The sequence below is a fragment of the Protopterus annectens genome, chromosome 10.part0 (genome assembly GCF_019279795.1).
Source record: "Protopterus annectens isolate FY-2018-M chromosome 10.part0, PAN1.0, whole genome shotgun sequence".
NCBI classification, from domain to species: domain Eukaryota; kingdom Metazoa; phylum Chordata; order Ceratodontiformes; family Protopteridae; genus Protopterus; species Protopterus annectens.
The window spans coordinates 1,278,476,267-1,278,620,445 of NC_056744.1; positions in this window are offsets into that span (position 1 = coordinate 1,278,476,267).

Genomic DNA, 144,179 nt, shown 5'->3' on the forward strand with positions numbered 1-144,179 from the left:
AAAGTACAACTGGCTGCTATTTCCAAGTATCATGTTGGCTTGCATGACAATAACATCATGTCTCATAGGTTATGCAAGGCCTTTTTGAGAGGAGTTTTTCTCCTAAAACCGCCTGTGAAACATCCTCCTCCACAATGGGATCTAAACTTAATGTTGGCATCCCTAATTCTACCTCCTTTCGAACCGTCTGCTACATGTTCTTTGAAGTTATTGACGTGGAAAACTATATTTTTACTGGCTGTTACTTCTGCAAGAAGAGTTTCTGAGATTCAGGCCCTCTGTATTCGTTCACCTTATCTGGTTTTTCATAAGGATAGGGTTTCGTTAAGAACTAACCCTTCCTTTCTTCCCAAGGTTGTATCTCAAACCAATATTAACCAATCTATTGATCTTCCAGTTTTCTTTCCTAACTATTCTGACAGAGCTGAACAGAAGCTGCACTTTTTGGATGTCCATCGTCAGCTCAGGTACTACTTGCATAGGACTAAACAAATTAGAAAATCAGACCAATTGTTTGTCTCCTATGCAGAAAACAGGTTAGGTCTTCCAGTTTCTAAAGTGACCTTATCTAGGTGGTTGACTTCCACCATTTCCTATGTGTACTCTCTCAGGGGCAAACAACTATCTTCTAAGCCAAAAGCACATTCGACCAGGAGTCTATCCACTTCTGTAGCCTTTCAGGATAGACTTCCCATTGACACTATTTGTGCAGCAGCTACTTGGGCCACGCCTCATACCTTTGTGTCTCATTACAAGCTGGATTTGGCCTCCAGAGATAGGGCCAGTTTTGGTTCCACAGTTCTCAAGAGTCTGTTCCATTGAGCCACCCGGGATACAGGTGCTAGGGACGGTCCCATCCAGCAAGAATGAAGGCGAGATTGACAACTTAACATTTAGAAGTTATGTACCTACCATAACGTTCCATGTTAGTTGTCTTCTTGCCTTCTTTCTTGCGTCCCTCCCTCCTTCCCCCTGGCCTGGACAGATCTTGGAGAGTTCCTATTAGATTGCTTCCTCTGGAGCATTGTTATGAGGACTTCTTTTAGGAACCATGGTTCCTAATTATGTTAGGATAGTCTTTAGCAGGGTCAGTTAGCTGCCAAACAAGATCTGAGGTAGTTCCGCCTTGCATCATGGGATATAGGGTTGCCTCGAGCTGGTAAAAGGAGTTCTCGAGCTAAAGCAAGTGCCGAGTCAGAGCCGAGGATCGGCTCCAAACCCATCCAGCAAGAAAGAAGGCAAGAGAAGACAACTAACATGGAACGTTATGGTAGGTACATAACTTCTAATTTACTGAATTACTTAATTGTAAACTGCTTTTTCATACTGAGAGTTCTATTTTCTGTTTGTGAGTGCTCTCTCTGTGCTTTTCTGTGTATTTTTGATTTTTTGAGGTTTCTGTGTTCTAGTCTAGTCTGTTTGCAGCTAAAAGCATTCTCTAAAGTCTGCTTGCTCCTTGATCTGTTTAAAACTTTAATTTAGTGGCTACAGCTAGTAGCTGTAATAGTTTCACCCTCCCCCTCCCTATTGTTGTGGTGTTCTTATACTTGGTGGCTTTGCAGTTGCCCACCCATACTGTATATTCCATCTGTGACACTCCCATTCTAGTGTCATTAGTTCATTCAATCTAATAGAGAACATTTGTGAAGGCCAACCCACTCAGATTCTTAACCTCAAATTAACTTCTGTTCCAGCTTTCTCCATTTCCACTTTACTGAAAAACAAAATCTAAGCTTGTTTCTCCCCTTCCCTGTAACAAGTCTAGTCCAGATACAGATTTGCTGCATCCAGGACTGTTTGCAAGCTCCTGAGCCCCCCCCCCCACACCATAACTATGGTTAAACTATTCCTGGCACCATAAAGTCTGCTCTTCAAATTTTCCCTTACAATTAGCCAGCTTTTTAGTTTTAGCACTCAAATCTGTTTCTTTGAGCTCAGCACTTGTTCAGAACTCATTGTAAGCATTAAACAAGCTACAAATTACTACAGTACTCAACTTTCCTCACTTGTTTAGAGGAAAACAGTTTTAGTACTTAATAAATAAGCACCTATCCAGGCATGTCTAAAGGTCAGCTCCCGGTGTTTTCTCCTGTCTACCTGATGAATCTGGTCATCTTGGGGCAATGCAGCAATTGCCTCATGTACACAGACAACCCTCTCCTCCTACCACTCAACACTACAACCTGTGAGAGATGCACTTATATAGCCAAACTGAAAGCAAAGCTCTCTTCACCGAAGACTGGGACTAGACAGTCAAGGGGAGAAGGTAAACACTTGCACCACAGCACACTCATCACATAGTCCCTCAAAACCTACACCACCAAAACACACACATAAAAGCACAAAACACACCCCTACATTCATGGAGGCTCTCAATAAAAATCTGCCCAAACAACCGAGACCTCCAAAGCAGAAATGCAAGCAACCTCCACCCCCAAACACAACCCAAATGACACATAGCTCTCAAACTCTGTGTGCCACTCAACTACAGCCCATAAGGCATAACGTACCCAACACTCTAGTCATAGATGACTCTATAGTCAGGCACACTGATGTTCCACTCACCAGGCTAAACAAGGAGAAAGTTACTGTCAGCTGCCTGTCAGGTGCCAGGATCCGCCACATAACGCACGCACTCAGGTCACTCCACAAGTACAAATATGACTCTGTCATTGTCCATGTTGGTGTGAATGACCTGAGATGTACCTCCCTGGACTACATGAAAAGAGACATGGAGGAGCTCTCCGATCTTGTAGCCCAGGCAGGTATGACCCTAGCCCTGAGTAACATCCTGCCATCACCCAGAATGATACCACAGTACAAGGACAAAATAATTGACTTCAACAATTGGCTAAGCTAAGGGAATCCAGTATCTGTCTTCCTGGGATGACATAATCAACAGACCATGATGCTTTGCCACAGATGACCTGCACCTGTCACCCTTGGTATTCCGGAAACTGGCAAAGGCTCTTGCCACCCCTATAGTGCATTTTTTAGGCAAGGTTCAAATGACAAATTCACCACCATAACAGGTACAAGCAAGCGAAATCTGAGGGTAATGCTACTCAATGCTAGAAGTCTAAACCTCAAAATGCACTCGCTCAAGGCACTCTTTAAAATGGAGAACATCGACATCTGTGCAGTGACAGAGACCTGGTTCAAAGCTCCAGAGAGCACCCCTGCATTACCAGGCTATAATTCATACCACACCTTTCGGCCACCTAACCTGGACCGAAACACTAAAGGCGGAGGCATGTCCATATTCATTAAGGATATCCACACCTCCAAGATAGTTGCTCAGCATAATGTATCCAAGATTACCCAAGTTCAACTAACTTTGGGCAAGACTGCAATCCAGATTGTAGCTTGCTACAGACCACCCACCATGCCCCAGGATTCCCACTACTCTTTTCTTGATACACTGGAAAATATTAGGGTATAACCCAACACCCTAATAATGGGTGATTTCAACTATCCCACTATTAACTGGGAAAACTACTCATGTACCAACTCTTTTGCTCAACGTTTTCTGGAATTCATAAATTCCAATGCCTTGGATAATCTTATCCACACCCCCACCAGGGCCAGCAATATCCTAGACCTGGTCATCACCAACATGGGCGACTGGTGTTCCACACCAGAAGTCAATTCCTCGTTGGTCAGATCCGACCACAAGCCAATCACCTTAGACATCCACATCCCACCCCCACACCCCATTAGGGAAACAACTGTAAAATGTTTTTCCAAAGCCAAATTCACGCTTCTTAAGACAGAAATGGCAAACTTCATGACACCCATGCATATGGACAATAGAGGTACAACTGCTAAATCCTACACAAATGCACTTTATAAGCACTTACAAGAGTGCATGGATCGTGCTATCCCTAACAGAACCAATATGCTATCCTCCAAAAAAAGGAAGCCAATCTGGTGGTCTTCTGCCATAAACAAACTCTACAACAGAAGAATGAAACTGTTGCAAAAAAAAGTAAAATCCCATGATTGGAGGAACTCCCTGGTCAGCCTCAGTAAGAAGCTGAGATCCCTCATAAAATTCTCCAAAGCTAGTTATGAAAACAAAATCGCCACTGATTCTAAAGATAACCACAAAGCATTCTATAGCTATGTCAAGAATCTCAATGGCAACACTCAGATTTGCTCTGAGTTACAGCACAATGGCACTAAATATACAGAACCAACTGATATTGCCAACATCCTGGCAGATAGGTTCAGTGCTAACGTTACCCCCCTCTCACCCTCTAAAGGGCCCATCTCTATACCGGAAGAATGCAAAGTTCCTGTAATCACAAAACCTCACTCTTCAAAGCCAAGAACACAGCATCCATGGGACCTGACAACATCCCAGGCTGCCTTCTACATGAACTACAGAATGAACTGGCACCCCACCTAAGTACCATGTTCAGTCACGGTCTCACCTCAGGCTTTGTGCCCATTGAATGGCACACACGATGGTTATCCCACTCCACAAAGGAGAAGCCATGACAGACCCCAGGAACTACCGGCCCATTAGCCTGATGAGCCTGGTCTGCAAGGTCATGGAACGTATCACCATGGAACTCATAAACAAAGACATTGGAGATCTTCAAACTCTGGACCCCACACAGTTTGGGTTTGTAAAAGGCAGATCATGTCTCCTAAACCTGATAGACTTCTTTGAAGCAGTCAACAAAGCCATAGATGAGGGTAAGGTGGTTCAAACAGCCTATCTGGATCTCGCCAAGGCATTCAACACCATCCCCCACTCTGGAATTATAGATAAACTAACTAAACTAGATATAAATCCCTATGTCACAAGATGGGCTGCCAACTGGCTTACTGACAGAACCCACACTGTGAAAGTAGCAGACTCCAAATCAGACTTCAGACCAGTGACAAGTGGAGTACCACAGGGTTCAGTCCTGGGTCCTCTCCTGTTTGGTATCTACTTTTCTGAAGTACAGGCTAACGCAGAAGGTCTTTGACTAACTAAGTTCGCAAATGACTGCAAACTAGGAGCCATAATCAAAACTCCTAACAATGTGGACATCCTACAAAAGGGCCTCACTGAGACAGATGCCTGGTGTCAAAGCCATGGCCTCAAGCTCAATGCCAAAAAGTGCATTGTCATCCCCTTTAGTAAAAACTCTGTACCCATGAACTACTACATAGGTGGTAGTCTACTTAACACCAAAAGTGTGATAAGAGACCTTGGGACACAGGTAGACAGTAGTCTCTCCTTTGATAATCACATCACCACAGTGGTCAGGAAATCCTTCTACATGGCACACCTCACAACACAAAATGTTTCTCATTCAGAAAAAAAGAGGTCATTGTTCCCCTCTACTCATCACTCATTAGACCCATTATAGAGTACAATGCCTCTTTTGGTATGTACCTCACAAGACATCTACAACAACTGGAAGGGCTGCAGAAACACCTCGCAAAGAGGATTACTGGCCTCAAACAGATGCCCTATGCAGACCATCTCAAAAAACTCCAGCTTTACTCCTTTACATATCACCTACTCAGAGGCGGTCTCTGCCTAACATACAAAGCTATGTCAAACCCAGAGCTAATGGACATGCTCCACTTAAAGAAATCCCTCCGAGCTACACACTCTAGGTACCTAAACCTTGTCACCACAATAAACAGAACATGCTGGAGGGATAGATTCCTGTCCATTAGACTTCCTATACTCTGGAACAGACTACCTACCTATGTCAAACAGAGCTCCTCATTAGCACTCTTCAAGAAAAATCTTGATGATTGGATGGGAAATAGGAAATTCACTTCTGTGGCTCTGCTTGACAGGGACACAGGAAAATAATTTTCTTGGGTGGTGAAAGCCAGGGTACCTTTTTGGCTAGGCTTATATAGGCCCTAAGGACAATAGCCTAGTACCTACCTATGACTTATGAACCTAAGATTACACTCAGTTGCTTATCTGGAGCCAGAATCCACCAAGTTACACACATTCAGGTATTTACACTACAGATACCAGTATGAGTCTAATATACTCCATGCGGGGATAAATGACCTGAGACACATCTCTTTGGACTATATGAACATAGAAAAAGGACCTCTCTGAATATGTCTGACCAGTATGTGTCTTGCATTGAGATGCATTCTGCCTTCACCAAGGACAATGCCACAGTATGAACAAATAATGACTGTCTAAGTTTCTAATGTCATTCTAAGGGGATTCTACATCTATCAGCCTGGAAAGACATGGTCAACAGACCACATTGCTTTGCCAAACATGGCCTGTACCTGTACCCTCTGGGCTTCTGCATTTTCGCTAAGACTTTATCCACCCCTTACAGCCTTTTTTAGGCAATGCCAAACTGAAACACCTTACCAACATAGCAAATAAAGTTCAAAGGAACCTAAATGTGTTACTGTTCAATGGTAGGATCATAAGCAAGAAACTCTACACCCTACAAGCTCTCCTCAGTCTGGAGATTATAGACATCTGTGCTATTACTGAGACATGGCTTAAGGCCACAGAAAGTACTCTGGCTACAGTGTCTTCCACACATTTAGACAGTGACCAAAGGTGGAGGTGTCTCGATCTACATTAGCAACAAGTATACCCCAAGGTTGTTAATAAGGCTGATAGTCTGGAGTTAATCCATGTGTAAATCAGCCTAAATAAAGTCTCTTACTATATCATAGCAATCTGTGGGTCACCATCTACATCACAGGAATCCTACAACTCTTATCTAGTCCTACTGCAGGCACTCTCCAACCAACCAAAAAATATTCATGGGAGACTTTAATTACCCCTCTATAGACTGGGAAATATTCACTGCCTCCAACTTGCAGGCACAATGTTTTCTGGACTGCATTAACAAAAATGTCTTTGATCAGTTAGTGTGCACCGGTGGCTCAAACATACTGGACTTAGTCCTCAAAAATATGGGAGAGTGCTGCACCCCCTCCCTCAAGTTCACAACCTCACTGGTGAGAGCAGATCAGAAAGCTGTCTCTTTCAAAATAAAAATCATCTTGAAAAAAACAGCAAAATATGTTACAGTTAGGAACTATTCTAAAGCAAACTACATCCTATCAAGTGACTGTTTGTCAAAATTCAATGACCAGCCTAACCCCAAGATCACAACAGCCTGTGCAGAATTCTTCACAGAAATACTGTACAAACATGTAAATGACTGCATAGAGACTGCTGTACCTACCAGAAGTAAGCTCAAAACAATACACCATGATCGACTTCTAGTCTTTATGGGTATATATCAAAAGGAATAATGTCATATCCAAAATTACAAAGAAACTCTCATAATAACACGAGTTCACTAATTAAATTAAACAGGAAACTGATAGGATTAAATAAATTCAACAAGGTCAATTACAAGGTCAAGATAGCCTATTAAGACTAAAGACAACCACAAGACCTTCTGCAGCTATGTCTGAAACCTAAAAGGTAACATGTAACAGTGTGTAGAACTGGTAGTACATGTTACCACCTTCATTGAGCAGAGTGGCATTGTGAATCTGCTGGCCAAATATTCAGCTCACATTTCAGCTCCCACTCCCCTCCCATGAAATCCCTACCAGTATAATACCTCCAACTATCAGCAAGAAGCACGTTATAGCAGCACTCACTAAGGCCAAAAACACAGCCTCAATGGGGCCTAACAATATCCCAGGTTGCCTCCTAAGGAGCCAGAAATATGACCTATCAGGACCATTTGAGTTAATTTTCAACTACAGCCTCAAAACAGGCTATGCACCATGTGAATGGAGCATGACAATGATTATACCCCTACACAAGGGTGGACCACCAACCGACCCCAGAAACTGCAGGCCCATTAGTCTGACTAGTCTAATATGTAAAGCCATGCAATGAATTATTATGGAAATGATCAACAAAGACACTAGAAATCTACATATATTGGACTTATCCCAGTTTCTTTTGCCAAGAGAAGGTCATTTCTACTTACCTTGGTAGACTTCTTTGGAAAGGTAACCAAGGCAATGGATCAAGGGAAAATGATGCATGCTGCCTACTTAGATCTGCCCAAGGCATTTGATACAATACCCCCACTCATGTACTGGGGGCAAACTCACTGAACTAGGCATAAAGCCATATATATAACTCACTGGATTGCCAGCTGGCTCACAGCTTGGACCCAAGAAATCAGGATTAGTGAGACCACCTCCACCAAGAGGCAGGTCACCAGTGGACTACCGCAGGGCTCAGTTTGGCATCTCCTTCTCAGAGGTCACAAGTAATATCAAGGTCCTCTGGCTCACCAATTTTGCAGAAGACTGTAAATTGAGAACTTTTAAAAACTCCCCCAAAGACACTGACATCCTGCAAGAGGGTCTAATGCAGACAAATGACTGCAGCCAAAGCTATGGATTACAACACAATGCAAAGATATGCATTATAGTACCTTTTGGGAAAATGTCAACTCAGGCAAACTACTCCACTGATAAGACACCTCAAAGAGTTGACTCACTAGTTAGAGATCTGGGAACAAATGTAGATAGTAGTCTGGTCTTTGACTAACATGTAGCCAAGCCATCTGTGGCAAGATTCTATTCAAATGAGATGCATTAGGCATCTGTGGCAATATTAGGCATCTGTGGCAAGATTCTATTCAAATAAGATACATTAGGTATCTGTGGCAAAATTCTATTCAAATGAGATACATTAGGCATCTGTGGCAAGATTCTAGTCAAATGAGATACATTAGGCATCTGTGGCAAGACTGTATTCAAGTGAGATACATTAGGCATCTGTGGCAAGATTCTATTCACATGAGATACATTAGGCATCTGTGGCAAGATTCTATTCAAATGAAATACATTAGGCATCTATGGCAAGATTCTAGTCAAATGAGATACATTAGATATCTGTGGCAAGATTCTAGTCAAAGGAGATACATTAGTCATCTGTGGCAAGACTGCATTCATATGAGATACATTAGGTATCTGTGGCAAGATTATATTCAAAAGAGATACATTAGGCATCTGTGGCAGGATTGTATTCAAATGAGATACATTAGGCATCTGTGGCAAGATTATATTCAAATGAGATACATTAGGAATCTGTGGCAAGATTCTGTTCAAATAAGGTACATTAGGCATATGTGGCAAGATTCTATTCAAATGAGATACATTAGGCATCTGTGGCAGGATTCTATTCAAATTAGATACATTAGGTATCTGTGGCATGATTCTATTCAAATGAGATACATTAGGCATCTGTGGCAAGATTCTATTCAAATGAGATACATTAGGCATCTGTGGCAAGATTCTAGTCAAATGAGACACATTAGACATCTGTGGCAAGATTCTATTCAAATGAGATAGGCATCTGTGACAAGATTCTATTCAAATGAAATACATTAGGCATCTGTGGCAAGATTCTAGTCAAATGAGATACATTATGTATCTGTGGCAAGACTGTATTTAAATGAGATACATTAGGCATCTGTGGTAAGATTCTAGACAAATGAGATACATTAGGCATCTGTGGCAAGACTGCATTCAAATGAGATACATTAGGTATCTGTGGCAAGATTCTGTTCAAAAGAGATAGGCATCTGTGGCAAGATTCAATTCAAATGAAATACATTAGGCATCTGTGGCAAGATTCTAATCAAATGAGATGCATTCAGTATCTGTGGCAAGACTGTATTCAAATGAGATACAATAGGCATCTGTGGCAAGATTCAATTCAAATGAAATACATTAGGCATCTCTGGCAAGATTCTATTCAAATGAGATACATTAGGCATCTGTGGCAAGATTCTAGTCAAATGAGATACATTATGTATCTGTGGCAAGACTGTATTTAAATGAGATACATTAGGCATCAGTGGTAAGATTCTAGACAAATGAGATACATTAGGCATCTGTGGCAAGACTGCATTCAAATGAGATACATTAGGTATCTGTGGCAAGAGTCTGTTCAAAAGAGATACATTAGGCATCTGTGGCAAGATTATATTCAAATGAGATACATTAGGCATCTGTGGCAAGATTCTATTCAAATGAGATACATTAGGCACCTGTGGCAAGATTCTATTCAAATGAGATAGGCATCTGTGGCAAGATTCTATTCAAATGAAATACATTCGGCATCTGTGGCAAGATTCTAGTCAAATGAGATGCATTCAGTATCTGTGGCAAGACTGTATTCAAATGAGATACAATAGGCATCTGTGGCAAGATTCAATTCAAATGAAATACATTAGGCATCTCTGGCAAGATTCTAGTCAAATGAGATACATTAGGCATCTGTGGCAAGATTCTATTCAAATTAGATACATTAGGCATTTGTGGCAAGACTGTATTCAAATGAGATACCTTAGGTATCTGTGGCAAGATTCTAGTCAAATGAGATACATTAGGAATCTGTGGCATGATTCTATTCAAATGAGATACATTATTTATTTATTTATTTTACATTTGTTGACAGGGATAGTCCGACTGGATTCATGTCCATTTTCAGAGGAGGCTCGGGAAGAAAAGCTCCAAGATAAGCAGTTAAGTTTATAGATACAATATATATAGTGGTTACATACTTAACAAGTTATACAAATTCCAAGGTTAGAGATCATCACGGGTGTAAGGCCAGATTAAGTAACACAACTAAGCTAAGTTATAGTTATTAACTCATAGTTGAGGAGAGTTAGTCTGGTTTGATACATTGACATAGCCAGTTTAATCTCAAATATTGTTTGAGTCTTATCTTAAATTGACTCAGGGTGGTAAGTAAAGTAATATCAGCTGGGAGTGAATTCCAGGATCTACCTGCAGAGTTGGCAAAGAGCGAGTCACCGGCTGAGTTATTAGTTTTGATAGTCTGAACTATTTATTTATTTATTTATTTATTGACATTTGTTAACCGGGTTTGTCCAACTGGGCTTGTGGCCCATTTTCAGTGGAGACCCGAGGAGAAAAGCTCCAGTAATACATTTTAAAACAAGTACAGTTTTAAACAATATTGATATAATAGCAGTTATAGCAAAACAATTCACATATGTTGGGTTACATACATAAAGTTAAAGTTGCATTAAAAAGAAGCTAACAATTTTACATTGATATAGTTCAATAGGTCAACAGTAAACATTTTTTGTTTGTATAAAATTGTGCAAATGCATAGTAGACACATTGGAGAGAGAGGTGTAATGAGGTACTAAGTATGGTCCTTTTGAGGATACATAAAGGGAAGGAAGACTAGGAAGGGTCATGGCAAGGGCAGGTTCTGGAATTGAGAAAATAAGCTTTTAGTTCATTTTTAAAGTGTGAGGTATGGGAGATTGAACGTAAGTCAAGGGGAAGTTTGTTCCAAGCATGGGCAAGGGAGTGTTTGTAGAGTAGTTTGCCTACTGACCTTTTTGGGTGGCAGATATCAAGTAATTGTTGGTTAGAAGTAAGGAGGGTCCGGGATGGGGTGTAGATGGAGACTAAGGAAGATAGAGATGGACAGAAGGAGGGTTTATAAAGAATAGAGTGTAGCATATGAAATTGATAAGATAGCAGAAACTGGGGAAGTTCAAGCCATTGAAGAGAGTTTAAAGAAATGCAGTGGTGTGAGTTGTATGGAAAGTTACTAATGAATCTGGCTATTTTATGGTAAGTCTGTTGCAGTTTGTTTAGGGTGGAGGCCTGGATATTGGTAAGAACTGGGGCGGCGTATAAGAGGGAGGGGAGGAGGAGTGCCTGGCCCAGGGTAAGTCTAGATTCAGGGGTTAGGAATTTTTTGTTCCGATATAGCAGACCTAGTTTCTGGTTTGTTTTTTTTATACATTGGAGTATGTGTAGGTTGAACTTGAGTTTGTCATCGATAATGACCCCTATGAGTTTTGTGTGGGTGTCAGGTTGGATATTTGTATTGTTAGAAGATGTAATAATAAAGGAGGTTTGTGATGAGAAAGAGAATGGGGAAGGAAAAGTAGGAGTTTGGTCTTTTTGGGATTTAGGATCAATAGGTTGTGAGAGAGCCATTGTTCAGTGGATAGTAGGGCCTGTTGGGTCAGGGAGTGTAGTTCAGGAATGTTATTTGAGATGGATATAAGTGTGGAGTCGTCGGCATACTGAATAAGGGAGGATTCTTTGCATGAGGTGTAAAGATCATTGGTGAAGATGTTAAACAAAAGGGGTCCCAAGATGGAGCCTTGGGGAACACCAGTGGAGATGCGAAGGAAAGGTGAGGAGGATGAGAGCTATTTGAGGATAGGTGAAGATTTGCAAGTTTGGATAGTAGTAGAGGATGAGAGACAGTATCAAAGGCTTTGGAGAGATCTAGGAAGAGACAGGAAATGAGTTTGTTGTCATCTAGGGCTTCTGCAATGATATGAGTGAAGGAGAGGAGGGCAGTGGTGGTGCTGTGGTGAGGACAAAATCCATGTTGGGTAGGGGTAAGTAAGTGGTGTGTATGGAGGTGATTGAGAAGCTGTGAGAGAATACATTTTTCTAATATCTTGGAGAGGGGGGACAGAATGGCAATGGGTCAGTAGTTTGAGGGATCAGTGGAGTTTCCAACTTTATGAAGAGGGATAGTGAATAAAGATTTCCAAAGGGTGGGGACCGTTGATTCCAGAATAGATCGATTAATTAGTATAGATACAGGATAGACAATTGAGTCAGCAGCAAGTTTGAGGAATGTAGGAGATAGATTGTCAGTGGAAGGAGAGCAAGGTTTTAGCCTGAGTAGTAGAGATTCGATGTAAGTAATGGGAACTGGCTCAAAAGAAAACAAAGTTGTGTTAGTGGGACTTGGAGAGGTGGGTGTCAAAGTAGAGTTTGGCTTAGAGGTTACCAGATTTTGGATGGAAGAGATAAAGTGTTTATTCAGGAGGGTAGCTGTTTCCTGAGAGGAAGAGTTAGGATATGGGGCTTTCCAGGATAGAGGATGTTGTTGAGAGGTGACCAAAATTTTCGTGGATTGGATTTGTCATTAAGCTGAGCAGAGCTATAGTATAACTTTTTGTCATTAGTTGTATGTTTTTTTGCAAGGTTCCTCAATTGCCTGTATTTTTGAAGAAAAGGTGGTTGTTTAGTTTTAGTCCAGGTTTTCCAAGCATGATCTCTTTGTTTCATAAGGGACCTAGTCTCTTTGGAGAGCCAGGTAGCATGGTTTGATTGTACTCTGATCTTCCTAGAGGGAGCTAAGGAGTTTAGAGTATTCATGAAGATGCTATTGAAAGTGCTTACAGCATTGTTTAGGGGGAGGTGTTTTAGAATGGACCAATCTATGTTTTGGAGAATGTAGTTAAATTGGGATGAATTGAAAGTCAATAGTTTTCAACAATCTTTGATAAGGTGGGGTTTAGGAATATGGGAGTAGTGTCTTAAGATGGTGGTAGGGAGATGATCACTGAGGGAGTCAGGTAAGGTGGTGGGATTGTGGTATTGGTGGGGGTAATTGGTAAGGATCCAGTCTATGATGGAGCTGGAAGTGGAACTTTTATGGAAGGGAGCGGGAGATGTTATAAGTTGGTGGAAGCCGTGTAGGTGGATACTGAGTTGGGGGGAGTCAGTTGTGAGTTTGGACCAATCAATGTTGACATCACCAAGGATAAGTGTCTCATATGGCATGTTGTGGGAGAACCAGGATAGGATGTTTTCAAGAATGTGCATTTGTTAGCAAGTTTTTTTGTGGGTATTCAGATGGCAGTTAAGGATGATGATTTCAGCTGGGAGGAAGTCAGGAATTGGGGAAGGGTATGGTGAGAGGTTAAGAATGTTTGAGTAGAGGATGGCCATGCCACCACCTTTTTTTACAGGTCTAACAGATCGGAAGATATTATAACCTGGTGGGAGTATTTCACTATTTGAGATTTGTGGCTTGAGCCAGGTTTCAGATAGGGAGAGGATGTGAGGGGTATTGAGAGCTATCCATGAGTGCAGCTCAGTGACTTTATTTGCTAGACTCTGAATATTGAATGAGTAAATAGTTAAGTATTTGGATGGAGATGATTGTTGTGACTGAGGTTGGTGACTGTTAGAGGAGTAAGATGGGGGCAGTGTAGAGGTAGTTTTGGGGAGAGAAGAGGGGCCAGGGTTGGGATGGATATCTCCAGAACAAAGTAGGTTTTTAGTGAGGAGGGAGTGTGTAGTAGATGCTAGATGGTGTTTGTATAGTTTTGACTTAACTTTGTGGGAAGGTTTAAAAACCTGTATTATGGATAGTTTATATAGACTTGAGATAGATGTAGTAAAGAGATTAGGGGAGATAGTAAAAGATGAAGTAGTTGGATAAATGTTGTATGAGTGAAAAGTTGGTGAACATTGGAGTGGGTCAGAGAGATTGGAGTGGTAAGAGGTGGAGATAGAGAGAATAAGTAGTAGTGTAGAAGATATTAGAAAATAATACATGTTGGAATAAAATATGGTCAGATAGAGTAGGTAGAGAGCCAGTGGTATAGAGGAAGTGTTGTTGACAAGACTGACAGATTAGTAAGGTGGTTGTGACAATAGGCAGGAAGTGGAATTGTAGTGGCTAGTGGGACAGGAAGGGGAGGGATAGTTAGGTATAAAAGTAATTGTAATGGGGTGGGTGGGAATGGGGGTACGGTAGGGGAGCGAAGTGAGCCCGAAAGTGAGGGCAACGGAGGGCTAGCACCCTGGTCAAGATGAAGTCATAGAAACAATCAGAAAAGATAGTGAAAAACTAGCTTGAGAGACAAGGATATAAAGTTTCTAAATGTATAGTCACCAGAAATAAAATAAAAAGAAATAAAATATGAGCAGAAGTAAGCTTACAAAAGGACACTGGCCTCAAGCTACACAAGTAGATTTACTTGAAGCAAACCCAGTGCTGTATGGTTAAAATAAGCTACAATAGAGAGCGGCTTTGCAGGGGGAGAGAGAGGTATTACTAGCAGCTAAAAGCAGGGCAAAACATAAAAAAAATTAGTATGTAAGAGTCTGAAGACAGTAAAATGGGGCAGTTGCGCTAGGAAAGGCAATTATGAGTGAGGCTAGAAATGAATTCAGGGAAGGGTAAAGTACAGACTGTAACTAGCAGTCTGTTAGAAGATTGAAGAGGTCTGGGATTGTTATAGGGGGTGATAATGTTTTTTAGTGCAGGAGTATTGCCTGGATTGCAAAGGATTTTATATGCCATAATCAATTGGTTATACTGGATCAAGCTGGGCAGTTCTAGCCACCCAAGCTGGTTTAGATTGATACAGTGGTGTGTCCTATAAGGCAGACCAGTGGCAAATCTGGCAATGTGGTTGTAGCATATAGAGAGTTTGTTGAGGACAGATTTGTTTAAATTAGAGAGTAAAGGGGATGCGTACAGAAGAGTTGAAAGTAGGTGAGAGTGAGCTATGGCAATTCTAGCAGGTGGGATTAAGAAGGCTTTTATCCTGTAAAGTGACCCTAGTGACCCTAGTTTTTTATTGATGGTTTTGAAGGTTTGATTAACATGCAGGTCAAAGTTAAGATTGTTATCTATGATAACAACTAGTAGTTTTGTAGAGGCGTCTGGGGAGATTATAGTATCATTACTGGATTTTATGGTAAAGGTAAATGCAGTAGATCTATGAGTTGATCCTGGGTCTATAGCACATTTAGATAGCCCTTTGATCCCATTTTGCCTAGCCCATATATCCAATATTGCATAACCAACCCCTTAAACTAAATCTGTTTGGACAAACTAAAGTACTCTCCACTACCTGAAACTGGAAGGAAATAAGAACATATTCATTACATTCTAACAAAAATTGGAAGCTAAAAATATAAGTGTACTCCATACCCCTAAGTTGAATAGCCTCACCTGAAACTGTTTAATTTTACAAATAAAAAAGAAATAGTCTACCTCATATAAAAACCTTACATATAAATTTACGATCCAAGCATATAACTGCAGGTTCCAAGATCCTTGAGTCTGGTAAAGCCCTGCTCCACTTGCCCTCACTCCACTCGGGCTCGCTCCCCACTCCTCCAAGCCCCCAATACCCATCCACCCCTACTACTGCTAGCTTTATAGCTACAAAACCACACCCCTCCTATCTGACCCTATCAGGATCTCAGCCCTCTTTGGCATCCACCTCTTACAACCACCTTCACTGCCTATCAGTTCCTCCCCATTTCACATCAGTCCCAATTAGTACGCTACTGCTTATTCTAACCCGGCCCATCACCCCTCTCCCCAGCACTCTGTCCTAATCCATCCTTATAATTTTGAGGACACTATACTTAATATATTACCTAGTCACCAACTATGTCACCATACAAAACAATGTCTCCACTCTCTCTGTTACCCCTCATGTTAATTCCACACCTCCTCTCCATGTATGAAAATCAGCCTTACCTTGGTTTTCACTACCCAAATTGTCAAACTTCCCCAGTTATGCCAAATATGACAGCCCACCCAATAGAAACTCCCATACCCAACTCTATATCTATAATGATGCATCAACCTATCCAACCTAAATACATCAGCTCAAAGTCTAAACAGTACCAAAGACTTATATACAAATTCCTGAAGCTAATCATAAACCTACGCAATAACCTCACCATGGATGGAGATATTCACCCGAACCCTGGCCCTTCTACCTCAGATAGCATAACCTCTAACGAAAATAACCCTACCAAAAAAACATTCACAATAAGGTCCCCCAACTCCCTCCTGGTTTGCCATCTAAACATTAGGAGCTTAAATAATAAGGTACATAACCTACATCCCCTCTAACAGGCTCAATCCCCTGATATTATGTGCCTAACTGAAACCTGGCTAAAACCAGAAACCTCAGATAACAAAATCTTACCACCTGGGTACAATATACTTAGACATGACCGTATAAGTGGGAAGGGAGGGAGTGTAGCTGTACTATTCAAATCCACACTAAATGTTCCCTTAGACTCCATTCAACCACCCCCAGATCAATAAAGCTGAAATACTTTCCACCAAGTTCCAAATCAACAAAAACTAATGCATAAATATTGCATGTTTGTACATTCCCCCAGGGAATAATACTAACACACTAGAGGATACCCTCCACTGGTTATGTGGTAATTATCCACAGGAAACCATAGTACTCAGCGATGTTAATATTGACTGGAACACCTGCTCCTCACAATCTCCTAACACCCATGTAAACCTGTATGGGTTCACACAGGTCATATCCACCCCCACCAGATTAGGTAAACATAATCAAAAGTAAAGTATGCTTGACTGGATATTAGTCAACAGCCACCCCCAAATGTACACATTAGGAACAATCCCTGATAACCTCAGTGATCACTCTCACCTTTATCTGTAAACACAAATCCTATGACCCCCACCAGCCCACCTACAGAACCGTAAGAAATAACAGAAACTTTAACCTCAAAAAATTTCAGGATGAACTTAAATCATGCAACTGGTCTGTCCTAAAACAACTGCCATTAGACGAAGCGATTGCCTACTTTAACAATAAATTCCTCTCCATCCTTGATTCTTATGCACCTACTCACTCCATTAGGATTAACACTAAAGTTGCTCCATGGGTATCTAAAGAAACCAAATCAAAAATTATAATCAGGAATAAAGCATGGGCTACCTGGTGTGCCACTAAAATTCCTACAGATCAAATTAAATTTTGGCAATTAAGAAATGAGACTAAAATATCCATCTTACTGGACAAAAAAAAACTATTACTTTAATCTCCAGCAAGGCAATCAAAATACTCCTGGGCAGGCATAAACAGACTCTTACACCCTGGACAAACTACTACTCCACCTCCCTCAGCCTCTACTGATAGACTACCAGAGGATGTTGCAACACCTTTAATAGTTTCTTTTTGGAAACTATCCAAGCCCTAGTTAGCCAGCTACCCTTAAACTCCACTAATACTCAGGATACCAATCTCAGTACCCAGTCCTCCTTTTGCTTCCAACCTGTCTCCACATCTTTCATTTGTAATCTGATCAAAAAACTAAAACCTACCACCCTAGCCGCTGACCTTCTCCCCGCTGAATATTTACAAAAAGCAGCAAATTCTATAGCATTCCCCATTTTCATTCTAATTAATCGATCCATATCTGAAGCCAAAGTCCCCTCCATCTGGAAAATATCCCATGTCATACCTCTCCAAAAAGGTGGGAACTCTACCGAATTATCTATCTATAGACCCATAGCCATTTTGTCACCACTGGCAAACATCATGGAAAAGTGTATCCACAAATGTCTGTATTTTCTAACCCAGAACAATCTACTGGCTAAATCTCAGCATGGCTTTAGACCACATCACGGTACCACCACAGCCCTCCTATCTTTCACTAATGATATAAACCATAACAGAAACAATAACAAGCTATCCTCAGCCCTTTTTTGGATCTCTCTAAAGCTTTCAATATGGTTAACCTCCATCTACTATCCACACCCTGACAAAAATGTCTCTAGGTCATCACTCCATTCAGTGGTTCATAGGCCCATAGGTCGGCTCTAGGGCATATACAAGCCTGGCCATAACAATTCCCTGGCTATTTCTTCCCACACTATTTACTTCCCTTGACCCCTGTCTAGAAGGGCAACTGACGTGATCCCTGGGGTGAATTTCCTTTCTCCCATCCAATCATCAAGGTTCCTTTTGAAGAGGGCCAAAGAGGTGCTCTGCTTGACAAGTATGGGCAGTCTATTCCAGAGTCTGGGAAGTCTCTGGGTCAGGAACCTTTCCCTCCAGCAGGTTTTGTTTATTGTGATGCCAAGGTTTAGATCCCTGGAGCGTGTGGCTCTGAAGGATTGGGATTTCTTTAAGTGTAGCATGTCCAACAGCTCAGGGTTTCACATGTCCTTGTATGTTAAGCAGAGATTGCCTCTGAGTAGACAATATGCAACAGAGTATAGCTGGAGTTTTTTAAGGTGGTCAGCGTAGGGCATCTGCTTTAGGCCTGTGATTCTTTTAGTGAGGTATTTCTGCAGCTTTCCCAGTTGTTGCAGATGTCATGAGAGGTACATACCAAACGGGGCATTGTATTCTATAATGGGTCTAATGAGGGATGAGTACAGTGGGGACAATGACCTCCTTTTTTCTGGATAAAAAGCCCTTAGTGATGAGGTGTGCCACATAGAAGGATTTCCTGACTGTTGTGGCGATGTGGTTATTGAAGGTGAGACCACTGTCCACCTTTGTCCCCAAGTCTCTTATCACACTTTTGGTGTTTAGTGTACTGCCACCTATGTGGTAATTCATGGGTACATGTTTTTTCCCAAAGTGGATAACTATACATTTCTTGGCATTGAGCTTTAGCCCATGGCTCTGGCACCAAGCATCTGTTTCTGTAAGGCCCTTTTGTAGAGTATCCACATCATTTGGGTATTCAATAATGGCTCCCAGTTTGCAGTCATCTGTGAACTTTGTTAGCCAGAGTCCCTTAGTGTTGGCCTGTACTTCAGAGAAGTAGATGCCAAACAAGAGCGGTCCCAGGACTGAACTCTGAGGTACCCAATTGTCACTTGTCTGGAGCTGGATTTGAAGTCAGCTACTTTTACAGTGTGGGTTCTCTCAGTATGCCAGTTGGCAACCCATCGAGTGACATAGGGATTAATGCCCAGCTTAGTAAGTCTATCTATGATTCCAGAGTGGGGGATGGTGTCAAAGGCCTTGGCGAGGTCCAGATAGGCTGTGTGGACCGCCTTACCCTTGTCCACGGCTCTGGAAACTGATTCAAAGAAGTCAATCAGGTTCAGGAGACAAGATCGGCCCTTCACAAACAAAAACTGGGTGGGGTCCAGTGTTTGAAGGTTGCCAATGTCTTTGTTTATAAGTTCCTTGATAATGGTTCCAATCCTATCTCCACAAAAGACAACAAGCCATACTATGGCAGAATACTCTCTTACCCAACACCCTATACTCTCTTACCCAACACCCTAGGTGTCCCCCAGGGGTCTATTCTAGGAATACTAATGTTTTCCATATTTATTAATGATCTCCACGCTGTCATCCCAAATGCTAACTACATTCAGTATGCAGATGACTCCACGTTGATCTGCACTGGTACCACCCAGGCTGAGCTGCAGTTAAGTACTCAGTGTACCTTCAACCTAGTTGAAAATTGGCTTGCTGACAGATGTTTTATTCTACATCCCAATAAAACAAAGCTGCTACTTTTTTCTCCCACCCAAAAATCCCAGGTGATATCTTTCTCCATTAATTCTAACAATGGCACCACAATCTCCCCAGATGAGCACACAAAACTTCTTGGGGTAATAGTTGACAACAATCTCAAATTTGATGCTTACGTTAATAAAATGATAAAATCCATTATTAAAAAACTGGGCTCACTATATAGAATAAAACCATTCCTAACCCCACCTCCTAGGGCTGCCATTGCCCAGTCCCATTTGCTCTCCACTCTCTTCTATGCTTCCCCTATACTTGCCAACCTAAATAAAACTGAACTCTACAGACTATCTGCCTACTACAGTAGCATAGCTAGACTTGCCACTGGTCTACCAAACAGAACACATCACTGCATAAGCTTACAAATTCTAGATTGGCTAGAGCTAAGTAGGCAGATTCAGTATAACCAACTTACTGTGGCTCACAAAGTACTTAACCAACCTGAAAATACACCTGCTTTGAAGAACATCATCTGTCCCCACACCAACCTCAGACCACTTTGTTCATCCAATAGACTTGTAGTATAAACTACCAAATCCAGCAACTCTGCCGGGGATTCCATGTTTGCCAACTCTGTAGGCAAAACTTGGAACTCACTACCTGCTGACATTACAATATACACTACTCTGTCTCAATTCAAGAAAGCCCTCAAGCAGTACTTCAAGACTCAATGGCTATCCCCTTGCACTAAGCCTGACTAAATATTTGGTTACACTGGGGTACCAGTATTATATTGTTAATGTATATCTACTGAATTGTAATTCAGTTAACCAGATGAAATGCATGTTAGATTAAATAACCTATACTCTGAGTGGCTAATAGACTGTGTTTAAATTGCTTGTAATTGTTCTTTAGTGTGTACTATGTCAATTTTTGCCTGTATAACTTCCTTGGAGCTTTTCTCCCTGGGCCTCCACTGAAAACAGACATGTATCCAGTCAGACTATCCTGGTCAACAAATGTAAAATAAAATAAAAATAAAATAAAAAATAAAAGTAACAGTTTTGTTTTTTTAGGATTTAAGATCAGACAATGACCAGACAGCCAGTTTTCTATTATGTTGAAGGTGTTCTGGGTAGCTGACCATAGTTCTGTTTGAGATGTGGCCGAGCAGATCAGAGTGGAGTCGTCAGCATACTGGATACAGCTGACTTTTGGGATAACAGTATGAAGGTCATTGATGAAAATGGAGAACAGAAGTGGCCCTAGTATAGAACACTGGGGTACACCAAGGGAGTTGGGTAGGAGGTTAGATAGTTTGTTTTGCCAAAGGACAGCCTGCTGTCTGCCACTCAGATAAGATCGGAACCATTGAAGGGATTTAGTATCTAGACAGAATGTTTTCAGGGTGTGGATTAGAAGTTGGTGATCAACTATATCAAATGCCTTGGAGAGATCCAAGAAGAGGGCAGAGGATATGTTATTATCATTGCGATTATGCTTTATGATGTTGGAGAAGGCTAGGAGGGCTGGAGTAGTGCTGTGGTGAGGTTGGAAGCCATGCTGGGAGTCTGCCATACTGTTATTCTGAATTAGGTGGTGGAGCAGTTGTCTATGAATACATTTTTCCATAATCTTTGCAAGTGGATATAATATAGCTATTGGCCTATAATTAGATAGTTCAGTAGAGCTGCCTCCTTTGTGAAGTTGGATTACATAGGATATTTTCCAGATGGTGGGGATTTTGGCTTCTACTATGGTTCGATCAAGGTACAGATAAGTGAAGTGGCAACTGGTTGGAATCTGAATGAGAGTTGGTTACTAGGGGTGGTGTCCTCAGGGCCAGGGGAGCTTGGAGGTAGTTGGCTAGCTAGGGCTTGGATTGTCTCCGTAAAGAATCGGTTAAAACTGTCTGAGACTTCCTCAGGTGGTTTTTCAATGGTGGCTGTAGGGGTCGGGGTGGAGGTTTGTCCAGGATGTAACAGTTTATTTAAACCTGCCCAAAACTTCTGAGAGATGTTTTGATTTATTTGCTGTAGATTATAGTAGTAGTTTTATTGTCTTGTAAAATGGATTTTTTAGTCTCATTCCTTGATTGCCTATATTTAATGTGATCTTGGGGATCTTTTGTAGTACGCCATAATATCCATGTTTTGTTTCTAAGGGTGATTTTTAGTTTGGACTCTTTGGAAAGCCATGGAGCAGTTTTTGCCTTTATTCTTATTGAGCAAACAGGAGCATAAGAGTCAAGGATCTCAAGGAATTTGTTGCTGAAATATACAACTGCTTCCTCTAAGGGGAGGTGTTTTAGAACTGACCATTTACATAAGTTTAGTTCCTATTGGAAACTGGCAAGGTTAAAGTTCTTTTTGTTTCTTACCATTCTGAGTATGGGTTGGTGGGGATTGATGGCTTTATGCTTAATTATATAGGTAAGAAGGTGAACATTTAAGTCATCAGGGATGGTCCCAGAGGTGTACAGTTGGGGGTGACTATTATAAGTATCCAATTAAGTATGCTTTCATTATGGTTAGGTTTTCCTATCCTGGTAAGGGTGGTTATGATTTGTGTAAATGCATGCAGGTTAACATGGGTGGTTGGGGATTCTGAGGAACAGGTGTTCCAGTCTATTTTAAAATCTCCGAGTAGTAAGGTTTCTTGGGAGTAGTTACATGATAGCCAGTGAAGGGTATCTTTGAGTGTAGATATATTATTTCCTGGGGGAATGTACATACAGATGATATTAATACATTTATTTTTATTAAGTTGCAATTTGGTGGCAAGAATCTGTCTCTGAGTTATAAATTTGAGGTGGTTGTATAGCTTCAATGGTGATGTTTAACACAGATTTATAGAAGACAGCTACCCCACCCCCCCCTTCCTAGAAGCACGATCCAGCCTGAGTATGTTATACCTGGGTGGTAACACTTCATTATCTGTGGTGTTAGGTTTTAACCAAGTTTCGGATAAACAGAGTATCTTAGGGGAGTGGACAGCCAGGAGTGCATGTAGTTAATGTACCTTGTTGTTTATACTTCTAATGCTGAGGTGACAGGCAAGGAGAGAGTTAGGTGGCCTATTAATTGTAGGTTTATTACTTGGATTGCAAGTGTGAGGTTAGGTTTAAACCTAGTGATAGGCATCTGCTCAAGATTCTATTCAAATGAGATACATTAGGTATTTGTGGCAAGATTCTATTCAAATGAAATACATTAGGCATCTGTGGCAAGACTGTATTCAAATGAGATACATTAAGTATCTGTGGCAAGATTCTATTCAAATGAGATACATTAGGTATCTGTGGCATTATACTTCTGTTTGTGGGTGCAGCCCTTTTGGCAGCATCCATGTCTCCTGGTATGGGAAATCCAGAGTAGTGTCCCAAAATTATATCAGGACTTCAGCAGAACAATTTAATAGAATGACAACACCCATTTAAATGTTGCAACCAGCATATCATGTGATCAATCATTCACATGTTGATAAAAAACTAAAAAAAAAAAAAAAAAAAAAAATATATATATATATATATATATATATATATATATATATATATATATATATGAAAAAAAGAACAATTTCACCATAGCCCAACAGTTAAATACTCACTGGTTTCAACTGATTTTTCTACATGAAATACCATAGTAATAAATGAAAGCATATAAAAATATAAAAAAATAAATAAATGTGAACTAATATAGCAATTAAATGAAGAAATGGTTTGGCATGTGGCTTACAGTGTTTACAAAATCTCTGGTTACTAGTCAGTGAGTGGTTAAGATAGCTCTTTTAGCATTTATCAATGAGCTGGAGATATGTGTTTTATTGTTGCATAGACTCCATGGTCTCAATGCTACGAACTATCATTTTAGTTGCTAAGTGGGTAAACTGACTTAAAAGATATTTGCATATATTATCTTGGGCTGCAGAACTATTTAACTGATTTTTAGTTGAATGAGTAAATTGTCAAGTACAATTTTATACTTTATAGTTCTATGGTAGTGATGTGTGGGACAAAGGTCAATTAAACATAGATGCTGTGTTTAATGAATATACCATGTGGCCCACCAATTCATCTAACAAGTTTTTAAAATATGCTGATGAGTCATCTTGTCATATGCATAACGGTAGTTTATTCCGCAAGCATCCCATACAAACTGAGATGTACCCACAATTAAAGAGTTAAAAGAGGTAATCCAGAAAGCTTGAGTCAGGTCTGATATCCCACCTGTAACTCATTAGGTGGCAGGACTAAGAAGAAACAGAGTACAAAGGATTAGTCCAGATAAAATCACTTTACATAGCAGATCCAGGAGACTCCCTTTCTGACGCTGTCCCTGTTTCAAGTAGTTTATTCAGTTACATAGGTAGATGGAAGAGTGTTCTTGTTCTTGTTTTAATAAGTGCATTCTTGTTTCTTCCAATGGTACAGCAGTTAAAAATATGTCAAGTTTGTGTAGGTGTGTTGTGAGATATCCATTAAAGGCACAAGTGAGTGGTATTTCCATGATTATTCCTAGAATGCATCTTTCAAAGATGCTAGGCTGATTGGTTTATAATTATTTAGGTTAGGCTAATTGGTTTATAATTATTGAGCTTATTGACCCCCCTCCCCCCACACTAGCCAGCTTCAAGCTCTTAGGAACCATATGGATAATAGTAGTTGATTAAACAAAATGGCAAGTCTAATAGTCTTCATAAAATTAGGCCATACCAAGCTGGGACATTGTTTGGGCTAGAATTTATTTTTGCCAAGGAGTTTATTACCAGTTTGAATGACAGAACTGTGCTAGGAATATTATCACCTAGTCCAACTAAAGAAGTCATTTTTACAGCTTATATTATTATTAATAAGTCAAGAATGTTATTTATTGTTGGAAGGTTTTATTTATTTTATTTTATTTTACATTTGTTAACTGGAAAATTCCAACTGGACCAGGTCCATTTACAGGGGAGGCCCGAGGAGAAAAGCTCTGAAACATTGTTACAAAAACAAAAAAAACAAGAGAAGCAAATTTATACAATGTTATACAAAGGTCATTTAAATAATACAACATGGAGTTAGACATTTTGTCAAACATCACTGAAAATATATAAAATAAATTGGAAAAAGACATTTTCCAGGAGAAGCAGTCAGGAATTCCCTTTAATATGCAGGTGTGTAATGATTGTGACAAAAAGAGGAGCAATAGACTGCTATGAGAAGTAGCAACTAATAGCCTGAGTTATTGGCTGGGTTTAATACTGCAGAGGGTTAAAGTGACTAGTTTGGAAGTTGTTAAAAGAAGGTCGGAGATGGGAAAGTAAATGTTAAGTGATACAAAGACATAACCAGGTGTTTAGCAGATGTGATTTGAGGGAGTTTTTGAATTGTGGGGTGGTAGAGGCAGTGGTCAGAGAATTGGGGAGGGAATTCCAGTTTTTAGCAACAGTGTGAGAAGAGCGCTTTGCCTGCAGTATTGGTTGCCCTGGAGATGCAGAGGAGAGATTTGTCACTAGATCGGAGATGCTGATTTGCAGTGTAATGGGTAAGAAGATTAGATATAGATGGGTTTTTTTTCAGGGTACTTAAGGATGTTATATGCAGTAACTAGCTGGTAGTAGTTAAGTAGTTGTAGTAACTCTAGCCATTTTAGTTCTTTTAGTGCAACACAGTTATGTGTTCTGTAACTGGAGTTTGTAGCAAACTTGGCTATCTTATTGTAACAAGATTATAGCTTATTTAGGTAAGTTTTTCTAATATGGGTGAAAATAGGTGCTGCATACAGTAGTGTGGACAGAAAGTGACTCTGGGCAAGGGTGACTCTTGCTTGGTGTGAGAGAAAGGTTTTATAGCTATATAGTGCGCCCATTTTTTGTGACCAATTTGATGGTTTGTGAGATGTGGCTATCAAAGTGAAGATTGTTGTCAATTTCAATACCAAGAAGTTTGGTGTGGTCAGAAGGGAAGATGGTGCCATTTTTAGAGGTGATGGAAAAGGAGAGGAGAGCTTTTGATTTGTTTGGGGAAAATAGCAGTAGTTTTATCTTATTGGGGTTTAGGATTAGTTGGATACCTGAGATCCATTTTTCTACAGAGTTAAAGGTTTCCTGGGTAAGTTGCTGTAGAATAGTGGGAGATGAGGCAGTGTAGATCAGGGTTGAATCATCTGCATATTGAATAAGTGTGCCGTGCTGGGTAGAGCTATTCAGGCTGTTTGTGAAAATATAAAAGAGAAGTGGGCCCGGTATAGAGCCTTGTGGGACTCCTATGGTAGTTGGAAGTTGGGGGATAGTGCTCCTTGCCATTGGACAGATTGTTGCCTGTCAGATAGGTAGCTTCTGAACCAGGCTATGGTAGATGGGGTGAAAGATAGTGAGGCTAGAGAATCTAGCAGAATGGAGTGAGAAGACCGTGTCAAATGCCTTTGAGAGGTTCAAGAAAATGGCTGATGTATATTTGTTGTCGTTCCTGTGAAGGTTAACTAGATTAGTAAATGAAAGAAGAGCAGTAGTTATATTGTGATGTGGGTGGAAGCCATGTTGTGCGGTAGAGAGGAGCTGATGTGTGTTCAGGAATTTCATGACTTGCAGATGGATGCATTTCTCTAGTATTTTAGATAGGGGGCATATGATGGCAATGGGTCGGTAGATTGAGAAGTCATAGGAGTTACCCCCTTAATGAAGAGGAATAATATAAGAATGTATGGAATGGTTGATTAGGATGGAGATGGGGTAAGATAGAGAGTCAGAGGCCATTTTTATGAAGATAGCAGGTAAGTTATCAGCTGCAAGGGTAGTGGGTTTAAATTTTAGAAGGAGTTTCTTAATTGTAGAGGTGGGGACAGGTGATAGAGTAAAGGAGGGAGCCTTTTCTGGTTGATTGGTTTGGGTATGTGATGGACTATGATTGGTTAGCTGCTGGATAGGGCCAGGATGGATTTTGTGAAGTGGTGGTTAAATTGAGTGGGTATGTATAAATTACTATCTGTAGAGTTTGGAGCTGGAGTAGTGGTTTTGTCTGGTTTTAGTAAGGAGTTAATAGAATGCCAGAATTTTTGTGGATTTTTTGAGTATTTGTTTTGGGCACTGAGGAAGTAGTTTTTTATTTTGTTTAGTTTGGGCCTTGGCCTGATTTCTAAGCTGTTGGCAGTTTTGCTTGGAACTGGTGGTGTTTTCTCTTTTCCAGATTTTCCAGGCTGGCTTTTATTAGGGCTCCAGTGTCCCTACTTAGCCAAGGTGCATAGTTAGCTTTCACTCTAATTTTCCTACTGGGGGCGAGTTTGTTAAGAACATTAATAAAAGTAGTATTAAAGTAGTCAACTGCCTGATCTAATCCAAGGGTTTGTAGTGGTTCCCAGTTACAGTGGCTGAGAACAGTATTGAGATAATGTGGGGTAAGGTTGCGGTCATCCCGTATTAGTTTGTAAACAATGGGTTTAGGTAGGTTGGAGTGTTTGCATAGTAGGACTGTGGGGAGGTGGTCACTGAGACCATCTGGAAGGCAACCTACCTGGTAGTTGTGTTTGGGGTAGTTGAGTCCAATCAAGAATAGAATATATATTTTTTTGATTTTTTTATCTATTCTAGTGGGGTCTTCAATCAGTTGAGAGAACCCATATAGATTAATGTGGTTAGTGGGATTGTTGGAATCACAAGCTGTCCAGTCAGTATTTACGTCACCTAATAGGATAGTTTCTTGTGGTAGGTTATCTTTTGTCCATTGTAGGATTTCTTCTATAATGAGAGAGTTGTTACCTGGGGGTATATAGCAGCAAATAATATTGATTTTCTTAGTTTTAGTTATGGAAAGGACAGTAAACAGGGTTCCAGCATTTAGAAAAATGGGTGGTGTGGTCTGGATGAGTTGGAGGTTCAGTGTGTTCTTAAAGAGTATGGCTACCCCACCTCCTTTTCTGCTTACTCTATCCAATCTTAAGGTATTATAACCTGGGGGAGGAAGTCTTCCTTTGGGTTGCTAGGGTTTAGCCATGTTTCTGTGATTGTCAGTATGTCAGGAGTGTAGTGGGCTATAAATGCATGCAGTTCAGATATCTTGCTGGTGATACTTCTTATGTTGATATTAAGAATCAGCAGGTCAGATATCTGTTTGGTTTTGACAGGGCCTGGATTAGGGTGTATATCACCAGAGGTTAGTATTTTCTTTATGGATGATGTGTTTTATAATGTTTGTTATTTGTGAGTTGGATCTATGTGAGTTTTTTCTAGAGTTATATCTTGGTATTGTAATGTTGTGCGAGTAAGGTGTAGTATTAAGATTTAGAATTGTAGGGCTGATGAACTTGTGTGAGTTTGTGAGGGTGTGGAAATGTGTGTTATATGATATGTGTCATTGTATAGAGGTAAGTTTGTTTGTATGGATGTGATAAAAGCTAGTAATATGAGTGCTAATGATAGGGATGATAGTGCTGTTAGCATGATTGTATGGCAGAGATGTTATGGTGATGGTAGCTAGGTGACTGAGGTGAATGAGTTTATGTGGTTCTTTAGGAGGATGGGTAAAGTGTGGAGGTATGTCTATCAAATATGTGTTGCTTGGAAGTGGGAGTGGTGTATTAATTGAAGTTGATGTTGAGTGAGTGATTGGTGTAGGTGGAAGTCAGGTGGTATGGTCAGGTGATGAGGGCTAAGAATAAATGTAGGTATAGAGGAGGCGGGTGGGAAATGGGAGCAGGGTAGAGGAGCGGAGTGAACAGAGCGAAGTGAGGTGAACGGAGCGGGGCCTGACCAGATCGCGAGGTTGCAGAAATAATTAGGTTCCCCTTTTCTTTGAGGGAAAACAGTAAGTAATCTGTACAAATTATCTAAAAATAGCAGATTCAACTTACAGCTTAAAATGTAGATGGGAGAGGCCTACTGGGAACCGTCAGTGCTGCAGAAACCCTGAGCGCTTAAGTTCAACCGTAACACTTATTGTATTATGCAGAAGTCATTAAGGGAATTTATATATTATAATAACTTTGCAACTGTTGTTTCAGAAAGATTAAGCACTTACATCAAGGTATACTGAAGGCCAGAGGGGAACAGGCAGCTACTTTGGGAATCCAAGATGGCACCACAGGTTTAAATCACCTTTGCTGAGACCATATTGGAGGAGGAGGTGGGGGAGTTTACATCACCTTTGCTGAGACCATATTGGATGAGAGTGGGAGGGGGGGTTGTAAAGTGTAATGACTAATGAGAGCAGGGGCTGGCCTTGGGTAGGAGTGAGTCAGACAAAAAACAATCACTCAATCTACAGACTGGTTGAGGTATGTCTGTTTGGAGGAAAAGTACCTTGCCTGTTAGTTTTTGTTTTCTTTCGAATATATGCAGGACCTTACAGAACAAAAGCGATGTCCTTATTGCCTACAATGTGCTGTTTAGCCAATGCAGAAACCTTGTGCTGTGTATTTGTACTTATGGTATCCTATTTAAATCAGGGTTACAGATTACTGCCTCTGACTATAAACCATCTCAAGACTCTAATGCTGAAATCCGTATTTCCAAACTTCAACTCAACACTTTCAAATCCATTTATATCATCTGTATCTATCTACCTCCTGGTAATAACAGTGCCATCTTAGAAGATATCCTTTGCTGGCTATCTCAAAACTTCCCCAAGAAACCATAATCCTAGGTGATTTTAACATTTATTGGAAGTGCTGTAGCAGTAGCCACCCTACTACCCATATTAACCTATTTGGTTTTTCCCAAACCATCACCTCCCTTACCTGGATAAACAAGCCTAATAAGAAAGAAAGTACCTTAGATTGGATTCTCATAAATACTCATCCCCAGATATATGAACCTGGAACCCTCTCTGATGATGTAAGTGACCACTCACTTACCTACATCATCAGGCATAAGACCAGTCTACCCATCCCAACCACATTCAGGACAATTAGGACCAAGAAAAACCTTAACCCTGATCTCTTCCAAAGCAAACTTACAGCATGTGACTGGTCTCTCCCACTGGAGGAAGCTGTTAAATACTTTAATTCTAACTTCCTAGCCATACTAGACCACCATGCACCAACCCATTTTATCAGAATTCAAACTAAATCTGCCCCATGGCTTTCAAAAGAAACCAAGCAAAAAATCCATCTTAGAAATAAATACTGGACTAAATGGCGAATGACTAAAAACCCTGTAGACCAACAAAACTTCAGACAGCTGAGAAATGACACTAAAAAAGCTATACTGTCTGACAAAAGAAACTACTACCTACAATGCCAGCATACTCACCATAATAAACCACAAATATTCTGTGCAAGTATTAACCAAGTACTAAACCCAGGTCAATCCATTACACCAAACCCACAAGGCACAGACCAGGAGAATCCCAAGCATACTGCCAATTCCTTCAATACCTTTTTCACTGAGGCCATTTAAACACTTGCCAGTCAGCTATCACCTCATAGCTTAACTATACCTAACTCGAATGTAACCCCACCTCCTCCATTTCTCTTCCAACCAGTCCCAACAGCATATATTCTTACCCTTATCCAAAACGTGAAACCATCCTCTCATTCAGCAGACCAACTACCTGCTGAATATCTACAAAAAGCAGCCAAATCCATTGCCTATCCCATTTCCATTCTGATTAACAGAACCATCAGTAAAGGACACATCCCAAGCATCTGGAAAGTCTCCCATATTATCCCCCTTCATAAAGGTGGAAACTCTACCGAATTCTCCAACTACCGTCCCATAGCCCTACTTTCTCCTTTGGCAAAGATCATGGAAAAATGCATCCATATGCAATTGCTAGACCACCTAATCCAAAATAACTTACTTTCCAGCTGTCAACATGGATTCAGACCTTTCCACAGCACTACTACTGCCCTCCTTTCCTTTACTGACTGTATTAACAAAAAAACGTAACTATAATATGCTTTCCTCTGCACTGTTCATCGATCTGTCCAAGGCATTTGATATGGTAAATCACCAGATGCTCATAAATATCCTCAAAACCCTGTCAATAGATCCTACTTAAATAACAGACAACAGGCTGTGCTAGGGCATAATATTCTATCTACCCACCTGCCCATTAACCTTGTTGTCCCTCAAGGGTACATATTAGGACCCCTCCTTTTTTATATATTTATCTATGACCTTCACCTAGTAATCCCCCAAGCCACATGCATACAATACGCAGACAATTCTACACTTATATGCTCAGCCACATCTACTTCTGAACTTCACTCCCTTACCCAAAAGGTGTTTTATACAGTAGAACAATGGTTTACACAACACTGCCTCCTCTTGAACCCCCAAAAAAACAAAACTCCTCCTCTTTACTCCTACTCGTAAGTCCTCTCCAATAGATTTCACAGTAACATCCAATAATGGTACTTTCATATCTCCAGATCCAACTACCAAACTACTAGGTATCACCATAGACAACAACCTTAACTTCGACACCCATATCAATAATAAACTGTTAACAGAAAACTAGGTTCTCTCTACAGGATCAAACCCTTCCTTTCTCCAGCAGCTAGAATAATTATTGCTCATACTCATCTAATCTCTACACGTCTCTATGCCTCACCCATATATACTAATCTATCTAAGAATAACCTCAACAAAATGGAAAACTCCTACAATAACATTGCCAGATTTGCCACAGGCAACCCATTTAGAACCCACCATTGTTATAATCTAAAGCAGCTAGGATGGCTTGAACTACAGAATCAGCTTAAATTCCACCAACTGACCATTGCCCACAAGACCCTTTACCAACCTTCCAATACTCCAATACTATCTACCCTCATCATCCCCTATAATAATCTTAAGACCTTACGGTTATCACATAAACTTCTAGTAAATATTTGTAAATCCAACAACATGGCTGGTGACTCTCTGTTTTCCAATACTGTCGGAAAATTCTGGAACCTTCTTCCCAGTGAACTTGCATCACTGTCCTCTATGTCACTTTTCAAAAACAAACTGAAACTTTTCCTCAGAACACACTGGTTATGCCCTTGTTCTAAACCTGACTAATCAACTAGCTCTTCTAACTTGGTTCTGCCTTCCCTTTACTTCTCATTAACAAGTTATATTTTCCTTAATAACAACAAAACTTTTTCCTTCTAGATAATGTTACTTACATCTTCGGTGGATACGTATTATTCTGACAACTTTTTATTAATATAATTATATAATAAGCTGCCTTCTTTGTTATAATATGTATTGTACCTGCATTTTGCACTATGTTATGAATTCTGCCGTCTTTGTTAATTCTGTATTGTACCTGCAATGTGCATTGTATTATGAATTTTGTGTTCTCGGAGCTTATCTCCCCAGGCCTCTACTGAAAATGGACATATATCCAGTTAGACTAGCCAGGTCAACAAATGTGAAAGAAAATAAATAAAATAAAATGTTCACTTTAGTGTGCTTGGATTAGCTAGCTGGAAGTCAGGATAACTACTAAAAAGGGTATGTGACGGTATATTAAAGATGTTTGTAGTTAAAGCTTACAAGAAATGCAAGCTTGTGAATGGGGGTCGGGGGGCAGCTGCCGTCCCTGGCCTATAGATAAAGTACACTATGCACTTAATACAGGGATAAGCCCAAACTATTGTGGAATTCAGGTGCACCTACAATGCTTTTTTAGTCCGTTTTCTTTCAGGATGATTGTTTAATGGCCAGGGTTATGAGGTTGGTGGAGCAGGTAAAAACTGCTGTGGACCTACATATTTTACATGTATATGATATGTTTTATACATATATTTATTTTTTTACACTTTTACATATTTATTCAATATTTAACTTATTTAATATATATTTATATGCATTTATTTTTTACATATAAAAAAGAGTGCATGTTTGATATTGGTGTAGTGACCTAAGCAACACTTCTTTAATCAGACATGAAGTCGTTCAGAACTATGTATAGTTTGTTTTTATTGAGTATAGAACATATACTTTTTAGAAGTATGTTATTATATAAAAATGTTCTAGTAGTGGTCTTTTACTGTGTATATATATATATATATATATAAGAAGTTAAGAATTCTATTTACGGTTCACTATTAGCTTTTATAACAATAGAGTGGCAGGCAGGTGCTTTTAGAATAGGTTCATAGGTTCATAGGTTGGTACTGAGCTATCTGCCCGAAGGCATATATTAGCCCAGCCACGTTGTGCGGTATTCACCGCCCCTTTAGTAGTTCCCTAGACCCTTGTACTAGCAGCTAGTACTCTTGGCCCCTATCTAGTAGTGCTGTTGGTGTGTTTTATATTCATGAGATGAAGTATTTAAATGTTATTAATATTAATGAGTTGATTCATCAATCAATGTTACAGGAAGTCTATATAGGAAGTGATTTCAAAATTGCCAACTGTCTGATGAAGTTTAATATATGATTTAAACAAAAGCGCTAACCTGATTTTTTTATTTTCAGCAAATAAAGGATTTTATGTGACAATTCAACCTTCTAGTTTTGTTCCTTAACCTGGTTTGCTGCCAGTGGAGTCTGTGAACTACCGTTGTTTCAGTTCTGAGTTTACAGTGTGTTTTTTTGCATTTTTTGACTAATAGAAAATATGCAGGACACCCCAAGTGTATCATCACGGAGGAACTGCTGAGCTCTATAGAATAGAATAAATCTAGTGAAATGCTGCCATCTAGTGGCAGACAGGGGTAATAGAGAAATAAAGCTTAGCTGGGAAGCAGGAGGGGAAAATAACGTTTTCTGGGCAGACCGTGAGTGCACAAGCTGCTAAGGTAAAAAAACTGCAGGACAAAAACACAGGTAGTTAACACAGCAGGCATTCAAAAAATGAAAAAAGAGACTCTATGAAGAGAAAACAAGGCAGTTTAATATAATAAAGCTTGTAACAAAGGTATAGTTAAGCACGTTCACCTGGAACATCCCCAGGCTTCTTCAGAACACTTACAACATCACCAATCATCGTATAAATACCACAAACAATTAAAATCAACAGCCAATCATAACCAACAACCCCACCCTTTAAAATCATAAAAGTCAAATTTAAAATACAAGAATACAAAAAATACGTATACATATGGTATAATTCTAACCTTAAAATTTTAACATATCCTACATCAATACATAAATTTAAACATTGTAAAATGTGAGCACTTGACAAAACTCATAATATATCAATATCAGTAGTAAAATACGGACCTCAATGTTTAGCAGCCCTTAACTTCAAAACACTACTTATGCTAATGTGATCGTTCAACCCCGTGGTTTTCCTGCATCAAGTTTTATCTGCCAGAAAAGGTCTCGGTATTCTAATCTGGCTTCTCAAGGGCCACCCCTGGGGTCATGCAAAACCTGTTCGATCACAAAGAATTTAAATTTAGCATTGCCACAATTCCTAGAGGCATTCACCTGTAGTAATTGGCAGAAGGGTATTCTTCACATAGAGTTGTTTCCCAGGTATTCCAATGGGGAGCTGTCCACCAATGAAAATAAATCTTCCTTCTTGTGAAACTCAACCCACATCTTGATAAAATCAAGGTCCTTTGTGTTACAAAAACGTCCATGCTTCTTATTAAATAACAGTTCCTTGCAGAACAGATAATCTAATAAACAGAAGGTTTGAATAATCTCAGAAAAGCATATATTAATCTTATGCAATGCACACAGATTTTATATAGCCTAATTTTGGCGATACATATGATGTAAAGGCATATGTGACAAATTGTTGTCACCATCACAAATGTTGATGGATTCAAAAGATCTTTTGTATAGCACAATTCTTTGGAGTCTTAGTTATATTTAAAATTTGTAACCACTGGGACTATAAACTGTATCTTTTTTTCCTTTACCTGAAATTGGCCTAATCGATTTTCTCCACATAGAGTCTCCCAGCAGTAAAATAAATTTTTTTGTATAGGAGAACCAGCACCATTCTTGTTCACCAAATTTTATCTGAAATTTGAAAATTGCCACCCATGGCACATGTTTTAAGCTTTCTAGTTCTACGTATCTGAGCACAATCTTTTTCAGTACTCCTACTAGATATTTTTGATTTTTCCTTGTGGAGCAACTATTATCATTCTTACTGTGTGTCCCCTCATCAGTAAAAGAAATTTTGTCAAGGTCTAAATTTCCTCCTGCATGCCTGTATAAACGCCTCTCATTGTGACAATATTCTGTGCTATGATTATTTTCTAACTGACGGTATTCAGCTTGCATGCTTATTTCAAGTATAGTCAGTGTTTATGTCTTTTATTTATTTGACATTTTTTTACCAGGATAATTCATCTGAACATGGAGTCCATTTCAGCGGAGGCCCAAGGAGAAAAGCACCACATAAGAAATGATAGTAAACATTCATTGTAGTTTTAGACAGTAAATATGATAGTAACAATGTAACGTTAGTATGTCAGTGTAAATCTATAGTAGTTTCATACAGCTGTATGCAAAACAGTCCAAAACATATAAAACATATAAGATTGAGACACATATTTATGTACAGCAAGAGGTAATTGTACATAAATCTGCAGTACTGCTATCACTGATTTTTGACAGTTAATCAGGTGATAATAAGATTGTTAGTACTTGGTAGAGATGCAAGTGAAGCTGATAGAGTGTAAGGAGCTGTTGATGTTGGCCTAGTGTAAGGCAGGTGGAGATATTGTGTATTAGTGTCTGAATTAATAGGATGTAGGGAAGAGTGAGGTGTGTGTGAGCTGGGTGTAATCATCCAGTATTTATACAAGTACAATACTAAGTATTAGATAGGTGGGCTTTTAGGAGTTGTTTGAATTTGAGGGTGTTGTTAGTATTTATGATTTCTTGAGGGAATATTGTTCCACATCTTTGGTATGTAATTAGAGTAAAGTCAGTCCCCAGAGGTATTGTTTGATTGTGTAACTTTTGGTAGACATTTGTCGGCAGATTTCAAGTTTCTTTTATGGGTAAGGAGTTGTAGTATATGCTGGAGGGATGGACATTTGTCTGGTTGGTATATCATGGAATGGAGAGCTAGAAGTTGGGTGAAGATTAAGAGGGTGGGCAGCTTAAGCCAGTTTAGTTGTTGAAGAGCATTGTAGTGGTGGGTACGACATGGAGAGTTAGTTGCAAATTTAGCAAGTTGGTTGTAGCATGACACAAATTTGATTAAGTCTGTTTTTTTAGGTCAGTAAAGATGGGTGAGGTGTACAGGATGGTTGACAGTAGATGGGTCCTGGCAATTGATAGCCTAGTGGAGTTTGTGAGGTATGGCTTGACTCTCTATAAGAAGCATAGTTTGATGTTGTGTTTTTATTACTGCTGCTAGGTGTTCATCGAATTTTAAGCCTCTACAGATGGTTACCCTTAACAGTTTTGTGTGGGTAACTGGTTCTATTATGGTATTATTAGGAGAGAAGATGTGGAAGGAGGTTTGATGGTGATGGCATTTGTTGTTGGTGAAGATCATTGGTTTAGTTTTATTTGGATTAAAGATAAGTTGATATTTGGTGAGCTAGGTTTCCATAGCAGTGAATGAACTGTTGTGTTATTTCTTTAAGTAGTGGGAGGGAGAGTACAGTGAAGTCATCAGCATATTGGAAAACTGTGGCAGCGTGAGTGGCTCTGTTGAGATGGTTTGTAAAAATAGTGAAGAGGAGTGGGCAAAGGATTGATCCTTGTGGCATTTCAACTGAAACGGGTAGTAGAGAGGAGAGTTCAGATTGTCATTTGACAGCCTGTTGGCATTCGGATAGGTAATTTTGGAGCCATCTGAGTGTAGGTTGGTTAAGGTTTAGTAAAGAGAGTTCATATAAAAGTATTTGATGGGACACGGTGTTGAAGGCTTTGGACATATCTAGGAAAATGGAGGTTGTGATGAAAGGAGAAACTGCCAGCACAGCTAGCTGGAATTTTATAAATAATTCTATGCCATTGTTGAATATCAGAATGATTTATATAAGATGCTTTTGTTACAAATGTTATTAGAACTGTATGTCATGTGTATATCAAACTGCTTATACAGACGTGTGTGCTGAAAAGGTATTTGAAAAGTGCTGTTTGAAATATAACCACAGTGTGCCCTACTGGAAGAGAGCATAAATGTGCATGCACTATTGTAACTGTTTAAATGAAACTGGAATACAGGAGATTAATTTCAATTCACCAAACTTTAGAAAAATAACTGAAATTAAATTGCTTTATGGCTAGGCCATGAAACATGGTATCTTTCAGTTTTCAATGCAGCAAGAGACACAATGTCTGTACTGTGGAGCTTTCTGTATTGTCTTTAGGGTGAACAAATTACTAGTCTTGAAATGTGATGGAATGTAATTGTCTTTAAGGTGAACTACTTACTACTTTTGAAATGTGGAGGAATGTAATTGTTTTATGACTTCCAGCATCTGCCAAAGCTCTGAGCAGAATCCTTTTTTTGTATATTTTTGCAGGTAGATGCTAAATGCTGCCAATGTCTAGCAATGAGGAGGTTTTTGCCGGGAAACTAGAAGTCATTCTGCTAGCTATCCCAGCAGTAATATTTTAGATATTAATTTGATAAGTTTCTTAGTGAGACAGAGCATTCTGCATTATGTCTTTGACCTGACAACATCAAGATCCATTCACCACACATCTGCCTTGGTCTAATGAAGTAAGTTTTTAGGGAATAGTATAATTCTTTTCAATACATTCAGGAATATAGCAAAGTTTAGTTTACATGTTTTTCTTTATTTATTTGAGACTGTCCTGCAATGTTGTTTTAAATGTTTCCTATTGTTTTGAACTCTGATGTCACTGTGAATATATATTTAGTATTGTCTTGTTCTTTTATTATTTATTATTAAATATATTTAAACCTTCCATTGTGACTGATCTGTGTAGACATATTTAAGTTTTGAGAGTACTTGCATATTTATTTAGTCACACTGTATGGGCCACTCCTAATAGCCTTGCTCTTGGTCAGACTACCATTTGTATTAATATAAATATTACACAGTAAGATTGGACACCCTTTGTTAAGGGCCCTCAAGTAGTTGAAAAGGGGTTCTGGTGGCAATGGTAACTAACTTATAGTCTGGGTAAAGGGGACATAGCTAGTAAACCTGTGCCAGCCTTTCCCAGATGTGTGTGTGTGTGTGTGTGTGTGTGTGTGTGTGTGTGTGTGTGTGTGTGTGTGTGTGTGTGTGTGTATGTGTGTGTGTGTGTGTGTGTGTAAAACAAATCTCCAAGAGTGTGTGTGTCAGCTACTTGGGCAGGGACATGAAGCACTGGGTGGACAGAGAGATTGTTGGAGGAACTGGCTTGGAACACTGGCTAAGGACTCAACTCTATAGCTGTGTCAGTGGGGAGTCTTACTGGGGATCTGGAGAAAGGTTGAGAAATCAGCCCCAGATTGACTGTGGCCTCTATGTGCTCTTAAGGAAAATTGCACTTGATGTAGAAAGCTGCCTCTGGAAATACTGTGTGTGTACCTGTTATCCTCTCAGTGAACATCCCGCACTGTTACCAGTGGTTAGGATTGAGGCTCCTTGATTACTAGTTGGCAGTGGTGGGTCGTCATAGAGGCAACAAGTTGATTGTTATTTTTGAGATGGTTGACTGTGTTTGTGAAGCTTAGGAGGTCAGTAGTGGTACTATGTCTGGGGTGAAATCTGTGCTGGGTGTTGGAAAGAAGATTGTTGGACAGGAGATGATTCATGTGTTGAAGATGGATGCACTTCTCAAGTATTTTAGATAGAAGAGGCAATATTGCTATTGTGCTGTAGCTGGAAAGGTCTCTTAATGTTCCTCCTTTGTGGAAAGAAATAAAGTGGGATGTTTTCCAGAGCTTGGGGACATACTGTTCTGTGATGAAACAGTTGATTAAGATAGAGACTGGATAAGCAATGGCCTTGACTGCTAGTTTTAGATATTTGGTGGGTAGTTTGTCTGCTACAATGGTTGTGGTTTTAAGTTTTCAGAGCATTTTTTTATAGTGCTGGTTTGGACTGGTTTGAGAGTGAGAGAGGAGGTGGCATCTCTAAGATCTTTTGTTAAGGTTGATGGGGGATTATTATTATTATTGTTGTTGTTGGATAGAGAGTGTATGAAATTGATAAAATGAGTGTTAAATTTGGGTTGCCATATTGTCTGAGGAATCAGGAGTGTTGGGTGCACAAATGGATGATTGTCCGAGTTGCAGTACTTGTTTGATTGTGGCCCAGAATTTTTGAGGCTTACTTTGGTGTTTTTCTTGTAGGATAGTGTAGTACTGTTTTTTGGCAAGTTTGATATGCTTTTTTGCTCTACTCCTTAGTTGTCAATAGTGGTCTAGGGTGGTTTGGTTCTTATTGGAATGGTAGAGGATCAATGCTTTGTCCCTGTCTTTGAGCAGTTGTTTTGTGTCCTTTGTTAACCAGAGTATATAATTGGTTTTCATCCTAACAGTTCTAGGTGGGACAAGATTGTCTAGTATGCTTAGGAACATGTTGTTGAAGTATTGTACTGCAGTTTCTAACTGGAGGGATTTTAGTGGGGTCCAGCTGCAACGATGGAGAGTGGATATAAAGATGTGAGGAGCAGACTTTTTTTATTGCCAATTGGCTTATATATATATAGACCTGAACCAGAACTGTGAGACTGAAAAGAAAAACAATCTGTGGTCAAGTTAGAGCCAAAGCAGGTAAGTATTATCAGAGAGGTGCTTTCAGATTAATGGCACGGTAGAGCAGGATCAGCTATGAATTAAATTATTAGCAGGAGTTGCTAAAGGTAATTTAGTGGGCAGACAGAGCAGGGCTGCATTCTGGTGATGTGCAGGCAGCAGGAGTTATTAAATAGTTACTGCAATAGTTCTAAAAGTTAGTTCAAAACGTACAAGGTTTTGTAGTGGTAACTGATGGCAAAGGCTGTGGGCTAGCTGTAGGTGATCTTCAAGGTCGTTCCTGAAAAACAGAAAGACAATTACCTAAGGAAAAAGGTGATGAAATGGAAGACATTAGTGTAATTGAGTAGTGCCAGGCAAGAGAGAATGGTAGGAGAGTAATAGCAGATCATAGTGCAATATATAGCTGTGAATAGTTAGAAAAACATTTGTATCAAATTTTCAGATCTTGTTACAGAGCCTGTAACACAGTAACGTTATAATAAAATTAAACCTTACAATTAATACAATATTTCAGAGACTCTATCACAGTGAGATTACAAATAGAAATAATCTTTGAAATTAATGCAATATACCACTGGGGTTTCCAAGCTGTGTAATGGAACAAAATTCTGTAGTCGGTTATTGCTTTAGGCAGAACTTTTGGTACTTATATGGAGCCACAAGTTAACCAGATTTATCAGCTGAATGGCAATCTATCGCTGTTAAGCAGCCACCTAATGCCTGTGTTTACATTTGCTTGGAATACTATTACATTTAAGTATTCACTTAGTACTATAGTTTAAGGACTCAAGTGTATTGATATATCAAGTTCATATATGCATTCACTCTGTCTAACTACAGTAGCACTTTAATGACAATTAAATTATGAATACGGCTGCTTCTAAGCAGTCACAATGTACTGCAAACTTGCAATTCTCCATTCCTGTTTTATAGTTCTGTTTTTAGCTTTCCATCTATCTATTTCCTGCATCCATTTGCACTCTCTATATTCAGGTGTACTTTAGCAATTATCAGTGGTTTAGTATGTGATTCCAGTTATCTTAATTTGGGTTTTGCCAAAGTATGTATGATTAATCTTCAAGAAAATATCACTAAAACCTTATTACAAGACAATCAGTAGAAATCTTTGATCCATTTTGTAAAGGAAGATCAACGACAGCAGAGTCAAGTTCAGAAATATACCTTCAAATTACTGGGTTTACCACTGAAATGTCGCCGTGCAATTGCACGGCTATGAAGTATTCGAACAACAGATGTTCGAATACTTTATATGTGTGCAGGTTACATGAGCGAATGTCATTTTTGCGAATGGACTGTGCATTTGCAAATATAACGTTCGCTCATGTAAACGGATCGCGGTACAGTGTGGTTAGGGAAATACATCCCTTTCCTCACTGTACTGCGATCTCGGAGTTGGAATATTAAGTTAGGGGTGTGTGGGGGTGCAGGGGGGCTTGCCCCCTGCATAAACGGGACATTAGGTTAGCTAGTTAGGGAGTTACGGGAAGGGTTGGATTGCTGTTAAGTGCTGAAAATGTTGTGATCGACATTTTCGGCATTAACAGCTATTTTGCGACATTAGGGATGTTCAGTAATGTGTACTTTTGGCGAAACACTTCACTAATAAGTACACTTTTTTTTAAATTTCGAGATTATGATTGTAAACCAAAGCATTGTCTGTAGCATTCAATACATAGTGCGAACTTTAATTGACTAGGATTGCATGAGTAAAAAAAAAAAAAAACTGATGTACTTTTTGATTTAAAGCTTATTTATTATTGTTAGTCTCTAGGTTTGGCCACTCATCACCGGACTCTGTGAGAAGATAAGGGTAGCTATTAGTGGCAGGAGTGAGAAAAGATGGTGCTGAACACCAAACAATGGCTTTTCTATGACACAGGGGATATAGGAAGGTTGGAAGCGGGATAGGAGGAGTATGGGTTAAAGTGTGCAAAGATAACACAAGTTAGAGTGGGACTAAGTTTGAAAGAGGAGGGTTAGACCTAAACCAGAGCTGTGGGAGTGAAAAGAAAAACAATCTATGGTCCAGTTAGAGCAAGAGCAGGTAAGTATTATCAGAGAGGTGCTTTCAGATTAATGGCACGGTAGAGCAGGATCAGCTATGAATTAAATTATTAGTAGGATTTGCTAGAGGTAATCTAGTGGGCAGACAGAGCAGGGCTGCGTTCTGGTGATGTGCAGGCAGCAGAAGTTATTAAACACTATGTAATTCTGTTTCTACATATTTAATATGATGTACCTTCCTCTCATTAAATTTTTCACATCCAAAGTAAGTGGATCCCTGAACAGAGACTCCATTTAATAGTATCTGTCCTTCATATGGGAAAATGCAGTTGGCATAATGGTTAAGTTCTTTACCTCCCAAGCATGAGATACAAGGTTCATTCATTCCTGACTCTGCGCAATGACCACATGGAGTGTGCATGCTCTCCGTGTGTCTCTTTGGGATACCTCCCACATCCCAAAAACATGCTGAGTGTTTTCACCTTAAACTCACCCAAGATTGGAGTTGTGGGCAGCAGCACAGACTCTAGATGGTAATGGTGGGAGGGCTGTAGAAGTACCTATTAGTCTGTGTGTGCCCACCACAAAGTGGGCCAGTAAGCTACTGTCTGGCTGGCTGGTGTCCAGTTGCTTATTTTGGGTCACCTGGGATATTCTGTTGAGTGAAAACTGGACCAAAAACCAGTCAACCTGCCAAACATGAGCTAAGGAATGCTACACTCAATATAAGTTAAATGAAGTGGATGACATGATAGTAAGAAAAAGGCTGGACATCCTCTACTTCCTGGAGACAAGATGGAAGGGCAGTGGGATCTATATTACCATGTCAACAAGCTGTTCATCGAACACCCTTATGTCGACACATACACACCAGAATACCAATATCTCGAACGGTCACAAAAGTGATTTTTTGCCAAGGGAAAAAAAAATCACTGAGCCAACGATAAACAAAACACACCCCCTGATGTGGGGGCCTGTGCTCCCCACACCCCCCCTATTAAAATATACCAACTCCGAGATCACACTGCAGTGGAGGAAATGGCAAATATCTGACAACGGACAAGCGATTTTTTTCCCTAGGAAAAAAATTGCTTTTGTGGCCGTTCGATATTTTGGTATTCCAGTGTGTATGTGTCGATGAACAGCCCTGTTGACATGGTAATATAGACCCGGGCAATGCAGAAAAGTCATTTGGCTTACGATCTAGAGTCGACTACTCGGGAGGAGGACAGACTAGAAATGGTGTGAGAATTGTGGTGAGGGACTTCAAGAGACAGTGAAGCATGTCATCATAATTAGTGACAGACTCGTGGCAGTTAATTTCCAGGTTAAGTACAGGGCTGTATTCATAATCTCTGCCTATGCCTCCCAGCAAGGGTGTAATAGCACTGACAAGACTGCATTCAGGCAGCAGCAGAATCTAATACATAATGCAGGGACAACATGAATACTCATAGCAGTATGATAATGGGAGACCTAAATTCACTTACCGGCAAAAGTAGAAGAGAATATGATGACTGCGAGGGTCTGCATGGGTGGCTCAGCAGGAATTAAGAAGGAAAGGCCATTCTAGATTTCTGTCTTGAAAATGGCTTGATGGTGGCCAACACATGGTTTAGCAAGAGAGAGAGAGTCACAAGATCACATACAGGAGTGCCACCTCAAGTAGACTTCTTAGTAATAAAAGGGCACTGGGATAAAATCAGTGATTGCCATGTCATCTCCATGAAACAGTTAGCCCACAGCATAAACCAGTGGTTACCACAATCAGTTGCAAGCAGTGGTCAGAGAAGGATCTAAGTTCAACAGAAACTAGTAGAAAGACCTTTACGTTGACCAGAGAGAAACCACAAGAGCTCAATGAAATGTTTGGGGCTGTAGCCCCTCTGGAAGAAGAGGAAGGAGGTGGTGCTGAAAAAGAATGAGAAGAATGGTAGTGTGAGGACAATCCAACAGATATGTGGCCAAGCCACTTATGGAAATAAAGAAAGCAGACGTCACCATGAAAAGAAAGGAGTGCAGGAAAAAGTGGGACATAGAAACAAGGAGAATGGCTAAGAAGGAATACTGGCTGGCTAACAAAGAGACTAAGAGAGGAGTTGTAATAGCAAAGAGCAAGGCATCAGAGGCACAGTACCAGCTTCTGATAAGTGACTTGGGAGAGGGCACAAAGAAACTCTACGAAGTTGCAATGCAAAGACAGAGAGTTAAAGAAGAAGATAGTCATCAGACACCCATCATAAGGGATGTCAGTGACATCCTGGTCACCAGTCCACAGGATATCAAAAACAGATGGAAGGAGTACTTTCAGCAGCTTCTGAATGAAGAAAACCCCCCAGAAGATGTAATGACCTAGACTCAGTCTACAATGAATGAAAAATAGGAGCCCACCCTAGAATAAATAAGCACTAAGGAAAATGAAGTCAGGGAAAGCAGCTGGCTCAGATGAGGTCACAGCAGATATGATCAAGCTGTGGGGTGAGATAAGGGAGAAATGGCTACTCAAGGTACTCATAGCAGAATGGAGAGAAATACATATTCCAGATGAGTAGAGAATAAGCATACTAGAGAGTATACAAGAATAATGGGGACATTCACAGCTCCAGACAGTATAGCAGAATCACACTCCACACGAAACTTCTGGAGATGGTGACTGTTAAACAAATGCGCAGAGCAGTAGAATGTAAGATGGGAGATGAGCAGTTTGGATTCAGATTAAGATGCAGCACAACCAACCCCATGTTTGCAGTGTGACAAATAGTTGAAAAGAAGCTAGAGATGAGGAAAGAGTCTAACTTGGCTTTCTTAGACTTGGAGAATGCCTATGACAGGGTTCCAAGAAAGCTGATTTGAGCAGTCCTGTGATGGTTTGAAATCCCAGGCACATTAATAGAATTTGTGCAGGCTATGCACGGGGACCCAATGATACAAGTATGAGTGGTGCTTAGACTCACAGAGGTGCTCCCAGTGGGAGTGTGTTAATCAGGGTTAAACTGTGATCCCACTGCTGTTCATACTAGTGATTGACTACATTAGCAAACACATTGGAGAGAATAGAGCAATAAAGTTGCTGCATGCACACAATGTGGCATTATAGGAAGACTATTCAAGAACCCCAGCAAATGATGGGGGGATGGAATACAAACCTCATGGCACATGGGATAAAACTGAATACAAATAAGACAGTTGTATTGGCAACAGATGGGGAAATCAGAAGAAGTTGAGAACTGAGATTTTTAAACTTCCCTTGGCTGTAATAGGGCAGTACACACTTGGAGTTCCATCCTAGTGTGCTCACCAGTTCTCTTCTTGCTAAGAACCAGGGTATCCTCAAACTGAGCATATTGCCGGGAACTGGCCGCTATCAACACACAGTAACTGCACTCTTCATGCCTCAATCACATTACTGAATATAGTTTCTCTACTTGCAAGAACCAGGGTATCCCCACACCGAACATATCACCGGGAACTTGCCCCAATTAATACACAGCAACTGTGCTCTTCAAGCCTCAATCAAATAACTGCATACAGTTTCTCTTCTTGCTAAGAACCAGGGTATCCCCATACCGAACATATCACTGGGAACTTGCCCCTATCAACACACAGTAACTGCGCTCTTCAAGCCTCAATCAAATAACTGAACACAGTGAATGTTCTATTATCCATTTTCAGCTCTAGTAGTTAAAACTAACATAGGAGTGTGCACACTAGTTGAGCACCATAACTTCAGCCCCCCCCACCTTGTTCAGCTCTTGTAGCTCATTGCCCAAACCAGTTTCTCACACAAAATAATTTCAACATTTTTCATAGTAATCTTCCTAGTAGATATAAAGCCACAGCATTTCCATCTCCTTCTCTACACTGACCTGTGGCTGGGTTTGTAGGTGGCTGATTGTTTTTGTTGTTGTTGTGGGCTCCCCAGCCCCGTGGTTCTCCCACACTATATCTTTTAGCACGGATTGGTGGAAGCTAACCTCCTCCCTCACAACACCTGAACGGAGGTTTTAAAGTTCTGCTACCTTCAAGGTGCCATTTTTAAACTTCCCTCGACTCTAATAGGGCTGTACATACTTGGTGTTCTGTCCTAGTGTGGTCAGCAGGTAATCTGCCAAAATTTTATTGCTTAAAATCCTGCCAAAAATATACTTTTTTTTGAAAACTATTCTACCTTAGGGATAAGTGATTTATCTATTTTGTCTGGGACTAGCACAAGTTTGTTACATGTATGATTGGTTGAATGTAAACGTTGTTACCTACTCAGTTTGCCAGTTGCAAACTTCTTCTGTAATTACGTTATTTGCTGCTACTGGTCCTTTCTCATTGTTGGGAGTCGACCTGCTTTTCACTCAAAATATTAAGGTGTACAATTTGATGAAATGCTGGAAACTTGGGTCAGTGTAAATATGTGATCTAACTAACTTAGCTTAATATTGCTAGATACTCCATAATTATATGTACACTGAATCGGAGAAGCATTAAAGTATGCATGATTAATGTTACCGTTGTTTTCTGCTTCATGGCATTTGTTTCCCTATATCCCAATCCTCTAACTTGTGCAGTTATTTGAATATTTTTAGGATCTTACCGACCACTGAAGCATGGTCACTATTATTTGTAGTATCGTGGACCACCTGCTGTTACATTTACAGTCATTTATCAAATTGATACCTGATAATATTACTGCTGCTAGTAAGGTCATATATGTACTGACAGTATTTTAATCAATATAGTAGAACTCATTTGTTTTTGGTCTAAGTGTCTGCTGCAATCAAAGTCATCTATGTAGTTTTATTTGCTGCTATATGCTGATGGTTTTTATAAGAGTATTGTACAACTTCATGTATTTATATAAGGATTTATGTTACTTGCATTGCTAGGTGCCTCTTTAACCCACATCCTAATATACTCTCCTAAGCTACTTTTTTTTCTCATTTTTGCATTACAGTTCTCCACTTGAAAAGAACCATGATATCCCCACATCAAACATATCACTGGGAACCTGTCCCTATCAACACACTAACTGCGTACTTCAAGCCTCAATCAAATAACTGAATGCAGTGTATGTTCTATTATTCATTTTCAGTTTTAATAGTTAAAACTAACATAGAAGTGTGCACACTAGTTGGACGCTATAACCTCAGCCCCCCCCCCCATTCAACTCTTGTAGCTCATGGCCCAAACCAATTATTCACACAGAATAATTTCAACATTTTTCTAAGTAATCTGCCTAGTAGACATAAAGCCACAGCATTTCCATCTCCTTCTGTACATTGACCTGGGGGTGGGTTTGTAGGTGGCTGATTTTTTTGTTGTTGTTGCTCCTCAGCCTTGTGGTTTCTACCTGCTGCGGGATCACTCCACTCCCTTACCCTACCCCCATTCCCATTCACCCCCTCTTTCATTACCTTTATACTTCCTGTTACTCCACCCATTCTCATCCTTAACCAATAACACCACTCACATATTTAACAACCACAACTCCTCTCCCACGAAATTACCACTCATACACAAAAACATTTTCCATTGTCTCCTATACCAAAACAACCAAATCCAAACCTAAATTATATTATGAGTCACAAACTAAAACTCTTACTTTACCTTCTTGCCCTTACTGTTTTACTACTCTTATTATCAAAATTCACCACCCCCACACCCAATTAAATATAGCTCCACAAACATCCACTATACTCACTACACCTTTACAAACTAAACTATATAGCTACTGCAGTATCTCAGCATCCCTATTAGTAAGCAGCACCCTACATCTAAGCAAACCCCAACTTTCCCCAGTAATACCAAACTAAAAGTAACGCAACACTTTCAGCCAATACCTTTGATAGCAGCACTCCAACTACAAACAGTAATACATCATCTACTTGCTTTATCTTAGTGTGGAGATATCCATCCCAATCTGGGCCCAAAAATACTGCCAAATAACACTCAATCCTCTGAAAATCAAGATCTATTTCTCATAGCAATAATGCACAAGGCTTTTGTAACCAAATTACTGAATTCCAATCCTGGCTATATCACAATTCCCCGAACATAGTAGCAATAACAGAAACCTGGCCAAAAACACATATATCTGACACTGAAATCCTCCCTCCAGGATACAACATTCTTCGTAATGATAGACCCCACAAAATGGGTGGAGGTGTAGCCTTAATTTATTGAGACTCCTTAACAATAACAATCCATCCCAAACCCGTCCCTACTTTCAATAACCTTGAGATCCTAATTTCATCCCTTCAAATAAATCCCAAGAAACAATTCTGTATTGCTGTTATTTACATTCCCTCAGGTCAATACATCCCCCATTTGGAAGATTTACTATGCTGGATAAATGAAAATATATCTCAGGAAACTATTATTCTAGATGACACTAACATTAATTGGCAAAACTTAACCTCCAAAGCTTCCCCTACCAGCATTAACCTACATAGTTTCACAGAGCTTATCAGAAAGCCTACTTGTGCTTTAAATACCTGAGCAGAATCTACACTAGATTAGATTCTAGTATCTCACCCGCACTACTACTACAACACTGGCACCCTCCCTAACACCTTGAGTGACCACCTACCTGTCTTCACCCATAGAACTCTTATACAAATCCACAAACCTCACTCATACAGAACTTCCAGGAATCTTGCCATTTTGATCAAAACATATTTATTAATATCCTACATGCTCAAAACTGGACCCCAATAAAAAATGTTGCCCCGGAATGATGCTGTAGATTACTTCAATAAAGTCTTTCTAAGTAGATTAAATAGCTCAGCTCCATTTTGCACCAAAGGAAGAAAGCTTAACCATGCCGTCTGGCTAAAAAAACAAACTAAACAAATCTTTCTCTCCAGATACAGAGCCTGGAAAGAATGGCAAAAATGTAGAACTCAAGCAAATAAACAAAATTATAGACAACTCTGTAATATAGAAAATAAAAAAGGGCCAGAACTGATAAGAAAACCTATTTCTCCACACAGCTATCCACCCAAAAAAATAATCCAAAAAAATCTGGAAATCGATATCCTCCCTGCTTAATCCAGGAAACATTCAAAATCCATCACCCTCTCCCGATAAAGACCCTCACCAGAATGCTCAAATGTTTAACACCCACTTCATTGACACCATCCAAAAACTAGTCAAGGATTCATCCTCAAAAACTAACCCTAAGTTTCAAAATACAACACAAATAACTAACAATAATCCACCCAGTCCTCCTTTCTCATTACAGCCCTAATTCTTAAATTGCTAACCAAACTAAAGCCTTGCTCACTCTCTGCTGATAACTTACCACCTGAATACTTACACCTTGCTGCCAAAGCTATAGCTTACCCTGTAAATATTCTTATTGAACATTCAATCTCTGAATCTTATGTCCCCCAACTGTGGAAAAAGTCTATTATAACTCCTTTACACAAAGGTTGTAATACATACGATCACTCAAATTATCAACCATTTTCCATTCTCTCCCCACTATCAAAAATCTTAGAAAAGTGCATACAAACCCAACTACTAAATGACCTCACAAATAACAACTTCCTAGCTCCCAGACATAGCACAGCCATAGCTTTACTCTACTTCTCTGATACTGTGAATAAAGCTCTTAATGCTGGCCTATCAACCTCAGTGCTCCTATTAGACCTATCAAAGCTTTTGACACAGTATCACACCCTAAGTTATTACAACAATTACACAAACTAGGATGGTCCCTAAGCATGTTAACTTGGTTCTCCATCTACCTAAATAATAGACAGCAATCTGTTAAATGGCAAAACCAACAATCAGAGTATCTAGTCAATAATACAGGAGTCCCACAAGGATCCATTTTAGGACCCCTACTTTTCAATATATTCATTAATGATCTTAATAAAGCCTCCCAACAAAGCACACTCATCCAATATGCTGTTGATTCAGCTATCATCTCTTCTTCCAACAATTTCTCTAACCTCTAAAAGATCACACAATATGCATTCACATCCATAGAAATGTGGCCAATGACGCTCAATTACTGTTGAACCCCAAAAAACTAAATTGTTACCATTTTCATCAAACCCTCCAGCCACAGAATTCCTGATTTTTTCACATAACAATACAGACATTGAACAGATGAAAACTTCAAAGCTTCAAAGAATCACTATTGAAGACAAACTCTCTTTCGAACAACACATTCTCAATACAATAAAAAAAAAAACACTTCAAACTTGGCAAATTATAGCAGCATAAACTCTACTTAGATAAACAAACAAAAATAAGACTAGCAAGCATTCTACTTATCCCCTCCGTCTTCTACAGAAGTCCCATTTTTATAAACATCCATACATCCCTCAGTAATAAACTGCAATCCTGCTACTATAAGATAGCAATATTTGACTCCAGCATGCCCAAAGGCCCACACCACTGCAAAACTATTAAAAACTTGTCCTGGCTTGAATTTCACCACTATCACTATCTCTATTACACTCAATTAACTCTCACTCATCAGTTAATATTTAAACCTAACAACTGCCCTGCACTCCAATCTATCCTACACACATACAACCCAACTACAACTCTCCAGTCTACAAATAAGCAACTTTTTAATGTTACAAAACCCAACAAAAGAGCTGGACAGTCCCTATATTGCTATTACATTGCCAAACTATGGAATCCCCACCCTTCTTACATTACTCAACTAGCCTCCCCAAAAGCCTTTAAAGCTGAACTAAAAACCCAATGACAGTATTTCCATCTCCAGTACTTCAAAATTAAAACAGTTTGAAAGATAATAATTACAGTTTTTAAACTCATGTCTGTCAACAAGCATGAATGTTTTTATTTGTTTATATATTGGTAAGCATATAAATAGTTTTTCATAAATTTGTTCTATATGTTTAAAAAAAAATTACATGCTCAAAGACTTTGGTAAACAAGGTTATTTTTAGGGTTGCAGGTTGCAATTTTTATCATTGTTTTAGATTCATTGGCTGTTGGACCATGATGCATTTCAAATGTGGTATAAGTAGGACAGACAACTTTTTCTTAAGAAGTTTGGTTCTTCTACCTGATGAAAGCACATCTTCTTTCGGCTTTTCCTGGTTAGGGGTCGCCACAGTGGATCACCTGTCCACTCATAATTGGCAGTGGAGTTTTACAGTGTTGAGTTGCCAGCCCGGCACCCAACCTTTCACAGAAGGCACACACATGCACACACTCACACCTAGGGCCAATTTAGAGTGTCCATTCCACCTACAGCATGTCTTTTGGATGTAGGAGGAAACTGGAGCACCCAGAGGATACCCATGCGACCACAGGGAGGGCATGCAGACTCTGCACAGAAGGCACCCCAGCTGAGGATCAAACCGAGAACCTCTTGCTGTAAGGCAGCAATGCTAACCGCTGCACCACCACGGCCTCCCACCTGACGAAAGAGCTTATTTTCATTAAAGCTTGTGTCCTGGGATTCTACACACTGCTGTGCTGCCTTTTTTTGTTTTACTAGTTTTGGTTGCTGAGTTTTGTGGTTCCTGAACTAAAAACCCACTATCTAAATAATCCTGCATATGTGAAATACAGTGTAAGCCTCCTTAATCCTACACATCTACTACTCAGATTCTACTTTTTAAACCTCTGTACAATAACTTTTTCCTCTTATGTATTACTTAATCCTTAAAGTATTAGTTTAAGGATGTGCACACACAACAAAGTATTAGTTTAAGGGTGTGCATACTTATGCAACCAGCGTATTGTACGTTTTTTATTTTTTATATTTTTCCACCTGACAGACTTGTTTGTTTTTCAATTGAATTGTACAGGTTATAGGTCACATTAAAGGCGGGAAAAGCTTTGAAGTGATTTATCGTAGTCCCATTTTTTTATCACAAAAACCTGGCATTTTAAGACGGGTGTGTAAATTATTTCTATCCACTGTGTGTGTGTGTGTGTGTGTGTGTGTGTGTGTGTGTGTGTGTGTGTGTGTGTGTATGTGTGTGTTTGTTTTTGTGTTGAGAGGGTATGCACTAATCCTAATCTGTGTAGGTGGCCGCATTTGGGGATACGTATATGTATATGTATATGTATATGTATATATATATATATATATATATATATATATATATATATATATATATATATATATATATATATATATATATATATATATATATATATTTGTGTGTGTGTGTGTGTGTGTGTGTGCGCTTGTGCATGTGTGTGTGCATGTGCATATAATATGAATATATATGTACAGATATATGGTTGCATATGATCCCACGGCACATATTGAAAACAGTAAGGGTCCTTTATCTTATACTTATTTACACTATTTACATATTATGCACCTTAAGAAACAGACACAGACTGAAGTAATTTGAGGATCTGTTAAATTCACACCGATTAAATTCATCTATTATTTGTTATTTCCCCCATTCTTGTTGCCACAACCAAAGTTTTATCTTAGTAAGTATATCAGCCAAGCTATAAACTTCTTTTAAAGAAGATCTCCTTCAGCCTAGTATTTCAGATGTTATCCATTTTCTACTATATTAATCTTTTCCTGAACATAATAGCCATATATAACCATACTCATTTTGACATATATTTAAAAAAAAAAATATATATATATATATATATATATATAAATATATATATCTATATAGATCTAGGACATTTGCTCGAATGAGCAAATGTCCGAATCCATAATAAATGAACACACTTTAACGAAAGTGCTTTTATCAAAAAAGCGCTTTTCTTAAAGTGTGTTACAAAAAAAAAAAAAACACTGCATTAAAGTTTTAGCAGTGGAGCTTAGCCCCTCACACCACCCTACTTTAATATTCTCCCTCCGAGACTGCACTACAGTGAGGAAAAGGGAATTTTCCCTTATCCGCACCATAGTACGGCCACAGCAGCAGCCATACTTATGTGAATGTGTTTCTTTGGTGAAAAGCACTTTCATAGGTTCATAGGTTCATAGGTTCATACTAGGCTATCTGCCCGAGGGCATTCACAAGCCTAGCCCATAGTTTTGTGGCTTACACCACCCCTTTAGTATGGGGAACTATACCCATTATTTTGCTGTGCCTCTGTCGAGCAGTGACACTGAGGTAATCCCTGGGGTATATCTGCGATCTCCCATCCATTGGTCAAGATTTCTCTTGAACAAGGCCAGCGAGGTGCTCTGCCTCACATATACCGGGATTTTGTTCCACAGCATAGGGAGTCTTTGGGTGATGAATCTATCCCTCCAGCACGTCCTATTAATAGCCGTGTCGAGGTTTAAGTCTCCGCCCTTGTGGCTCTGACTGATCTAGATTTTTGAGGTGAAGCATATTCATCAAATCTGGGTTTGACATGGCCTTGTATGTCAGGCAAAGGTCACCTCTGAGCAAGCGGTGGCGACTGAATAGAGCTGGAGTTCTTTCAGTCGGGCAGCATAGGACAGATTTTTGAGACCCTTTATCCTTTTGGTGAGGAACTTTTGTGGCCTCTCCAGCTGCTGCAAGTGTCGGGTCAGATACATTCCAAATGGGGCATTGTACTCAATCATTGGTCTGATGAGTGATGAGTATAGGGAGTCTATGACCTCCCTTGATCTAGATGTGAATCCCTTCATGATAAGGTGGGCAATGTAGAAGGTCTTCCTAACTACTTTAGCTACATGGGTGTCGGATGATAGGCTACTGTCAACCTGGGTCCCCAGGTCCCTGATAACTTCTTCTGTGCTCAGTGGATTGCCACCTGTATGGTAGCTAGGGGTAACCTTGTTTTTCCCGAAGGGTATGACTATGCATTTTTTGGCATTTAACTTTAGGCCATGGCTCTGGCACCAGTTATCCGTTTCTGTGAGACCCTTCTGAAGGATATCTGTGTCAGATGTGTTTTCGACTATGGCGCCCAGTTTGCAGTCATCTGCAAACTTTGTCAGCCATAACACTCCTGTGTTTGCTTGTACTTCGGAAAAGTAGATGCCAAACAAGAGTGGGACCAGGACTGAGCCCTGTGGGACACCACTTGTGACAGGCATTGAGTCTGACATGGCGCCAGCAACTCTGACCCTGTGGGTTCTGTCACTCAGCCAGTTTGCAACCCATCTTGTGATGTATGGGTTAACATTTAAGCTGATGAGTTTTTCAATGATACCCGAGTGGGGTATTGTATCGAAGGCCTTCGCCAGATCGAGGTAGGCTGTATGAACTGCCTTTCCCTCGTCAATGGCTTTGGTGACTGTTTCGAAAAAGTCAATCAAGTTTAAAAGGCATGATCTGCCTTTGACAAAGCCAAACTGGGTTGGATCCAAAGTCTGCAAATTCCCTATGTCTTTATTTATGAAGTCCATTATGATCCTCTCCATGGCTTTGCAGATAAGGCTTGTCAAGCTAATGGGCCGGTAATTTCCAGGGTCGGTGGAGGCACCGCCTTTGTGAAGTGGGACCACAGTTGCAGTGCGCCACTCACTGGGTACGTATCCAGAGGTGAGACTATGATTGAACAGCTGTCCTAGCTGTGGGTTTAATTCCTCGTTGAGTTCATGGAGCACACAGCCGGGGACACCATCAGGTCCCATGGATGCTGTGTTTTTTGCTTTGGAGAGAGCAGTTCTCACTTGGGCGTTAGAGATGTTTGGGGGGCTGCAATCGTTTGGTATAGATATCTCTCCTTTTGGGGGGGAGAAGTTTGCACTGAACCTGTCAGCCAGTATGTTGGCAATGTCTGTAGGATCAGTAATCTTCACATCATTTTGAACTAGTTCTGAGCATATCTGGGTGTTTCCTCCCAGATTTCTAACATAGCTAAAGAAGGCCTTATGATTGTCTTTTGAGTCTTTAGCTATTTTTCTCTCAAAATTTGCTTTGGATGATTTTATGAGAGCTCTTAGTTTTTTACTTGTAGTGATCAAAGGTGTCTTACCTTTTAAGGATTTTGCTCTATCTTGTAGTAGCTTCCTCCTTTTGTTGTAGAGTTTGTTTATGGCTGGGGTCCACCAGACTGGACGCTTGCCTTTGGTACAAAGAGTCTTTCTTTTGCTTGGGATTGCCTTATCCATGCAGTCCTGCAGGTGCTGGTAGAAGGCATTTGTAAGTGATTCAGCGGCTTGAGTACTGTTTTCCGCCGGCTCGGGGGCCTTAAAGGAGACCACACTAGTCTTTAGAAGTGTGAAGTCGGCTTTCGAGAAGTTCTTTACTGTGGTCTTTTTTATTTCAGTTGGGGGTGGGATGAGGACCTCCAGCGAGATTAGTTTGTGATCTGATCTCACCAGTGAGGGGTATACTTCCAGTGTTGAACATTGTGCTCCCATGTTCGTGATGATGAGATCAAGTATGTTTTCTCCTCTTGTGGGGATGGTGACTAGTTGTTCCATGGCATTTGAGTTTATGAATTCCAGGAACTTTTGGGCTAGGGTGTTTGGGCTTGAGTAGTGTTCCCAGTCTATATTAGGGTAATTGAAGTCACCTAGTATGATGGTGTTTGATGATACATTTATCCCCTCCAGTGTTTTCAGGAAGGCCATGTGAGGTTCCTGAGTTTGTGAGGGTGGCCTGTAACATGCTACAATTTGCAGAGCAGTCTTGCCTATGCTTAATTGCACCTGGATGGTCTCCGATGCATCATGCGTTGCCACCAGTCTTGAGGTGTGGGTGTCCTTGATGAATATGGATACCCCCCCCTCCTTTCTTGGTATTGTCCGGATTTTGGGGCCGGAACGCATGATATGAGGTAAAACCTGATAGTGCTGGGGTGCTCTCAGGAGCCTTGAACCAGGTTTCTGTCACAGCACAGACATCGATGTTCTCCATACTGAGAAGGGCCTCGAGTGCGTGCATTTTGAGATTTAGACTTCTGGCATTGAGCAGCATTACCCTTAGTTTTTTTCCTTTTTGGTGTTGTAGGGTGGTAGGTTTAGAATTTGAGCCTTGCCTAAAAAGGCACTATGGGGTGGCAAGAGCCTTTGCCAATATCCGGAATCCCAGGGGTGACAGGTGCAAGCCGTCCCTTGCGAAGCAGCTTGGCTTGTCCAGCATGTCATCCCAGGCAGACAGACATTGGATCCCCTTTGAATGACACCAGAGTTTAAGCCAATTGTTAAAGCTGATCATCTTATCTCTGTATTGTGGCATCATTCTTGGTGAAGGTAGGATACTGCTCAAGGTCAGGGTCATACCTGCCTGGGCTACATAATCAGAGAGCTCCTCAATGTCTCTTTTCATGTAGTCCAAGGAGGTACGTCTCAGGTCGTTTACACCAGCGTGGACAATGACTGAGTCGTATTTGTACCTGCTGTTGAGAGACCTGAGTGCTTGCGTTATGTGGCGGATTCTAGCGCCCGACAGGCAGCTTACTGTAACTCTCCTTACTCAGTCTGGTGAGCGGGACGTCAGTGTGTCTGACTATGGAGTCACCAATGACTAGTGTGTCTGGCATTGTGTTTGGCCTTAAGGGCTGTGACTGTTTGACACTCTGACTGTGAGGTCTATGTGTATCAGGTGTTGTGTTCTGAGGTGGTGGTTCTTTGGGTGTCTGCTTTGGTGGCCTCTGCTGTTTTGGTAGATTTTTGATTAGAGCCTCCGAGTATGTCTTTGTGTGTTTATGTGTATGATTTGAGGTTGTGATGGTACTATGTGAGACTGGGTCTATAGTGTGTGTGGTAACCTTCTCCTCCTGACTGGTCTTGCCAGTCCTATGTTGAGAGAGCTCAGCCTCCAGTTTGGCCGTATAGTTGCATCTCTCGCATGTATTTGTGTTTTGTGGGAGGAGGAGAGGGTTGTCTGTGTACATGAGGCAATTGTAACATTGCCTCAATATTCCCAGGTTCACCAGCTGAGCAGGAGAGGACACTAGCAATTGATCCCTCGACATGCTAGAAGGAGTAGACAAAAAAACTGTAAAAGAGATTCCGGGGGATATGGGTTACCAAGAAATGGGGGTTTGCCTTTTTGGGGTACTATCTATGACAAGAGTGCTGTATCAAGGTAATAAGTACTGTAGGAGCAAGTGCTAGGTTTAACAGATAGAGAATAGTCTACTTGGAGTCAAGTAGAGATGATCTTTTTAGTTGTAGGATACGCTGATTAGATCAGTAGTATAGTTCGAGGAAGGTAGTTTTTAGGGAAAATTTGAAGAGTGGACTTTAGGTAGCCCGAATAGTTTAAACCTGCTTAACCGGTGCTGCCCTAGTGTGCAACAGTGGCAACTCCTCGCTAAAACGCGCTTTATAGCAGGGGGCTGGAAAAGACAGGAAATGACCCAAAATGGCCAATAGACTACAAGTTACTGCCTTAAACCACTCCTCTAAGGGCAAACAGGCAGCTCAGTACTCCCCACTCTCACTGGTGAGTAAAGAAACTTCCCCCTGACCAAACAAGGAAAATGGAGAAACACAGGAACCAAGACAAAGCCCAGGGATCAGCAAAATCTGGTCTCTGGAACACTAGTTAGGAAAGTATGGAAAACAAGGATATTTTTTTTTTTTTTCAAGTTTTTTTACAGAAAAGCAGAAAACACAATAAATGCTATGATTTTCGTATGCCCGGCCATTTGGGTTTCGGCTGTTTGCTCATTTGCTCATATATATATTTATAGAGAGAGAGAAAGAGGGTGCATATCACATCATTGAAAGAGTAAAATATAGAATTATGAAACATCGAACTGAATACCTTGAACCGTAAAACCGAAACGGAAAAAAAAAGAAGATGTGGAGTGTAGATCAAAAACAAATTGCTCCATGCAGGGGGCAAGACCCCCTGCACCCCGCACACCCCCTGCCACTTACATATACCACTTCTGAGATTGCACTTCAGTGCACTACAGTGCAGAAACTGAAGATTTCCCTTTCCTACCCTGTAGCGTGATCTCGGAGTTGGTATATTTAAGTAGCGGAGGGTGTGGGGGTGCAGGGGCGTTTGACCCCCTGACTACACCCTTAATGTGTCATATCCCCATTGGAAACTGCCATTCACATCATTTAAATGTTTTCCTGGTTTGATGTATTCAGTTTGATGTTACGTGATTCGAAATTTTACCCTTCCGATGATGTACTATAAAGCCTAATATATATATATATATATATATATATATATATATATATATATATGTAAATAACAAAAAAAGTTATACTTATAAAAATATATACGAGATATACATATATCTCCCTATATATATATATATATATATATATATATATTTGTGTGTGTGTGTGTGTGTGTGTGCGCTTGTGCATGTGTGTGTGCATGTGCATATAATATGAATATATATGTACAGATATATGGTTGCATATGATCCCACGGCACATATTGAAAACAGTAAGGGTCCTTTATCTTATACTTATTTACACTATTTACATATTATGCACCTTAAGAAACACACACAGACTGAAGTAATTTGAAGATCTGTTAAATTCACACTTCGATTAAATTAATATATTATTTGTTATTTTCCCCCATTCTTGTTGCCACAACCAAAGTCTTATCTTAGTAAGTATAGCAGCCAAGCTATAAACTTCTTTTAAATAAGATCTCCTTCAGCCTAGTATTTCAGATGTTATCCATTTTCTACTGTATTAATCTTTTCCTGAACGTAATAGCCATATATAACCATACTCATTTTGACATATATTTAAAAAAAAAAAAAAAAAAAAAAAATATATATATATATATATATATATATATATATATATATATATATAGATCTAGGGCATTTGCTCGAATGAGCAAATGTCCGAATCCATAACAACTGAACACACTTTAACGAAAGTGCTTTTATTGAAAAAGCGCTTTTCTTAAAGCATGTTACAAAAAAAAAAAAAAACACTGCATTAAAGTTTTAGCAGTGGGGCTTAGCCCCTCACACCACCCTACTTTAATATTCTCCCTCCGAGACCGCACTACAGTGAGGAAAAGGGAATTTTCCCTTATCCGCACCATAGTACGGCCACAGCAGCAGCCATACTTACGCAAATGTGTTTCTTTGGTGAAAAGCACTTTTGCATACGTATGCCCGGCCGTTTGGGTTTCGGCTGTTTGTTCATTTGCTCATATATATATTTATAGAGAGAGAGAGAGAGAAAGGGTGTATATCACATCATTGAAAGAGTAAAATATCGAATTACGAAACATTGAACTGAATACCTTGAACCATAAAACATCGAAACGGAAAAAAAAAGAAGATGTGGAGTGTAGATCAAAAACAAATTGCTCCATGCAGGGGGCAAGACCCCCTGCACCCCGCACACCCCCTGCCACTTACATATACCACTTCTGAGATCGCACTTCAGTGCACTACAGTGCGGAAACTGAAGATTTCCCTTTCCTACACTGTAGAGTGATCTCGGAGTTGGTATATTTAAGTAGCGGAGGGTGTGGGGGTGCAGGGGCGTTTGACCCCCTGACTACACCCTTAATGTGTCATATCCCCATTGGAAACTGCCATTCACATCATTTAGATGTTTTCCTGGTTTGATGTATTTAGTTCGATGTTATGTGATTCGAAATTTTACCCTTCCGATGATGTACTATAAAGCCTATTATATATATATATATATATATATATATATATATATATATATATATATATATATATATATATATCTACATAAATAACAAAAAAAGTTATACTTATAAAAATATATACAAGATATACATATATCTCCCTATCTATGTGTATATATATATATATATATATATATATATATATATATATATATATATATATATATATACATGTGAATGATGTCTATTTGCTCATTGATTGCTTTGGTCAACAGCTGAAAGTGTAGTGTTGTTTATTCGAACATCTGTTTTTTTATCAAATGGATACTGTGTGATGTTGCTTTGCAGAAAAAAGTAAGTGGAGGTGATAGGTGTGTGTGTGTGTGTGTGTGTGTGTGTGTGTGTGTGTGTATATTTACAGTGTGACATTTCTGTCCAAACAACTGGTGCAAGAAACAGAATTCAGAGCATGTGCTTATTGTCCACCTACTGTAAAATGATAAATTGATAAAATCATACAGCTTTTCATTCTTTGTAATGCCTTTAACATATTTTGATAATTTAGCCTATTTTTCTGTACCAGTTCAAGTTCACTTTACTTTTTTCTTATTTTTGTTAATAGCAAAAATTGTATGGGCATTCAGTGAAAGGACATTGACGCATTATAATAAAAGAAAATCTCAGAAACTCAAAATATCCAGGAAATGTCTTGAAACATAGCACCACAGTAACAGTCACCATCCCGGTCTCTTCTTTACACTTAATAAAAATGGCTGTTTCTCTTTTTTCAGTTTTTCTCTTGTTAAATGGGATGATCATTTCACTTGTCTTTTTTTTAGTTGTTCTCTTGTTTTCTTTCAAAAAAAGATGCTCATATCCCTTCCTGTCTGAGATAACTCCTCTTACAAAGAAAAATAGGAGGAATCAATGTAGTATTAACAACTCCTTTATCTGAAAATGAGAATAAAATGTCATTCCTTAATACTTAATTCTTTAACTCTGTATTTATCTGCCTTGCTTATATTCCTAAAGTGCTTTTGTACCACACGTATTTAACTTGTCATGCACTATACAGCTCGGATGCTGATGCCCTTTTAAGTGCTGCACTAGAATCATGCTACTGAAAGGTGAAGCCAAGGAATATGTGCTGATTGTGTACAAATAATTACTCCCTCCATTTGTTAATCAGAATGCAGTCTGGACAAAATAAACCACAAAGGTAGTATACAGTTGTAAACCTTGCTTTTTACATTTTTCTTACAAGTGACAGCACAGTAAACAGAGATCATTGCCCCTCCCACAATTGCAGAGGAATGATTCCCACAGTCTTTGTAAGCATGTCAAGGTGCTAGTAAACAAAACTCATTACAGACACAGAAACTGGACAGAAGGCCATCCATCTTATTACAGTGCTTACATTCTGCTTGCTGCAGCATGGTGGCAGAAATAAGGTAAACCAATTAAGTATTTTAGTTATGCTTATAACACAACTGAATATTCAACTGAATCAAATGCAGCACAACTTGGGAAAAACAGTGCTTTTAGATTTACAGCAGAAACTGGGACAGCAAAACTAATGTAACCTCCAAAAAGCTCAACATATTGGGATACTGTCTAGTATGTGTCTGCTTAGGGTCAGCTGTGGTCACATTTCCCTATCTCTGACACTCTTTCAATAATATTTGGAAGATATCTGACCACACATGCTAAGATCATCTCTAAATTCTTAGGTTGCAGACTTCCCTAGATATGACAAAAACAGATCACTATCAAATTTGAACATAAAATTTGGTCTACAGGTGTTAAGTATGCTAAGTATAATTTCTCCCTGAAATGTGTACCTGATATAGGATATCTTGAACATATCAAATAATCTAAACTCTGCAACCATATCACCTAGCATCACACAGTATGCAGATGATTCTACACTCATCTGTTCAGCCACCTCAATCCCCAAACTCTTGCAAAAATCACAAATGTTTTTTTACAGATATAGAACACTACCTTTCCTCCAATCAACTAATACTAAAACCCAACAAGACCAAATTATTATTATTTTCCACCAATAAAATATCTCAACCACCCATCCCATTTGCCATTTACTCTACTATCAACACCAAAATCGAGTGAGTAGACCATACCAAATTGCTAGGTGTTACTTTTGACAAATCCCTCAGTTACGGCATGCATGTATCACTAACAATCAAAAAAGTCCACATAAAACTCGGGTCACTCTACAGAGCCAGACCATTCCTCACCAACTCCACCAAAACTGCCATTGCCCAACCCATCTATTATCTTCACTGTTATATGCCTCCCCAATTTTCTCAAACTTATAGAAATCAAATCGAAATAAACTGTAGGCCTGCTACAACAAAAATAGCTAGATTTGCCTCCAACCTCCTAAACAGAATGCATCATTGCTCAGCACTTCACAAACTAGGCTGCTTGGAACTCCCTAACCTATTACACCTCAACCATCTGAAAATGTCATTCTGTCATCTACGAGCCAGACAAATGTCCATCCATGAAAAAACCTAGTGAAACCCTATACTAATAACAGGTCCCTTTGCTCATCCAACAAACGTCTTCTAGAAGTCACTAAAACCAATAATAACTACAGAGATGCCTTATTCTCAAACCACATCTCCAAAATTTGGAACTCAATTGCCCAGCCCATACTGGGGACAGCTATCCCTTCCAAATTCAAAAGTCTTCTCAAAGCCTATTTGTCTGCAAACTGGCTACGCTCCTGCTCATTACCAGGATGATCCTTTAGTTTTATGGCATTCTAGTCCTTATTTCATCCTCGCCCCCTAACATTTTATTTCCTTGCTGGCTCTCTTACTCTTCTTCTCTTCTCCCCTCAATCTCATGTCCAGATTCTTTTTACTGTTTCTTTTCTACTAAAATTATTTATTACTGGTGAGAGTATCATTCCTTCCCAAGCAGAAATACTTTAATATCTTTCTTTTTTAACAATGTTGTTGCGCCACCTCAGTTAAATTGTATTGATAGTTATTTCTGTAACCTCTTGTCTTTCTTTTCTTTCTTCTTCCTATATCTCTGTTTTTTATACCATCTCAATGTAACCTCATGTTTAAAATTTTTTTTTCTATTTTAACATTTTTTTTTTAATAAAATGTAATTTGGAACTTTTCTCCCAGGACATCGTCTGAAAATGGCCCTTTTTTGGCTCTGTCAGACACTCCTGGTAAACAAATGTCAAATAAAATAACATAAATACATAAATAACTATGGATATACGCAAATGCATTGTTATGGTCTTTCTTGATACATAAGTCAGTAAGCTGTTATATAAACCATGTAATTAAAATAAAAAAAAAACAGTCAATGTCCTTTCTGCTTTACAAATCTGACAAATCAAGAACTATGTGAATCCTACTTGCCCTGAATTTGCTTAGTACACTAATTAGAGTGCTGTCCCGTCTTCACTGCCTTCTCCTGGAAGCCTGTCTGAAATGTCTATAGAGCTCCCAAACTAATGTGCAAGTTTTGTTTTGTTTTGTTTTTTTTTTTGCCTGCCACACATACAAACTATCTGGCTGATTAATAAGTTTATGACTATTCATTCCTTACCTTTCAGCTGTTGTCCAGGAAAGCAATAAGAGTTTATTTTTTGTTATGCACTAACTTATAACAGTGCATGCCCAAATGATCAATGTATCTTTATGAAATAGGCATCAGCAAGAGTGTGTCATCTGATTCAATGCTTAACAATCTTTCAGAAAGCTCTGTCCCACTGTATGCATGCAACTCTGTGTAATCTCTGGTTTAGCAGGTAGTGTGCACCTCAGGCATGTGTGTTGCACATTCCACCCTGATAAAAGTGAACAGGTATTGCCTCATCAATCCTACTCCACCTCACTAGCTCCTTCCCTTTCTGAGATACTAATCAATCCCAGGTTTTAGTCAGAGTTCCATCCTTCTGTGCAGCATAGTTGGTAAAACTAATGTATGTCTTTTTTTTGTTTACCAACAGATGAGCAGACCTGGGGCACAATACTGGCAGTCTTGACTGGGATGCTGGTGGACTGCTGGATTACTGTTGCAAAGCTGACCATTTCCCCAAAGATTTATTTATGCAAAACAAACTGTAACTTTTCTTGTATGGAATACAACTAACACACATCCAGCAAAAAGCTTATCTCTGCTAAATAAGCAAACAAGGCTGTTTTTTATGGGTTGATTCAGGATTTTACTCCTTGCAGTTTAAACTGGATCGAGTGTGTGCATAACATTTTAAACCCAAAGTATTACAATTATTATACTTTTTGATCAGTCTGCAGTACAGTATATCCCGGAAGTGTTGAGTGATACCTAAAGATGTGTTATAGGATTACTTCCTTGGGGTTCTAGGACAGTTGATCAATAACCATATCAATAAGTGCAGCTTTGCTGATCCTCACATACCTAAACTTCTCAGAAGCTGTCACAATAATACTTCCTCAAAACAAAGAATTATCTTTGAATCTCTCCAAGGAGTCAGTAAAGTACACCTCTCCAAATAGACACGGGCAGACACACACAGACACACACACAGACACACGCACACATGCACACACACACACACACACACACACACACACACACACACACACACACACACACACACACACACACACACACACGCTCAGTTATCCCCCCTCCCCCTCTCTGTTTTTGGCTTAGTAACTTTTACTAGTTTACTTCAGCAGAATCCTTCTGCATTGCAGAGTCCCTCTGATCTTGTCTGAAACATGCCCATATGAAAAACATGATCTTGTCTGAAACAGGCCCATATGAAAAACACCAGCACAAAAGACCACTCTGTTGAATATTAACAATCTGTGGGAATGGTTCTCTAGCAGAAGTTTGAGACTCAACAGTATGAGCCTTGTCACTGCGGAAAATAAAACTGCAATTCAAACAGGAAAACAGCAAATTCTAAAACTTGTTATATTCTTCAAACTTTTTTTGCAGGGGAGACCATCCTGTTGTACTCATTTTATGCTAACTCAACAAACCCTGCATATTGAAGTGGATGGAGTACTTCAAGATACTGAGTCTCAGATTCAGTATTTCTGCTTTATTCACACGATATGAAGTATCACAAGGATCTGCATAAAATACAGTTTTGGTCCTTGGAATTTCAATGGGCACAACTTATAAAGCAAAATCAGAAACACAATTTTAATTACCAAGAAATAGCCCTCCTTGAAGGGTATCTACAGTTGCTCTGTTAAACAAAAGTCAACCAAATGTGTAAAGTAACTTAAAATGTGGTCAGATGTCCAAACAGGACTTTTCAACAAAGGAATGGCTGTCCATCCTCATGCAGATCATTATATACACATTAGTATTTTTAAATGTTAGTGAACTAGCTTCAGTGAGTGACATATCTTGCAGTTTACTGAAATTCTAATGAAATCAATCTCAGTATAGCTATCATAGAGGATAGATCCCATTTGAAATATCCATGTTTTATTTATTAATGCTCTTGACATTTCATAGTGTCAAAAAGCTGTGAGATATGTTCAGGAACTTGAAGAAGCATATCTTCTGAATTGAAGGATTATGCTTGCTTTTAAGATTTTCTACATCTGGAAATGAAGAAGGATAATTCTCAGTGGAAATTTGGCTCAAATGTACCCTTCTGGAATTCCTGTACTTTAATGAAATTTAACAGAAAACTGTGAGCTTTGAACCAGACATTTGACTTTTTCTAGCTTTTTCAAAAGACATTCATTGAGCTATAATCTTGTGTGCTGTCAGGAAGACATCCTCTTACTTAATCATGTTATTTCTCAGCTTATCGGCTATTCCTCTTCTACTTCTAGGTCATATCTCACCCTACCAGGACTCAGTAATAGCTCTCAACATCTCTTCACCTCTGTCCCAATCTCTCACCCTACCTGCACTCAATAATAGCTCTCAACATCTCTTCACCTCTGTCCCAGCCACGTAGTCATACTTCCTCCCTAAACTCTCCACATATTGCACCAGACTTGTTTAATGACATATCTCACCTTTACTTGAAATATAGACTGCTAAACCTCCATTTAAACTCAAATCAAAATAAAATTAAGTGGAAAAATACTCTTCAAAAAACAAGAATCAATAATATTCCAATATATTAAAATCCTCCCTGTTCCTGGCCCTATCTATCACAGCTAACATCAAGATGATTCTCTTCCACATACTAGTCTAACTCCACAATATCAATCTTCAACCCTGGTAAACCATAAAGATTAAAAGCATAAGAAATAAAACTACTGAACTACATGCCTGGATTACCTTACACAAGTCTGATATTCTCGCTATAACTGAAACGTGGCTTAAACCTAGCATAAATGACTTACAAATTACAACACCAGCTCTAATATCACCTGTAATGACCATAGAAAAGGGAAAGGTTGTGGCATTGCTTTACTATTTGACAACAACTACCACATTTCTCTCTACAACAAACCAATACCAAAATTCAATACAGTGAAGCTTCTTATTACTTTCTTGAAAATAAACAAATATAAACAAATATGTATTACTGCCTCTACATCCATCCTGACAATGATACATCTACACTGGAAGATATCCTACACTGGCTATCTATAACAATTCCATAAGAAAAAATACTACTAGGTAATGTCAATATCAGTTGGCTGGACCTCCCCTACATCTAGCATGAACTTTTATTGTTTCACACAACTAATTAATAGCCCCACACATTATAACAAGACATCAAATTCCTTATTAGACTGGATCCTAGTATCAGACCCTAACAAATACACCACCTCAGGTACACTGTCTAACTGTATCAGTGATCATCTCTCAATCTATACAACCAGACATCTCACACATTGATTTAAACAGCATGTTTATAAAGCAACATGCAACCTATCCAAGTTTAACCCAGATTTATTTATTATTATTTATTTGCAGTTTGTTTGCCAGACTAGTCCAACTGGGCCACAAGGAACCTATTTTCAATGGAGTCCTGGGAAGAAAAGCTCCAGAAAAATACAAGTACATAGTGCACATTGCATATTTACATTACAGATTATCTCATAGGAATACAAAGTAAATATAATAAGAAAAGGTTAACAATGATAGAATGCATCAGTATAGTTTGTAAAACAGCAATAAAAAAAAACACTTTTTTTTTTACACAAAGGTAGCAGCATAGGGTAACTGTTAAGTAGTTGGTCAAATAATTCAATAGAGCTGTGGAATTATAGGAGGCAGTGATGGTGTATTTAGTTCTAGGAGAGTAGGAAGTGGTTTTAGAAGGATTAGGTAGGATGGGAACAGGAGCACTTCCATTGTGAAGTTAGGTGTGAGTGCAGCAAGGCTTTAAATGAGGAGAGACTGCTGGTGATGCGGATGGGAGATGGTAGAGAATTCCAGAGGCGAGCAAGAGAGAAGGACATTAGGTGATTCCCAGATAGGCATGTGGGTTTGTGCAATTTAATTAGTTTTTGGGAATTAGATCTTAGAAGTCATTCTGGTTCATATATTTCAAAGGTAGTGGCTAGGGAGGGACAAAGAGAGAGGTTGTAAATGAGTTTGTGTGCTTTGATGAGTTGGGTATAAGTACAGAGGTTAGGTAGCTCAAGCCAGTTTAGTTGGTGAAGAGAATTACAATGGTAAGAAATGGCTCTGTGACCTGCTGCAAATTTTGATATCTTGTTATAGCAAGAGGAGAATTTTGTTTTGAGGGAGGAATGCAGGTTGGTGAGGATAGATGCACCATATAGGAGGGAAGGGATGAGATAAGTATTGGATAGTATGAGCCTAGTGGAAGGAGAAATATAACGATTATACAGGTATAGCATACCAAGTTTTTTTGTGTTTATTTTTATATTTACTAGTAAATGTTTGTCAAATTTTAGTTGATCATCTATGAATACTCCTAGTAGTTTAGTGTCAGAGACTATTTCTAGGGGAGTATTATTTTTGCTGGTGATTTTAAATGAGCGTTTATCTAGGGAGGAGGTTTAGGAGGTGCTGAATAACATAAGTTTAGTTTTGTTTGCATTAAGAGCCAGATGGTTGTCTAGCATCCACTGCTCAGTAGAGGACAAGGCGGTTTGGGTAAGCTTATTTAGAGTGAGGATAGAAGGAGAGGAGCAGATAATGGTAGAATCGTCAGCATATTGGATGAGGCTGGAGTTTGGAATGGCTTTCCCATCATATATTAACTGAAACATCCTAAAAAATTCTCCCCTTAGATGATGCTGCAAATTAATTCAATACAGCTTTTCTACATATCCTAAACAGCCTTGCACCTCCTAGAAGGAAGACATTAAAAACAAATAATGCAATTTGGCTGCCCAAAAAGAGTAGAATGTTAATGCAAGATAGCAGGACAGAGGAAAAAGCATGGAAAGCATGGAAAATATAAAACATCACAAGGTGTAAGGATAGGTTAGGCATAGAAAATGGTTGCAAGCAAATACGACGAGGCTAGGGGTTTTCTTGCTAGGTCTGTAAAGTACTGCCCTGTAAGGGATGTCAAGTTTCTGACAGGTCTTTTTAATTGTTTGAAGGACATATCGATCAAATTTAAGATTGTCATCTATTACAATGCCAATTCATTTAGTATATGGTACTACGTCAGTTTTATATTATTTGCTGATGTAACCAAGAAAGATCGTTTTTGATTTAAATAATGTCTTAGGGTGAAGAACATCTGTTTTGTTTTATTGGTATTAAGGAATAAATCAGCAAAGTTTGAAGTTTTCCACTAGGTTTCTATTGAAGAGAAATAAATCTGAGTGATTTCTTGGAGTCTGGGTAATGTGGGGGCTGTACATATTAAAGATGAATCATCTGCATATTGTACCTTGCTTGGTCTATGGCAGTGTGAAACTTGTTTATAAATAATATTAAGGAGAAGGGGTCCTACTATAGAGCCCTGAGGAACACCTATGGAAATGGAACTTGTTTGATGCTTTCCAGATAAGTAACTAAGGAACCATTTAAGGGAGGACTGACAGAGACCTATAGAAGAGAGTTCAGTGAGTAAATGTTGATGTGATATAGTGTCAAAAGTTTTCGATAAGTATAGGATCACAGTTGATACTAGGTTACCATTGTTCCTCTGCTGGTTTACAGTGTTAGTGAAGCGAAGGAGGGCAATGATTGTACTGTAATGGGGTCTGAAACTATGCTGTGTTTCAGAAACCAGATTATATGAATTTAGGTAATATAGAAGCTGAGCATGAATAGATTTTCCAAGTATTTTTTGATGGGGGAGAGAATTGCAATAAGCCTGTACTTATTAAACTCTGTGGATGTGCCACCTTTGTGTAAAGGTAAAATAAAGGATTTTTTCCAGATGGAAGGAACATGTTTTTCGGATATAGATCTATTTATTAATATAGACACCTGGAAAGGCAATCTTCAGCCATTTTAAGTTGTCTGAGGGGAGCTGATCAGCAGCTAGGGTGGTTGGTTTTAACTTATGTCAGAATTTTTTAATGGAGGTGGTAAGTACAGGGCTGAAGTCAAATAGCTGAGAATATTTTAGAAGAGGTTGCAGGTACTTAGAAGGTAGTGGAAGTATTAATGTTTGTAACAGGCAATGTTGTGTCTTTTGGCTTTTCCCGGTTAGGGGTCGCCACAGCAGAACTCTGGTCTGCTAATGATTGGCAGTAGATTTTTACGTGCCGAGTTGCTGGCCCTGACGCACAACCTTCAATGAAGGTACGCCCATTCATGCATGTCTCCACACAGAAGATGCTCTAGCTGAGAATCGAATGGGACAACATCTTACTGTGAGGCGACAATGCTACCGCAGCACCACCACCCCACCTTTTAGTCTGTAAAACATAGTTGTAAAACAGTGTGGGAATTGAAACAGTAATATTGTTGGCTGTAGTGGTGGCGATGGTAATTTGGCCTTGTTGTAAAATTTGTTTATAGATTTCCAGAAGAGTTTTGGGTTGTTCTGATGTTTATTTTTGGAGAATGTTATAACAGATTTGCTTGTAGCGTTTTATTTAGTATTGTATCCTATTCCTTAGTTGCCAGAAAAGTTGAAACATATTTTGTATTTTATTTTTGAGAAATTGTTTCCAGGGTTTGTCACACTGCAGCATTAAATTCTTAGTTTCCTCTGTTAGCCATGTTGCAAGACTGGATTTGACCCTTTTGGTACATACTAGGGCAAGTTGAATGAGAATTTTGAGGAATATGTCATTGAAATATGTGACAGCAGAGTCTAAGGGCATCGATTTTAGTATTTACCAGTTATATTCTGTTAAGGAGTTGATAAAGTGTGTTTGTCAAAGTTTTTTAAATTATGAACTTGGTTGTAAATTATACATTTATCATGGATATTGTAATTTCTGAGAAGGTAAGTAGGTTGATGGTCTTAGGCTGTCTGGAAAGCTATTGGCTGCCCTAAGTGGGTATATTAGTAAGGATCCAGTCTAAGGTGATTGCCTACCAGTACTTTTGTGGATTCTAGTAACTGATGTAATTAATTGTGCAAAGCCATATAGATTTATAGAATCAGATGCGATAGTTCTATCGATAAGCTGCCAGTCTATATTAGGTCTCCTAGTATTATTGCTTCATGTTGTCTATGGTGGGATATTAAGTATAGGATACTTTCCATAGTGATAGTGTTTTTACTTGGTAGGATATTTATAGATGCTGAACAAAACATGTTCCTATTTTTGATTTTGAGTTGTGATATAAGTAATTCTGCATTATTAAACTGTAGTATCTCTCATTCAATTTCTCCAAGTCTTTTGGGGACCCCATTCCAATATCAAAGTATAATTAAAGTTTGTGAAATTAATATTGTTTCAGTCTTTGATGTTAGCCAAAAGTATTCATCACAGCACCCACAATGTACCCAGAAATGACTCCTTCTGCAATTCATTTGTAGTTACATGTATCAGTAACATATCTAAATATGACTGTAAATTATTTTTATAAGACACATTGCTCCTACTACTATTGAACTGTCTGGGTATCCTTCTTCCACATTGCCCTCATTTTTGCCTGCAAATCCTGGTATTTTGTGACTCTGTGTCTCTCGGTATGTAAGACACTGTAATCACTGGGTGTAGCAATTTCAATGATCAATGTTACTACTATATGCGATTTCTTTCATCTATTTTCTCACCACTGGTAACAGATGATTCCATGTGATATAAACTTCATTATTATTCTCTATAATGCCTGGTGACTCATGATTCCAATACTTTTCAGCTACTTTAGTATTGCAATGTTCACACAATCCCCATTGCAACATTTTTGCCACATTATTATGTCTTTCACTATACATGTCCTCTGCCAAAAGTGTATCGCACTCAGCAGCAAGATGTGTGACTGTTTCCAGTTCTGTTTTACAAAACCTGCATTTGTCTGTTTCTCCCACATGTGCAATGGACTTTGTAAACCGTTATGTATGTAGTCCACTATGCCAATGTCAACCTTCCATCTTTTTTGTTTAAATTGACCTCTATTTATCCATTCCTGTGTCAGATCCTGATTGACATGAGGTTGTTCCATGAGTTTTATGTACTTGCAACTACATTTATGTTATTTCTACATTTCTTGTCTTCTCATTTCATCCTTTCCCTTATATCATTTCTTTTTTTTTTTTGGCACATTCAGTTGTTGCCTGATTTTTGTCTACTTCTGGTTTGATTTCTATTTAGACTTGACACTGATATGCTTCTGCTAGATGAAATATTTTTGTTGATCTATTCCCTCTTCTGTACTCTTCTAACAGTGACACTTCCTGTTTTAAATGCTTTATGGTTTTCTCTATTCAATGGTTCCATGATGGCATTTGATTTCTTCCCTTCCTTTTCTTTAGTTTGCGTGTGTGTGTGTGTGTGTGTGTGTGTGTGTGTGTGTGTGTGTGTGTGTGTGTGTGTGTGTGTTTGTGCTTTAGCATTATTGGATTTCCTGTGGTAACATGCTTAGAGTTAAAAACACGATAATTGAAAAAGTCTAAGGTTTCCTGGTACAGTGAGGGTGCTGTGGTGATTGGTGAACTTGATACCTGTTGGTGTAGGAAGTTCAGGGTTGTAGAAGTATTTATAATATGTAGTAGGGAGGTATGGTAGTTGGCTAAGAGTGCAATATGCTGAAGAGGCACTCTAGTAGGGTTTGAGAGTCATTTTGCGTGACATGTAAATTAGATTTTGCTGAATATATTAGTTTTCACTGTTAAAATGTTATGGGACAAGAGTAGTTATACAGTAGTTCCTAAGGTATAACTAACTTCTAAAAGGACATGCTGTAGTGCTTTTCTTTAAGTAAATAAGTCAGAGATGCTAATTGCAGAGCAACTGCTATTGGGATATGTTTTGATAATTTTCGTGCAAAGATAGGTTGAGAAGTGTAGGAATGGACCTAGAGTAGTTTAAATGTAGAGTAGAAGGATGTAGGTGGGAATTGGGGGTAGGGTGGGGAGCAGAGTGAGCCCAAGCATAACTAGGGCAGCAAGAGCAGGGCACAACTAATGAATTAGGAATGCAACAGTGGGAACAAACTCAAACCATGCTCTACTTCAGCTGATGACCTTCTGAGTGAGTACCTTAAACTAGCAGTTGTTAGCATTGCCTATCCTGTCCCAATCCTCATAAATAGGTCAGTCATGAAATTACAGATCCCCCCCAAAGAAAAAATACACATTATCCCTATAAGCAAAGGAGGAAATTCAACAGATGTTACTAACTTTAGACCTACACCAATCGTATTCTCCTTTATCCAAAATCCTTGGAAAAATATATTCAAATGCTATTTTTAAACTATCTCTTGCAGGAATAACTTCTATCCTCCACTCAACACAACTTCTGTGCCTCCCATAGTACTAACACTGCACTTCTAACTTTTATAGATATAGTAAATAAGAGCAGAGATGATGACAAACTAGTCTCCTCCTTATGTATAAACTTGCCTAAAGCCTTTGACACAGTTTGTCACAGCAAACTTATACTTCAAATATCCTATCTCTATCACAGCCAGCCCTTCTATGGTTCTATGGTCCAAGAGCTATCTGTCCAATAGTTGTCCATTACTAAAATCAAACTCCACCCTTTCTCCATACCTCAAAGTCACCGCCAGTGCACGACAAGACTCTATCCTTGGTCCCCTCTACATTAACATTCTCACTACCTCCCTCCACACATCCACACAATAGGCCTCCCTAATACAATATGAAGATGACTCCACACTGATATGCACATCTGATAAACTGGAACATCTCCAAAAACTTACTCAGGAAGTTTTAATAGGCACTGAACTATGGCTTTGTAACTCACAACTCATGCTCAATTAAAAAAAAAAAAAAACACTATGTTTTTTGTTCCCCAAATACCTCTCTTATGAGAGAAATAAAATGTAAAATCCTCTCTTAATAATACAACAATTGAAGTCAATTCTCATAGCAAATTATTAGCAATGATAATGTATGATAATCTTCAATTGCTGCATACATAAAATTGCATAAAAAGTCACCAAAACTTGGGATGCTTTTCAAAATCAAAGACTTTCTGACTAATGCAATTAAAATGAATTTGCTACTACATATCACCTCCCCTCACTACTTTATGGTACCCCCATCTTTATGAACCTCCAGGCATCACACAAATCAAAACTCAAACAATGCTATATAATAAAGTGACTAAATCTTCAACAAATACCGCTTTCAACCTATAAAGTATCCAGCATCTATCTCTTGTCCAGCACTAAATACCATGCTACACAACTGTGATTCTACTTGGTCATTATGATCTAATGGCCAAAAATTTCTCTCTGTCCACAAACCTATCAAATCTGCTGGGCACGATCTGTACTCGTGCCATGTTGCTAAGGCCTAGAACTCCTTACCTGTATCCATCAGGTCAGTGTCCTCCCTTCAGTCCTTTACAACCATTCTGAAAGACTTCCAAGCCAAAAATCTGGCTCTTTTATTGTTTAACCCTGTGATAAACTATAGCCAAAAATCTGGCTCTTTTATTGTTTAACCCTGTGATAAACTATAGCCAAAAATCTGGCTCTTTTATTGTTTAACCCTGTGATAAACTACATCCCTAAATATGAACAGGTAACCTATTCATATTATATACCTCCTTATCTCCCTTCTTCACTCACTTTCTTATTTCAATTTCTCTTTCATGATATTTTTTCTAAATATACCATAATCCTGTTTTTTTTTCTTTCATACTTCATATGGCAATTCCTGTTGGTATTATATTAACTTACCTATAATTTCCATAAAAATTGGCTAATCATACAAGTTGCATATGTTCTTAACAAATGTTAATACATTATGTCTAATTTGGTACAGTTATTTAAACTGTAGATGTTTTTGTATTATTTTTAAAGATTGTACAATTAGTGTTCTTAAAACATTTTTGTAATAATTTGGAGCTTTTCTCTACAGCCTTAACTGAAAATGAATACCTACCTAGCTGTTTTTCTCTTTAATCAAATATCAGTTCTTCTAGCTTTTCACGTTATGGGTCACCACAGCAGAACAATATTCTGCAGAACGATTGGCAGTAGAGTTTTACAGGGTCAAGCAGAACAACAGTCTGCAGAATGATTGGCAGTAGAGTTTTATGGGATCAAGTTGCCAGCCCAACTGTCCAATGTACCTGGCAGCATGTCTTTGGGATGTGGGAGGAAACCCACATGACTGCAGGGAGGACATGCAGACTCCGCACAAAAGGCACCCCATCCAAGAATCAAACCAGAGAACCTCTTGCTGTGAGGTGATAATAGTAGTGTCCAGGAAATCAATTTCCTTTTCTGACCAATTAACATCTACAAACCTTCGAAAGAACATAACATACTGCTTATATGTGCTAACAGATACGCTAATGCGGTGATGGCCACATGGGAGACAGAATATATACTGAAAGATCCATATAAGCAGTATGTTATGTTCTTTCAAAGGTTTGTAGATGATCTCTTTGTTTTGTGGACAGGTACACCTGAAATCCTCAATGAATTTGTGCAGTACATCAATCAATCCACTTCATATCTGAGGTTAACAGTTCATTGGTCAGAAAATGAAATTGATTTCCTGGACACTACTATTATTTTAGATGATGAGAATAATGTGTACACAAAAATGCACAGGAAAGATTGCCATGTCAATCATCTGCTGTAAAGGGATAGTATACACCCACCATACATATTTAGAAATGTGGTGCAGAATCAAGCATACAGAGTATCGAGACTCAATGTCAGAGATCAAGATTTTAATGAACAGATCAAGCAGACTGAAATAGAACTTAAAGAAAGGGGTTATAAAGACATTGAGATACATCATAATATTATTGTAAAGAAAAGGCAGACTAGGGCCAAATCTTATTTTTCTAAATTTCAGACTGACTCAATGCCAGATAAGCGGAGGAATGAATCAGATGAACCGAAAATGCTCCTAAGCTATGCTAAGCATGTGTTTCCATATATGGAAATTATATGTAGAAATTGGAATGCCCTGACCACAGATGAACAGGTCAGTAGAATGATAGGGACAGAGCCTAAGTTTGCCTTCAGAAATATGAAAAAGATGGCTATGTACCCCCAAAGATACATTAACAAAGAGAGAAAGTGGAAAGATTCACCCACGTGTAAATGTTCATTTTGTAAATATATAGACACTAGTGGACAATTTGTGCACCCAGATTTAGGTACCACCTTTAATTTTACAGTGATAATTACTTGTGACAGTGCACATGTGGTCTACTTAGCCAAGTGTCAAAAATGTAATAAGTTCTACAATGGAAAAACTGACAGGACTCTGAAAGAAAGAATTAGGGAGCACATTTATCATACTGGAAATAGGAACAGGTTGAATGCTCTAGCTAAACATGTTCTTGGGAATGATGCAACACTTATGTTTAGGTTTATGGGTGTAGCAAAAATCCATGAAAATAGGAGAGGGGGAGATATCAGGAACACTACTGAAGAAGTAAAGGCCCAATGGATAGTGAGATTTAGAGCTGATTCAGGGCATGGGCTTAATGACCATGTACCTTTAAAACCAAAGGTGAAATCTAGACCACTTAGGAGATAGGGTTAAAGTAGGGGTTGTGGATACATATTTTAAAACATAAAGTAGGCTATTGAATGTACTTTTTTATATTTTTATACACATTTTTACACATATTTTATGTATGTTCATGTATAGGCATATGTTTTTATGACACTTGTATTTTTAAAGGATGGTATATAGTTTTAAGAGAAACTGTGTAACTAAGCAATTGCTTAATTAAAGTCATGTGATTAGATGTTTTTGTATAAAGTTCAGTTCAATGTCATTTAGTATGATGAGACACCTGATGAAGCAACTTTTGTGAAAGCGCTTGTTTTATTAAACAATTATACTGGAGCCTGAAGGCTACATACCTGAGTTCATTGTTTTTCTACTGTTTGGATTTATATATTTGAGCGAGGGTACCTGGTGCAAAGTGATTCTGTTTGCTTATATTATTTATAATTTTTTTCATGGCTGTCTATCAGCAATGTGAGAGATGATTCTATCTGTCTATTTTCCAAGTGCAGCAAGTTTCTGAAAGTCATTTTGCAGGTGGGCTTTACCCTCCTTGTATCAGCAGCTGATTTCCTGCTAATTCTAACTCCAAGGCTCATATGTACAGTCCTCAGACTTTTAAGGGTTGCTAATTTTTTATACTTGTTGAAAAAAATTTACTTTTGTGTACAGGCTGTAGACGCTTAAGATAGTGTCTTTAATTTCCAACCATGTTATCAAGTTTGCTGATGACACCACAGTCATGGGGCTCATCACAAAGGAGGATGACAGGGTGTACAGAAAGGAGGTGGCATTTCTTATCATTTGGTGCAAGGGCAACAACCTTGACCTGAATGTAAGCAAGACTAAAGAGATTATCATCAGCTTCAGGAAAAGGAGAACAAACCATCCAGTGGTCACGATCAATGGTGAGAGTGTGGAGAGGGTTAAGAGTATGAAATTCCTGGGTGTACACATATCCGAGGATCTCTCGTGGTCAGGAAACATCAGCCAACTGGTCAAGAAAGCATACTAATGCCTCCACTTTTTAAGAAGGCTGAAAAAAGCTAAGCTTCCTCCCCATATTCTCTCTAACTTCTATAGAGGTGCAATAGAGAGCATCCTCACCTGCAACTTCACAGTGTGGTTTGGAAGCTGCATAGTTACAGAAAAGAAGGTGCTACAAAGAGTGGTGAGGGTTTCAGAGAAGGTAACAGGTTCCAGTCCTCCATCGGTGCAACATCTTTATTCTACAAGAAGCATCCAAAAGGCCACCAAAATAATACAGAACAACATGCATCATGGACATGGACTGTTTAAGCATCTGACATCAGGTAGGAGATATTGCAGCATCTTCTGCAGTACTACAAGATTCAGTAACAACTTCTGAACTCAGGCACTAGTCCCAGGGGTCTGGACACATAATAAGTCAATTTTTATTTATATTTGTAAAATATATACTTACATATATTCCAAGTAAGTGCAATATTTATTTATTATATCCATAGTCAGTATTATTTAACCCACTCAAGTGCAATATTAGACAAATAACTTAGGGATTTCAATCTGTAGTGTGTTTTGTATTACTTTAAATAGGGTAGTTACTTTAACTCAGGGGAAGGTATTCTTTTTGTATATGAGTGTTGGTAAATGTCTCTGCTCTTTTTTGTCTGTATTGATAGTAGTATTGCATTTCTTAGTTATGTTTATTGCTCTACTTGCATGTGTTGTTTCACTTTCCTTTGTAATCTCAAGAATTGAGCTGATGCACAAAATTTTGTTTAGGCTACACGTGTGTAGTTCTGAATGACAATAAAGTTTACTTTGACTTTAATCAGTAAACTACCTTGTCTTAGGCTTTTTCTCTGTCACTTCATAGCCAAACATTTTTCACAGTGAAGAAGAAAGGCATTTAAAGCTGTGATATATTTGTTTATTTATGGAAATGCATGAGAGAACTAGTTCACGGCCCTTTACAGCCATAACCATGGCCAAAGGCACTGAAAGAAATTTACAATAGAATAATGATACATAACAATTTATTTAATGGAAGACCATTAAGAAAACAATTTTTCCAGATTAGTTATGATGGTAAAGCTAAAAGTATACCATTGATACAGACAGAGCAGGCTATTCCATAGCTATTGATCATTTTGGTTAGTAATGTATTCAGATTAAAGACATTTCACACCATTCCCTTTAGAAGTGTTACATGTAGAGCTTTAATAATTTAGTTACTGCAGATCACTATCGTAGATCATCATTAGTTAGGGCCACTCAAATTCAGTGTCAGTCAAGCAACTCTTTACGTCATCTCCCTGAAACAACTTACATTCATTGCATTTTTGTAAGCGGTACAGAAGGATAGCTCTGAAGCTTGCTTAAGCTATTTCATGTCATATCTCCTGTGTAAGCATGTGTTTCGGTATGCAGAATCAAATTTACTATCACTCTTTTCAACTAAAGTAAGCAAAAATGTTGTGCATTTTAGTGAGTATTCACTAATGGTGAAATGGTACTGATACTCTGCTAGATTCTGCTACATAAGGAGGACAGATGTCTACATGCAGCAGTTTATAGATGGGGTACCCCAGTAATATGATGACCTGTAATATTCTCTATGTTCACTTTTTTATAGAGGCAGTGGTATTCTTAAAATATGAGCTGGCAATAATACTGCAAATCTGGTTGATGGTAGCTTACAATATGCCTGTGCTTGAAGGATGCTCTACTGATGCATGCACTCTTGATCTGAAATGAGCATATTAATGCATAGTGCTCACCTGAAATGAGCATATTAACACATAGTGCTCACCTGAAATGAGCATATTAATGCATAGTGCTCACCTGAAATGAGCATATTAATGCATAGTGCTCACCTGAAATGAGCATATTAACGCATAGTGCTCACCTGAAATGAGCATATTAACGCATAGTGCTCACCTGAAATGAGCATATTAACGCATAGTGCTCACCTGAAATGAGCATATTAACGCATAGTGCTCACCTTTTTATTCTCCAGACGTGACCCATAGAATAAAGAAAAGATCTTTATTAGTAAAATGAAATCATACCACAGAAAGGCTGCTAATGACACTGGAGGTACAGACCAAAAGCAAATGTACTAAATTATATTAAGAAGTATATGGTAAAAATAGAAAAGTTAGACACATCTTATATAGATAGAAATGAACATGTGAATTTGGCAAATAAAGGACTTTAGAATAGATAAAAAGACTTTATAACAGGTATTCAGCTGAATATCAAGGACAACCAACAAGGGGTAATAATATTAACTGCAAGAGGGGCTTCAGTGGTGATAGAAGAGGAAAAGATAGACAATAATGCTAGATTTGTGAAAATAAAAGGTTATTGGTAGGGGAGAATTACACTGGTGTGTATTTATATTCCAATTAAAACTACTATTATGGAATGTAAGAGAATTTTTGGAGGAAATAATTAACTTTTAGTAGGAACTATTATTTATTGTGGGGACTGTAATCTGATTTACCATAGCAATGCTATATCAGGAGGACCTAGAATGAAAAATATAAAAACAGAGTACATTTCTGAAAAACGATATTGATAATATTTGAAATGGATAATGTGAATTTATAGCAGTAACTTAGACAGAATTTACATATTTTCTCCAAAGTATAATAAATAGGCAAGGCAGGCTAGAAATTACATTATATGGGATCAAGTTGTTGTTGTTGTTGTTTTTCTTTTGGCTTTTCCCAGTTAGGGGTCGCCACAGTGAAACACCGGTCTGCTAATGATTGTCAGTCGATTTTTATGGTGCCAAGGTGCCAGCCCGACACCCAACCTTCAACGAAGGCATGCCCATTCACCCATGTCTTTCGAACGCCACTGCATTTAGTCAAACACTTTGAAACACATCCAATAACTATTTCTGATCATGCACCAGTAAAAACAAAGATAAAGCTGTAGGACAAAAAGACAAAACTGAGACACTGGCACTGTCCTACTTATTTGTTAAAAATAATTTCGTGAATGGGTAGTGGAAATGATTCACTAGTTACTAAGGAAGAAAGATATTTCTTTAGAAGAGGTCGCTAAGAAGTGAGACAAGATGAAAACTGAGTTTTAAAATTTGTAGAAATAAGAGAAAAGAGATATGGAAAAGAAGTAACAGAAATTATTTAGAGGCACTATCAAAGGTTAAAGAATCTCACAGAACAAGAACAGGAGTCTCTGAAGAGTGGTAAAGGGAAAATAAGGAGTATTTGGATAATTTATGTTAGTTTACAAAGATTGCTGTTAAGCAGGTATTTTGATAACAACTCCAGAGCACAAACATTCTTAGCTCAGTGACATAGACAACAGAAAGTAAAAAGCGTTGTTACCAAACCTAGGAAGCCTATGACAATTAAACTAACCATATACCATTTTGAGGTATTAGAGATATTTTGGAAATTCTGTGAAAATTTGTGTAAAGCAGGGGGAATGAAGAAACCAAGAAAAGGCACAAATGGTAAGATTCATGGAAGACTTAAGTTAATGTTAGAGGAAACGAGGCTTTAGAAATAATAACCAAGACAGAATGGGATGAAGTAAAAACAACATATGATAAATCATTGTGGAATTCTCCAGGAACAGATAGTATTCATGTGAATGTTTGACAGGAGGGAAGAAAGTAATCTGGAGGGACAGTAGGAACATCTTGGAAGAAAGGTAAAGATCCCTCAGATCCAGTTTATATAAGCCAGCTTCAGTGTTAAACCATGATTATAATCTGAATGAATTTGAATGAAACAGCTGAAGGCAATACAGGAGCGAGGAAGAAAACTACCTGTTTACCAACAGTAGAGGTCACTATAGGATCGCAAGAACCAACCAGGACACAACGTGGTGCACCTCTCACTGACACAGTGAGAGAAAACAACAGTAAAGGACAGGTTTTTCCATTGTTTCCAATAAAGTTGAGCAAAACAATGGAACTACGGTGCACAGTGGCTCGGAATCAATCCAGCAGTCATGGCCGACTAAAGAGGAAGCCAGAACACGACCCCCAGAATACAAGGAGTGTGAAGAAGATGTGACAAAGGAAAGACAGTCTCTGATATGGTGCATTTCCTCGAAGAACTGAATGGGAGTGAAAGGGTTCTTCTTGAACACGGGCTTAGCTTCATACCCGCAAGGCCCTCAGAGGTAACAGATTTGATTTTGGATTTAAAAATGTTTGTTAGAAGCATTATGCTTAAAATGGCTTTTAAAGATAATCGACAGATGGGCATACCAGTGATGATAAAATGTAGTGGATCATGTGATTCATTGACTATTTATTAAGCTGATTTGTTGAAGAATGATTTTATCTAATGAAGCCATGATAAAATACTGTGAAAGTGTTAATGTTATATTTGCTGTTTGTCTTTCGGCTTTTCCCGGTAAGGGGTCGCTACAGAGGAACTCCAGTCTGCTAATGATTGGCAGTAGATTTTTACAAAATGCAGAAATGCCAGCTCGACGCTCAACCTTCAATGAAGGCACGCCCATTTACACATGCATGTCTTTCGAACGCTACCCAACCATGGGGATGACATGCAGACTCCACACAGAAGGCACTCCCAAGCCCAGCCAAGAATCGAACGGGAGATATTAAAGGTTTTTATTCTTATGTTTGGCTTCCTGTTGCTTTGGTTCACTTTATGTGCTTTTTGGACATTATTACTTGGATTTTAAGTGAACCATTTGTCCATTTGGCTAAGCTTTTGGTGTATTTTTGGTCTTTTTCTTTGTAGTGGCCACTGGAAGCAATGGCAGAAGGGAAAATAAATGAAGTTGAACTTGACTACAACCCAAAACCCAACCATGGGAATATGACATTATCGGAGAGATTGTTGATTAGTTTGAGAGCACAAGAAAACCCGCTGTTAACAGAAGAAGCTTGTATGGATTTCCACCAGGACAAAGATACAGGTATTGATTATGATTCTTTCATAAATGTTATACATAAAATAGAGGGAGATATTTTGAAGCTGAAGAGATTACAAGCTCAGCGATTACATTTTGAAGCCTGTTTGAAGTACTGCATTGTACCATGTGGCTTAAGAGTTCTTAAGCTACCTACTTATGGTGAGCGTTATCCGGAATTGCTCTCCAAATGGCAGGAGTTGAACCTGGACTTGAGCTTCCATTATTTGAAGCTATTAATGGAACACCTTGTGCCTGAGGAGAATTTGTTAACTGAAACTATCATCAGAGAACAGGAGCAATTGTATGAGCAGTTCCCACATGGTGGATGACAAACTGAATTATTTGTTAGACTCAGCAGCTTTACTGGAGAAGAAATGTCTGCTGTCTAAAGCAAAGAAGTTGGATTGAGACCGCAGAGATTTTTTGGATGAGCATGTATTTGTCTGGCCAAGACATAAGGAAAGGCTGGATCCCTCCACAACACACACAGCGGCAATCCTGAGTGATCATCTAAAAGATAAACCAACAGAAGGAGCTAAGAATTCAGCAGTAGACGCAGTTATCTCTTCCACACTGATTAATTTTAATGAAACAGCTGAAGGCAATACAGGGGCGAGGAGAAAACTCCCTGTTTACCAACAGTAGAAGTCACTATAGGATCACAAGAAGCAACCAGAACACAGTGTGGTGCACCTCTCACTGACAGAGTGAGAGAAAACAACAGTAAAAGATAGTTTCTTTCTGTTGTTTCCAATATAGTTGAGCAAAACAATGGAACTAAGCAGCACAGTGACACGGAATCGATCCAGCAGTTGTGGCCGACTAAAGAGGAAGCCAGAATATGACCCCCAGAATACAAGGAGCCTAAAGAAGATGTGGCAAAGGAAAGACAGTCTGTGATATGGAACATTTCCTCAAGAGAACTGACTGGGAGTGAAAGGATTCTTCTTGAACATGGGCTTAGCTTCATACCTGCAAGGCCCTCAGAGTTAACAGATTTTGTTTTGGATTTAAAAATGTTTGTTAGAAGCATTGTGCTTAAAATGTCTTTTAAAGATAATTGACAGATGGACATACCAGTTTTTAAGAAACCAAACACATTTTTGCCACCTGTTGTTTATCCGGTGCTTAAACCTTTTAGGAAAATGTATGAAAATGAATTTCATGATATTGTATATAAAAGTGTGAATTCATGCAATAACAATATGAGTGTGGACAACAGTAGACCTGAGCATAATAGGGGATTAAATGTGAATCAGGATAGGAACACCAAAAAGAATAAAATATTTAGGAATTTGAGTAAGGCTGAAAATAATGCCTTGAAGGAATTACGCAATGATGACAACATTGTGATTAGGCCAGCTGATAAAGGGGGTCTAAAAGTGGTGCTGGATCGTGAATTTTATTATGAAGCCATGAAATAAATGTGGAGTGACAGTAATGTATATAGGAAAATGGATTTAATGAAAGTTAAAATGATGATACCTAATATGCACAGTACTTTGTATGATTGCTTAATAGGAAGGGATATTAGTTTAGATTTATAAAACTATTTCATATTGGAGTATCCCCTCATTCCAGTTATACAAGGACTATCAAAAGTCCATAAAGATGCCAGATGTCCACCCATGAGACCAATAATATCTGGTCACAATTGGTGTACTGAACCAGTTTCTATATACCTTGAAAAAAAAGTAGGATCCATTCTAGCTAAAAATCAATATGTACTTAGAGATTATAACACTTTCTTATTGATTTACATGACTTCACATCTAATAGTGGGAATTATGATACTGATTTTCTGTTAGTGACTTTGGATGTGAAATCTTTGTTTACAGTGGTACCAAATGATGCGGGCATAGAGATGCTCAGGAGCTATCTCAAGAGAAACAGTAATTATCAACATAAGTTTATTGAATTGCTTTGTTTATTGATGGAATTAGTACTTCAGAACAACGTGTTTCACTTTGAGTATGAGATATACATTCAGAAAGAGGGGGTAGCCATAGGGACATCAACTGCCAACAGCTATGTCAATTTGGTAATGGCTGCATGGGAGGAGGAGACATTGATAGGGTTGGTATTTTGGTACCAAGTACTATTTTACAGACGTTTTGTAGATGATCTCTTCCTTCTGTGGGGTGGCACCCATGAGAGACTCTGTGATTTTATTCGGTATTTAAATACTAATAAATCATTCTTGAGGTTCACTGTGAATCATTCTGTACATGAGATAGATTTCCTAGATGTGAACATTTATAGGAAGGTTGACAATGGCCTGAGTACGATGATATACAGGAAACCATGTTATAGAAATTCCCTGTTGCACAGAACAAGCATACACCCTACACATGTGTTTAGAAACATAGTGAAGGGTCAGGGCATGAGAGCATCAAGGCTAAACATAGAAGAGGCCGATCTTCATGAGGAGATGGACACCCTGAAGGTGAGGTTTAAACAGAGAGGGTACAATGATGTGTTGGTCAACAAATCTCTTGACGAGATTTCAGGAGTTAGAACCACATTAGCAAATTCATACTTTTCAGTGAGTGAAGCTAGTAGTAGAACTAACAGAAGGACTAGGAGGGAGAGAATCTGTATTCCCACATATTATACCAATGACATCAATATGGTGACTGAGGTTTAGACATTTTGGCCAATACTAACCAGTGATACGGATATTAAACATATAGTGGGTGAGAGACAGACCTTTAATTTTAAAAACAGGAAGTCTTTAAAACGACTTTTGTACTATCCCGGAAACAAGAAGAAGGAAGCAATGGGAAATAGCACACAGGCTACTATACTCTGTGGAAGATGTAATTTTTGTATATATTTAGACTCTACAGGATCTTTCAAACACCCAGAGAGTGGTAGACTGTTTAGTTTCAGTGTCCATGCAGACTGCAACTCTGAGAATATAGTGTATTTATCCATCTACAATATATGCTCCATGCTATATATAGGGAAAACAAATCATAGACTAAGAGACAGGGTCAGGAAACATCTATATGACATTAGAACAGGAAGTATTACTAATGGACTATCAAAACATGTGACAATGCTTGACAATACACACACATTTAGATGCATGGTGATAGAATAGTTAGAACTGAATGAATGAGGTGGAGATCTGGGCAATCAAACAGAGGTTGCGGAAACAAAATAGATAACCAGGTTAGGAGCTGATATTGGAAAAGGTTTAAATGTGAAACTTCCAATAAAGCCTGCTTTGAAAATCAAAACTTTATGCATAGACAGTATTTATATATGTTTTTGAAATATTATGTGCTTTCAGTACATTTTAGCATGCCACTATTAAATTGTATTTTCAAAATATAGATTTTTTTATATTTGACTGCCAGAATTGCTCCTTGAACTGGTGTGTGTCTTTAAATTAATTAAGTTTAGTTTCAGTTGCTATGGTGATAAAATTTTGTGGATCATTTGATTCTTTGACTATTTATTAAGCTGATTTGTTGAAAAATGATTTTATCTAATGAAGCAGTGATAACATACTGTGAAAGCGCTAATGTTATATTAAATATTTTGTATTATTTTTGGCTTCCCATTGCATATGTTCAGTTTATGTGCTTTTTGGACATGATTATCATGTGTTAATGTCTGTACTAGCTAAGATAATGGCAATGGTGATGCCAAAAACGATATTGATCAATGTAGTTTTATGGAAGGGAGACAAACATTTGGTAATATTAATAGAACAATGATGATCAGGAAGGAAGCAGAGTATAGGAAAACTTCACTGGTGTTGGTGAACCTTGATGCAGAGAAGGCATTTAATAGAGTCAGTTCAGATTTTATGAGAACAAATAACTATGGAGATAAACATAATGGAGTGGAATGAAGCCACAGAGAAATTTTGACTGCAGGTTAGAGACTGCCTCTCCTGCCATGAACTGATAATGAAAACTGATAATAAAGTATAGTCAAAGAGAAATGTATAAAGAGGTGTTAAAAAAGAAAAAAAAGTACGTAATGGTTGACATTTTCAGCTGAGTGTAGAACTAAAGCTGCTGTTAATTACTAGGGCATATAAAAAGTGCTGCATAACTGGAGAAATCAGTCATAAAAGGTTATAATTGGTTGGGAAGTGAGAATGGAAAGGCAATATACAAAGCAACAGTAAGATGGCATATGTTTGGCTTTTAAATATGCAACAAAGTCCAGATGAGTTATGATGTTTGCAATTAAGTGTTTACATAAATATTTTATACCCCAAGCAGACTTTAATTCAGGCAGATAACAACTACCCAAGCTATGATTGGGAATATGTTTTTTTCTGGGAATATAACATGTTGGAAGATTCTAACGATTCTTCACAGAGGACTTTATCAGATTGGGGAAGAAAATGCTTGTAATTAAGGAAATGATCATTTTGAGCTTGGTATATATCTGAATTGCCTAAACGTAGTAAGGCCTTACTAAGTTCAATACTATTGGCTGCCAAAAAAATAATTACTAAACGATGGGAGTCAGAATCTAAACCAGCCATAACCATAGTATTAAATAATATAAAAGAGACTAAAACATTTGAGGTGAGATCTTTATGTAAAGGAGATAAAAGAATTTGAGGTGGGATAGTTAGAAAAGGGAATGAACAAATGATATAGAAATAAATGGAATTTGTAGGATGATTACATGTAGAATAATGGAAGACTTAAATTTAAGGGTAGGGGATATAAGTAATTTCTGTAATGTTGGGGAGAATCATATTCTTAAACATGGAAACATAAATCTATAATGCATGAGACAAATGAAAACTGTGTGCACAATGATTTGTTTTTTTCTGTAACTATATATGTGCCTATGCATTATTTAAATGGCATGAACTTAATAAAGGTGTCTATAAAATAAGTGTATAAAAACTAAAGCTACTTTAACTACTTACCTATATATAAAACTTATCGGATATGTCCATTTCAATATAAACATAATGCATACATTTAGAAAGGGCAATTTTATATTATATTCAAAGGTTTAGGTCATACTTGCAAACTTATTGTATTTCTCCAAAAAAACATAAAGCCAGTGCAGGCCAAAAGTTATAATTCACATTTGAATCTTTATTAATGCAGAAATTCAGTGTTAGCTTCAGTCAGCATATTGCTTTTCATTGTACATCTTGAATATCTGTGTTATCTCAACATTCATTCTTACTGTGTGGTTTTTGTAAACATCTTATTTGGTTTCTCTAGCTATTAGTTTTACCATTGGTCTACAAAACCCTTTATGACTGCTAAATTATAAATTTAACTTTTCTAAATGTAATTTCTAAAATTATGATAATGAATCTCATTTCTAATATTATGGTGAAGAATGTGTATGATTGTTCTAGATCTTTAACCACATGTGCAGTATAAGGTCCTATTTCTCGTCCTTTGCTTTAGCTTTATTTAGATCATCTTGCACTTTAGTCAATTTTACATCCAAAGTTTTATACCAAAATATAATTTTGCAACAAAGATATATTTTTAAACAATTACTAGTATAACTGAAAGAGACATTTATTCATTAATTCATTCATTCATTCATTCATTCAACAAATCATTAAAATCATTTAATTTGGTTAATTAACTATAAAATTCTTGCATTTTTTTTTCAAAATACATAACTAAAGTACAAATAATGCCATTAAGGTTTGTTAATGGGCAAGAAATTTACTCTAAATGAATCAACTTCACTTATTAGTTAATTTGAAATATAAGGCTGGATTCATTAATGTTTACACTTAGTGTACACCATTCTGAGTGAATAGACAACACAAGTAAAACTCCTACCATCTTCCTCCTAATTTTAGTTTTCCTATATTCTCTTGCAACTTTAAATATCAAGGGGTGTTCATAAAGGTTACTATGGTATGTCAGGAATCAAACTGCCCAAACCAATACGAGTACACTTGTCAAGATCAACTGAATAAAATCGGTAAAAACACACAAGTGTATTCACCACGGAAAAGGCAATACCAAGTACTCACAAAGTCCATAAAAATGCGAACAAATTCTTTAATCCATTTGAAGTTACAAGCAGGAAAATAAGCGCTTTCACGTAACAACTGTACACTTCATCAGATTCTACTCATAATACAGCTAATTCAGTTTATATAGCCAAATGCCATATCTAATTGATGTAATTAAACAATTAGCTAAGTAATAAATCATCTCAGTTAAAGCAACACCTTCCTTGTATTACATAAAAACCTCACTTACTTCAATTTCTAGCATGTAAACGCACTATATAGCACATTTTTAACTTTAATATCTAGCTACCTATAAAACTTACAATAAATAATACACATCTTTAATATTACTATAAATATAAAATGAATATACAATGTATGTCCCTAACATTCATATATATAAAACTCATTTAGAGACATATCAACCATATATTACTATAGACTATCATATAATATAATTATTAAAATATATATATATATTTACTGGAGCATGCAGGGTATGTTCTCAAACCATGGTTGATGACACCCATCAGAAATACACACAGCCATGTAGGATGTTATAATGAGGCACACACTCAAACAAGAAACATCACAGAGTGTGTGTCTGGCTACGGAAGTCACAGTTTTGGTGCCAAGAGACACCAGGTGTGGTTCTGCAGTACAATTACAGTACTTGTGCCAAAATTATGACTGTTCAAGTTATCCTGCACAATAGTATCCTAAGGAAACAGCTGCAACAGAAACACCACCACTGGAAAGATCACCACAATCATACATAGGTGAAGACTCAGAAGGGGAACCACCAGCTGCTGCTGGCGTAGGTAGACATAGGCATGTACAATATACCCTCACCATGGCCAACATGCAACAGATAGCACACATGCTGACCATCTAAGGGGTACAACTTTCATCCTATGCACATACATACAGTAAAAGTCATGCCAGGCAATGTTCACAACCTTTACTTATCCATGTAATGGCTGCGTACTGCCAGCATCAGACAGACTCAGCCCCTACTTACAACAGTTGCAGGACTATCAAGGTAAGTGTTTGACATGAACCAGAAATAAATGGGTAAGAACACAAATGAATGGCAGATACTTGCATAGTGTTACTTGAAAATGTACCCAAGTAGAATGTGTGTGAGTTACCCAGCGATGACATCAATATGTGGAAGGACAAACTTATGTCAATAGATTTCTGCCGTTTATCAGCTAACATACTTCACACATTGAAAATGCACACAATAGAAAAAGCAGTCTAAAATCTATTTATCCCTACATTCTCACAAGTGGAAGAATAAGCCTCATTGACATATCAACAATTTCAAGGTAGTAATCACAACATTAAAAAGATTGCAAGAAATCAAAGTTTCAAAATAACATCACCAATACAAATACTAAGTGCTCAGTTAATTATGCACCCTGTGCTTCAGACAAAATGCATATGTATCCCTGAATCCAAAAGAAAGAAAGAAGGTGAAAGCACAGCTACCATTTGCACAGGGTGTTTTTTTTTTTTTGGGGGGGGGGGCAGGAGGCCAAGGCTGACACAAAAGTAGTGAGTGTGTGTGAGCAAGAAAGACAAGCAGGCAGAAATGTAACTAATTATCAAATGGCTAGTGAGACAGATTGAACTGCAAGCCTCATGAATGCCTCATGTACCTGTTATGTGTGTGTGTTTGCATGGGCACTGATTGTGAAATGTGTGTGGTTGTCTGCAGGAACCCAGCCAGACTCTGTGTTGGCTCTATGTCCTGGCATGCCTGACATGTGGTAGCCAAGCATGGAAAAGGTATCTGTTCATTATTGTCAGCCCAACTGTGAGAGCTGGCTCAGCCAGTAGTTACACTAGCACATCCATGCCCATGGTTAGATGTGCTGGTGCTACCTGCACATCAGTGATGTCTGCTAGACAAGCTCTTCTCATGACATGACCCCATGCCTACTACATCTGGCTGTGGACACGTCCACCATTGGTGGTGCACTGGAGGAAGTGCCACTACAAGAGCAGGATTGTATACAGCCATATTGGCTAACAGTAGATTATGTTGCAGCTTTACAGCCATATGGATGATGTCCCCCTCCTGGCAGATGTTCCCTCACTGTCACTGCCCATTCCATCACTTCATTCAACCGATCCATTAAGTTGGCAACATGGCAGAGGCAGTCATGCAAATCAACCTGTATCACATCTAGAAACCTAAGCATGTCCTTGTGGAATGTGCCTGCATCTCCATGATGGCCTTAAACATACATTGAGTGGCATGCAATGACACAACAGCATTAGGTGGAGGGTTGACAATAGGACTCCTCTGAGCTCCCCTACCAACCCTACTGCATGGCTCCTTGTCAATACTTTGGTTATGGCCAGTGTCAACCAGCACTGAAGCCACAGTAACCACATTACCTTTATCCAGTGTGCCACCCACAACCTGTTCAATATCTGAGGCATCAGTGGAATGGGTATGTGTAGGCATACTGACTGTCCTGAGAGAATACAGGGGTTGTGTGACCCACAACCTCAGTGGAAGTTTCAACCTCTACAACTGCCCCCAACAGTGCCTCTGTGTGGCCACCAGAATCATAAGAGCCTGCTGTACTCTGGCATCAGGTGGTAGGAGTTTTACACTTCCACTGTCATCATCATCTGAGATAATAAGCAATAGACACAGGAATGAAATTATGACTGCATTAAATATTAATCCAATATAGGTGAATATCAAATTGATTTATAAAAGATGCTTGTGTTACAAATGTATTAGAAATGTATGTCATTTGTATATCAAATGGATTTGTACAGATATTCATGCCGCAAATGTATTGGTGAGGTTTGCTTGTGCTAAAATGTATCAACAGTGCACCCTGCAGGAATTAAAAGAAATTTATACATATTATTCTAATGGAATTAAATGTATATGTTTTAATAGAAGATACTGGCACAACGGAAGTTAACCAGCTAACTTACTTTAAGAAAAATAAAAGAAATGTAGATGAACTGTTAAACCATTAAATGGCACCTCACAGTGCTGAATAGGACATAGAGATACTGAGTCTCAGAGACTGAGTAGTCTGTTTGGAAAGCCTGACTAGAAAGATCCTCACTAACAATATCTTGCCTTGCAGTAGTAAGTAACTTAACTAGGGAACAGTATTTTTTTTAGATTCAGTCAGGAATATAGTGAAGCTTAGTTCAGAGACTGTTTTTCTTTATTTGTATAAATGTATTAATGTTAATGTCAATATTTTCTGAAATTTGAATGTTGTGGTTTACTGTAAATATATATTCAGTAGTTTCATGCTCTTTTATTATTTATTATTAAATATATTTTTACTTTTATAGTGGCTGGTCCTTGTACAAAGTTCTTAACCTTTGAGGGTGCTTATATTTATTTGGTGACACTGTGTGGGCCACTCCAGAAGGCCTAGCCATCTTGTTGAACTGCTACCATCCATATTAATATTACACAGTATAATTGGACATCCTTTGTTAAGGGTCTCAGAGTAGCTGATTGTGGAGTTCTGGTGGTGGTGATAACTACCTTATAGTCTGGGCAGAATGGGGCATAGCTAGTAAACCTGTGCCAGCCTTTCCCAAGTGTATGTCTGTGTGTGTGTGTGTGTGTGTGTGTGTGTGTGTGTGTGTGTGTGTGTGTGTGTGTGTGTGTGTGTGTGTGCGTGTGTGCGTGGTGCACATCAAATCTCTCAGAGTGTGTGTGTCAGCAACTTGGGGCATTATATATACAAATATTAACCATAAAGATGGGTAACAAGCTTTAAATTATTTTTTGGGTGATAGCCCTATTTCTCACTATGTATTAGATTTGATTCAATTTTGTTTGACAAATAATTTTTTTAGTTTTAATGAAATTATTTACCATCAATTGCAAGGGACTGCCATGGGGGCACCTTTTGCCCCCATGTATGCTAATATTTTTATGGCAAAATTTGAGTTGGATTATATTTATACCAATTCCTTTGTACAGAATCATGTGATTTCATATTTTCGTTACATTGATGATTTGATTTTTCTGTGTAAGGGTGGACGTGATTTGGTTGATCAGTTTATACTCCAACTCAATAATAATAGATATAATATTAAGTTTGATGGTCTGCAAGTTGGAACAAGGGTTAATTTTTTAGATATTTCTTTGGTAGGTAAGGAAGATGAACATATTTTTACTACCATACATCAAAAATTTACTGATGGCAATCAGTACTTATTTGGTACTAGCTGTCACCCATCACATACTATTAAATCTTTGCCTTATGGGGAAATGGTTAGGTTGTCCAGATTATATAATAACTATCAAGATCTGGAGAGGCAGATTACAAGACTTGTTAAAGTATTTCTACATAGAGGTTATACTATGCAATTAATTATGGAATCTATTAATAAGTTTATAGCAGTCACGGAGGGATATATTAGATCAAATTATAAATTTAAACAGAATAATAATATACAACAAGATGATATTTATTTTGTTACTACATATAATTTATTGAGTAAACAAATTTGGGATACAGTAAAATACTATTGGAAATTTTTACTGAAAGATAAAGTTTTACATAGTTTGCTCCCTTTGAGCCCTCTGATTGCTTATAAAAGGGGACAGAACTTGGGTGATATCTTGATAAGAGAATATTTTATATGCCCTACTGATAAATTATTTCCTTCATTAGGTACATGTGGTACTTTTCCTTGTCATTCTTGTAATGTATGTCCATTTATTAGGTTATCATTTAATAAGATCAATTATAAAGGATTTGTTCCTAATAAACAGTTCTTTTGTTATTCTGATGAGGTTATTTATTGCCTTAAATGCCCTTGTAATTTATTTTATATTGGCGAAACCAAAAGAAAGTTCAAGCTTAGATTACAAGAGCACATTCGAGATATTAAGAGGGGTGCAACAAAGAATTCAGTGGCCTTACATTTTTTAGAAACTCATGATAGTAATGTAAATTTATTACAAGCTACTATTTTAGAGCAAATTTTTGTTAAAAAAGGAGATAATAAATTATTAAAAAATATGTTATTATACAAAGAATCTATTTATATACTTAAATATAATACATTATTTCCTTATGGTCTAAATATGTAAATTAATTGGAAATATTTGATATAATATATTTGTATATTTTTGTATGTTTATTTTGTATGGGTTTATTTTGTATGGGTTTAGTTTGGGAGAGAGTGTAGTCTCTTTAAATATGTAATTGTTTAATTGACTAATTATGTTATTATTGATTTGTCTTCAGTATATAAGGGAATGCAATTTTACCATGAATTATGTACTCTTTGAAGGCTGTGGTGGCCGAGGCACTAAGACATGTATTTGAAATAAATAATTTACGTGGAATCGCTGTTGTTTTTTTACTTTTAGTCTTTTTCAAGACTTCTTTGCTGTTCGTTGGTTATTTGTTTACAGAGAGGGTGCTGGAGGACTTGGCTTGGATACTCAGCTGAGGACCTAACCCTACAGCTGTGACACTGGAGAGTCTTATTGAGGATCTAGAGGGAGACAGATATAGCGATATCTAGACCCCAGGCTGAGTATGTTTCCCATGTGATCATAAGGGAAATTGTACTTGATGCAGAGAGGTCTGCATCTGGAAATACTTAGTGTATCCATTTGTATTTCAAGTAAACATCTCTCTCCAGTATCAGTTCAGTGGTAAGGATTTAAGTTCCTTGATTATTGGTCCAGTGTGGGGATGTCACACATTGGTGGCATCACATATTGGTAGCAGTGGTGGGCATCATATATTGGCTGGCAGTGGTGGGACCATCACATGCTCACACATTGGTGAGCAGTGTTGTGGATATTGAGCTCCTGCAGCCTGTAAGCAGTTGTCACTAAAGAAAGGTGTATCAGCAGCCACACAGTAGACATTCAGAGTTTTATATCACAATAGTTTTATTTATTTATGTTTTGCTAGCTTAGTCAGGGACAGCAGGAAAGGATGTCAGGAGAGGATTATGGCAAGCTGACAAGGAACCAGTTGGCTAAGATGTGCCAAGCTAAAGGACTGGTGCATGCAAACATGACTAAAGGGGAAATGACTGCAGCCTTAATCACAGCTGCATCAGAGACTAGCAACCAGGAAGACAACCAAAATGGCACTGGGAATGTACAGCTCTCAGAAATGACAGTTTAAGTTTTTTTCAGAGGACTTAAAAATCCATCTGGAGTTAAAGAGACTTGAACCGGAGTCCAAATGTTTGGAATTAGAATCAGTAGAGAGACTGCAGCATTTGGAGGTCAAAGTAGAATCAGTAGAGAGACTGTGACATTTGAAAGCCAAAGAAAATGAGAGGCAGAGGCAACATGAAATATAAATGGTGACTTTTTGCTAGGGTCATGGAGGTAAAGGGTAAGGGAGAAACTGTATCCCAGAAGCGATAATGTTCAGTAAACTTCTTCCACAGTACTAAGAAGGTGCTCATTTTGATAGTTTCATTCATACATTTGAAAGAGTGTGCAAACAGTATAATGTTGACTGAGGGCTCTGGGTACAGTTCCTGACCCCCTTATTCCATGGTAGAGCTGTAAATGCTGTTTCTAAATTGGTTGATACTGATTGTTTAGATTATGCTGAAGTTAATCACTATTTATTACAATGTTTTAAGTTAACACCTGAGGTTTACAGAAAAAAAGTTTTGTGAACATAGACCCAAGGCATATGAAAGTGTTATGTGATTATGTTGCTGAACTAAGCACTTATTTTCATAGGTGGGTGAGTGGGTGTCAGGTCAACACTTTACAATGTCTGCCAGACCTTTTGGTGAGGGAATAAGCCCTTAGCACTTTGCCTAAGGACATGAAAATCTGTTTCGCGGACAGGGAATGCAACTCTGCAGATGAACTAGGGGAAAAAGGAGATCTATACCTAGCAAGCAGGACATCACTGCATGGAAAAGGGATACACAGTGTTATACATGGATATAAGGGAGCACATGGTGGGCAGCCTAAACTACCCCAACAGAGTCTACCAGCAACAGGGGAAGCCACTAGTTCAGGTACGTGGCCAGGATTAAGGGTTAAATGTTTTAAATGTACCTAGTGGGACCATGTAGCATACAGATGTCCATGGAGGCAAGGTGGGGAACCAAAGGTGGGAGATCCAGCAAGTGGGAATAACAGAATCCCAGTGGTAAGCTGTCTGGAGACAACAGGAGTACCAAACTACCAGCATTGTTTATATCCGATGTTGGTGGATGGAAATAGACCACTGCCAAGAGAGATACAACCTCTTATATAACCATTGTGAAGCCTGCAGTGGTTAAAGAGGAGCAGTACTTGCTTGGGCAGTCTACTCCAGTCAGAGCTTAAGAGGGATCCCATTCCAAATGCCTTTGACCAGGGTTCACCATGACTGGGAGTGTGGAAAAGGAAGCAAGCAAGTAGGTGTGTTTGAGGATATCCCTGTGGATGTCTTGATAGGGAATGATTTTGATAATGCAGTACCTTATGTGTATGCAGTGACATGCAGTCAGGCTTGGAGACAGGCATGTGGGTCTGGTAGCCTGGGAGAGACCCAGACAGACCACACACCTGAAGCCTGAACTTGTGATGTGGCTACTTCAGGGAGGGAGCTACCCTGTAGCAGTGAGACTGAAGGTGAGTCACAGCTGCTGGTGGATAATGATGTTCCCTTGGACAGAGTGACTGCAAGGGCAGAGGTGAGTAGTAGTACCAAGGTTCACAGTGAGGAACCTCTGTCAGAGGATACCAGACTTCCTGTGGAAGGGGAGCTGGGAAGAGTTACAAAGAGTGAGTTGAGAAAGGCTCAGCTCTCAGACCCTACATTACAAAGCTTGAGGGAGGTTGCTAGGGAGGCATCTGATTCTCAAGGAAAAGGGAATTCTGTATACTGCAACAAAGGGTTACTGTACAGAGAGTGGACCCCTGAGGGAGGGCTAGTAACTGAGGTAATACAGAAGTTGGTACAGCCCAGAGCTTATCGGCTATCACTTCTCACTTCTAGCCATAGCCCATGACATTTCCTTTGTAGGTCATATGGGTATAAAGTGTACCAGGAGATGTATTATGCAGAATTTATATTGGCCTGGGATTGCCAGGGATGTAACAGGCTACTGCAGGACCTGTGAGCAGTGCCAAAAAGTAGATACGGCAGGGGACAATGGTCAAAGCTCCTTTGATGATTTTGCCTGTGCTAGAGAAGCCATTGCAGAGGGTAGCTATGGATATGGTGGAGCCTCTGAGTACCCCAAGTTCCACAGGACAGAAGTATATCCTAGTGGTAGTACATTATGCTACTAGATACCCAGAGGCAGTGGCTCTGTCCTCCATTGAGGCAGAGAAGCTGGCAAATGCTTTGCTAAAGATTTTGAGCAGGGTAGGTTTCCCAAGAGAAATATTGACTGACAGAGGTGCCAATTTCATGTCAGACCTGCTGGTTTCTCTGTGGGAGCACTGTAGGATAAAGCATCTAAAGACCACCCTCACCACCCCCAGACTAATGGTCTTGTGGAGAGATTAAACTCTACATTAAAGAGCATGATACAGGCATTTGCAGACCAGTTTACGAGAGAGTGGGACAAATATTTGCCCCATATATCGTTTGCATACAGGGAGGTGCCACAGGAATCCACAGGTTTTTCACCCTTTGAGTTGCAGTATTGGCATAGGGTGAACGGGGCCATTAGATTTGATTCATGATGAGTGGGAGGGTGAGTGTGAATCCCACAAGGATTCTGTTGTGGCATATGTTCTAATCCTCAGGACAAGGCTTACAGAGCTCATGGGTTTGGCCCAAGAGAACTTGGCAGGGGTCCAACAGCAGAAAAAGGTCTGGTATGACAGGAATGCTCGAGCCAGTGAGTATGCTGTAGAACAGCAGGTTATGGCACTCATTTCTGTCAGACACACTAAGCTGCAGGCAGCTAGGAATGGACCCATCAAGGTGGTAAGGAATGTCAGTGATGTTAACTACACGGTAGAACTGCTAAACAGGAGGCAGGGGCACAAAGTCTACCACGTTAACATGTTGAAGCCTTACCATAATAGACAGGTCCTTGTGCTCAGTATTTGCAGTGGGTGGTAGGAGGAGTCTAAGGGAGATCTGGTGACTGAGCTCATCAGTGAGGCTCGGAATGACACCTCTGTGGAAGGGGTAGTAATGTCCTGGTGGCTATCACCTACCCAGGTTTGAGAAATTTGAGGAGTGTTACAGGAGTGTGGGGACATGTTCACTGGGAAACCAGGGTATACCCAGTTGGTGCAGCACCATGTAGATACAGGGCCCCAAGGACCTATAAGCAGGCCCCTTACAGTATGCCTGAGTGAGTCAGAGAGGAGATACAGAAGATGCTGGAAATGGGAGTAATCCAGGAGTCCAGTAGTCCCTGGGCCTCCCCAGTGGTGCTGGTACCAAAGAAGGATGGCAGCACCGGGTTCTGTGTCGAGTACAGGAAACTATATAGTCACACAGAGTCAGGTGCTTACCCCATGCCTCGGACAGGTGAAGCCCTAAAGCAGCTGGGTGGAGCTAAGTATCTTACCACTACTGGTCTTACCAAGGGCTACTGGCAGGTGCCCTTGACTCCCAACACTAGACTGAGGTCAGCCTGTGTGACTCCTTTCTGCTTGTATGATTCACAAAGATGCCCTTTGGGATGAAAAATGCCCCAGCGACTTTCCAGAGGCTGGTAGATAATATCCTAGCAGGAGCAGGAGATTATGCCCTTGGTTACTTGGATGATATTGCCATCTGCAGCCATTTCTGGCAAGAGCACCTTCAGTATGTCAGGGAGGTGCTGGTCAGACATATATATGTATATACACACTATACATATATAGACAGAAACATATATATATATATATATATATATATATATATATATATATAGATATGTATATATTTTTAATATATACTGACTTAGCCAAGGGAGCACTCTGCTAGCTGCAGAAAATGTTTTGTAAGAGAGTTTAAAGCCAGCAGGTAGTCTTGAGCAGGCAAGCAAGTTACCTCCATAGTAAAAATAATATGCAATTTATTTATTAGCATTTACTTACCATGATTATGTGTCTGGACATAAGTAGCCCCCTTTCAGTGGAGGCCTTGTGAGAAAAAGCTCCAGGTATTAATACATGTACAAAAGGTACAAAAAGTAGATAAAAAAATTGCAATGGCTTTGAACAGTTTAACAGAATAATAGTAAATAGAAGAAGTGAACTACATGCACTCACATGCTGTATTCTCAATATACAATTGCTCAAATAGGTAAGTGGTCAAACTTTCACTGTCTTGATCTCCCTAATCTACTTATCTCCCTTAGCCCTACCGGATCCCTAAATCTAACCATAAGATTCTGTTCCAACTGTCTAAACTTGAAACGCTCCTTCTGTTCCCTAACCCTAAGACCCATTTTCATTCCCTAACCATAAGATCCCTCTCTCACTCTCTGATCCTAGAACTCTCTTCCTGCTCTGTAAACCCCAAACTTTCTTTCTGCTTCCTAAACCTAAAACTCTCTTCCCACTGATGCCCTCATCCATACTCCCATCCCCTCCTACTCCCTCACCATAGCTGCTGCCTTAGTCCATGCTCCCAGCCCCTTGTTACTTCCTCACCATGGCTGCTGCCCTAATTCATACTCATATCCACTCCTCCCCCCTGACCTTGGCTGCTGCCCTAATCTATACCCCAATCCCATCCTACTCCCTCACCATGGCTGCTGCCCTAATCTATACTCCCATCCCCTCCTACTCCCTGGCCATGGCTGTTGCCCTAATCCATACTCCCATCCCCTCCTACTCCGTCACCATAGCTGCTTCTCTAATCCTTACTCCCACCCCCTCCTATTCCCTCACCATAGCTGCTTCTCTAATCCTTACTCCCATCCCCTCCTATTCCCTCACCATAGCTGTTGCCCTAATCCATACTCCCATCCCCTCCTACTCCGTCACCATAGCTGCTTCTCTGATCCTTACTCCCACCCCCTCCTATTCCCTCACCATAGCTGCTTCTCTAATCCTTACTCACATCCCTTTCCACATCCCTTCTACTCCCTCACCATGGCTGCTGCACTTACCTTGCACAAACTTGAATAATGTAAATTGATAAGTTGCATCAACTGCTTGCCTGAACTCATATTCACATCTGAGCATGAGTAGCAGCCCATCTGAGATACAAGAAGTTCAAGTCTCTAGTTTTGAGACAGTGGATTTCAAGAGCATGGGACTTTATTTCATCCAAACAGAAGAAACAGTAGAACATAATCAGAATTTTACAAAACACAACAGAAGATTTCAATAGATAAAAAATACTGCAGTTCATGAATAAAATCTAACAAACAAGTACAATGATGGTTCAAAACAAAGAAAGGTTAAGGAAATAAAAGAGAAAGTAATTTCTGAGGGCAAGCTTTTAAAAATTGAGGTTAGAGGAAAAACATATTTATGTAATGGGTTAGTCAAAGTGATAGTTATACAGCAGAATGCAGGAGAATCAAGGTAAGTTGTTAAGTGTGAAAGGTAACAGCTGGGAAATAGGTAGAGGTGCCAGAACAGAAAGTGGTCGGATCATGCATTGAATGTGGTAGAGGCTGAAACAGATGATTAGTAGCTAAGCTGAGTGCGGGGAAGGCTGGGGACGGTTGAGTAAAATGATATAGGATTATTGTCATGAAGAGAGGCTGTAAGCTCCAATGTATGGTTTGTGGTTAGATAAAGAGAGACAAAGAAAGGATCTGATGTGAAAGAAGGTGAAAGAAAATTGAGAGAAAAATCAAGGTAGTAAGTCTGGAGATTTTGAAGGGGGAAACAGAGGGTGCAGTATAAATAAGTGTGTGTGTGTGTGTGTGTGTGTGTGTGGTGGGGGGTGAGTAGAAGGGTAGGAAGTGTTAAGGAACAAGAAAGGAAAGCATGTGGTTTACAGAGAAAGCATGACAGAGACACCAGCTATATATAATATACTAGTATAGTTTACTTTGATAAGATGAGTGAGGGTAGCATAGTTTAGAATACATTGCATGGATGAATAGGAAGTTTTATCTGACCAGGAGATAAGCAGGAACGCAGCCAATAGGTTCATTACATGTTGTTTAATTAAACAAGCCGCAATTAAAGTTCTAGTATTATTTTGATTAACATTATTCTGTTTTCAAAAATGAAAACAAAATTCCACTTTTTTGATAATTAAGCTGAGGATGTCTATTATTTCTCTTAATGTAATTAAACAATGGAATTTATATTTTGTTTTACAATACTCTTTAACAGAGTATATTGTGTCTTGTTTATCCATTTTTAAAGATAATTACTGAATGGTAACCAAAGAAGAACATTTGTTCTTCATAGTAGCTTCTTCCATGGTAGTTTTAGAATTACTCATTTCTAAGGATAAGAAAAGCAAGAAGGAAAAAGATGAGAAGAGCCAACACATAATCCAATTGGCAATTATTTGTAGAATTATTTTATTTGTGCCAACAATTTCTAAACTTCCTCTTCTTACTGTAAATTTACAATTGACTTCAAATAAATCCCTGGAAATTATAAATTCCTGTCAGAGAAAACAAAAATCAGCAGAGCATTTTGCAAGAACGTTTAATTGTCAGTCGTCTTGGCCAAATCCTTTACTGCATAGATTTCTAGAATTAGGTCAACAAATTATTTTGCAAATTCACATTCTGGAAGCATCTAAGAAATATAATGCCTTTTAACCAAGCAAAAGCCTTCTATAAATCAAGATTATGAGTGTGAAATACACTGGAGGCAATGAGCCATAGGTAGGATGGATGGAGGTGAAGGGGTGGCTACAACAGGTGCAAGTTATTGGGAGCCATGATTGGCAGGTGCTAATGGTTTGGAGGTGAGTATGGTGGCAGAAATTAGCACCAGTACTGCAGTCATGAATAAAGTGCTCAGTGTGAAATAGCAGGCAGGTTGCTGCACTTAGAAGAAAATAGTAAAGTTTATTTTTTAACTTTTAGAAGACCCCCTTTGTTTGTTTTCCTCCTCAGATTTGAGTTTTGAGTTGGATGGGAACTGCACAGGGTGCCAAATGAATTATCTTTGGTTCTAATCTCAAATTCCATGCACTTTTTATTTACATTGGTCAAGCAAAACTGTAAGAGAGTAAAACAGTGACTGTGAACAGAAAACACAAACGTCTTGCAGACTTCCACTTAGAGCAAGTCCTCCAAATAGCAAATTGCAAGAATATAATAAGATTCCTACAGAGATACTTCCACTATGTCAAGAGTCAAATGTCTCTACCAAACAATTCTACATCAGGGTCAAAAAGCATAATCTCTTCCAGTCAATTCTCATTCTGTACTGAGAGGTTCTAAGCAGCCGTTCCTCATACACTTGAACATCTCGTATATACTCAGAGGTGAAGTTCTCTTCCACATGCTTTATCACAAATTATTAATACTGCCTCCAGTCAGGTAACTGTTGCCTGCTCTGCTCTGCTTCAGTGGTTGCCACACTTTCTTATCTTACAGTTTAAGGTTTACCAACATTGCACACCACATCAAAAAGAAGACAATGACAATGCTTTATAAAAATGGCAGATTCAGCATTATTCAACCTCTGCTATGCCATTATGACCTACACCCAGCATAGAACCCCAGCTACTATACTTGTCAGGATGGATTACTTGACTTGGGTAATGAACAGAGGTCATGTTATATAACATCTAGGGTGTCAAAGCCTTTATTTTGCCTAGTCTCTGAATGAATTCACCTACCATAGGCATTCAGTAAATACAGAGTATTGACAGCTCTGTCAGTTTCCAGAGGGCATTGCAAAATGTCATGCTCTATTCACTTTGAAACTCCTCAACAGCTTGAATGTCTTTCTCATTTCCTTACTTAACATATTTCTACATGACTCGAGTACCCTATGTGTTTTTGTTTTTTTTTAGAGTTTCCTTCTCTTCTGGCATAGTTTTAATACAGTGTTGACTTAGATTTATTTGCCCATGAAGCTGAGAAAAAAAAAAGCTCTTTGTTGCTCATTATGAATTGCTCCACTTCTTGTTTCTGAGTCTTAGACAAAGTCTCATTCACTTGAACAAAACAGATAGCATTCTCTGTTATCTTAATATGTTTCTCAGCTTCTACACTAACTGCAGAGGGTTCTGCTTCCCCTCATTCTTTCAACACATTTATGTGATATAGCTGCATGTCTTCTCTTTTCAGTTGTGCTTGTTTTGTAGTTCACTTTGTTAATTTTCTGTGATACATCTGCCTTTCCAGTTTATCTTATTTCATAGTTCATTTTGCCACCTTGATGAGTCCTTATCATCATGTAGGATACTAGATACTATTCTCAGCTGAGAAGACCAGCGTTAACACTGCGTCTCCTTCTTTAAACTCTCTAAGTCAGGAATTCATGTTATGCAGCCTTTGTCACATTTCTTATGCTCTTTGCATATGTTCCTCCTCTATTCACATCACAATTGTCAGTCTTTAAGGTTGTGTAGTGTGCTCTGATGCTTTTCTGTGGGGGGTGTCTTCCTCCCAAGTCTCATTAAATATGTTGGGGTTGGGGGTTGGCATAATGAGTAAGGTGTTAATCTCACAGGCACAAGATACTGTGTAGGATTCTTGCCTTTGGCTACTGTCTGGTTATTGGTTAGGTGTGTAGTCTGCAAACTGATTACTTAGTATTTACCTATGTCCAGCAGCCCTGAAGGATGTTTCCAATTTAGCAAGTCAAGTAGACTAAATAGTGTTGAAGTTTAGGGTTCTTGTCTTACAGCAAGCAGGGGAGTAAGGAAGTAACTGTTTAAAGTTCTTACCATCGTGTTAATTGCCTTTCTTTAGCAAGGACTTCCAGCTTTTATTAAAGTGCTCCACTAACTGAGCAATTTGAAGGTGATACATGGATGTTCTTAGCTGTTTTACTTGAAAACACTGGCAAAGCTGTGCATTACCCAGGATATAAATGTCATTCTGTGATGCATGATTATTTCTCTAGGTATTCCTGTCATAGAGAAAAATGCTACTGTTTTGCTGTTGATTTAACATAGACTTTTTATAGTAGTACTATATCTGGAAATTTTTCAGCACAGTCAGTAATTACTAGAATGCACTGGTAGCCATTACAAGATTTTACTGACTGTCATACAGGATACATGACTTCCTGCTCAAATGAGACCTCTTTAATGGGCATCGTTATTGTTCGTCTTCTGAATCCAGTAGGCGATGCAGTCTTTTGACATTCTAGGAATGTGTCGCAGACACTTTTATTATCTTCTATTACACTAGGTAAATAAATGCTTGCTAAAATTATAGCTTTAGTTTTTTCAATATGTAAGTGTTCTACAAAACTATGAATATGTGCTAGTTTAATCCCAAGTGCTCTAAAAGGATTGGGAACTACCAGTTGATATAATATGTCACCTATTTTTCTCTCAACAGTAAAGCGGTCTTTAACTCAAATTATGGGTATGGAATATGCTAACCTAACTTATCAGTCACTCCCAGTACTTTTTATATAGTTTGCCTTGCTCTGTTTGTTGTTTCTCTGTTGTTCATTCATAAAAATTTCACCAGCGAATCAATCAAGTCAGGAATTTTTAGTACTGTAAAGTAAAATGCATGGCACAGCCTCTTTGCATAAAATTAGAGGAGTATGTCTTTCTAATTCTCCTATTTTTTCATTTACAAAAAGCAAAGTCATACTAGTGATTTTTCTTCTGCTAGTGGATTTGGCAGTTTTAATTTTTTAGTAAATGAAGGATCAGTAGTCCCAATGGAACTAATGGTGCTGATTAACCTAAACGTAATGCAACAAAAAACAAAACAGCACCAAAGCATGACTATAACCATAAAAGACAATTATTAAATTGTCTTTTACTGTTATAGTCGTGCTTTGGTGCTGTTTTGGTTTTAGTTTTAACTTTTTGCCTGTGTAACTTATATTTTTCTAACTACATATTGCAGAGTCCTAGCATTGATTAGCATTTTCACCTTACAGAGGGAAACCTAGGGATTTGTTCCGGATCATTTTCTTATCTAAACGAATATGTAACTATTGATCTTTCCTTTTCTGCAGTACCTTTTGCTTCACTAAGTATCCGCTACCGATATCCCTGTTTTGACAAATCCTCTTTTTTAGCCATGTAGAGGAAACCAAAGACTTTGCTCAGGTTCCTCTTCTTTCTTGTCTCAGTGAATCTCTCACGCTGGGCTTTTTCCCTTCTGTTTCCACACAGACGTCCTTTATTATTTTAATGATTGGATTTTTTGACAGTGTTTCATATTATTCGAGAGTTCTTCCTATCAGTCTTTGCAATGACATCTTTTGCTAACTTAAAATCTATGTTTTTCTGTGTGCATTCATTCTTCTTTATCCGTTTCTGTAGAGATTTATTTCATTAGTTTTACCTTTTATGGTATGCACAATTTTCTTCCTCTTTCAGCGAAGCCTACTGTCTCGAAGCATCTTGTCTTTGTTTTCCTGATGCTTTTATGCCTATGCTTTTCCTTTATCAGCACTGTGCATGTGTAATGATACCAGGTTGTTGTTTGCTGTCTCTTACTAGGCGTATACTTCAAACTGTGCGGTACTTCAGAGGGCTGCTGCTCTTACTCTTTTCACGTTCACTAACAGTAGGTTTTTATCAGGAGTGACAGCTTGTTGTTGTCATCTCCCTTTCATTCTACGACTATTTTTCAACTTGTGGGTAAGGCTGCTGCCTCTGCAGCTGCCCTTTTCCATTCTTATCATGACTATATTCACATCATGGAGTATATATGTATGCCCCCCCCCCCATAATTTCCATGCTGCCTTTAAATGAGGGAAATCTTGACCTCATACAACATTATGGGTTAGGAACAGCAACTACAGGATGCAGTACCTTGCCCAACAGTGTCTTAATTTCTACGTGTTATAAGGCTCACTTTCTTATCTGCTTGAACAGATATCACTTCTACCTTTTTCTTATCATAGGTTTTATATTTACTGATATAAGGTCTCAATAAATGTGATCTTGCTCTCCGAATCTAAGTCCCTTCACTTCCTTCTTATCTACTAGATGTATACTTTTAGCTAAATCAATTGTCTGTCAATCATGCAAACACATTCCTTCATTACAGGTTCACTAACAGGTTATTTATAAACTGCACTTCTGGAAGATATAGCACTCACCTTTCCATTGGCGACAGCTTGGTGAAAAGTAAAATTTCTTTTAGGCAGTTCAGTTATTTTTCCATTGTTAACATCTTTGTTAACAACCAAATTTCTGTTAGGCGCAGTATTTATGTTTTCATTACTAACAACATTATTATAACAGATATAACAGATGCAATCTTTGCTCTGACAGTGTTGATGGAGAAGTGCAGAGAAGGTCAGAAGGAGTTGCATTGTGTTTTTGTAGACTTAGAGAAAGCATATGACAGAGTGCCTAGAGAGGAGTTGTGGTATTGTATGAGGAAGTCGAGAGTGTCACAGAAGTATGTAAGAGTGGTACAGGATATGTATGAAGGTAGTGTGACAGCAGTGAGATCAGCAGTGGGAGTGATGGATGCGTTTAAGGTGGAGGTGGGATTACATCAAGGATCAGCTCTGTGCCCTTTCTTATTTGCAATGGTGATGGACAGGTTGATAGATGAGATCAGACAGGAGTCTCCATGGACTATGATGTTTGCAGATGACATTGTGATCTGTAGTGAGAGTAGGGAACAGTTGGAGGAGACTCTGGGGAGATGGAGATATGTTCTAGAGAGAAGAGGAATGAAGGTCAGCAGGACTAAGACAGAATATATGTGTGTGAATGAGAGGGAGGATAGAGGAATGGTGAGGATGCAAGGAGTAGAGGTGGCAAAGGTAGATGAGTTTAAATACTTGGGATCAATAGTTCAGAGTAATGGTGAGTGTGAAAGAGAGGTGAAGAAGACAGTACAGGCAGGATGGAGTGGGTGGAGAAGAGTGTCAGGAGTGATTTGTGGCAGACGAGTACCAGTAAAAGTGAAAGGGAAGGTCTACAAGAGGGTAGTGAGACCAGCTATGTTATATGGGTTGGAGACAGTGGCATTGACAAAAAGGCAGGAGTTAGAGCTGGATGTGGCAGAGTTAAAGATGTTAAGATTTGCACTGGATGTTAGAGCTGGATGTGGCAGAGTTAAAGATGTTAAGATTTGCACTGGATGTGACGAGGGTGGACAGGATCAGGAATAAGTATATTAGAGCGTCAGCCCAGGTTGGAAGGTTTGGAGACAAAGCCAGAGAGGCAAGATTACATTGGTTTGGACATGTGCTGAGGAGGGATGCTGAGTATATTGGGAAAAATATACTAAGGATGAAGCTACCAGGTAACAGGAAAAGAGGAAGGCCTAAGATAAGGTTTATGGATGTGGTGAGAGAGGACATGCAGGTGGTTGGTGTGACAGAGCAAGATGCAGAGGACAGGAAGAAATGGAAACAGATGATCCACTGTGGCAACCCCTAATGGGAACAACCTAAAGATGTTGATGATGACTAACAACATTATTAGTTACACATTATTTAACCATGTGCTCATTTTTGCCACATATAAAACAAATAATTTTCTAAGTGTTTGCAGACATCTGCACTTTTTACTTGCATGTTTAATTTGATCAGTTATAAATAAGGTTTTATTAATTAGCACTCCTACCTTTCAGGCATCTATTGTCTGTTGCTTCAGACTGGCTAAGTGTCCCTCCATTACCTTTTTCTGCTCTATAGATTGCTTCATTACTATGCTATTCTGTAGCAAGTATTCCAAAAATGTCTGCATTATGGATAAAGAAAAAAACTATAGTTCAAATACACAGAACATCGCTTTCTGTCTTCTTGATTATGGAAATCTGTCTTCTCAGTTATGGAAATACATCTTGAACATAGTGCACTGGCAAGCCATAGTCAAGTCCCCAAATGATGTGGACATCCTACAGAAGGGCCTCACTGAGACAGATGCCTGGTGTCACAGCCATGGCCTCAAGCTCAATGCCCAAAAGTGCAGTGTCATCCCCTTTGGTAAAAACTCTGTACCCATGAACTACCACATAGTCACCAATCTACTTAACACCGAATGCATGATAAGAGACCTTGGGACCCAGGTGGAGAGTAGTCTCTCCTTTGATAGTCACATCACCACAGTAGTCAGGAAGTCCTTCTACATGGCACATCTCATCATAAAAGGGTTCTCATCCAGGAAAAAAGGTCTTCGTTCCCCTCTACTCATTACTCATTAGACCCATTATAGAGTACAATGCCCCTTTTGGAATGTACCGCACAAGACATCTGCAGCAGCTGGAAAGGCCACAGAAGTACCTCACAAAGAGGATTACTGGCCTCAAACAAATGCCCTACACTGACCTCCTCAAAAAACTCCAGCTTTACTCCATAGCATATCGCCTACTCTGAGGTGATCTCTGCCTAACATATAAAGCTATGTCAAACCCAGAGCTGTTGGACATGCTACACTTAATGAAATCCCAATCCCTCCAAGCTACACGCTCTAGGGACCTAAACCTGTCACCACAATAAACAGGACATACTGGAGGGATAGATTCCTATCCCAGAGACTTCCTATACTCTGGAACAAGCTACCCATCTATGTCAAGCAAAGTTCTTCATTAGCATTCTTCAAGAAAAATCTTGATGAGTGGATGGGAAATAGCAAATACACCCCGGGGATCACTTCTGTGTCCCTGCTACACAGTGACACAGGAAAATAACTTTCTTGGGTGGCGTAAGCTATGGTACCTTGCTGGCTAGGCTTATGTAGGCCCTTGGGCCAATAGCCTAGTACCTATCTATGAACCTATGAACCTTTAAGATGTGAAGCGGGGCACAATGTGCCAGTTTTAGTATGATGCAGGAAACACAGTGGAGACATATATGTACATTTATACACTATTATTACCGCAATTTGGCAAATCCAGTAAAAACAAACCAGCACTGATGAACAGGACACAAAATTCTTGCATACATCCACTTTCAGTTATCTTCCAGATAACAAACAAGACTTCTTCCTCTGTGCCAAAAGCCAAATGTTTCTTCCAAGAAATATTCCTTCTGGTTCAAAGACAAATATCTCTTTCAGACAATTCTCATTCTCTACTGAGAGACCAACACCTCTTCTAAACAGTTCTTTCTTTCTTTTTCATACATGCATTCTCTCTATACTGAAAGTTAAATTCTTCTTCCATATAAATTACTCCCTCTGCCCCAGTAGCACATTGGCGCAGCAGACAGTGTTGTCACCTCTCAGCAAATGGTTCCTTGGTTTGATTCTCAGCTGGGTTGCCTTCTGTGTGGAGTCTACATGTTCTTCCTGTATTCACATGGTTCCCTCTCGGTGCTCAGGTTTCCTCCTGTGCTCTGAAGACATGCAGTGGATTGGACACTCTAAATTGGCCGTAGGTGTGAGTGTGTAGTGTTCGTGAAATACAGCAGTTGGGCTAGTCACACAGTGGTGTAAACCATAGCTCTAGATGATTGTCACTGTTGAAGGGATACCCTGACCCCATGTGCAAAAATGGGAAAAAGGGGTTGCGGACAGATGGACTGAGAAGTAAACAACTGTAATTTGAAGAGCTACAGGCCTCTCTCTTAATTCTGCCCCAGTAGGTGCTTCTGGGCAATTAACTGTCACCTGCTCTGCTAGATCTTAATGGTAGATACATTTTCTTAATGACAGGACAAATCACACCACAAAAAAACAAAACAAAACAATACACTATGGAAAAATTGTGCATTCAGCATTATTTTACATATATTAAGTTAGAACTATTAACCACTCATATTCTGTTTTAACATAATAGGCATAAACCACGCAAAAAGAAACAGACGGCCTGGAAGCTCCCAAAAGGAATCCTAGAAACGAACCAAAATACAATGCAGCAAGTCTGTCAGCCAGATAATAATCCAAATAGTCGAAGTCAAATAAAAGTCTCTGTAAAAAGCCACCAATTTATTTAAGCCTTAAAAATATAGCTTTTTGTCAGTCCCAAGACCAACTTCTTCAGAAATAGTTAAATGTATCTACACCAAGTTACAAAATGGCCACCTTGACCTTTAAACTCTTACATCCATGACATCACTTCCCTTAATTCACCTTTAAAGGGATACAACATCACTACATATAATGAACATTATCCTGTCTCTTTCCTTACTTTAATGATATCACACTAAGATATAAATAAACATTGCAATAAACCATGATTACATTAATAAAAACATTTTCTAAAAAAAGGGAAAAAAGTCACTACTGAAATAACATTGATAAAAAATCAATCATACTTTAACCTACAATTGACTACAATTTCTAAAATAAATATAGTGACATAAAATGCATGGATATACACAAAATTTCACAAAATTTCACATAAGTGACATTTTAGACTATAATAAGGGGTGTCGGACAGTCAATGAGACTACCTCTCCAGGCTCTTTAACTTTAATATACATGCTATTGACAGTATGCCATTTAGACCCGGAGGTACAAATGCTCTGAGTCTCAGCTGCCAAAGCAATTCCTTCCTTTCTAACAAAAGTGAATCCATCCCGCTACCATGCTTAAGGTTAATATGGTCAATTGCCATGAAATTAAAGCCATGCTCAGGGTGCTCATGAATATGTTTAACCAGGGCATTTTCTTCCTTATTCTTCTTTATAGCATAAGAATGTTCGTATATACGTTGGCATAATTTCCTGTCCGTTTTCCCCACATAAAAACTCGGACAGGAATTATATATACTGCTACATATATAACATGGGAACTTTTATAATTGTATCTTCCTTTTACTGTATAAATGCTATTACGTATAGGGAGTTTGAGCCCCGTTTTGACAAATCTGCAATATCTACATGAATTACATGTGAACATTCCAGATCTTGTGTTTGTTACTCCCGAATAACCTTCTAAGATATTCTTTAAACCTGGGCCTTTTCTATAGGTAAATTTTACCTGTTGACCTAACTGCTGTAACCCATCAAACTCACTGATTGCAACAGCCCAAAATCTTTTAATGATGGAACTTATTCCTGGAGCATCCAAACTATAGGTCATTACAAACCTCATGGACTGATTGATAAACTGAGAATTATTTTCTAATTCATTATGTACATTCAATACCCCCTGATGTGACTCCAAGAGCGGTTGGTAAACACCAGATCTTCTCTTATGTTTTACCTCCATTATCAGCTCTACCAACATGGGGGTCGGGTAGCCTCTATTGGAAAACAATTCTTTAATTCTTTCCATTTCCAACAAAAAATCAGCATACAAGGTCACCATCCTAGCCGCTCGGACTAATTGTCCTTTCACGATCGACGCTTTTGATGGTAAGGATGATTGCTGTCAAAATGTAGGTAGCTATTGGACCACGTAGGTTTACGATAAATCTTGGCCACCGTATATCCATTTTCAGATGATTTAATTAACTCGACATCCAAGTAAGTGACCTTATTTTCCTGGTAGTCCCAGGTAAATTTCAAAAAATCAGTTGAACTATTCAAATCATTCACTAAGCTATCAGCTACCTCTCTATTTCCTTCCATGACTATGAAAATATCATCCAAAAACCTTGTATACAGATGTACCCTCTCTGATATAACTAGATGCTTGAACACAAAGTTGCTTTCCCATGATGCCAAAACCAAATTGGCTACACTCCCCCCACATGGTGACCCCATCGGGACACCCTTTGTCTGATGATAATATTTCTGATTGAAAGTCACAAAATTACAGGTAAGGATTATGTCCAAAAGTTCTCTCACCATTGAGATCTCCTCTTTGGGGGCACCCCTTGCTAATAACCTTTCCTGTACCCAATCTACCGCAATATCTTGGGGTATTGAAGAATACAAATCGACCACATCTATGGTGAGGAAAACATCACCTGGTTTAAGGGTTAAAGAATTCACCTTTGTCAAAAAAGACCTGGAATCCCTAGATATATACTGTTCAAGTTTAACATATTTTTTTAATAAAGTATCGACTACTTTAGCTGCTGCATAAGTTATGCTCCCCTTTGCACTTACCAGCTGTCTCATTGGAGGGTGATGGACATCCTTGTGAATCTTGGGGTTACCAAAAACCACAGGTATCCTAGGGGATGCCATTGCTATATAATTAAAAATACTCTTGTCTATAGACCCATTCATGAACATATCTTCAAAATACATATGGATCCTTGCCAAATGCTCATTCAATTCATTCAAGGAAATAGTTGCATAACTTTCCGAAGACAAGATTGTCTCCATTCTCTCATTGTAATCTGCCAACTCCATCACTACTAACCCACCCCCTTTGTCTGGCTGCATCACCCGAACTGAAGAGCCTCTTAGGAGATTCAATGACTCCCACTCTTCCTTCGTGATATTATAATTGGTGGTTGCCCTCATCTCAATGGAGCGACAGATTTTCAATTCGCACATTCTCTCAAAGAGTAACAAAGATGGATGTATAGGGGGGTTAAATGTGCTGGGTATTTGAAAAGGGGTTGCAGTGACTCCTATATTCCCCAACATCAAATTTAAATTACATTTCCTAATGAACAACTTTAAATCCAATAATAACTCTGCCAGATCTGCCCTTTTACTGGGAACAAAGGACATGCCTTTGGCTAACAGATCCATTAACTCCATCGAAAAATGAAAAGAAGAAAAATTGTATATTTTAAAATCCTTCTTAGAATTCAATAGGATTTGTGGCTGTTCATTGTTCGGCCATGGAAATGTCTAGTTCTTCTTCATGCGGGTTTTGTTTTTCAGTTGTTTCTTCTCTGGTGATGCCCCTTGGGTCGAGGCAGCCCCTTGAAAAATTGCATCATCTTCCTCAGTATTAATCATGATGGGCTGGTCTTCCGAAATTCTAATTAATTCTTTCTATCCAAGATTCGGTCATAACCGCTTGGGATGTCATCTTCGGTTTCTTATTAATATTCAGCCTCCCTTCCCGATCACATATCGAAGGTCGGGTCACAGCTGTATACGTGTCTGGGATCAATGAATTTCCTTGAGATTTAGGTGGTCTGGGGTACGCTACCCCTTCTTTATATGCCTTCATATCTCTATGCAATTTCTGTGTTTTCAACATATTGATCTTGGTCATATGCTGATCTATACTTTTAAATGTCCGCTCGTAATCAAACTTAAAATTGGGAAATTCTAAATCCTTCGTGATTGATGTATTTAATAAATTCAAATCCTTTATTAAAATGTCTATGACGGCTTTATAATGGGAGCAAATCAAATTCAGTAATTCGAACCCATGTTTATCAAACAGTTCAATCAAGTCTTTATGGAACTGTGATCCCTCTACCATTCCTGTCGGGTACTGCCAGGACCTCAGCCCCTTTGGGGGGAAGGAAGAAAATGCCCTGGCTAAACATATTCATGAGCACCCTGAGCATGGTTTTAATTTCATGGCAATTGACCATATTAACTTTAAGCATGGAAGCGGGATGGATTCACTTTTGTTAGAAAGGAAGGAATTGCTTTGGCAGCTGAGACTCAGAGCATTTGTACCTCCGGGTCTAAATGGCATGCTGTCAATAGCATGAATATTAAAGAGCCTGGAGAGGTAGTCTCATTGACTGTCCGATACCCCTTATTATAGTCTAAAATGTCACTTATGTGAAATTTTGTGAAATTTTGTGTATATCCATGCATTTTATGTCACTATATTTATTTTAGAAATTGTAGTCAATTGTAGGTTAAAGTATGATTGATTTTTTTATAAATGTTATTTCAGTAGTGACTTTTTTCCCTTTTTTTAGAAAATGTTTTTATTAATATAATCATGGTTTATTGCAATGTTTATTTATATCTTAGTGTGATATCATTAAAGTAAGGAAAGAGACAGGATAATGTTCATTATATGTAGTGATGTTGTATCCCTTTAAAGGTGAATTAAGGGAAGTGATGTCATGGATGTAAGAGTTTAAAGGTCAAGGTGGCCATTTTGTAACTTGGTGTAGATACATTTAACTATTTCTGAAGAAGTTGGTCTTGGGACTGACGAAAAGCTATATTTTTAAGGCTTAAATAAATTGGTGGCTTTTTTACAGAGACTTTTATTTGACTTCGACTATTTGCATTATTATCTGGCTGACAGACTTGCTGCATTATATTTTGGTTCGTTTCTAGGATTCCTTTTGGGAGCTTCCAGGCCGTCTGTTTCTTTTTGTGTGGTTCAGAAGTTTGTTTGAGTTTCCATTTTCCATAATAGGCATAAACAACTTATAATCATGATTTCATACTGAAATAAGCTGATATGAAGAAACCAGGCTTACATCATTTCTCTGTTGTGGTATAACAGTCACCATTACTTTCGTACAAGATGTGGGAATATCTCTAGTTTCCAAAACTATGTTAAAAATCTTAGGCATACAATGTAGTAGTATCTCTGTGTTAATTTTCTAAAGCTGTCAGTATACCATTACTACCTGGAGTTTTACCTATCACTAGTCCTTGTAAGACGGTCTCCAATTCTTCCTGACTTTTGGAGTCAACAGCATTTTCTCTAGCAATTTTCTACAGATATATGCTTTGTAAAAGATTTAAAATGCATTAATTATTTATTTATTGCATTTAGTTTGTCAGGAAATTCCAACTGAGATCATGTCCCAATTTCAGAGGAGGTGTGGGGAGAAAAACTCCAACATAAAATAAATGTTTTCAATGAGCAGTAAAAAATAAACATTTTAAGCATTACTTTTCAGGTAATATTGACACATAATAAATGCATTTAATATATATTTTAGAAGTTATATTATTGTATATAAGTCAAAGACATGTTAACATGTCATCATTCTCTTTCGGCTTTTCCCGTTAGGGGTCGCCACAGCGGATCATCTCTTTCCATTTCTTCCTATCCTCTGCATCTTGCTCTGTCACACCAACCGCCTGCATGTCCTCTCTCACCACGTACATAAACCTTATCTTAGGCCTTCCTCTTTTCCTCTTACCTGGCAGCTCCATCCTTAGCATCTTTTTCCCAATATACCCATCATCCCTCCTCAGCACATGTCCAAACCAACGCAATCTCGTCTCTCTTGCTTTGTCTCCAAACTGTCCAACATGAGCTAACCCTCTAATATACTGATTCCTAATCCTATCCATCCTAGTCACACCAAGTGCAAATCTTAACATCTTTAACTCTGCCACATCCAGCTCTGACTCCTGCCTTTTTGTCAGTGCCACTGTCTCCAACCCATATAACATAGCTGGTCTCACTACCCTCTTGTAGACCTTCCCTTTCACTTTTACTGGTACTCGTCTGCCACAAATCACTCCTGACACTCTTCTCCACCCATTCCACCCTGCCTGTACTCTCTTCTTCACCTCTCTTCCACATTCACCATTACTCTGAACTGTTGATCCCAAGTACTTAAACTCGTCCACCTTTACCAACTCTACTCCCTGCATCCTCACCATTCCTCTACCCTCCCTCTCATTTACACACATATATTCTGTCTTAGCCCTGCTGACCTTCATTCTTCTGCTCTCTAGAGCATATCTCCACCTCTCCAAAGTCTCCTTAACCTGATTCCTACTCTCACTACAGATCACAATGTCATCTGCAAACATCATAGTCCACGGGGCCTCCTGTCTGATCTCATCTGTCAACCTGTCCATCACCACTGCAAATAAGAAAGGACTCAGAGCTGATCCTTGGTGTAATCCCACCTCCACCTTAAACGGATCTGTCACTCCCACTGCAGTCCTCACCACTGTCACACTACCCTCGTACATATCCTGTACCACTCTTACATACTTCTCTGCCACTCCCGACTTCCTCATACAATACCACAACTCTTCTCTAGGCACCCTGTCATATGCTTTCTCCAAGTCTACAAAGACACAATGCAACTCCTTCTGACCTTCTCTGTATTTCTCCAATAACACTCTCAGAGCAAACATTGCATCTGTAGTGCTCTTTCCTGGCATGAAACCATACTGCTGATCACTAACCATCACCTCCCTTCTTAACCTAGCTTCTACTACTCTTTCCCATAACTTCAAGCTGTGACTGATCAGTTTTATCCCTCTGTAGTTAGTGCAGCTCTGCACATCACCCTTATTCTTAAAGATAGGTACCAAAACACTTTTTCTCCACTCCTCAGGCATCCTCTGACTTTCCAAAATGTCATTAAACAATCTAGTTAGAAATTCCACTGCCATTTCTCCTAAGCACCTCCATGCTTCCATTGGTATGTCATCTGGGCCAACAGCCTTTCCATTCTTCATCCTCTTCATAGCTACCCTTACTTCCTCCTTCCTAATCTGTTTCACTTCCTGATTCACTATCCCCACATCATCCAACCTTCTCTCTCTCTCATTCTCTTCATTCATCAGCCTCTCAAAATACTCTTTCCATCTACTCAACACACTCTCCTCTCTTGTGAGTACCTTTCCCTCACTATCCTTTATCACCCTTACTTGCTGCACATCTTTCCCAGCTCTGTCCCTCTGAGTAGCTAATTGGTACAGGTCCTTTTCTCCCTCTTTAGTGTCCAATCTCTCATACAACTCTCCACATGCCTTATCCTTAGCTTTCGCCACCTCTCTCTTTGCCATGCGCCTCATCTCCTTATACTCATGTCTACTTTCTTCATCTCTTTGACAATCCCACTTCTTCTTCGCCAGCCTCTTCCTCTGTATACTCTCCTGTACTTCCTCATTCCACCACCCGGTCTCCTTGTCCTCCTTCCTCTGTCCAGATGTCACACCAAGCACCTTTCTAGCAGTCACCCTTACTAGTTCTGCTGTAGTTACCCAGCTATTCGGTAACTCTCCACTGCCTCCCAGTGCCTGTCTTAACTCTTCCCTAAACTCCACTTCACAATCACCCTTTTTTAACTTCCACCATTTAATCCTTGGCACAGCTTTCACACTCGTCCTCCTCTTCTTGATCACCATTCTATGCTGCTTAACTACACTTTCCCCTGCCACCACTTTACAGTCTCCAATCTCCTTCAGACTGGCCCTCCTACATAGGATATAATCCACCTGTGTGCATCTTCATCCACTCTTGTACGTCACCCTATGCTCCTCCCTCTTCTTAAAATACATATTCACCACAGCCATGTCCATCCTTTTCGCAAAATCCACAATCATCTGACATTCTGCATTCCTCTCCTTAACACCATACCTACCCATCACTTCCTCATCCCTTCTGTTCACTTCACCAACATGCCCATTAAAGTCCGCTCCAATCACTAGTCTCTCACCCTTGGGTACACTCACCACAACTTAATCCAACTCACTCCAAAATTTCTCTTTCTCATCCATTGCACACCCAACCTGTGGAGCATATGCACTAACAACATTCATCATTACACCATCAATTTCAAGCTTCATAAACATCACTCTGTCAGACACTCTCTTCACATCTAAAACACTCTTGGCATATTGTTCCTTTAGTATAACCCCTACCCCATTTCTCCTGCCATCCACACGATGATAAAACAATTTGAACCCGTTTCCTAAACACCTGGCCTTACTTCCCTTCCATCTGGTCTCTTGCACACACAGTATATCAACCTTCCTTCTCTCCATCATATCAGCTAGCTCTCTTCCTATACCAGTCATACTGCCAACATTCAAAGTTCCTACCCTCACTGCTACACTCCTAACCTTCCTCCTCTCTTCCTGCCTTCAGGCATGCCTTCGCCCTCCTCTTCTCCTTCGGCCAACAGTAGCCCAATTTCCGCCAGCACCCTGTTGGCTAACAGTACTGGTGGCGGTCATTGTTAACCCGGGCCTCGACCGATCTGGTATGCAATTATGAAAAGTTCTCCGCATCAGTAATTTTTGGCAGAAGTTTTACGCCGGATGCCCTTCCTGACGCAACCCTCCCCATTTATCCGGGCTTGGGACCGGCACAAAGAAATGCACTGGCTTGTGCATCCTCAGTTTTTCCAACATAAAATTTGTAGCATGTATTACAGGTAGCACTATATACAACATCGGTAGTGTTACAGATGTAATAATCCTTAGCCCAGAACCTTCTCCCTATGTGTTTGAATTCTATGCTGGACACATTACTCATAAATCTGCATTGTTTACATTTTTCACAGGAAAAACTGCCAGCAAGCCTAGATGTAGAATTCACAGCTATCATCTTATTATTTTCTAAAATATGCTTAATGCTGGTAGTCTTCCTATAAGAAAAATGTCTTACACCCAAAAGTTTTGTGAGTTCAGTATTTCCCATAATAACCTTCCAATGATCCAGTTAAATTGTCTTGATGTAAACCATCTCATTACATATTGGTATAGGAAAAGCTAAAGAAAAACCAAAAGGGTCTTTACACTGAACACTTGGGGACACTTCCCTAAGGGTGTCCCTAATACTCAAAATGGGACAAGCAGAAGTGTTTCTAAGTGCTAATACTTCCCGAATGATCTTCTTAAGCCAAACTAAATCATATCCTCTCTCTAAAAAGAATTGTGTCAATTTGTCTACCTCATGTAGAAAAACAGAATGTTCAGTTGTCAACCTACTGTGCTACCTGTGATACATGCGACAAATTTTATGTTGGAAAAACTATTAGAACTTTACATAAAAGAATATGTGAGCATGTTTTAGCCATTAGAAAAAAAGGATAGAACTAATGCTTTGGCAATGCATGCAACAGAATGTTTACTCTTCAAGAAATTTTCTTTTTTGTATTAGAAAGGGTTAATTCTGATCCTTTTACAGGAGACTATAGGACTTTCTTAGAATGTAAAGAAAGTTTTTGGCAAATAGTTTTGGTTGCTGACGAAACTCCAGGCTTCAATGGCACTATTAACATTAAATGTTTCTTAACGATGGCTAGAAATAGGTAGTTCATTATGTGGACTACCTATTATTTTAGTGTACAAATAATAAGTCTTATTTATTATTTAATACTGTATGTATTACAATACACCATATTAGAGTATTGTATTTAAATTGGCTATTTTATTCATTTTATATTTTTATAAGTGGTTAAATTTCTTTAAGAAAGTTGTGATATAATTGACAACAGTTTATAAATGAATTTTGAACTGGAAAACTGTTTGTTCTGAAGAAGCTCATGTTGATTAAAGTGAGTGAAAGCGCTTAACTATTAACTCAGTTACAGTCCTGTGTTTGGATTTATTGTTCCACTGGTGTTCATTTTTATCTGGTTTTGAGTTTGTTTTATTCTCATCCATTCTACCATAAATAGACTTTAGAATAAAAGAAAAACACTGCTTTTCAGGAGTAAGAAGGAGCTGGTCCCAAACTCGAAGCTATCTCTTCTCAGCCTGAACAATCAGATAAGGGCCCTTGTGAGATCCTCTAAAGCTAACTATGAGTCCAAACTGGCCTCCTTAATAAAAGACAACCATAACACCTTCTTTAGTTATGTCTGTAACCTTAATAGTAAGACCCTGAGCCATACAGAACTAGTGGTCAGTGGTACCACTCACACTAACACCGTTGACACAGCTAACCTACTAGCTGACAGGCTTAGTGAAAACTTCACTCCCCTATCCCCCTGACAGTTAATCAGGCCATCCCCAACACATGCCCCCTCCCCTCATCACTAGTGAGCAGGTCATAAATGCCATCTCTAAGGCAAAAAATATTGCCTCCATGGGTCCAGATAACATCCCAGGCTGCGTCTTCCACAAGCTCAAGCAGGAACTGGCAACACCATTGGGCACCCTGTTCAATCTTAGTTTGAGCACTGGATTTGTCCCACTGAGGGGAGGACCACCACTGTCATTCCACTGCATAAAGGTAATGCATCCACTGACCCAGGAAACTATAGGCCCATTAGCCTAACTAGCCTTATTTGTAAGACCATGGAAAGCATTATCATGGACCTCATAAACAAGGACATCAATAGTCTCCAAGCACTTGATACTACTCAGTTTGGGTTCGTCAAAGGGAGATCATGCCAGTTAAATCTGGTGTTCTTCTTTGAAGCAGTTACCAAGGCCTTGGATTAAGGAAAAAAGGTGCCTACTGCCTACTTTGACTTGGCCAAATATTTTGATAGCATTCCTCAGTCAGGCATCATATACAAACTCACTCTGCTTGGCATCAACCCATACTTCACTAGATGGGTAGCCAACTGGCTCACTGACAGCACCCATGTGGTCAAAATGGGGGAATCTACCTCTAGTAGTAGACCTGTAACTAGCGGTGTACCTCAGGGATCAGTTTTGGGGCCTCTGCTTTTTGGAATCTACTTCTCAGAAGTACATGCTAAAACCAAAGGTCTGTGGCTAATTAAATTTGCAGATGACTGCAAACTGGGGGCTGTCATTGATTCCTTAAATGATGTAGACATTCTCCAAGAGTGTCTCACCCTAAGAAATAATTGGTGTGTAGAACATGGCCTCAAGCTAAATGCCAAAAATTGCATCATTATTCCCATTGGAGAGAATGATGTTCCTGCATATTACACCATCAACAATGTGCTAAGCACACAATCAGTTGTGAGAGATTTAGGCACCCAAGCTGATAGCAACCTGACATTTGATCACCATGTAACCTCTGTAGTATGAAGGACATTCTATATGGCACACCTCATAAGTAAGGGTATCACATCTAGGAAAACAGAAGTCATAACCTCCCTTCACTTATCAGGCCATTACTCAAGTTTAACACCCCTTTCTATATGTACCTCGCCAAACACCTACAGCAGCTGGAGAGACAGCAAAGATTCCTGACTAGGAGAATACAGGGTCTCAAACATCTATACTCTGCGGATAGGGTAAAGACCCCGTCTCTCTGCTCAGTTTCATACAGACTGCTCAGAAATGATCTCTGTCTGGCATACAAAGATATCTCCGACACTGCCTTATTTGAAATGCTTATTATTCGCAAAACCAACAACACGCGTGCAACTCATAATAGGGACCTAATTATGGCCTGCAATATCAATAGAATATGCTGGCAGGACAGATTTGTGTCCCAGAGGCTCCCCACCTGTGGAATAGGCTCCCTATTCATGTTAAGCAGAGCACCTCATTGTCACTTTTTAAACACAACCTGGATGATTGGATGGGAGACAGAGAATTCACCCCAGGATACCACTTGTGCTCCTGCTAGACAGGGGCAGCAGTTGCTAACTTGGACACAAAAGTTGGCTAAGCTTGTAAGGGACCCAGGGCCAATAGCCTAGTAATTTTTTATGATCCTATGATCCTATAAGTACCTGTACATGAAGACCAGGGAAATCCTACTGTCCCTGGATCATCATGCTGAAATTCTGCAGCTCATGGAGGATGAAGCAGCCATGGCCCTTTATTTGGTCCACTCAAGGAGCAATATGATAAATCTACACATGTGGATGCACATTTCTAATTCACGTTGCATAATCTAGTGCTGCACTATGGCACTATCTACATTCCTAGTCCTTGTGTATAAGCAGAGATGGGACATGTCATATGCTGAACACAAGATGCACAGCACCTATAGGTATTGTCAGCACAGTGGACAAAAGAAGCTCTTCAAAGTCACTGAAACTATCTGGCCTAATTTGCACATCAGCTTTATTAAGTGCCCCCCTGTTACTGTGATTTAAGGTACCAGTGTCATCTTGTGCAAAATCTCTTTCAATTATATGAATAGAATTTATTGTAACTGTGTAAAATTGCTGTGGCTACTGAACATTAGAGAAAGAAGGGAGGAAATCTGGGCTAATGAAGTGTCTACTGCACCCCTGCAATATCTGTAGTGACAGGGAGAAGAAGGGATGGTCAATGTGATGGTGTTGTTTGTGTACCTAAGATATATCCAAGTTTGGGCCATATATGGGTATTGTATTTCAGATACTGCACACAAAGTGGTGGTTCCACATGTCACACATATCAAGGCATGTAGATGCAGATGCAAACAGAGTCCCTTCCATGTTTAATGCATGGCAAACACACAATCACACAAAATATTTGTATAAACCTTGCCCACTGGAAATTAAATACATAGCCTGTCATATAAGGTGGAGGATTGCCATAGCTTTAGATGCATTCTTATTTACAGTATCATATACTTGGAGGGGGGGGGGGCTTACAAATTGTAGATGACACCCAAGGTGAGGCAGTGGGAGAAGTTCATTGTCAGTAATACCTGCATGGTATAGCCCAGTGTATATATTCAATGAATGACATTTTCAGAGAGAATGATGTGCTGTTGCAAGCTCTATGCATGCATGGCATTCACTTACTGGTCAATGTTAGTGCAGGCCAGCAGGTCAGGAAACATATCTAGCAGGGCATAGTGTGGGATGTGATTGATGTGGGTGGCCAAAAATAGGGATTTCCCACAGTTTTGAAAGGGGAGGAGTACAAGTATGATTGCTCATGCAAAAGCAGAAAGCTCAGGACATCATAGACCATCATAGTGGGAGGCCCACCATCACTGAAGTGGCTGTCAAACATGAGGGAACTTGTTCATGCCAGTCACTGAGTAGAAGGAATGCCATCTCATATGAGGTGGTAGCTTTGGTGTGGGTGCAGGCCTTGCACCTACTACATATGTGTCAATATGGGAAAGTTCTAGCTTAATGTGGATGATAGCATGTTATGATACATACCTAAGTATGAAAAAAAGAGGATATGACCATTAGCTAGTTGCACATCTGTCTCTGTGGCACTTCTGAGCTGTAAATGCGATGCCTTGTACAGCAAGGTGCACATTCCAAATATTGGCTAACACTGCTAAGCATACATGCAACTATTCATGCCATATGGTGATACTAAAAGTATATGTTCTTAAAGTGGTGTTATTTTTTTCAATACATTCACATCCTTATTTATTTATTTAGTTATTTGTTTACTGGACAAGTCCAAGTGGTCAAAGTCTTTTTTCAGGGAAGGCTCAGGGGAAAAAAGCTCAATATAAGTTTTTCAATTAAGCCGAAAGGTAGCAGAAATTACAAGGTCTCATTTGTAAAAAGTCCAGCATAGTACTAAAAAAGACAAAATTATGCCAGTGCAGCTACTATAGTTGACAGTGTTGATAACTTGAAGCATACCTCTCAACTCGCCAGATTTTTTGCTTCCTATTTTGGTGTGTTCCTCATAAAAGTTTCAGCTTTCTGGCAAATCGCTGAGGATTGAAGTCACTAAATAATGACACACATTTGAGTTTCAGACTTTATGTCCTTCAAAAAATGCATGCTAACACAAATCATGTTATTCTGGCACCACTTATGGGCCTTTGTCCCTCTGTTATTTTAGGCTTTGTCCAGATTTATTGCATTAGAAGGTTGAGAGGTATGAGTTGCAGGTAGCATGCTCCAATGACAGTGGCATTGCCTGGAAGACTACAGGTGGAGATCTGACATCCACAGGTATAGAGGCCTCATTAGAGGTAGCTGTCCTGAGCCTGATACCACCTATAGCTGAAAGTCTGAAATGGGGTCTTGTTGTTCCCCACCACAAACAGTATGGGATATGTACACCATCTGTGATATGTGGATAACCAATGTAGGGGAAAGGTTCAAGAAATTCTGATGGCACCGTGACTTCTGTACTTATCCTGTTGTGTGTGTGCTGTCCTGAGTTAATCCATAGAGGTAGTGATCAATGATCCAAGCACAGATAGTTCCTACTCATACCACATGGCAGTAGTGAATGTGCTCCAAGGCATGCATCAGGATATGCCATAGTTGCAGTGATATAAGGTATCAGCACAATGAGATAATAGTGGTACTAAGGTCACTGGTGATGAACATTGTATTCATAGGCGTGTCCATCTGGTGCATTATGATGCCTCTGCTGGCTGTATATTTCATAGCCATGAAATGGTCCAGACATGACATGGAGATTCAAAGGATATCACCATTAGAGGGAACAGTCTGCCACAGATAAACCAACATGACTCCTGCTGGCCCACAGCCTGGTACTCCTGTTCATGAACAATGCTTTTTGGAATCTACCCTTCGAATGCTTTTACAATGAGCTGCAGCAGGGTCTCATAATTTCACACCATCCACACCATCCAACTCCAGCAGAGCTAGCCAGCACAGTGACTAGTGACAAGGTTTATGTACTGCCAGTCCAGTTCTGTCACTGCAGGATGCGATTCCTGACAGCCAGCAGAGTAGCCACCAGCATACCTCTCAACTGTGCAGATTTTTGCAGAATGTCCAGACTTTTGCCTCATACCTTTGGTCCATTCTTAATAAAACTGTGGTTTTTCTGGCAAATCCTTTGCAAATCTTTGAAGACTGAGCTCCAAAAATAATAACAGACATTTGAGTTTCAGATTTTATACTTTTCAGAAAATTCAAGCTAATGCAAAACCTGCTATCCTATTAACTTTTTAAGTTTGTAAGAGTTATATTTAAAAATTGCCCCTCTTTTGGTCCTTTGTCTCCCCATTATTTATTGGTTTGTCCAGATTTCTTGCTGTGACAGGTTGAGAGGTATGGCCACCAGCAATGATCATGTAATGACACCCTGACACTATTGCTGGAAGATGTGATCTCTGACACACAAAACAATCCAAAGTTTGAAGCTACCAACTTCATATCACATGACCCTAGCCCCACATTTTAGTGGTATAGTCAGCTGCCATTGTGTCCCACCATGTATGCAAGTGACAATGACTGTGGACTGCCGACTCTGAAACATGTGTAGGAATGGCAATGTCTGATACACAATATGGCCAGTGCAGTCACTGCCCAGAATAGTCTGAGTATTAATGCATATTGTCTAAGTCATGGCACATAGTTGCAGTACAGATGCTACTCCCTTTGCTAGTGCTGCAGTGTATCACACATTATTGATGCCATGACTATGGCTGTGCTGCTCCATCGCCTTCTTGAGTATTACCTTATTGCTCTGATACTTCTGCAGCATTGCATAGTGCATGTTCTGCCATAATTTTATCTGGTTGCACAATCTTTTCTTCACAAAACCATGTTGTATATCATGAGCACATTACAAATATTTTGCTGGGTATGTCTGAACTGCATTGTAGTGCCCCACTGGGGATGTGTAAGCAGCTGAATCCACCCTTCCATACATTCTAAAGAGTCCCCTTCACTACACCGACACGCCACAAAGCTGACACCCAAAACACCAAGACCAAAATACCAACGACGCAGATGATCGACAAGGTGAAATCCCGACAGCTGAAACACGGACATGGGCAATGTGTGAGCATGACTCGGTAAGTGTGCAATAGTGAGGGATTTAGGGTTAGGGAGCAGACAGGTAAGTGTGCGATAGTGAGGGATTTAGGGTTAGGGTGCGGGAAAGGTGAGTGTGCGGTAGTGTCGGACTTAGGGTTAGGGTGCGGGTAAGGTAAGTGTGTGATAGTGACGAACTGTAGTTTTAGGGGCGGGTTAAGTGAGTTAGGGTTAGGGTGCGGGTAGGGTGAGTGTGCGATAGTGACGGACTTTATGTTTAAAGGTGGGTTAAGTGAGTTAGGGTTAGGGTGCAGATTGGGTAAGTGTGCGATAGTGATGGACTTTAGGTTTAGGGGTGGGTTAAGTGAGTTAGGGTTAGGGTGCGGGTAGGGTAAGTGCGCGGTAGGGTCGGACCTTAGGGTTAGGGTTTGGGTTAAGGTTAGCACATATATAGTTGTGTGTAATGTGTAGTTTACATTTTGTGTGTCGGTGTTTTGGGTGTCGGTGTTATGGTGTTCGGTTTTGTGAGTTGTCGGTATTGTGTGTTTTCGGTCTTTTGGTCTCGGTGTTTTGGGTGTCGGCTTTGTGGCATGTCGGTGTAGTGAAGGGGACCCATTCTAAAATGTTTCTGGTTTTGGATGGGCCATGTTACCTGTAATTTCCTCATGGACTGTAACATGGATCATCATCCATGGCTCAAGGACATATCCAACACATTTTGCAATGCACAGGAAAAGGCATTTTATGGAGCCGTTTCCCAGCATGTATGGCAGCTGTCTGCATAGCTCATTTCTCCACAATGAGACTGCACCTAATAACTAGGTAACCTATGGCAATTTCCCTTATAGGAATTAGTAGTAGAGGTCAGATGTGCCAAATGTGTCATTTGTTTGAACTACCCACGTAGTACATGGGCACATTATAAACTATGCCCTGGGCATTACAGACCACCTGGAAGTGGTAGTCATCCTATCTGTGAATCTCTATGTCTGGACTGGATGTAGTTCTAATAGCTTAATGAGTACAATCTATGGTACCCAGGACCTTAGGGAAGTATGCAGTCTTGTAGAATGCAAGCTTGATGTTGGTTTTGTTCTCTGGAGTCCTTAAGAAACAGATGTACTCCACATGTTGTGCCATAATGTCAAGGAACTGGTTAAGTGTTTGTGATGTAGAAGATAGCAATATACCTAACTTGTCCCCTGAGGTTAACAGAAAGCCCTGGTATTTGACACAGTCATTGCTAATGAATAATTAATCCTTTGCTAAGTAGAATGGAAGAAGGGAGATTCAAAAATAATAGGGAATTTTACAGAAATCAAGAAACTGGAACACATAACAAGTCGAGAAAAAAAGTAATATGAATCACATTCAGTTCAGCTGGTTTCTTTAAGAATCCAATACTTCATTTACTGGGTAACATTTTATTATGATATGGTCTTGGTTTATTATGAAGGCTTTTCCCCAGATGGGTGACTGCAGCATCTTTAAATCTGTAACCTTAAATCTTTGGCAGCCTGTAAGTAACTGCCATGCTTCAAGTGTGTTCCACATTTCAGCTGAGCTCAGTACAAAATGAAATGATTTAAAGTCCATGATCAAGTGGTGTACAGCAAACACCCCATTATTTATTTCTTGTGTGGAAAACTGGGCTGCACATTATTTACTGCAAATGGCTCCGTTTGGGTAAAAAAAAAAGATTCATTGAATATTTTCAATTAAAACAAGTCATCCTTTAGAAAGATTTAAAGGCTTAGTAAGAATGGGTAACATAAATTAAGCAAGCTACACTGTGCTATTAAAATGAAGCAATAAATGTAGTACACAAAAAAAATAAAAAAAGAAAACTGTATTATTGCAGAAATGAATAAAACCAACATAAAATATAAGTCAAGATCCTCTAGTCTATATTAATAGTTATTACAAATGCATTTGCATTTTAGTTTGAATGCTGCAGTGAAATGAAAATAATTATTTCATTGTTAGAGTCTGTGTTTTCAGTACTATAGCAATTTTTATAGACTATAGAAAAATAAATGCTTCTGTTTACCAAACTATGAAAAATAAAAATTGGTTCTGCTTAAATGACTGAGGCTAAAAAGCAATTCTAAAAATATTTTCCAGTGAAAATGATTGAGAATGCCGCAGAATTCGAGGAGGATTTTATTTACATAGAAATGTCATTGAGAAGCAGATTGTACACTATTTATTTTCATGTCCACCCCGAACAGGAACTAGAAAATTATGCATTTCTTTGGGCAAATGTGAACCATGCACCCTGCTAGAATTTATGTGAGTGGCATTTCACAAAGTATAGTCCTGTAATCTTTATTAATAAAGAGGACCTCATGCTAGGTTACCACGATTACAGCGTATGTTCTGCTCTTGATATGAAAAGCAGACAGAAGAATAGCAGATCAGATTACAGTGTACGGATTACAAAGCAGTGCAGCTGGGAAGAAGGAGATAAGCAAATAATGCTCAACAGGGAGGAGACAGTAATAATAAAAATGGAAAAGGACCTGGAGTAGACATAGGGTCACATATCATGATTTAAAATGTGTAATGAAAAAATCTTATTTGTGTACTAGGATGCAGTGTGGCATATACTGCTATTAGAAAATGAAAATACATACTTTCAGATGGGTACACTCCTACTTAGCCATTTCTGGGCTAGTCACAGCTTTGAAGACTCCATCTGTAAAAAGAAACTTGAAAATAAAATGCACTTTATAGCAGGGCAAACTTTGTGGCTGTTTTATACACGGTTTACAGTAATATGCTAAAGGTCTATGCCTGATATCTATGAGTCTGTATATGTTTATATGTATTTTTAATTTTTACTTGTCAACCCTCTTTTTTTTCATTTTCTTCATGGAGATGGGTTTCATGTCAGCTGTCACCATCTCTCTCGATTCAGTGCCACTCTCCTACGTTCTTCGAAAGTCATGCCTGACTGTCACACGTCTTCTCTCACACAATTCAGTCATCTCTTTGCCGGACTACCTCATTTCCTCTTCCCTTCTTTTTATCTCTTCCAGTGTGTGTGTGCGTGTGTGCGTGTGTGCGTGTGTGCGTGTGTGTGTGTGTGTGTGTGTGTGTGTGTGTGTGTGTGTGTGTGTGTGTGTGTGTGCGCGCATGTGTGTACGATAGTATGCACATGTTTACTTATTAACACAGTGTGGTAGTTCTATTCATTTGGAATAGTACTACATTTAAGCAGGTGTGTAAATTATGTCTATAGCAGTTTTAAAAGGAATGCATTATAAATAAATAATGTCTGTAGCAGTGTTACATAGAGTTCATTGTAAGTGAATGCTATGTAAAACATGGGCTGAAAGAAGCCAAACTAGGGAGTATTTTTGCCTTTTATGATGTCTAGATCAGTTGCTCTGAGAAAGAGAATACACCACAGTGAAGGAAGATCTTGGAGGAAAAAGTATATATTGTTCTTGACAGAAAAATCTAGCGAGAGCAACCAACAAAGGCTGTTTCCCAGAGGTATAAGACCGAGTCGGAAGAAAGAACTTCCTGTGCTTTAACTTTTGTTTTAAAGAAGCTGCATTTAATTTATTTTTGTATCTAATAAACTGCATTTTCTTGTAAGACTGGTGATGCTAGCTGCTGTATTCTTCCAATATTTATATAGATGCAGTTGACTTTGTTGACAGTTCATTTTGCTGAAAAAGTGAACTATGGTATATTACAGAATGTTCATTTTATTGACAGGTAATTTTTCCAACAGAGCTAAGTGGGACAGTGTTAGGGATGGCAGACTGTTTGTGCATTTTTGGGTTAAGGTTGAAGTAAGGGTTAGAGAACGAGATGGATGTTGAGTGTGTTTGTGAAAGTGTTTTAGGTTAACATTAGAGTTAGTTGAGTAAGGATTCAGATTTTGTGTTGTGTGTGTATGCTTACGTATGTCCAAGATACCTTGTTTAGAGTGTTGTGATGGGAAGGGTTTTTCTATGGTAATTTATAGGCCAGATGTTGGGATAGTAGCAGCATTAGGGTTAGCATGCATTAATAAGGTGGAGTAGGGGTGTGACAGTGAGCTGTCTCTCAGGGTTAGCATACATCAGGTCTCTAGTGCACCCAAGTCCCTTTATCGCAGCCGCACATACAACATTACAACATAGTAGCTGTTCATGTGGGTATAAACAGCACAGCTTGATAAGCTGCTATGGGATAATGAATTTAGGGCATGCTCCCCGGTAGCAGAATTATGATGTGGCTGCATCCTTGAGCTGCTCACCAGCCCTGGATATGGGTCAGGCTGACCTTGAAAGAGGATAAGATGGAACTGGTAGACCTGCTGAATAAGGAGAGGAGCTAGTTTCAACTGTTGATGAACTGAATGATAGTCAACTGGTGGTAGGTAGGCAAGCAAAAAAGTGGGTGATGAATTGATCTTGAAAGTGATTTTTAGTTATGGCCCTAGCAGCAGGCATGAGATTTCAAAGGCAAATGCTTCATCTACACAGGATTTAGTATAGACAGTCAAATGGTAGGGTTTTGGAAGGTGAGAGGATAACAAAACAAAAAAAATGTATTTTAAACAGGTAAACCTGTAAATGGAAGATCACAAGCCACAGTTAAAGGAGGATTACAGAGAACATACAAGACACCCATACTGACTGAAAGCACAACATGTTATCACAAAGACAATAAATGGTGAGCAAAATACCAAGTCTGATCCTATGAGTGTAAGCTACTAATAATAAATAGTACAGCTTCCTTTAAAGGATGGACACTGAACAGAGATTCAATAGGTTTCACTATGGCCATGGACAGCAAACAATTAAGATACATTTTTGGAAGTGGAATGGCACACATATACAAGAAGTCATAAAAGGGAGAGGTGATGACCCTTAGTAACAAAAAAAAAATTGCCTATAAATTGTGGAAGTTAATGGGATGACATTGGAGAACGAACAAATACATGACTTTAGGAGGTAGCGTGAGTTGACTGGAGATATCTGGAAGTGCATATGAATTCAGGAGGAGAGAGAGATGATGATCCTCAGCAACATTTGAGCATAAATTTGGGAGGTGGATAGGGTATTCTGCAAAACAACAAATTATAAATATGAGTTTGTAAGCTGGGAAGAGATGAGTCAAGAAGATAGTCTGGAAAACTATTACTGAAAATAAATTTAGGCGGTCAGAGAGGCCGCAAGGACATTGCATCTGTTCATGGGGCTGAGAGATGGCATTTTGAAAAATGTGTTGCAAAATCATGTAATTTGGTCAAATTATATGGTAAGTATTTTGTTTTAGAACAAAACAGAATCTTACTGGTCAATGTCATGAAATTTGAAGTATTAAAATAGCAACAGTTTATTATTAGCATTTTCATTTTCACATATTGCAAACTCTCCATGTACTATGCATTCATTATATCGGCACTGATTGCTAGAATAGCAATTTTGTAATTATATTTTTATATAATGCTAATAAACTATCTTCAAGTCAAATAATCAGTGCTTACATTTAGCTTTCATTAACTTGTCATTCTTAAGCCTTGTCTATATCTCCAAATTGATATAAAGCACTAAACACCCAAGTTAAGTACTTACACTATAGAATATAATTTGTGATCAGCAATTAACTAGTGGTCATATTGTTATATTATCACTATATTACACGTTTTAACAACTGGACCAGAAGTGACTTCATGCCTTGTACTGCAGTCTGCTTTGTTAAAGAAAACTACACCTTAGGTGCTTTGTTCCATATCAGTGCTCTCTTCAAGCTCAATTGCCATTATATAATCCCATGCAACCCATTTGTTTTTTACTAGGACATTTTGTTTCTTATCTCTACTAGTTCTCAGTCCCATGTAATATTCTTTATTTACCTTTCTTTTATTGATTTTTTTTTTCATTTTCTGTTTTCTGGTTATGGCTTTCTTAGCCAGAAGTTCTATTTCTTATCTCTGCTCTTTCTCAGTACCATGTAATATTATTTATTTGCCATTGTTCTATTGATTTTTTTTTTTTTTTGGTTTTCTCTTTTTTTGGTTATGGCTTTCTTAGCCACTATCAATACTAGCACAATCATTTTTTAGTATGTTATTTTATACCAACTTAACAAGAACATTTCTATACTAATGTTACATTTTCTTTAGAGTATAAGACTTAGCATAGTGTTCAGTTCAGTTGTGTACTGACACAAGTCCATGCCTTCCCAGAATGTATACTTCCAAGACCCTCTTTTTGAACCATTACATATCTAACATTTTCTTCTTATATATAAGTAAAATACTATCAAGTCTTGTAAAGGTATAAAATATTTGTGCAAATACTTCCATGCAAACATTCAAAATGTTATCAGTTTAGATGCATACTTAGGAATTAGACATATTTCCCTCCATTGAGCCTCTGTAATATCTCTATTTAATTATTCACTCCATTACTTTTAATTTTACACTGATGTGTCTTCTTAAATATAATGTTGAATTATATGCTTTACTTATTTTTTCTGGTCTGCTATTTCTGTACTGTTCTCAGTTAGAAAAACTGCTATTTTTGGTTTAACAAATGTACTATCCACCCCCTGCATACCTTCCTTCCATTCTAATAACAGACCAAGTTATTTGTTTGCTTATTTATTTTTTATTTGTTGACCATGTAGGTGTGTAGATCTATTGATCCTTTGCAAATTCAGTAATCCAAAAGTTTATCTAACTTCATCCAATTTTATTACCCCCATCACCTTTTCTCATTTGTTCCAAAATATTGTTTCTTAGTTCTTTCTTTTCCAAACGCTCATTGCATTATATTCTCCCCAGGATTTAATAAAATCCATGTAGCACAGTGTAGAGCCTACACTGAATATATCCATGTACACAGTCATAGTTCCCCATCAGTAGTGTACCATGCATATTAATGATGTTGCACTGCCGAGAGAGAGCTGATGAACATGAGTATTGAATCAGTGTAGTTAGAGGTGTAGTGCTCCCATGCTACTGTTCTAATGTTGTGAAGTGTGTCAACTGTATAATATGTCATTTTGATGATGTGTTATTTTTTTTTAATTACTGTTTTTTTTAATTTTTTTTTACTGCATGTTTGCATGGTATACAGCGCAGCAATCTAAAAATAGAAACTCGATATAAGTAATTATCATATTTTTTTAAGTTACGTTTGTGCAGCGCAGAGCCCAGCATGCATGATACATACATGACCGACACCTACCAGACATCTAAAAGTAGAAGCTGGATGTAATTAATTATTTATTTATAGGTGTGTTTAAGTGTGCGGTGCAGCGTGCTACTCAGCAATGCTAACAGGTAACCTAGTAGTATATGTGAAAATAGATTAGTTTTTATAACCTCCAAATAGCTACATGGGTAGAGTTACAGTCTTATGTTTAGTAGGCCCAGATTTCAAGTCCATAACAGGCAGAATATGAATGTAATACTTTTTTTTTATAATTTTTTGAAACTATTGTGAATTTTGTCACTGCTGCACTCTGCTAAGGCACTATACACTATATTTCCTTGCATAACAGCAGCAGATCCATACACATGATACCTTATTATAGTCAGTATTACAATTAGTGTGTAGGTTAGAGACTTACCATGAGAATGCAGCAGTTGACAGAACTGTAGTTTAGGGCTGAGTCTGTGTGATGCAAGTGGTACACAGCCAATACATGGATAGGTACAGGTTGTGTGGGTTGCCTTGCATTAGCTATTTTAACGGTCTATATTAGATCACCGAATGCTTAGGTAAGCAAACAGTGATTAATCGACCCCATATAAGCAAAAGCTTACAAAACCAAACTGTCAGAACAGCAATTTTTTTTCCATGGGAAAAAAATCGCTGTTCCAACAAAAAAACAAAAGAAAGCACATTAAAACATGATATTAAGTGGGGGGCTTCACCCCCACACCCCTACTTAAATATACCAACTTTGAGACTGCACTACAGTGCCAAAAACAGCAAAGTACCGAAGCAGCCAAGCAAATTCTTTCCCAGGGGAAGAATTTGCTTACATGCCGCTTCAATATTTTGCAGTTTCGGTTTTGTCAGTTCGACCAAGATGCATTCGAAAACATGCATCTTCGGTCTGCTGATATGAACCCTATTTTAATATATGTATGTGAGTTAGTGTAAGTTGTCAGTCCCTGGGGCCCTAGGTTGTCAGTGAATGTGCTACGCATTTTCTCTTAGCCAGTGCTACAGGGCCATCATCAGGGGGCTTCTCCACCGAGTCCTCGTGTGAGTGTGGCTGTGTTGACCTAGGCATTGGTGGGAGCTGTGTATCCCTTCTCTATCCTGATCCTGCTGCAGCTGCTTCTGCAGGATAATATTGTGTAACATGGCACATACTGTGAACATATGTGCATATGTGACTAGAGAGTACTACAGGACTCCACCAGATATATCAAGGCACCAGAACCTTGCCTGCAGCAACCCATACACATGCTCTATGGTCTTCCTAGTTTGTCACTGTGCCTCATTATGGTGTTCATCTGTGGGTGTATGTGCATTTCTGATGGGTGTCATCATCCACGGTTCCAGTCCGTAGCCAGCTTACACCACTAAATGGCCACGTGGGACACCCCCCTAGCAAACATCTGGTACAGCTGTAATGCATGCCAGATATGGGAGTTGTGATAGCTGCCAGGGCTGCCAGCACACAGATTCATGATAATGCCCTAGGCATTGTACACAACCTGGCAGTTGATGGAGTGGTATCCCTTGTGGTTGATGTAGATTCTACCCTCCTCACTGGGTGGTGCCTTGATGTGTACATGAGTGCAATCTATGACACCCAGGTACCTCAGGGTAGTGTGCTACATGGTAGAAGAGTTCATATTGCTGGCCCTCTCCTCAGGGGTGAGGGGAAAATATATGTGCTCACTGGCATGTGGTAGCATGGCATACAGGAACTGGTGGAGTACACCTGTGAGACCCCCATCATGTCCCTAGTTGATCTTTGGAAGGTACCTTTGGCTATTATCCTAAGGGCTACACATACCTTTGTTTCCACTGGGATATGTTCCCGTCAGTTGCCTCTGGGCCTGAGTTGAGGGTGGCAGAGTTCAGTGAGTTCTTGTAGTATGTCCCTGTCCACCCTGTAGTGCTCTACAATCTCCAGCCCATGTAGCTCCTGGAAGGTTATCCTGGGCCTGAACACTCTTCTCCTTCTCTGTCTAGGCCTACTGTCAGCAGCAGCAACATTGACTTCAGCATCTAACACATACAAATGGAACAGACCTGTAGCAGCCCCTAGCATTCTTTCATAGGATCATAGGAAGTTACTAGGCCATTGGCCCAGAGGCCCTTACAGGCCCAGCCAAGAATTTAGCCCAAGTCAGCACCCTATGCCACTGTCCAGCAGGGACACAGGTGGAATTCTAGGGGTGTATTGTTTGTTCCCCATCCAGTTATCCAGGTTGCGCTTAAAAAAGATTAATGAGGTACTTTGCTTGACGTGGAGAGGGAGTCTATTCCACAAAAGGCTGAGTCTCTGGGACACAAACCTGTCCCACCAACAAGCCCTATTGATGTCACAGACCTGGTTGAGGTTGCGCATGCGGGTTACTCAAGTGAAGTTTGACTTGCAGATATGCTGCAGTCCCATCACAACAGGGTCTGAGATTGCTTTGTATGCCAGACAGAGGTCATCTCTCAGGAGTCTGTAGGAGACTGAGTAGAGGGACAGGGATTTTAGCCTATCTGAGTATGGTAGATGTTTGAGGGCCTGGATTCCCCTGGTGAAGAGCCTCTGTGGTCTCTCCAGCTGCTGTATGTGCTTTGTGAGGTACAGGCCGAAATGGGCATTGTACTCAATAATTGGTCTTATAAGGGAAAAATACAGGGATGTTATGACCACCTTGTCCATGGATGAGATACCCTTATTAGCCATGTTGGAAGCTTTCCATACAACAGAGGCAATATGGTGGTCAAAAGTCAGTTTTCTATCAACCTGCGTGCCCAAGTCCCTCACATTTATTGCATTTTTAGGACCTTACTATCAATGTGATAATTTATGGGGACATCACTCTCACCAAAGGGGATGATGATGATGCATTTTTTGGCATTCGGTTTGAGGCCATGTTTCTGGCATCAGTCATTTGTTTGGATGAGTCCCTCTTGGAGGATGTCCACATCACTAGGGGAAATGATGACAGCACCCAGCTTGCAGTCATCTGCAAACTTAGTCAGCCATAGCCCACTGGTTTTGTCCTGCACCTCAGAAAAGCATATCCAACAGCAGAGGCCCTAAGACCAATCCTTTTGGTACACTGCTCATTAAGGGTCTACTGCTTAAGGTGGCTTCCCCTATTTTGGCTAGGTGGGTTCTATTAGGAGCCAGTTTGCTACCCATCTAGTAACATGTGGATTGATGCCTAGTTGAGAGAGTTTATCTATTATACCTGAGTGGGAAATAGTATCAAAGGCTTTGGCCAGGTCAAGGTAGGTGGTGTGCACCATCTCCCCCTCATCCATGGCCTTGGTGACTGTCTCAAAGCAGTCGACCAAATTTAACAGGAATGACTTCCCCTTGATGAAACCAAACTGTGTGGGATAAAATGTCTGGAGGTTGTCAATGCCCTTGTTAATGAAGTCCATGATAATCCACTCCATGGCCTTGCAGATCAGGCTAGTTAGGCTGCTGGGTCTATAATTTCCTGAATTGGTGGATGCTCCACCTTTATGCAAAGGGATGACAGTGGCTGTCCTCCACTCAGCTGGTATGAAGCCGGTACTCAGGCTTTGGTTGAATAGGGTGCCTAATGGTACTGCAAGTAACTGCCTGAGTTAATATAGGATACAGTCTGGGATGTTATCAGGTCCCATGCAGGCTGTATTTTTTTGTCTTTCAGAGGGCAGTGTTGACTTGCTCCCTGGAGATAAAGGGGAGGGGGCAGGTACTGGGGATGTCCTGTTTTACTGATCGGGGGGCTAGAAGGGTGAAGTTTTCACTGAACCTGTCTGCTAGCAGGTTGGCTATATGTGGTGTTCTTGACTACCAGTTCTGAGCAGATCTGGGTGCTTTCCTTGAGATTGCAGACATATGAGAAGAAGGCCTTATGATTGTCTTTAGTAGATGTGGCCAGTTTGGACTCTAAGTTTGCTTTGGAGGACTTCACTAGTGCTCTTGTTTGCTTGTTCATGGTAAGAAGAGATTGCTTCCAATTAGGCAGCTGCTCCTTCTTGGTCCTGGGCAAAAATTCTTTCCTTTTATTCTAGAGTTTATTTATTGCAGATGTCCACCAGACAGGTTTACTCTTCCTTGAGGAGGATGATTTCATCCTGTCGGGTATTCCTGATTCCATGCAGCTATATAAATGATCATATAGTACTTTGGTGTAGGTTTGGATATATGAGCCAGTTCCTATGGAAGGGGAGGGGGTTGTAAAGCTGTTTATACCTTCCCTCAGGAGGTTGTAATCAGCTTTGGAGAAGTTTTTTTGTTTGACCCTAGCTGGGGGGTGGTGGCAGGGGAGATGGTGACTTTGAAAGTGACTGCTTTGTGTTCGGATCTTACCAGGAATGATGACACTGTAGGGATGTTGCAGTGGTTACTCATGTTGGTTAATACCAAGTCCAAGATATTTTATCCTCTTGTGGGTGTATCGACCAACTGGCCCAAGGCATTTGCATTGATGATATCAAGGAATCTCTGGGCATTTGTGTTTTGGCATGAGTATTTCTTCCAATCTATGGTTAGATAGTTAAATTTGCCCAGGATCAGAGTAAAGGGTTGAATCTTGATAGATCAAAGAGGTCCAGACAGGTGGAGTGGGCATATTGAGTCAAAGTTGGAGGCCTATAGCTAGCTATATTTGAATAGGGGTCTTGTCAATTGTTAATTGCACCTGGAGTGTTTTCTGTGTTTGACCCGCCTGGAGGTATTTTATCTATATTGCAATTCCACCTCCTTTTGCTTTTCTGCCCATGGTTTAGGGTCTGAATGTATGATAGGATGAGTAATGTGGTATGGCTGGGGTGCTCTCTGCAGCTTTGAGCCAGGCTTCTGTGACTGCACAAATGTCAGCATCTTCCAGGGTTAAGAATGCTTGCAATGAGCGCAGTTTCATGTTTAGACTTCTGGCATTTAGCAGCATGACTTTTAATTTACATTTTGATGAAACTTTTCATGTTGGTAGTTTTGACCTCATGGCATTGCCTAAAAAAGGCACTATGGGCGAAGCAAGAGCCTTTGCCAGGAGCCTGATACCCAAGGTGGACAGATTCAGGCCATCATGGTTTATCAGTCATGTCATCCCAGGCTGTCAGGTACTGGATCCCCTTGGAATGACACCAGAAACTAAGCCTTTTGTTAAAGTCAATCATTTTGTGTGTGTATGGAAGCATCATTCTGGGACATATTCACTGAGCTTGACCATGTCTCTTTTCATATAATCCAGAAAGGTAAGTCTCATATCATTTACTCCAACATGATTTTCAGTTAAAATTCCCAGGTCTGTACTCCAATGGTGCAGAGTATGGGGAAAATCAGATTGTAGGGTGTATGCATACTTTATAGTGCTCTACTGTAGGTGCTGCCTGTGTGATTCGCTAGCTATGATGCATTGCACCTGCCTAATATATCATTGACATTATTTAATGGCCCTAGTTTAAGTTAAGCAAGGATCAACACTAAATAATACATCATTGGCCTTTTACATATTATGAGTACTGTGCCACTCCACACAAACACACACCCCATTAAGTAAACAAAGCTTAGCAGTTAGTGGACACACCCCTCCAGACTTCCATGCTCAGCACAGTGGCATGCCTCGTAAACACGCAGAAACACATGCCCCATAGGTAAACAAAGCTTAGAAGTCAGTGCACACCCCCCAGGCTTCCACGCTTAGTATGGCAGAGCACCACGCAAACAGGTGCAGCTAAGTTCCAATCAGCTTAGAAGTTATTGCACACACCCACTTCTGATGTCAGCTACCTCTTGTGTGGACACCAACATGGTTCTGTGCCTACACAGAAGAGATATGTGGACATGATTACCCCATTATGCTATTCAGTAACTCCAAATCATTTGCATAGGGATCTGTGCTAACAGCCTGGATACTACACACTTCCAAGCCCTAACACATTAGCAACAATGCCAATGCACCATTGTAGATACTGCATGCAGGGATCTGTAATACATTTTTGTCTCATGATATTAATATTTGATTTTTCCACTTTTTTTTTTAATAAGGCTTGTTTGTGCACTCTGGTGTGCCATGCAAACATGCCAAGATAATTAAAAAAATGTATTTTAATATATTTACTGTAACTTTTGGAACACACAGAGGACAGTTTTGCTCATATCTGTGTGTGCTATGTCATTTCTGTGTATCTACCTATATTTTTACAGCCCCTTTTTTCTGTCTACAGTTCTGTACATGGAATTTTTCCATGTACACCAAAGACACTGACATGGGGTCTGCAGGGCTGCCTATCTGCTTGCTGGGTCAATCTACCTGGCTCATCTGCATGAGATTTACCTGCTTATGAGGTGATTGCCATGTCACAGAAGATTCTGTGTTGGTGTGTTTGTGCGCACCGCTCAGCAGGGCTTACTGAATCTAAAACTGTTTGCAGACATGTTAGCAATGCAGTGTGATGCCTACACAGAAAAAAAATGTGTAGGCTTTATTAACCCCCCCCCCACCCCTTTGTCTTTTTTATTACTATATATAGTATAGCCTATTGGTGTTATTCTATTTTCCAAAGTCTAACTTCCTTTAAAATAAAACATACTTAATAGTTTTATGTACATAAGGCTGTATATAAGCTCTTTATAGTAATTTCCTAAATCTACCCAAATACCATGTGTAATCTGTACTTGTCCCATCAGGCCCTATGCCTATCATGCCCTTCCATCTGGGCATATATTATCAGTCCTGAATCAAGTATATTAACCTAAACTGTGTAGACTTATAGTATGCCTCCAAATTTGGTAGTTCCAAACTACCTTGTTCTTTTGTCAGTATTATGTTTTCCACTCTTTCTCTTTTCTTATCACAAATCAACTCTAAATTCCTTAGTTCATATTCTTTCATGTTTATCTTAGTTGATACATATAAGCCTGTCCTACGTAAAAAACGAATAGGATATCATAATTGTTTATATCTTATTGTCAATGTCTATAATGTTTTCCATAATCTTATCTTACATATAACCTTTTTCCCACATTTCTTTAGCTGCTTGCTCAACATTCTGTTTCACTCAAATTCTCAAGTGTGTCATTTTGCCATGACCCCACAAAAAGGAAATATTCTGTATCAAGTCATATTTTGGAGCAGAATTGATTACTATACTCTTTGGCTTTGATTAATTTACTTTATGCCCTGCTATACTATTTATTTATTCATTTACATTTGATTAAAGGGAAAGTTCAAGTTGGTAGGTGCTCATTTTCAGAGGAGGGCCATCATAAAAGTTCCAAAGTATTACAAAAACATTCTAAAAACAATAATTTTACAATCTTCAAAAATAATACCAAAATATATACAGATTAAATAATTATACTAAATTAGATATAATGTGAAAACAGTTAAATATATACAACTTATATGACAATGATTTAATATTTAGAGAAGTGTTAGCCAGTCTATAGAAATTAAAAGTAAACTGGTATAATACAACAGGAATTGCAATTGGAAGTGAGAGAAAAAAAAACATGGTTATGGCATTTTTAGAAAGAGAATCAGGGGAGAAATTGGTTGAAGTGAGAAAGGGAGTAAAGAAAGTGTAGTGAGGATGTATAAGGTATGAATATCTACTTGTTCATATCTAGGGATATAATTTCTCCTGTGGATGTGCAAGAACAAAGCCAGATTTTGGCTAGGAAGTCTTTCATAAGGACTTTAAAGGACCTGAGGGATGGTATTGACCTGATGGATACAGATGAGGAGTTCCAAGCCTTAGCAATGTGGTATGAATACAGACCATGCCCAGCAGATTTGATAGGTTTGTGGACAGAGAGGCGTTTTTGGTCACTGGATCATAATGACCATGTGGGAACATAGTTTTGTAGAATGGTATTTAGTGGTGGACAAGCAGATGGATGCTGGATAATTTTATAGGGGGTAAGAAGCTGTGTATGTGTTAGTTGATGGCATAGTTATAACTTTAGGCTTTTAAGTCCTCTACAGTGGTGGGCTCTGAAAGGGGTATTTGCTGCAAAGTTAGCCACCTTATTATAGAATTTTTCAAGTTTTGCTTTTTGTGATACCTTGAGGCAGGATGAGGAGCACCATAATGTAGGAAAGGGAAGAGGTATGTAGTGACAAGTTTAGTTTTAGTTATATTGATGAGAAAATAATTAGCTCTATAAAGCACTCTTAATTTTTTATGAGTTTTTTTAATGTAATTTCTATATGCAGGTCAAATGTTAGATTACCGTCCATTGTCATCCACTATAATTTGTTAGGAGAAATAACTTCAATGGCTGTGTTATTAAGGGAGAGAGAGGATTCTAAATGTTTTTTTCCCATAAGACAGGAATTTGAGGGACAAAGAATTTTTTTTTTGTGCGGCTGAGCATGAATTGTGAGTCATGAAGCCATGCATCAGTGGCTGTTAAAGCTTCCTTTGTATTATTCTGGAGACGTGCTAGGTTGTCTGATGTGCATATGAGTGTGGAGTCATTTGCATATTGTATTAGGGAGGCCTGCTGTGTGGATGTGTGTTTGTGAGAATATTAAAGAGGAGAGGACCAAGGATAGAGCCTTGTGAAACACAGTTGGGGTATGGAGAATGGTTGAGTGCCATTTTACTGACTGATATATATTGTACAACTAGCTTTTGAACCATTTGAAGTAGAAATTTGCTGTGACAAACAGTGTTGAAGGATTTAGGCAAGTTTAAAAATAAGGAGGAGACTAGTTTGCTATTATCTCTAGTTTTATTGACAGTATCTACAAAGGTTAGAAGTGCAATGTTAGCAATAGTGGAGGAACAGAAGCCATATTGCATGGAGGGATAGGTGTTCTTCCTGCAGGAGACAGTTCAGTAATTGTTTTTAAATACATTTTTCAAGTATTTTGGAAAGGTGGGATAAGTTTCTATAGGTCTTAAGTTAGTGATGTCTTTTGAATTTCCTCCTTTGTTTACAGGGATAAACTATGACTTTGTTGCAGAGAGAGAGAGAGAGAGAGAGAGAAGGGGGGTGTGGGATTCCTGGATTGATCTATTTATAAGACTTGAAACAGGATAGACAATGCTATTGGCTGTTATTTTAAGGTACTTGGAAAGTCATCAGTTGAAGTAGAGCATGGTCTGAGTTTGTTTGAGTAGTTCTGTGTAGGATGTGGTCACAGGTTTGAAGGTGAAAGTGGATGCGATAATATGGGGCTTTTGGGTAGGGTTGGGATTAGATATTGGGGAATCACTGGTTAGGGATGCTATACTATATGAGATAAGAGATTAATTATATTGCAGTTTCAAGTAATGAGTTATTGGGAGAGGGTTTAGGGTTGAGTTTTTGGCCGGAATATAAAATGTTTTTAATGACTGACCGGAATGTTTTAGGGTTGTGTTTTTTATTGCTCTGACTGTTGTTATAGTCTAGTTTTTGGTCTTCATTTATTTGCTTTATAGTACTGTTGTGGAGAATTGTGAAGTTTTTGAGATTTTGTGGTGTTTTTTATTTTTGCCATTCTTACCATGCTTTTCCTCTATCCTGAATCTACTGTTTTGTATTGCCATATTTCATTATTTGTTATTAATCTCTTCATTTTAAGAGGTTCAAGCCTATTTAGGATTGTTAGGAAAGTTGAAGTGAATTTATTTACAGCATCATCTAAGGGGAGAACTTTTAGGATGTTGCTGTTAGTAGATGATCGGGTAGCAATAAATATTTCTGGGTTAAACTTGGACTAGTTATTTATTGTTCTATAAACATGTTGTTTATGTGGATGTGTGAGATGTTTGGCTATATAAATTAGGAGATGGTTGCTGACAGTGTCTGAAATTGTACCTGTGGTGCTGAAATGGCTGGGGTCTGATACTAGGATCCTGTCTAATAAGGAAATTGTTATCATGCATTAACGTGTAGTACTATTAATTAGTTGTGTGAAACTGTATAAGTTCATGCTCGATGTAGGGGAGTTAGAGATTACATTCAAACAATTGATATTGGCATCACATAGAAATATTTTTTCTTGTGGAATTGTTATGGATAACCAATGTAAAATATCTTCCAGTGTAACTGTATTGACACCAGGAGGGTGTTTATATTTATTTATTTTCAGGACAGTGATAACAAGCTCTACTGATCTGAATTTTGTTATTGTTGGGAAACATTAATGCAATGCCACCACCTTTTCTTTTTATGCTTTCATTACAGCAGAGTTTATAGCTGGGGTGTAATTTTTGAGTAATTCATGCTGGACTTAAGGCAGGTTTCAGTTATAGTGAGGCTTGTTTGGGTAATCATGGTGTGTAGTTCAGTAGTTTTATTTGTTATGCCTCTAATATTTTTGGTGGCAAGAGATGGATTACTGGGGTTGGGTACAGACAGTGGGATTAGAGTAGTGTGTGGAAAGGAACTATCTTGATGCTAGTTATGATAGGTGAGGCCAAGATTAGGGTGAATGCGTCCTAGGAAGATTGTAGTATATGGGGGTATTACTGATTTTTTTTTTTTTTGGAGAGTATTTTTCCACTTCATTTTATTTTGATTTGAGTTGCCATGGCATTAATCAGTCCATATTTGGGATAACAATTAGAGTCATCATTAAACAGGTTTGATGTGATATGCAGAGAGTTTAGAGAGGACGCCTGGAAGGTGGTTGGGACAGTTAGAGAGATATTGAGAGCTATTGAGTCATGGTAGTATGAGAGATGTCTCAGTAGGAGGAGAAGAATAAAGGATAACCTGCGGAGTAGCATGATTAAGTAAACGGATTTCTATTTTATTGATAGCAGGTAGTGAAGAAGTAGGAATCAAGAAAGAAGCAAGATGTTGCAAGGTTGTGGGATATTTGGTGGTGGTGGAGTCTGAAAGCTGGTGGAAGGTAGGTAGATAGGAAGGAAGTATTTTCTATGAAAGAAGAGGGTTAGGTTGTTCTGCTATATTCTCTTATGTTTCTGAAATGTAAGAAATAGAGGGGTTTTAAGGCTATAGTATGAGGATTTAGTTAGGATAGGCAGCGGTAAGGGTTTATTTTTGGGAAAGTGGAAGTTGAAATGTAGAATAATAGGCACTGTTGGAGAAGTGTCTGAGTATAAATGAATATAATGCAAAGCAGTATTAGAGGGAGAAAGTTTGTTGGGAATAATGCTAAATGTTAGATGGAAGATGGGAAATAGGAAAGCAGACACAGTAGTGTTTGTATGATAGCAATAAAGTTGTTTGCATAGGGCTAGGAAATAGATATCACAGGTGAAATGTGTATGTCGGAAGTATAATAGTAGAGTAAGGGGGTAGATAGGTAGAAATTGAGGGTAGGGTAGGGAATCAAAGCAAAGCCACATGTATCATGGCCAAACATTGATGGCTTTCAACCATCAGGTCAATTATTACAGAAAGCAATCAGTCTTTAGCTGGAACACACCAATTAACAAGGAGGCACAAAGCAGAACAGGTTTTCTTTCATTTACTGAATGCAGAAGCCAGGAAGAAAGGGTGACTAAGTAACTGACATATCAAGTGTAGTCTATTGGTCAAGAGAAATGAAGTGGCCAACTTACTGAGTGGTTCTTGGAGTGCAAGGGCTATTTCTTTGGGGGAATTTCACAACTACTTTCCAGCACAGGGCATACACCACACGGCTCTTCATGTTAAACTTGCTTATATTGCAGAATCATATTATTCTCAGAGAGAAATTTCAAGAGTTTGGCCTTGTGGCATAGCTCCTGTAGTATTCGATCAGAAATGGATGTAGTATATATTTTTACCATGTTCTAGATTGGTAATATATAATGTTATGTCATCACAAAAAGGCTATTTTCTCACTAGCAATTTCCATTTAAAACCAATTACATTTAATTGTGCCATCAAGCATTCTATATAGGGTGACTGAGGAATTTTCTTCTTCAACTGCTAATTATTTTTTCCTTTCTCATCTATGCTTTATACTGCTTTCTGTCGCCTTCAGAATTTTCATAGTTGTTCTCCCTTTTACATTACTTTTTTCTTTACTGTTGACCTTTTGGATGTCTTAGACATTTCAGCTACCAATTTCTGTTGACAATTTACAGTAGTTTGCAACCGTTTTCTGTTTGTAATATTTAGTTCACAATACTGTTTTCTGCTGCTCATACTATCACTGACAACTTGGAAGTCAGAAGTCTAAATTATTATTATGCAATTACATTCTAAAAGAAGATTTAAAATTCTCTGGGAAAATTTATATTTTCTGTTTGAAATGACTTTTGTAATAGAAATGTGTAGCCACAGTGCAGTTATTTCTGGATGGATGTGCATACATGGCAATTTGTAATTTTAGTGTGATAGTGAAGAACGTCAGTAACATTATGAAAAATGTTCATCAAATCAAAGCTGATCCATAACTTTAATATGTACAGTAGACTCCCTCTTATCCAGCCTCTCTTTAACCAACCTCCCCTTTAACCGTCCATCACATTTCTGCCATATCCCTAGCAAAAGACAACAGAGAAGAACAGCACTTCCACCACCTCTGGACTAAATAATGACAGACTTTTGAGTTTTAGACTTCATATTCATTAGAAAAATACATACTAACACAAATCCTGTTATTCTATCTGATTTATAACCTCTAAATGCTATTTTATATGCATTTTCTGATTAACCAGCCATTCGTTTATTCAGCCTAAGGTCCAGTCCCAGCAAGACCGTATAACAGGGAATCTACTGTAGTAATATATGAAGGAAAACTTCACAAATATTCATCTCAAAGTTTAACTGTACCTATTTTAGAGGTATGTTCTTATTTTCAGGCTTGATTTACCCCTGCAAATGATGTATCTATTTTTTGTTTAAATAAAAAAAAACATCTTTATTAAAGTATCACTTATGACATGTCCCTATTTTTGGGCTTGATTTACCCATTGATACAATTTTCTGAATCCCTGTTACAGAATTTTAAAGCTGTTTGGCACATAAAAACAGACTACATAACCTAACAACAAAACATAAATGACTTTCTGTGGTAGATTGTTTACAGATTAAAGTCTGCAGATTTTACATTGTTTTTTGATAATATTGTTATATTTCATGTGCCATTTTTGTAACTTAAAGTTTTTGAATAGTATCCAATAATCCTGATGTAAGTAGAAAGTGTTATAGCTATTTCAGATTTCTGGCTGGATGTACCTAATTTTCAAGAGCCTTTGCATTTATTTTCAATGCCTACAGGTTGAGGGATATGCTGATTTTGAATTTTGTCTTGAAGTTTTTTTTTTGTTTTACAATTCTTGCACAGAATTCCATGTTATGGCAAGATTAGGTACTGATAGTGGCAAATTCCATGTCATGGCAAGATTAGGTACTGATAGTGGTAAATTCCATGTGGGTGGCCACGGTGGTGCAGCGGTTAGCATTGTCGCCTCACACCAAGAGGTTCTCCAGTTCAATCCTTGGCTGGGGGTGCCTTCTCTGCAGAGTCTGCATGTCCTCCCTGTGGTCGTGTGGGTTTCCTCGGGGTACTCCAGTTTCCTCCCACATCCCAAAGACATGCTGTAGGGGGATTGGACACTCTAAATTGGCCCTAGGTGTGAATGTGTGCATGTGCCTTCTGTGGAAGGTTGGGCGCCGGGCTGGCAACTCGACACTGTAAAACTCCACTGCCAATCATGAGCAGACAAGTGATCCGCTGTGGCGACCCCATCCGGGAAAAGCCAGAATAAGTGGCAAATTCCATGTCATGGCAAGATTAGGTACTAATAGTGGTAAATTCCATGTCATGGCAAGATTAGGTACTGATAGTAGTATACTTCAGGAGGTGTTGACTGGTGGGTATAACACTGGCAATATGGGCTGAAACTAGTATTTAATTACAATGTTCTGGCAATTTTTATTCCCCTGGAAAATAATAAAAATTGCAATTTTGGTGTCAAAAACAGTGAATAATCTTCATGGCAGGGGAGGAGAATGTGCTGTAGATTTGTTTGAAGTAGTTACAGGGTCAGGGTCTGCTGTAGGAAGTAGTTACA